This window comes from Brassica napus, chromosome A9 (assembly GCF_020379485.1).
Source record: "Brassica napus cultivar Da-Ae chromosome A9, Da-Ae, whole genome shotgun sequence".
Lineage (NCBI taxonomy): Eukaryota > Viridiplantae > Streptophyta > Magnoliopsida > Brassicales > Brassicaceae > Brassica > Brassica napus.
Window position 1 is genome coordinate 17,027,655 of NC_063442.1, and position 140,750 is coordinate 17,168,404.

At 32.8% G+C, this 140,750-nt stretch overlaps 19 protein-coding genes, 2 non-coding genes and 1 pseudogene across 26 annotated transcripts; 12 read left to right on the forward strand and 10 right to left on the reverse strand.

Moving 5' to 3' along the window:
- Positions 1-2,158: 2,158 nt before the first annotated feature.
- On the reverse strand, positions 2,159-4,361 carry LOC106366878 (N6-mAMP deaminase). The gene is made up of 11 exons (XM_048740779.1): positions 4,186-4,361; positions 3,968-4,038; positions 3,793-3,884; positions 3,635-3,694; positions 3,354-3,566; positions 3,204-3,280; positions 3,069-3,138; positions 2,881-2,994; positions 2,747-2,813; positions 2,555-2,659; positions 2,159-2,450 (listed from the first exon to the last, which is right to left on the reverse strand). The coding sequence occupies exons 1-11, from the start codon at positions 4,260-4,262 to the stop codon at positions 2,329-2,331; spliced, it is 1,068 nt and encodes a 355-aa protein (XP_048596736.1). The 5' UTR covers positions 4,263-4,361; the 3' UTR covers positions 2,159-2,328.
- Positions 4,362-17,618: 13,257 nt separating this feature from the next.
- On the forward strand, positions 17,619-19,791 carry LOC106366880 (cardiolipin synthase (CMP-forming), mitochondrial). The gene is made up of 8 exons (XM_013806553.3): positions 17,619-18,195; positions 18,269-18,335; positions 18,417-18,491; positions 18,597-18,648; positions 18,858-18,943; positions 19,059-19,133; positions 19,223-19,317; positions 19,421-19,791. The coding sequence occupies exons 1-8, from the start codon at positions 17,747-17,749 to the stop codon at positions 19,512-19,514; spliced, it is 993 nt and encodes a 330-aa protein (XP_013662007.2). The 5' UTR covers positions 17,619-17,746; the 3' UTR covers positions 19,515-19,791.
- A 10-nt stretch (positions 19,792-19,801) lies between these two features.
- Positions 19,802-22,097, reverse strand: LOC106366881 (derlin-2.2). Its single transcript, XM_013806554.3, has 6 exons — positions 21,830-22,097; positions 21,646-21,745; positions 20,671-20,885; positions 20,510-20,593; positions 20,375-20,428; positions 19,802-20,299 (listed from the first exon to the last, which is right to left on the reverse strand). Exons 1-6 carry the CDS (start codon positions 21,926-21,928, stop codon positions 20,117-20,119), a joined length of 735 nt encoding a protein of 244 aa, XP_013662008.1. The 5' UTR covers positions 21,929-22,097; the 3' UTR covers positions 19,802-20,116.
- A 1,099-nt stretch (positions 22,098-23,196) lies between these two features.
- Positions 23,197-27,612, reverse strand: LOC106366882 (K(+) efflux antiporter 3, chloroplastic-like). The gene is made up of 18 exons (XM_013806556.3): positions 27,350-27,612; positions 26,903-27,241; positions 26,703-26,804; positions 26,531-26,611; positions 26,223-26,324; positions 26,041-26,118; positions 25,885-25,953; positions 25,653-25,703; positions 25,459-25,572; positions 25,244-25,345; positions 25,018-25,152; positions 24,753-24,934; positions 24,526-24,661; positions 24,364-24,435; positions 24,192-24,293; positions 23,952-24,113; positions 23,771-23,860; positions 23,197-23,689 (listed from the first exon to the last, which is right to left on the reverse strand). The coding sequence occupies exons 1-18, from the start codon at positions 27,398-27,400 to the stop codon at positions 23,333-23,335; spliced, it is 2,325 nt and encodes a 774-aa protein (XP_013662010.2). The 5' UTR covers positions 27,401-27,612; the 3' UTR covers positions 23,197-23,332.
- Positions 27,613-34,888: 7,276 nt separating this feature from the next.
- LOC106363017 (peptide methionine sulfoxide reductase B3-like) lies at positions 34,889-36,345 on the reverse strand. The gene is made up of 3 exons (XM_013802829.3): positions 36,251-36,345; positions 35,360-35,516; positions 34,889-35,259 (listed from the first exon to the last, which is right to left on the reverse strand). The coding sequence occupies exons 1-3, from the start codon at positions 36,343-36,345 to the stop codon at positions 35,101-35,103; spliced, it is 411 nt and encodes a 136-aa protein (XP_013658283.2). The 3' UTR covers positions 34,889-35,100.
- Positions 36,346-36,597: 252 nt separating this feature from the next.
- On the forward strand, positions 36,598-40,777 carry LOC106366884 (pentatricopeptide repeat-containing protein At4g04790, mitochondrial). 2 transcript variants are annotated; one of them, XM_013806557.3, is made up of 16 exons: positions 36,598-36,832; positions 36,913-36,951; positions 37,026-37,616; positions 37,699-37,878; positions 37,944-38,020; positions 38,114-38,221; positions 38,289-38,402; positions 38,543-38,638; positions 38,787-38,885; positions 38,961-39,080; positions 39,199-39,303; positions 39,398-39,562; positions 39,634-39,761; positions 39,843-39,921; positions 40,145-40,362; positions 40,448-40,777. In XM_013806557.3, the coding sequence occupies exons 1-16, from the start codon at positions 36,661-36,663 to the stop codon at positions 40,623-40,625; spliced, it is 2,469 nt and encodes an 822-aa protein (XP_013662011.2). In that variant the 5' UTR covers positions 36,598-36,660; the 3' UTR covers positions 40,626-40,777. The 2 variants fall into 2 exon arrangements, with proteins under 2 accessions (XP_013662011.2, XP_013662012.2); XM_013806558.3 differs by having other exon boundaries at positions 37,956-38,020.
- Positions 40,739-42,474, reverse strand: LOC106366885 (mediator of RNA polymerase II transcription subunit 21). Of its 2 annotated transcripts, XR_007316404.1 has the most exons (6): positions 42,302-42,474; positions 41,761-42,019; positions 41,391-41,468; positions 41,236-41,287; positions 40,864-41,011; positions 40,739-40,818 (listed from the first exon to the last, which is right to left on the reverse strand). XR_007316404.1 is itself a non-coding variant. In XM_013806559.3 (5 exons), the coding sequence occupies exons 2-5, from the start codon at positions 42,004-42,006 to the stop codon at positions 40,935-40,937; spliced, it is 453 nt and encodes a 150-aa protein (XP_013662013.2). In that variant the 5' UTR covers positions 42,007-42,019; positions 42,302-42,474; the 3' UTR covers positions 40,739-40,934. The 2 variants fall into 2 exon arrangements, 1 of the variants encoding a protein (XP_013662013.2); XM_013806559.3 differs by having other exon boundaries at positions 40,739-41,011.
- Positions 42,475-47,208: 4,734 nt separating this feature from the next.
- On the forward strand, positions 47,209-49,260 carry LOC106366886 (UPF0051 protein ABCI8, chloroplastic). Its single transcript, XM_013806562.3, has 2 exons — positions 47,209-48,798; positions 48,878-49,260. The coding sequence occupies exons 1-2, from the start codon at positions 47,371-47,373 to the stop codon at positions 49,094-49,096; spliced, it is 1,647 nt and encodes a 548-aa protein (XP_013662016.2). The 5' UTR covers positions 47,209-47,370; the 3' UTR covers positions 49,097-49,260.
- A 297-nt stretch (positions 49,261-49,557) lies between these two features.
- LOC106385499 (sugar transporter ERD6-like 15) lies at positions 49,558-53,461 on the reverse strand. Of its 2 annotated transcripts, XM_048740782.1 has the most exons (19): positions 53,302-53,461; positions 53,016-53,165; positions 52,822-52,884; positions 52,631-52,720; positions 52,446-52,505; positions 52,256-52,321; positions 51,916-51,981; positions 51,757-51,832; positions 51,582-51,646; positions 51,314-51,406; positions 51,139-51,228; positions 50,960-51,044; positions 50,848-50,891; positions 50,684-50,746; positions 50,514-50,573; positions 50,379-50,432; positions 50,222-50,281; positions 50,009-50,123; positions 49,558-49,919 (listed from the first exon to the last, which is right to left on the reverse strand). In XM_048740782.1, exons 2-19 carry the CDS (start codon positions 53,154-53,156, stop codon positions 49,777-49,779), a joined length of 1,434 nt encoding a protein of 477 aa, XP_048596739.1. In that variant the 5' UTR covers positions 53,157-53,165; positions 53,302-53,461; the 3' UTR covers positions 49,558-49,776. The 2 variants fall into 2 exon arrangements, with proteins under 2 accessions (XP_048596739.1, XP_048596738.1); XM_048740781.1 differs by having other exon boundaries at positions 50,379-50,573.
- A 5,085-nt stretch (positions 53,462-58,546) lies between these two features.
- Positions 58,547-60,154, forward strand: BNAA09G20290D. Its single transcript, XR_007316405.1, has one exon. It is a non-coding gene; the product is annotated as an uncharacterized BNAA09G20290D (transcript).
- A 177-nt stretch (positions 60,155-60,331) lies between these two features.
- On the forward strand, positions 60,332-63,136 carry LOC106366890 (calcium-dependent protein kinase 22). The gene is made up of 8 exons (XM_013806567.3): positions 60,332-61,076; positions 61,229-61,375; positions 61,465-61,599; positions 61,946-62,055; positions 62,128-62,295; positions 62,379-62,506; positions 62,596-62,695; positions 62,780-63,136. The coding sequence occupies exons 1-8, from the start codon at positions 60,500-60,502 to the stop codon at positions 62,840-62,842; spliced, it is 1,428 nt and encodes a 475-aa protein (XP_013662021.2). The 5' UTR covers positions 60,332-60,499; the 3' UTR covers positions 62,843-63,136.
- Positions 63,137-64,563: 1,427 nt separating this feature from the next.
- LOC106363020 lies at positions 64,564-68,790 on the forward strand (annotated as a pseudogene).
- A 101-nt stretch (positions 68,791-68,891) lies between these two features.
- LOC106446624 (ATP synthase gamma chain 1, chloroplastic) lies at positions 68,892-70,641 on the forward strand. The gene has a single exon (XM_048740783.1). The coding sequence runs from the start codon at positions 69,342-69,344 to the stop codon at positions 70,467-70,469; it is 1,128 nt and encodes a 375-aa protein (XP_048596740.1). The 5' UTR covers positions 68,892-69,341; the 3' UTR covers positions 70,470-70,641.
- Positions 70,642-73,090: 2,449 nt separating this feature from the next.
- Positions 73,091-74,365, forward strand: BNAA09G20330D. Its single transcript, XM_013804042.3, has one exon. The coding sequence runs from the start codon at positions 73,554-73,556 to the stop codon at positions 74,052-74,054; it is 501 nt and encodes a 166-aa protein (XP_013659496.2). The 5' UTR covers positions 73,091-73,553; the 3' UTR covers positions 74,055-74,365.
- A 6,431-nt stretch (positions 74,366-80,796) lies between these two features.
- Positions 80,797-82,209, forward strand: LOC111212164 (autophagy-related protein 8a-like). The gene is made up of 6 exons (XM_022713594.2): positions 80,797-80,979; positions 81,095-81,148; positions 81,365-81,420; positions 81,498-81,550; positions 81,709-81,827; positions 81,909-82,209. Exons 2-6 carry the CDS (start codon positions 81,112-81,114, stop codon positions 82,004-82,006), a joined length of 363 nt encoding a protein of 120 aa, XP_022569315.1. The 5' UTR covers positions 80,797-80,979; positions 81,095-81,111; the 3' UTR covers positions 82,007-82,209.
- Positions 82,210-83,610: 1,401 nt separating this feature from the next.
- LOC106349830 (F-box protein At3g49510-like) lies at positions 83,611-84,498 on the reverse strand. Its single transcript, XM_048740379.1, has one exon. The coding sequence runs from the start codon at positions 84,496-84,498 to the stop codon at positions 83,611-83,613; it is 888 nt and encodes a 295-aa protein (XP_048596336.1).
- Positions 84,499-88,868: 4,370 nt separating this feature from the next.
- LOC106366896 (UPF0690 protein C1orf52 homolog) lies at positions 88,869-90,028 on the forward strand. The gene is made up of 3 exons (XM_013806573.3): positions 88,869-89,004; positions 89,240-89,381; positions 89,466-90,028. The coding sequence occupies exons 2-3, from the start codon at positions 89,249-89,251 to the stop codon at positions 89,837-89,839; spliced, it is 507 nt and encodes a 168-aa protein (XP_013662027.2). The 5' UTR covers positions 88,869-89,004; positions 89,240-89,248; the 3' UTR covers positions 89,840-90,028.
- Positions 90,029-90,151: 123 nt separating this feature from the next.
- Positions 90,152-92,142, reverse strand: LOC106366895 (5'-adenylylsulfate reductase 1, chloroplastic). The gene is made up of 3 exons (XM_013806572.3): positions 91,968-92,142; positions 91,520-91,796; positions 90,152-91,423 (listed from the first exon to the last, which is right to left on the reverse strand). The coding sequence occupies exons 1-3, from the start codon at positions 92,047-92,049 to the stop codon at positions 90,409-90,411; spliced, it is 1,374 nt and encodes a 457-aa protein (XP_013662026.2). The 5' UTR covers positions 92,050-92,142; the 3' UTR covers positions 90,152-90,408.
- Positions 92,143-101,995: 9,853 nt separating this feature from the next.
- Positions 101,996-107,051, forward strand: LOC106364475 (putative Myb family transcription factor At1g14600). 2 transcript variants are annotated; one of them, XM_013804045.3, is made up of 6 exons: positions 101,996-102,725; positions 102,952-103,028; positions 103,153-103,189; positions 103,650-103,755; positions 104,091-104,151; positions 104,520-107,051. In XM_013804045.3, exons 1-6 carry the CDS (start codon positions 102,611-102,613, stop codon positions 104,643-104,645), a joined length of 522 nt encoding a protein of 173 aa, XP_013659499.1. In that variant the 5' UTR covers positions 101,996-102,610; the 3' UTR covers positions 104,646-107,051. The 2 variants fall into 2 exon arrangements, with proteins under 2 accessions (XP_013659499.1, XP_022547496.1); XM_022691775.2 differs by having other exon boundaries at positions 103,653-103,755.
- A 12,617-nt stretch (positions 107,052-119,668) lies between these two features.
- LOC106363023 lies at positions 119,669-121,012 on the reverse strand. Its single transcript, XM_013802833.2, has one exon. It carries the CDS (start codon positions 121,010-121,012, stop codon positions 119,669-119,671), a length of 1,344 nt encoding a protein of 447 aa, XP_013658287.2.
- A 1,456-nt stretch (positions 121,013-122,468) lies between these two features.
- On the forward strand, positions 122,469-122,571 carry LOC125578673. Its single transcript, XR_007316756.1, has one exon. It is a non-coding gene; the product is annotated as a U6 spliceosomal RNA (small nuclear RNA).
- A 10,370-nt stretch (positions 122,572-132,941) lies between these two features.
- Positions 132,942-136,980, reverse strand: LOC106446873 (putative cysteine-rich receptor-like protein kinase 39). 2 transcript variants are annotated; one of them, XM_022692790.2, is made up of 8 exons: positions 136,851-136,980; positions 136,025-136,722; positions 134,460-134,585; positions 134,260-134,381; positions 133,958-134,168; positions 133,637-133,874; positions 133,427-133,565; positions 132,942-133,343 (listed from the first exon to the last, which is right to left on the reverse strand). In XM_022692790.2, the coding sequence occupies exons 2-8, from the start codon at positions 136,560-136,562 to the stop codon at positions 133,059-133,061; spliced, it is 1,659 nt and encodes a 552-aa protein (XP_022548511.2). In that variant the 5' UTR covers positions 136,563-136,722; positions 136,851-136,980; the 3' UTR covers positions 132,942-133,058. The 2 variants fall into 2 exon arrangements, with proteins under 2 accessions (XP_022548511.2, XP_013744136.2); XM_013888682.3 differs by having other exon boundaries at positions 136,025-136,955.
- Positions 136,981-140,750: the final 3,770 nt, after the last annotated feature.

Here is a 140,750-nt window from a genome sequence, read left to right on the forward strand (position 1 = left end):
CAAAGTGTCATTTAGTTTAGTGGTATAACTGTTGGTGTTTATATGTCAATAACCCGGATTCGAGTCACGTACTTGACATTTTTTCACCTTTTTAAAGGTGGGGCCCACTTAATGCTGACGTGGCACGCGGAGGAGCCTTAAAACTGGCTCATTATAATGTTGATTAACTTTTTATATAAAAAAATCTATTACCATCCTCTATATTTTTTGGTCTCATCTTCTAAACCCTCATTAAGTTCAAGAATTTCAGTTTTTTAACGTACATGAGCATTGAATTTGGCTTGAGATTCTGTTAATGCTTCCTCTCTTTTCTTTTTTCTTTCTTGCTTTTTCAGCACCTCTCTTTTTCCTAATTCTTTTCGAAGACATGTTTCTGCGATTAAAAAAAATCATTAACTGATTATGCTATGAGTGAAAAGATATAAATAATTATGAGCAGTGAAATCTGTGGAAGTGACAAGTTTATACATGCACTGTACATAACCAAAAAGAAGGTGACATGTTAAAAAGTAACAAAAAAAATTATGTTATATATCGGGGATAAATGAACAAAACTTAGGTTCACCCTTTAAGGTGAACCTTTAAATTCATTTCACCTTTTAGGACCAATCAAAGTGACACATAGATTATTAAATTAAAAATATTAAATTAAATAAAAAATAGTTACAAAAAATAAAAACGCTAATTTTAACGATGCTAACGCTTCCAGCGAAACCCTAAACCCTAAATCTTAAATTCTAAAACATATACTCTAAATTATAAACCCAAATCCAAACCCCTAAACCCAAACTCTATACCCTAAACCCTAATCCTAGACCCTAAACCCAAATTATATATCTTAAACCCAAAAAATAGACTATAAACATAAACTCTATAGCCTAAACCCAAGTCTTAGACCCTAAACCCAAACCGTAAACGTTAACCCAAACTCTATAGCATCTAAGTTTGAGATTTGGATTTAGGGTTTAGGGTTTACCGTTTGGGTTTTAGGGTATAGGTTTTGGGTTTATGATTTACGGTTTGGGTTTAAAATTTATCGTTTGGACTTACGGTTAAAGTTTTGGGTTTAGAGTATATAATTTAGGTTTAAGGTTTACGGTTTAGATTTAGGGTCTAGGACTTGGATTTAGGGTATAGAGTTTAGGTTTATAGTCTAGCTTTTGGGTTTAGGGTATATAATTTAGGTTTAGGGTATGGGGTTTAGAGGTTTAAATTTGAGTTTAGGGTTTATGGTTTAGGGTTTAGGATTTAGCTAAAAGCGTTAGCGTCGTTAAAATTAGCGTTTTTATTTTTTGTAACTATTTTTTATTTAATTTAATGTTTTTTAATTAATAATTTATGTGTCACTTTGATTAGTTCTAAACGATGCGGTGAAAGTTCTGTCTAAAATTTTGGAGGTTATAAATATTTTTTAAGAGTTTTTTTTTAATATAATTTGGAAGCATATGCTTATATAAAAAAGTTCCAAAATTTTTAAAGACGAAGTTAATGTTTCACTAGTATGGCCCATGTGAAAGTTTGATTGTAGCAAATATAACTCATTTGACAAAAGATGACAAAAAAAATCATTTGACAAAAAAAAAATTATCGAATTTTGAAAAAATTTCTACGACAATATTTTTAAATTTATGTCACAAAATTAAAAGGTAAAAATACATTTATCCACTAGAGTTAATTAATCTATACTTAGAATTTAAAATCAACCGGTAGAGTTTGAAAATAGAATTTCAAATTTAAAAAAATAAAAATTAAATTCTCAAAAGAAAAATAGATTATTTTGGTTATTTTCTTAAGTAGTGACAAAAACATAAAAAAATTATTCGAGAAAACTGCCAATTGAATTTTCCGTGTCATAATTACTTATTTTAAATATAATTTTGAAGATAGTATAGCATCATCTTGAACTTTTTTCATTTATACAAAACCAACAAAAAATATTCCAGAGCTGAAAGTTACGAATATTAATTTCATCATGGTAATTTAGCAGACTATGGACTTGCAAAAAATTTGCAGTAATGATATTATTAGTCATGGCCTCTAATATATAAATCTACTGTTCACACGAGAATTCATCTAAATTCTTTGATACTGCATCAATTTGAACAAACTCTTCATTAACTATAAAACAATACATACAGTACAAACAAAGAACAGAGACTGAAAAATAAGAATAATTAAAAGTTAAAAAGTTCATATTCATATACTGATTGTAAAATATTAGTAACAACAATGGAAATACCGTATGTTATCAATTCCAATGAACCAAACCACATTTCCTTCATTTGGTACGAACGCAATCAAACCAGGTAAACCGGTAAAAGCAGAACACTAAACATACTCTGGCGAGGCTGAATCAAAAATCAACCCAAGTTGTTGCTTAACTTCATCTTCTGCAAACGTTGCGTCTATGCCTGATTTAGCCAACGCAAATGTTTCTCTTTTACCAAGACCTTCAAAGAAATTCAACCACAAGAACACATTGAGATTCTTGAACATGTAGTTTCTTTGTATATATCAAGCAAGCAGCAGTCTCAAGAATCGGAAAAGAACTCACCAAAGGAACGAACAGCGAGAGAGTACTCGTTGGAGAGGGTAGTGGAGAACACTCCGAAATCATCAGTGCATATAACCAACGGATGCTTTGCCTTGTAGAGATCAGCTGTTACATCAAAGATTCAAGCTCAAGTCACTTCAAAGCATAAAGAAAAAAGAAACAAAGCAGCAGGGGAAACAGAAAGTCTTTAACCAAAATGGTGTATATCGATTGAAGAAATGGATTTGGTTATAATGTTGGATGATAGACATATCTCCACCTGCACAAATTAAATGAGTATGTTACACTGTTAGAAGATTATACAATTGTAACCACTAATCTGTTACCGGAATCCGGAAAGATTTCAACTTTTCCCAGTCTTGATCTTTGAAGAAACAAGCATGGCCAACTCGATGCGGTTTGAAATCAAGCATTGCTTGGATCTCTTTCGGATTAGGGACCTGCAATGCACTAAGATGAAGAAAGTAGTAGACAATCTTTACTAAAAGAAAAGAATTTGAGAATCGGTTAGTACCTCCCCACAGTGAAGAGTGATGTAAAGATCATTGTCTTTAGCAAACTGTAATGCAGGCAGGAAGGTGTTCCTACAAGAACATGAGAGATGTTAGATTGAGACAAAAGAAGAAGAGATTTTTACAAAACAAGTTACCATTCTCCAACAAGAGGGTTCCCAGAGAGATCGATACCAACAACACCGACATTTCTCATCTCCAATGCGAGCTTAACCTTAAAGAGAAAAAGGATAATGTTTCTATTTTGTAATTTTAAAAGCTTTCAGAGTAGTTTTACAACAACTTACAGTCTCCATTGCGGACTCTGTTGTCTCTCTACGGTCAATACTAAGAAGAAGTCTAACATAAATCTTCTTTCTTCCAACTCCATCACACGAGTTGTGTAGTTTCTCAGAATCAGTCGCGGCAACAAACTCAACATCGACTTCACTGATAGATCTCAGACCTTTGATAACCGCTTCCATGTAAGAACGTTTACTCATACCTATCGAATCATTCCTCTACAAACAAAAACAAGTTTTATTTTTATTTTTTTGCAATGTAAGAACATCTAATAAGATTGTGTTACCTTTGGAGTTGTACGTAACTCGAGGTAAACCACATTCTCCAAAGCAAAGTCTTGTACAACCTTTGTCAAAGAGAAAATAAGTCAAAGTCTTTAGTCTAAAACCAAACCAAAAGCTAATACTAATGCAAGAGATTGAAGTTAGTGTTTTTTTTTCTTACTTCTCGAGTGATTCTTGTCACTGTTTGGTGATCAGTGGTGATCATATGGATCAAATCAAACAACTTGAACACCTCATCCAGAGATCGATCATCTTCAAACACCAAACAAAAACGAGGAAAGGTTTCATTTTTTTTCAAATTATCAGACCAAACATAGGTTCTGAAACAGACTTACTTTTCTGAATGACATCTTCAACATCAGAGAACACTATAACCCCTTTCTCACCAAGAACCCTAGCAAGCTCTCTGTCAAAATTAAACGAAAACCCATCAAAAATAAAACCTCAAAATCTAATTTTTAAACAAAATTCTCGTAATTTATCAGTGCAATTGCAGATACGAAGAACAACGCTTAGTAAGATGGAGCGAAACATCGAAATCTACGGGACTTACAGGAGAGTGGTGTCTCTGATGGAGCCGTTGAGGTGAGCATGAAGCTCGATCTTGGGCATTGGATGTATCCATTCCATTTTTTTAATTGGTTTCTGTCTAGTAGAGAAGAGAAGAGAGAGTGACACAGTGCAGAGATAAGACGTTTCTATAAGGAAGCAAACACAGAGACGTAAGTTTATGGTTTTAAATAGGCCTGCCAAATTTAACCAAACCGACTTAAATTTTTTTGTTTTCGGTTCAGATTCGGTTATGAGTTGAACCGTTCGGCAAGTTTATTAAAGGAAAAAATCAGATATCGGTTTGAATTGATTCAGAGATCGGTGTTACATAAAAACAAATCATACTGATTTATACTAAACCAAACTGAAATCATATTCTACAACTTTGAAAAACTAATTGAATAAAATCAAAATAACTACGTTTAATCAAATTAATAGATATTTAACCAAAGTAAACCAGAATCAGTTCAAAAACTGAGAATTTCAATTTGATTCGGTATTTTTTTTTGGAAATTGAACTAACCAATGATCAAATCAAACCAATTTTTTACTCGGTTCAATTATGTTATTCTGAAACCAAACTAATCGAAAATCATTTTCGAACTACTAAACCAATTTAACCGTTCAAACTGAAGTCACATGCCTACTTTAAAAGCCTATATTACTTTTGCCTCACAAGTCAAAAAGTTGGTCAAAACCAAAATAGTTTTAGAGCTAAAAGTACATTTTCCTACGCCGAAAGTTGCACTGACTAATATTTTGTCACGGTTCTACCTGGTCCGACCAATTGTCATAGTTGATCTATTATACAGGGAGACGAACACAAAAGTATCGAAAGAGAATTGAGAGCACCTCACATGCTGAAGCAGAACAACATATGTTATGTTTGCAGAGTGATATATTAAATTCACGTGTACATTTAATAAAGTAAAGACCAATGATAAAAGACTCTTGGAATTAATTAGTTGAAGTGATGGAAAACGTAGGGACATGAGAAAATTTACATTTTGCTTGTTGCTAGCACGTCAAAATCAATTTTTCAGAGTTTAGACATAAGACTATGCATGCTATTCAAAATCAAAATCAAAACCAATTTCTTTATAGCAACATTAATTTTAAATCGCTATTAGGTTTGATTAGTAGTGCACTTAACTAGCCGACTCTGAGATTTTGGAGACCGTAGACGATTTTGTAAATATTTTAATAGTTTGAGGAACTGAATTTTTTTTTTACAAATTTGGGTATATATAAAAAAATTTTAAATTTTTGGGGGCCAGAGAATGTTTTATTAGGCTTGGTCCATGACCGACCATATTAACCACCTTACGTACGTAGTTGAAATTTAACAATCACACATACAATATGAATAAACATTTTTTTCATCAACCGTTCTGTTTAATGATATGGGTTTAAATGATTATTTTACTGCAACTCCTGGCCAGATTCTCATGATGGAACCTAGCCCAAACATCTCCGAAGTTTTTAATCTCCTTTCTCAAGAAGAAGGACAAAGATTCAAGGAGGTATACAAGTAATGTTGTCTTTCAGACTTCTCAAGATGTTTATCTGATCCTATTGTGGCAGTTTATTCTGGTAGTATATAATGAAGATAAATCTCAAACAATATGTTTTCATTGTGGCCTTCTTGATCATTAGTTAACAGGTGCTACAAACTTCATGGATATCCTTCAGAATATAGAAACCAAATTACTTTTTACAAGCCACAATAGAATAAAAAAAATGGTGACTCAGAACAAGTCTCAGCAACCTTGGTTACTGAAGAAAAAAAAATGGCTAATGTGATTACTCATGATTCTGGAAGTATTTTTATGCATGAACAATTTCCTTCCAGTTCTGATTTTAATATTTTTGGACAAGATATTTTACCTCTCCATGTTCCTGATTCTCCATTTCATATTTTCTTTGACTTTGGTCCTACTTTTTCTCATTCTTCTTATTTCCTCGAGTTGATTCGTGTTTTTCTGATACATCTTTTGCAGAGGACACTTCTTCCTCGGCTTCTACTATTCCTTGGGCTTCTCCATCTTTTGTACCTTGGAAACAGGAATAATGACTTCCTGGATTATTTATCCGGATAGAACTTAGGTTCATCCTTAGGGTGAACCTTTAAATTTACCACACCTTTTAGAACTAATCAAAATGACATATAAATTATTAACTAAAAAACATTAAATTAAATAAAAAATAACAACAAAAAATAGAAACGCTAATTTTAACGACGCTAACGCTTCCAGCTAAATCCTAAACCCTAAACCTTAAACCCTAAACTCAAATCCAAACCTCTAAACCCTATACTCTAAACCCTAATCATAGATCCTAAACCTAAATTATATACCCTAAACCCAAACTATATATCCTAAACCCAAAAACTAGACTATAAACCTAAATTCTATACCCTAAACCCAAGTCCTAGACCTTAAATCCAAACCGTAAACCTTAAACCCAAATTATATACCCTAAACCCAAAACCTTAACCATAAGTCCAAACGATAAATTCTAAACCCAAACCGTAAATCCTAAACCCAAAACCTATACCGTAAAACCCAAACGGTAAACCCTAAACCCAAACTCCAAACTTAGATGCTATAGAGTTTGGGTTAAGGTTTACGGTTTGGATTTAGAGTCTAAGACTTGGGTTTAGGCTATAAGGTGTATGTTTATAGTCTATTTTTTGGGTTTAAGATATATAATTTGGGTTTAGGGTCTAGGATTAGGGTTTAGGGTATAGGGTTTGGGTTTAGGGGTTTGGATTTGGGTTTATAATTTAGAGTATATGGTTTAGAATTTAAGATTTAGGGTTTCGCTGGAAGCGTTAGCGTCGTTAAAATTAGCGTTTTTTATTTTTTATAGCTATTTTATTTAATTTAATGTTTTTAATTAATAATCTATGTGTCACTTTGATTGGTCCTAAAGAGTGAAGTGAATTTAAAGGTTCACCTTAGGGAGTGAACCTAAGTTTTGTTCCAAAATTTTTAAATCAGACCCTGCTTCTATCGAACCAACATTAGATATATTAATTTAGAAAAGGCAGAAACAAAAATATACTTTACGTAATAATTTATATATTAGTAATGACACAAATAATTATCAAAGTGTTCAAACTGAAGATGATACAAAAGTCACTGCTTATATGAAAGTTATTAGTTGTCAATTGCTAAAGAAATTAGGATTGCAAACCAGTATGGTTACTGCTTTCAGTGTTAAATATTAGCCTCAATAGTAAAAAGATTTAGTATAAGACTAGACTTTAAATAATTGTCTTTCCTTTTAGCATCATTTAACATTTTGGATATATTTTAGTACCACATACATGTTATTAATATATAGTATTTATCTACTATTTAATTTGAATTAAAATAAATTATTTATTTCATTCCATTTTTTAATTATATTTGTGTTATTAAAAAAAAAGTCTTTGCAATGTATAGAGTGAACCATCTTACTTGGTTTTACGAAAAAGATACCAGTTAAATAACTGAAAGCGTTGTCAAAAAAAAAGAAAAAAAAACTGAAAGCATGTATAAACATAAATATAGAGAAATAAAAAGAATAAATAAAATAATTCATTTTATTAGAATAGAGAATTATATACTTTTATTGATCACACAAAAAAGAAGATAATTTTATACTTAATTTTCTGATTTCATTATTCTATACATCTTTTTTTTTTGAACACCTATTATTATATACATACATATATCCATCCAGTTCCACTCTTAATTTTCAGTCCGGTTAATGTACCGGTTCGATATAAAATCGCTTAGTTAAAGTTCCGGTTCAGAATAATAGTATTGGTTTGGCATGGTACATAAAGCTTCCATGTGTTTATGAATCACTAGATTTTTTAACCGCGCTACGCGCGGAGAAGATATTATATGTATTTCTCAATTCTAAAAAAATAATATATGATATTATATTACATTATTTAAATAATATAAAATAAGACTACATTACATAAATATATTTTTTAAATTTTCTTTGTAGAAATCATTATGTTGTTTGATTATTGTACTTGATTCACATATTTACATAGTTATTTGTGATATATGAACAACTATATTTTTATTATCAGTAAATAATATATATTTATTATATAATATAAGAAAAATAAAATTATTGACTTTTAAAACAAACTTGTCTCATGTTGGAGACTCGGTTACAGACATATCATATTCGAATGAGATATTTTTACAGTTATCAATCTTCTTAACAGTCAAGAAACAAATCTGAATATCAAAATAATATCTCATACGATCTTTTTTTAGAATAACTGCTTTGAAGAAATTCAATTTATGCATCAAAAAGGACTGAAAATGGATGTGCAGATGTGTTATCTAAGTCAGTTTTACAAAATATTATTCATAGTTCATATATCATTTGTGTCCATCCTATTTGTTTTGTCCATCCTTTCTTAAACATCTTGAAATAATTGATGCTAATTAATAATAAACTTTTGGCTGGCAAAAAAAAATCAAATTTGTCTAATTATCGCTTGATTTGTCTAACTGATATATATGTATTTCTCAATTCTAAAAAAAATAATGTATAATAGTGTATTGCATTATTTAAAGAATATAAAATAAGACTACTTAACATAAATATTTTTTTTTTTAAATTTTCTTTGTGGAAATCATTATGTTGTTTGATTGTTGTACTTGATTCACATATTTGCATAGATATTTGTGATAGATGAATAACTATATTTTTATTATCAGTAAATAATATATATTTATTATATAATATAAGAAAATGAAATTATTGACTTTTAAAACAAAGTTGTCTCATGTTGGGGATTCAATTATAGACATATAATATTCGAATGAGACATTTTTACAGTTATCAATCTTCTTAACAGTCAAGAAACAAATCTCAATATTAAAACAATATCTCATACGATCTCTTTGTGGAATAACTGCTCTGAAGAAATTATATTTAGGCATCAAAAAGGACTGGAAATGATGTGCAGATGTGTTATCTAAGTGAGCTTTACAAAGTACTACTATTCATAGTTCATATATCATTTAAGTCATCATTTCTTAAACATCTTGAAATTACTAATGCTAATTAATAATAAACTTTTTGGAGGTTGAGGGTAAGCAGCTTTTGGAGGAAGTACTTCAGGAAGAAGAGGGGATTGGGGAGATGGTGGCAGGATTAGGTGAGGAAGATGGCAATTTGGAGTTTGAATTGATGGAGGATGAAGAGGAGGTGGCAGGGCTCGATCAAGAGATCTCTGCGGATGAAAATGGTATGGAGATTGAGGAAGCTTTTCCAACAGTTGAAGAGGTTGATGTAGTAGGTGAGAAAGAGAATATGACATCGAAGAAGAAAGGTGGGAAGATAACGGCTTCTGCAATGGGAGGGAACACAAAGAAGAGACTGGTTCAGAGCCTGGTCTCTCCAAGGAAGAAGGTAATGGCAAAACATGGCCATAAGACGGGGGACAAGGGTCCGGTGCCTAACAAGAAGCCCTCGCTCAAGCCGAAACCGGTCCTAGACTGATTATCTGATTTTTTTTAATTTAATATAAGTATGAATAAGTGCATGGCTTTTGATAGAAAGTTCTTGTTTACTTTTATTTTGTTTCCTGGTTCGATGTTGTCTCTGAGGATGTCAGAGTTTTGGAATAAAAGAGTTGGTTCTCGGTTTTCTTATTTTGGTTTGGTTGGTGTGTTTGAGGCTTCAAAGAAAGTGTACGTAGCTGGTTTACTGTTGCGCTTACTAGGATATCGGCTGTACGTGTTTTTAGATTCTTTCCATCCTAGCAGATATAGTTCGATTTGGTGGAGTTGGTTTGAGGAGTGTATAGAGGAGGGGGAAAATGTGATTGGTTTCTTGAAGGTGATTAGAAAGAGAGGTTGGTCTTTGGATATGTGCTGTATTATGCAGCATTTTGATGGGTGTATGGTTTGTATTGATGTGTATGAAGCGGATTCAGTCATGATTTATGACAAGAGGAGTAATTTTTGGTGGAATGGCTCCTTTGTTTTGGTGGAGCTCTGGAGCTGGGACTGGAGTTCTATACATTACGGCTTGTTTTGGGTTCAAGTGAAACAGGAAGATAAGATTTTTTGTCTGTTTAGTGCTGACCTATGTATGTTTATGATTAAGATTTTTACGGTGACAGTTTATATTGTGATACGAGATGGTTCAATTATTGATGCTATGCTCTTCAGGTTATGCGTTCTATTTGTTTGCTTTGTCTATAAGGTGTGGTATTATGATCGTGTAGTTGAGTGTATTAGGATCATCTCTTTTGTAGCATGGGGTGGTGATGGATGTGAGAAGCGAGGGATATTAAAATGTGGTTTGTATATATGGATGTTGCAGCCTTTGTTAGTTCTTAACGGCAGTTTGTTTAATTTTTCCTGTGGGTTTGGAGGATATGAGGAATATGATAAGATTAATGTGGTATTTGTTTATCGCCTACAATCTCATAACAATTTAAGATTTGATAAAAACCGACAAGAAGGTGCTAGGTGGTACCAAGTCAGGTCCAACCTGTGGACGGGGTTTTCCCATGATGGAATTTTTCCAATTTGGACTATGGGTGATAATTTGGATGGAATTCAATTATCGTACTACGATAATAGAGGAGGGTTATAGAAATTAAATAAGTATTTATTATTATGAAAATTCTAAGTTGGAATTGTCGTGGAATGGGGAGCAAATATACAATTAGCTATTTGAGAGAAATCTGGCACAAACATAGACCGATGTTTCTCTTTTTATCGGAAACAAAACATTGTTTTAACTTTGTTCAAAATTTTCAGTTTCATTTTGGGTACAAATATTTGCACACAGTGGATCCTAATGGAAGAAGTGGGGGATTGGCTCTTTATCATAGTCATGACTCTCCGGTCACAATACTTTATTCGAGTAATCAGATTATAGATATTGAAACAAGCTATAAAGGAAAAACTATTTTTATTTCTTTTGTATATGGGGAGCCGGTTCAGGGTCTGCGTGATTATGTTTGGGAACGCCTTACACGAATTGGTATTACCAGAGTGGAGCCATGGTTTGTTATTGGGGATCTCAATGAAATAACGGGTAATCATGAAAAGGATGGGGGAGCGATTCGCCATGCATCAACCTTTCTTCAATTTAATAATATGATTGCAAACTGTGGTCTTCTGGAATTTCCTTCAAAAGGAAATACTTTGTCATGGAGTGGGAAGCGACAAGGACAAACGGTCCGGTGTCGATTAGATCGGGCTTTAGGAAATGTCGAATGGCATAATATTTTCCCGTCAGCTTTTGTGGAATATTTAGGAATGATCGGATCAGATCACAGGCCCATTGTTGCAAGTTTAGATGAGAAATTAATCAAAATAAGGAAACAATTCCGGTTTGATAAGCGATGGATTGGTATGGAGGGGCTTATGGATTCCATTGCACAGGGGTGGTCTACGGAAAATCCACGGTATAATTCGGGTGTTGTAGATAAAATAGTTAATTGTCGACACGAAATTTCGGTTTGGAGGAAAAATAACCTCCCTATGGTAAGGAAAAAATAAATTCGTTGCAGAAGGCTTTGGAGGAAATTCAGGGTGACAATACTAAAACGTATGAGGAGGTATTAGAGGTATCCAGGAAGTTAAAGGAAGCTTATAGGGATGAAGAACTTTATTGGGAACAGAAAAGTAGAACGACTTGGCATGCTAAAGGGGATCGAAATACTAAATTTTATCATGCGCTTACTAAACAGAGGCAAATCCAGAATAAAATTGTGGGGTTGCATAATAGTGGGGGTGACTGGGTTACATCGGAAGAGGAGATAGAAGGAGTTGCAGTTGATTATTTTAATGATTTGTTTTCAACGACATCACCAGTGGGTTATGAAGAATTTTTACATGCGGTACCTACTCTGATCACCGAGGATCAGAATAGGATTTTAACTTCCTGGGCCTCAGAAGAGGAAGTGAGATCAGCTTTATTTATGATGCACCCAGAGAAGGCCCCTGGACCGGATGGGATGACGGCTTTGTTCTTTCAACAGGCATGGTCGATCATCAAAAAAAATATTATTGACATGGTTAATGAGTTCTTCAGGTCTGGATCTCTGGATGAAAGAATAAATATGACCAATATTTGTCTTATTCCAAAGACTTTAAGACCGAGTAGAATGACGGAACTGCGTCCCATCAGTTTATGTAATGTAGGTTATAAAATTATTTCGAATGTGTTGTGTCAACGGTTGAAGAGGTTTTTACTTCACCTGATCTCGGAAACACAATCTGCTTTTGTTTCTGGGCGATTGATCTCTGATAACATTTTAATTGCACAAGAGATGTTTCATGGATTGAGGACAAATAATTCATGTAAAGAGATGTTTTTGGCTATAAAAACGGATATGAGTAAGGCATATGATAGAGTTGAATGGCCTTTTATTGAAGCTATATTACTAAAGCTGGGTTTTGCACAACGATGGGTTTCTCGGATAATGGCTTGCATTTCTTCGGTACAATATAAAATATTAATTAATGGTCAACCAAAAGGACATATTATACCGAATAGAAGTTTGCGAGAAGGGGATCCTTTGTCGCTTTATTTATTTATTTTATGTACAGAAGCATTAATCGCAAATATTAGGAAGAAAGAAGAGGAAAAAATGTTAACTGGGCTAAAGGTTGCATGTGCAAGTCCGTCAATATCTCACCTATTATTTGCGGATGACAGTCTTTTTTTCTGTAAAGCTAATAGGCAAGAATGTAAGGTCATTCTACAGATTCTTAAAGATTATGAATGTGCATCAGGACAACAGATTAATTTTTCAAAATCATCCATACAGTTTGGACATAAAGTCCCTGAAGTAGCACGGCTGGAGGTTCAACAGATATTGGGTATAACGACACTCGGTGGTATGGGAACATATTTGGGGATTCCGGAGAGTCTTGAAGGTTCTAAAACACAGATTTTTGGGTTTCTTAATGAAAAGGGTTAATCATAAGGTTAATCATTGGACTCTTCGATTCATTACGAAGGGTGGAAAGGAGGTCTTGATTAAATCAGTGGTATCTCCTATGCCAACTGATGTGATGTCTTGCTTTCGTTTACCAAAAACGGTGACAAAGAAACTTACGAGTACAGTTGCTCATTTTTGGTGGGGCGGTAATGGTAATTCCAAAGGTATGCATTGGTTTTCGTGGGACAAGGTGTGTAAAGATAAAGCTGAAGGGGGCATCGGTTTTAGAGATATTCAGAATTTTAATACAGCTTTATTAGCGAAACAGCTATGGCGTCTAATTGATAAACCTGATTCGCTTTTTGCAAGAGTTTTCAAAGGACGATATTATCGGAATTCCGATCCTTTGGATCCCATCAGATCATACTCTCCCTCGTATGGGTGGAGAAGTATTACATCCGCTAGATCTCTGGTTAACAAAGGGCTAATCAAAAGAGTGGGAACAGGTTCAAGCATTTCAATATGGAATGATCTTTGGATCCCCGCTCCTCGCCCGAGGTCAGCAACCCCAAAATTTACAAATCAATTTCTGAATCCATTATTTAAGGTGGAGGATCTCATTAATCCAGTTGATCTGTCTTGGAACCTGGATCTACTCAATGCATATATTCATCAGGACGATGTGAGTACTATACTGAGTCTAGCCATTAGTAGGAATCCTAAGCCGGATTCATATGGCTGGCATTTTATGGATCATGGTAGATATACAGTTAAATCTGGATATCGTGCTGAGAAATATTATCCTCATATGGGTGAACAAAATATTGATATGGGACCCAATACCAAACTGCTATTGGCTCATTCGTGGAGGCTGCGGTGCTCACCAAAACTTCAACATTTTGTCTGGCAAATAATTTCGGGTTGCTTACCAGTGTATAAAAATCTTTACTCATGTGGTATTAAATGTGATACGCAGTGTCAGTTGTGTGGGGCTGAGGAGGAATCTATTAATCATGTCTTTTTTGAATGTCCTTTCGCACTTCAAATTTGGGCACTATCTAATGTTCCATCTTGCCCAGGGATTTTTCCGACCTCATCTATTTTTACAACATGGATTATCTATTCTGGCGGCTACCAAAAGAACCAGATTTGAGTTGCTTTCCTTGGATTTTATGGTTTATTTGGAAGAATCGGAATGGAAAAATTTATAGGAATCAGACAAGGGATCCTTTCGAGCTCCTTCGGACGGCGGAAATAGAAAGCGTCATGTGGACGGATTCACAGACCAAGGATTCTCCATCGGTGGGATCGTCATACGATGTGGATACCCTTGGTATGGGTGACATAAGTAGGTGTCATATAGATGGAGCATGGAGAGCACAAGATGTGTGCACAGGACAAGGATGGGTTTATAAAGCAGGTGGATCAACTGATACTATGATGGGTGTCATGTCTATTCGCAAAAGTCTGTCACCTTTACATGCCGAATGTGAAGCGTTGATATGGGCGATGGAGTGTATGAAGATCCTACGAATCTCAGAAGTGGTGTTTGCAACTGACTGCTCTCAACTGGTGAAGATGGTGTCTACACCAACAGAATGACCGGCGTTCACTACACATATGGAGGAGTTTCTGCGATGTAAGGAATTTTTTCATCCCTTTACTATTCAGCATATTCCGAGGGCACAGAACACAATGGCGGATAAGTTAGCACGAGGTGCTAGAAATCAGCCTGCAGCTATGGTTCATGTTGATTTGATTCCCCCGAGGTGGCTCTTGGATCAGGAATCTACTTAGTTTCTCTCTAGCCTTTTGTTGTGAAAAAAAAAATTAATAATAAACTTTTGGCTGGCAAAAAAAAAACAAATTTGTCTATTTATCACTTAAATATTTTATTAATATTGTCTAAGAAGCTTTCAATTGATATCATAGTTTAATTTTTATTAGTTTTTTTTGTTAATTTTAGAGTTTTTTGTATTTTAGATTTTTTTCCATATTAAGCTTATATTTCTTTCACATAATATATATATGTCATAAAAATTACCATCAAATCAGTTTTACTTATTTATTATTTTGTTTTTAATGAAAATACACTTTTTAAATAATTTAATTTAAAATAAAATTATATATTAATTTGTTGTATTTTAACAATTTTTTTGATTTAATTAATTTACTTTGGTGGATAACTTATAAAGTTTTCATATGAATCGGGGAAAGCAAGCTTGTGTTGTTATATTATATTTATTTGTGTATATAGAATCTATATATAATGCTAGTGTAATAAAGAAAGAACATTATTTTTTGTAACTTCAAAAAGATACATTATTACAATTTGAAATTATTCAAAATTGAATAAAATGGTAATTAAATAAATTTAATTGTTTTTTATCTTGTTTAGTTTGATTCTCATGAATAGAAATCGATAGGTTAAACAAATGTTTCAAAATTTGTTGTGTTATTGTTTTGTCTATAAATTACAAAATTTATTGAATTAATATATTTAATTATTGCACCCTTAAATAATATTTTATTAAGATATTAGAGAACTATGTTTTGAGTTGTTTTGTCAAAATTGTACAAAAATCTATGCTTTTTCATATTTGTCACAAAAATTTATATGTTAAACTTACTTCAAAATTCTTAACTGTCACGAAAACAAATTCTATGTTTTTTTCATATTTGTCAATGTTCTCACACTTTCAAAGAATATATTAGCTTAGTCACTTACTTATTTTTTTTTACAAAACAAAGTATCGGAATCTTGAAAGTTGAATCCATATTATTGTAAACTAGGTTGAGACCCGCGCCCTGCGCGGGATGAGTTTTAATATTTAAATTTTATAATATTACATATATATTGGATAATATTGCTATTTTCCATAGTTTTTTTAAATATTTTAAGAATTTTGCTTAGAATGCATAAGATATACGACAAAACCAAAAATATAGTAAAGAAATAATAAGTGTATTGTATTTATATAAATGATGTGGACCTTACAGCGCATAGTGAGAGTGTCCGATAATATTTGGTAGAATAGTATTACTCCATTGTCGATGGGCTTCTTTTGGATTTTTTGAGACATTTTAATTCTTATATTGATGGGCTTATCTAAATCATATATGCTAATGGACCATTATTAATTATCAATTTTAATCTAATTACTTTTTTTTTTGAAACACTACCTTCTTTCTTCATTTTAACAAACCGATAATAAAAATCATAACATTAGAACTCTTTCCTCTTGCCATCGAAAAAAATAGAAAAGGGGGTTAGGGTTCACCATGTTTGATTTCTAATAGACGATCAAATAATTTGTGTAGCAAAACTTACACAAACGGTTCATGTATATGAAATTGTTATCTTCGAAGTCTGCTCCGTTCTCCTTGATGTTAATCATTCTGCGCCCGTAACCGTCTTCGACATCCCCGAGACGATGAATAGCTAATTAGCTTCTCCGCGCAAGTCTGCGTCACAGATCGGTGTTATAATATTTGACCTCGATAATCTCTTTATCTCCGACTAAACTCAAATGTTCAGGTTAGTTCCAAAATTCGTACTTTGTAATTTATTGTGTTGGACACTGGATTTTCCCAAAATGTATTTAGGTCCGTCTTCCCAGTAACTCATTATATAAAAGCCAAATGAAGTATATTAAATAATATGGAATGAAAACATTGCAAAAAGCATCATAAACAAAACTGAAACAAATTTTTGCCAAAAAAAACATCAAGGTGCCTCGTTTCACTGAAGCTGAAATCTTTCTTCAAATCACCTGCTATGACTTCAATATGGAGTCGGTGGAATCCTGAATGTAACATATAAAACGTCCGGTATGCATAATAAGTCTATACATTGTATACACGATCACATTTTCCATTGTGTAAAAGAATGGTGGATGTTAGTACCTCATTCGGAATGCTTGAATCTCTGTAATTTCAGGTTCAATCAAAATTTTTGAGAACCCCTCAATGTTTCTCATATGCTTGAACCTACCTATATATAAAATCCCTTTATTAGCCACTCGAACAGTAATTGTTTTGGAACAAACTTAATCCTTGAAAATCTATTTTATTATTTACCTTCAGCCCGTTCAATCTGCCAGAAGTTCAATACACATAGAACTACAGACGAAATAGTGGAGTTCCATAAATGATAGAACTCGATAGCCATATCTCCATATGCAACACACTTTATTTCATCAAACCTGTATGAACTCAAAAATATATAGTCTGAACACAAAGCAATATATTGCTCTAATTGCTTTAATAAATGAAATATTTACATAAATATAGTGAAAGTACGCACCCGATATATACATAAGAGTTTGTGATTACATATTTAGTGATTCTTGTATATGTGTCCAAGAAAGTTTCAATGATTTAGTGGTATGTGCTCTATATTTATGTCGTGGTAACTTCAGACTCTCTGATTGGACGATTTTTTATGCCTACGTGGACACTCTAAGAGGAGTTTATATCTATTTTTTAGTATAGTATATATTGATCATACACGTGGCCCAAGTCAAAACCCTCAAGCAGCGAAAACCTAGTCGTCCCGTCACCGTAACTGATTCGAATTCCAATTTAACGAGAAATAAAATAAGCAAAGACGAAGAGAAGCGTTAGATGATCGATGGCGTTCTACAGATCTCTAAGAAAGCTCGCTGAAACCAATCCCCTTAAAAAGTCCAGACCATTCTTCACCGCCGCCGCAGCTTCCGGCGGCACCGTTTCTCCGATCGCACCGTCGTTTTCGCCGCTGATCCCACAGTTCACGAACCGATTGTCTCCGCTTTCGAAATGGTTCGTCCCTCTCCACGGACCTCTATTCCTGTCTTCTCCTCCTTGGAAACTGCTCCAGTCCGCGACGCCTCTTCACTGGCGAGGAAACGGCGCCGTTTTGAGGGAGGTGGAGGCTCTGAGTGTTAGGTTGGATCGGATTAGGAGAAGAACGAGGTTAGGGTTACAACACGTGGATGATAATTTGGGCAAGGAGGAAGGTGGATGGATAATGGAGAGTTTTGTGAATGTGCCGAATATGATATCTATGGCTCGATTAGCATCTGGTCCTGTGCTTTGGTGGTATGTGTATCTCTTTTCTCATATTAGAGCATTACAAAATCTCAACTTTGATTGATTGTTTCTTGTATTGTAGGATGATCTTGAATGAGATGTATACTCCTGCTTTCATAGGGTTGGCTGTTTCTGGAGCTAGTGATTGGGTATATTCATCTTCTTTGGTGGTTAATTGTTAAGAGAGACATGGTTTTGAATCTTAATTTTCTGGGCTCTTTACTCTGTAGTTAGATGGTTTCATGGCTAGGAGAATGAAGATTGATTCTGTGGTTGGCTCTTACCTTGATCCTCTTGCTGACAAGGTAAATACCTAATGATCTTTTTAATGTGTTTAGTTTTTTTTACTCATTGTGGATGGTTTCAAGTTTCCACCTCAGATTTATTGATTATTTAACTTTCAATTTCAGGTTCTTATTGGGTGTGTTGCATTAGCAATGGTGCAGAAGGATCTTCTTCATCGTGAGTAATTTTTGTAGCTTAAAGTTTCTAGTTTTAGTCTTTTAATCTCAGACAGCTATAAAAACAAATCTTCGTAGAAGAAGCTCGCGAAGTTTTGGTACCACGAGGAAACCCCCATCTAAGTTGATTAACTAGTTAAGTCGTCTTGGATACAACATTCTAAACTCAAATCTTGGTGGATGATGCATGTGACATTTGTGTGTTCAAAGCTGGGCTGGTTGGAATTGTGGTGTTCCGGGATGTTGCACTGGTCGGCGGAGCGGTATATCTAAGGGCATTAAACTTAGACTGGAAGGTGAAGCTCGGCAACTTTAGAACTACAACTCCCAAACCATTTTTTCCCCTCGAGACCATATGGTTACAGAAGTTGAGATTATTGATAGAAATCATTTATGGCCTTATATTTTCAGTGGAAAAAATGGAGTGATTTCTTCAACCTCGATGGTGCAAGCCCTCAGAAAGTAAAACCATTATTCATAAGCAAGGTATGATCTCCAGTTGACAGCGTGTGCTCCAAAAAGACCACACATATATTATATCTTTTGGTATACTTAACCAGTTGGTTGAAAAACAGGTGAATACAGTTTTCCAATTGGCTCTAGTCGCTGGTGCACTCCTTCAACCTGAATTTGGGGATCCAGATACACAGACATGGATCACTTATCTAAGGTACTATATTAGTCTTTTTCTTAAAGAACAGTCTGGATTAGTTAAAAACATATGGAGTGTGTTCTGAAGTGTTTCTTATTGGTCTCATTTGTTTTGTATCCAGCTGGTTAGTTGCTTCGACGACTATGGCTTCAACAGCTGCTTATGGAGCGCAGTACATGAAGAACAAACCTATCTCCATGATTAAGAGATCATAGTGATATTGACTTACTTAACACACTGGCCGCACACCGGAAAGGCCTGAACGACTCTTGCTGTTTCCCGGAATCTGCAGCTAATTTTCAATTAAAAAAAGGAGTTAACAAATGGAGCCTGTGAATGAGAAACGATGTCGTTGTCTTTTTGTTGTAGAAAGAGTTAGGCTTTTGGTTTCTTTTCTTTTTGTTCTTCCTATAGCTTCTGGTAAAGAGAGATGTCTGAAAGTGGATGTTTAACCTTGGAGAGAAATAAATCAAATCCAGACATTCTGAATAAGTTTCGGACATGAACGAAAGACGATAATTAACATTGTAGACATAACTGGAGGTTTGTGTACAACTTGAGTGTGTCAATAACATAAAATAAGCACTAAAGCAAAAGCAAGTTTGTATACACAACACGATGAGAGAAAACGATACCAAAAGACACCAAAAACTACTTGAAACTAACACTAAGGTGTGGTGGTGAGTTCACAACTAGCGTGTCATATAGTCAATAGGCTTTGTGCTATTATCTTCTTTCCTTTGCATACCATTTTATATCTGACCAAACGACCAAACGGAATTCGTTAATCCCGTTTGGAAGTGTAGTGATCTGAGGATCAGTCTTGGTGGATTTCATCGAAAGGTGCAGCAGCAAACCTGACGTTTTCTGGCCGTGCCACCACGACTGGTTCATCTGCAAATAGGGCTTTGAGGAACGCTGGAGTCTTTAAAGGACGACGATTAGTCATTCTCGGATACACCTCAGAGAGAAAGTAGTAAGCATGACCAGCTATCATACCCTGTAATGTTTTTAAACAGGTTTAAGATTGAGATCAAAGAAAAGATTTTGGGAATGATTAAGGAAGGATATATACCAGAAGATCCACCCAAGGACTGGCACCAACAAGGACAGAGAACCCAAGAAGTACCTGCAATGGCAGATGTTGCATAAGATGTTATTCTGGTGGAAGTTTAGGGAAAAGAGAGGAAGCGAGAAAGATAAGACTCACCCATGGTAGGTAAGCAGCTGTGAAGGTGAACAGACCCAGGAAACTCATGTGAATATAAGGATTTTGTTTGCTCCACACATACACCTGTAGAAGAGAGGAGACAGTTAGGTTTGGAGATGACTTAGATTTGTGGGAAACAAGATGTGATAGAAGTTACTAACCATCATGAAAGTTAATGAGTTGCTGAGGAAGATGATTTTAGCAAACGATGCGGATAAGTAAGGTATCATTCCGCCGAGGAGAACAATACCAGTTAGAACGGTTGCTCCGAAGAGGAGCATGTAAAGGAAATCAGCAGTCTTTCCCCTGAATGAGTTTTCTTCAAGGAGTTTGCAGTATCGCGCGAGAAAGAACATATGGAACATGAAGTCCAAATCTGCAACAAAAAAAAAAGAAAATCCCACAAGATTAAAATACAGTTCCAAAATAATACATGATAGTTAACTAGGCAAACTGAATACACAATGAATACAAAAAGGCCATTAACGAGCACAACCTAAACCATCCTAAGTAGCTTATAGCTGGAACTTGTAACGAAAATTCAACTCAACCTAAAGCTTCCGAACAGAATTTCAAAATTTCCACAACTGAGAAACATGTTGTTAGTACATCTGGTAACAATGACTATGGGTGAGTTTGTACATCAATGACTAATAAGGCAAGATGTTAGTACATGTGGTCAGAATCCAAAAGAAGTCGCATTCCAAATCAAATTCTAAATCAGTTCTGATAACAAAGACACTACATACAGAAGCTTCTAAACCACAAGATTGATACAGTTCCTCCACTAATAAATGAAAGTAAACTAGGCAATTGAATTCAAAATCTTCCTCAGTAGCACGAGCCAAGCCTTACTCAGTAGCCTATAGCTAAAAAAATGTGACGTAAAACAATAAACCAGTTAAGCAGGTGATGCGAAAATACAACTAGAACCCCGAAAGCTTCTGAACGCAAATTCAAAAAAGTGAACTTCACATATGACTAGTGATGCAAGATGTTTGTACATCTGATCCCACAAAATCAGTTATACAGGAGCTTCTGCACAGCCACTGAAAATTGACAATAATTGTAAAGATAAAAGCTTTTTACAAAACAAACGTTGTATCAAGTCTCCTGAGCCTGTGGAGGACACTTACCCATCTTGCGGAAATACAAGAAGTTGGTAACGAGACGCCAGTACTGGTGTTGCTTCACCACAAGCGTGGGATTCAAGTAGAGGCTATACGGCGATATAATCTGCAATTCACAACACCCCCAAACAAAATCAAGAAACCCTAATTCAAATGAAAACCGTAAATGTCCTCCTATTTAAGCACATACATCGAGTGAACATCCGACGGTGGTGACAACGGCCGCCGTGAGATAGGAGCGAGTGATGATCGGCATCTGTTTGTACCATTCTTCTACACCCTGCGCCATTTTTATTTCGTAATAATCGCTATCGAATCCGATTCGCCCCCGCCAAGCTAAATTCAATCGGAGAAATCGTCGCGGAACCCTAGAACCAGACGGGGAATCTATGGAAGCTTTCTGAGAATCGCAATGAGTTTTTCAGATTCAATAACTTTAAAATTAAAACTCAGAAATTCGTTTTCTTCGTATGTATATTACTGAAACATTTACCATACCGTCCTATCGGAATAGGCTAATGACGTCAGCATTTCTTCCACCGTGCTTGTCGTTATCCTCTTATGAAAACGACAAGGCGTTCATTTGGGATAGAGTAAAACAGCGTGGCAATCACATTTACAATAGCCCAAGTATCATAAATATTAGAGGAATACCTTAGGATAAGATAGCACTAAATTTTTTTTTTGTCACAAATATAGACATTAAGGATCAAAATGACTGAAATATTTCATAAAAAAAATTAAATCTACACTTATATCTCTAGAGTTAATTAATCTAAATCTTAAGGTTTAATGTCAAGGGATAAGCATTTAGGATTAATTTTTAAAATTTTATAAAATAAAAAATAAATATTAAAAATTTGAAAAATAGTTTCAAAAAGTATTTCCAATTAAAAAATATGGAAAAAATTATAAAAAAAGTTCGAATTTGAAAACATATAATCTGAAACTATTTTTTAATTTTTTTATTTAATCATTTATATTTATATCTCTAGGGTATTAAGATCTTTTTATCTATTAAATGAAATATTTTAGTTATTTTCCTCCTTTCAATTTATTTTTGTGATAAAAATTTGAAAATAGTCTATTTAGGAAGATTGCCGTAAATACTATAGGCCCTAATTATTGACAAAAAATACTATTATAAATCGATAAATTCACGTGTTTTACGTCTGATGTAAATTTTACTTCTAATGCTATTCTTTATACGATACTGAAATTAACATATAAATAATTGTTTATCATTAATTTCCATAATTCGGTTTTTAGAACTCAAAACGTAAACATCCTATTATAAGAAATTAAGAGTTGTCTTGTTATTTTTGCTGGTATTGGTAGACTATGATAACATGTACAAAAAAATCTCTTTTCTATTTTTAAAATTTCTGTAATAGATAATTAATAATGATAAATTATAAATTATAAATTAAGAAATAATTAAGTTTTTGAATTATTATTTTAAAGTTATTAAAAAAGTTAATCTAAGATATATTTCTAATTGAGATTTAATTTATTTAGTTGACAAAAAAAAGATATTTAATTCATTTTCAGAAAATATGAAAGCTAAAAAAGACTATCAATTAAAAATAGAAGGAATAATAACAAATTCTTCTTTTTTTTGGTAATTTGGTTTGAAATATTCACTGCACATTTCATAAAAAAAATGTTAGAATGTGGGAGTATCAATCTTTGTTTACTCTGGAGCTTTATCAGCTTTACCAACAAACCCATTATCAGTCTCAGGCTGATTCAAACCATCATCTGTTTCTTGAAGAACTTCTGCAGAGTCTACCTTTGAATCAGAAGCTTTTACTTGCTCTGGCTTAACGAGCTGGAGATCTGCAGTATCAGAAGCCTTCATTCGCATCGGTTTCATGAGCGGTGGAACTTGTGAAGCAGCAGCAGCAGCAGCAGCATTGGTTTCAGCAGCAGTGATTTCATCTTGAGCTTGAATCTCCATTGAATCTCTAAAAACTCTACTCAGGAAGCTCACGTCATCAGACATTACTCCAAATCCTCTCAACATCTTCGAACCAAGCTGTAGACTTGTCTGTGAACCGAGCAGCAAAACAAAACTCACGTTCAGATCTAAACTCTCACTAACCAAAAAGATTCCAAAATGAGATTTTACCTCTGCATTTTCAAGAATTGCATCTGTGGCTCCTGCTTTCTTTAATTCAAGAAGATGCGGTAAATCTTGAGCTCTTGAATATATTTTAGTCTGGACAAAAAGTTAAAAGCAACCACAGTTTAACTCCAAAGCTATAGCCCATTGTTGCAACTTAACTGAAAGAGTAGTGAGATAACCGAACCGCAGGGAAGGCAAGACGGAGTCTCTCAACAGCTTCAGTGGTTCTCTTCTTGCCTTTATACATTATCATGATTGCTTTAGGAGATGAAACACCTGCAGATTGCAAAACCGATGGCCTAGATCCATCTCCATACAATATAGGGAAACCTTGTTTCCTTGACTCCTGCCCCACAAAAGAAGAGACAAAACCAGTTTATAACATGTCAACAAACAAAATCTCTGTGAAGCTGTGTTTTCAGACCTTCACTACAGCAGGATTTAAATCAAAACCAATATAAGGCCATCCCACGAGATCACTATCTACTCCTGAGACCAATGGCGTTGACAAGAAGTTCGCCAGCACCTGTATGAAACCACAACTTTAACTCTCTCTTTTTCCCAGGAAAGATATGGAAAGTGATAAAACTTTTTACCTGACCCATTTGTCCAAATCCAATGATGACGATTGATTCACTAACGTCGAAGTTCACTTCTTCATCTTCATTCTGCAGAACATGTCCATATCAGCGTGATGGAATGGATGCAAAAAAACACTATTGTTTCTTTACATCTAAGAAACTTTAAAAGCTTACTACCTCTTCGTTACCAATTTTCTCATCAATAAAATCAGCTGCCTTTCTTCCAAGTTGGTTAAGTGTTGGTGTTAACGCCATTGACAAAACAACTACGATGATGAGAAGCTTGTTCAGCTCAAGTGGAAGCACTCCTAGCCTGTAGATATGATTGTAACCATCATAATCACATAACTAGAAAGGAAAAGTCTAAATCTTTTTTTGGAGATGTTTGAGTAATGATAAAAGACCTGTTGGCTAGAGAGAAGACAACGAATGCAAATTCTCCTCCCTGAGAAAGAAGGAAACCGATTCTTACGCTTTCTTGGAGTGTGAGTCCAACTCTGGGACCGAGTGCGGTTATAATCAGTGTTTTGATCACAATCAGACCAGCCAAGAGTGTGAGGACATTAGGCCATTCTCTAAACAGAACCTGCAAAGAAAGTTTTCAACCACATGAGCATGAACACTGAAACGTTTCAGCTGAGAATCTTTATGCAAATATAACAACTTTACCTCCATGTCAATGGAAGTTCCTGTGGTTACAAAGAACAAACCAAGAAGCAAACCTCTGAATGGCCTAATATCAGCTTCTATTTGTGTCCTGAAATTAGTTTCCGCAAGAAGTGCTCCAGCAAGAAAAGCTCCAAGCTTCACAGTAAGAAAATAGAGTTTAGGACATTAGAGTTGGGGATAAAAGATGGCATTTAATTTGTATATTTAAGAGAAGTTAAAATCAAACCGTGTCGCTGAAACCAAGCTTTTGAGTGAGAAGTGAAGTCCCAGCAACTGTGAGAAGGCAAAGGGCCACAAAAGCTTCCGAGCTTCTGGTTTCTGCAACAACCTGAACATTGTTTTGCGCTTATTGTTAAGCAATGCACCAAATAAAACTTTGTCCTCTACTCACTCACTTTGAAAAAAAAGAAAAGAAATGGGTTTAATTAATAAGAACGTTACCTCGAAGATTCTACGGAGAAGGAACTTTCCACCAAGGGAGAGAATGCCCAACCCACCAAGAGCCTTTGCACTTTCTTTTGCAAGCATGGGCAAGATGCTTTCCCCAACAAGATTCTTGCAAAGTTACAGAGATTAAAGATATTAAGGTGAAATGGTCTAAGTTAACACTGATATAAGGAGATAGCCAAAGGTACCTGGCTCTCCAACACCGGAAGAACAACTAGTAAAGGTACAACAGCTATATCCTGCAAGCAAGCAAGGCAAGGAGTATAGTATAGTACAGTAACCGAAAGTGTTTGTCTAGTTCAGATGTTTGCAGCAAGATTTTTGCATAAATGTTTTTGGTGAATTTTTCCACACAAGGAGATCTTTTTCCCAAACCTAAAATTGCATTATCGGATAGAAGATATACTGGATAAGCAGAACCTGTAGAAGAAGAATCCCTAAGGTTGCTGAGCCAAATCTTGTAGGTAGCTCACCCTTCTCTGCAAGAAGCTGTTACATTTTTTCTACGTTGTCAATACAGTATTAAGTCTTGAGTGGTCTTCCTAGATGTATGACTATATGCAACTGTGGTAATACCTGTAGAACAAAAGCTGAAGAAGACAATGATAGAGCAGCGCCAATGACAATGGCCTCATCAATGCTTCTGATGTTGACCTGGAGGAAGTATAGATCATATGAGGATATAGCTCTGAAGTATCACAGGTTAACAGTTATTAGACTTGACACTGAGAAAAGAGAGGCCAAGTGAAATGCCTTACCAAATCAGGCCTTGAATGAAAGAGGAATTCGAGAATTCTTGTTCCTATGGCTCCATTTGGTGGGAGCTCAAAAGCGGTGAAAGCAAGCGTGCACAACAAAACCTTCAAAACAGAGAAAATAATCAAAACCAAACAGAACAACGTAAGGTGAACATTAGACCAACCAATGGATAACATCCAATGATGTAGAAAATTCTGATATAGAGTCTATAAAGTTGCATACTGAAACCAATTCCTAGAGATTCTCAACTCTTGAGATGTTTTATCTGACAGAAGTGAAGTTATAGGAAGGAATATAAGCGGTTTACCTGAGCTAATCCCATGCCAAAAGCAAATTTTGCAAGAGCCTTCAGACGAGCAAGTGAAAGTTCTAGTCCCATCTCAAAGAGCTGCGAGAAAACAATCAAGGCAAGCCAAATCGTTACCCATTATTAACTCAATGCATAAAGCTAACATTATTATTCTTCAAAAAAAGCTCACCAGGAAAAGAATCCCCCATTCCGAAAGAACTTTAACATCTGTGAGATTTCTAATAAAACCAAATTGATTGAGCACAACACCAGCAAAGAAGAAACCAAGAATCTACCAAAAAAAAACAACAAAATTACACAAAAACGTCAATAATATATAACAGAAGATAATAAACCAACCAAACCCCAAAGTAGAATTTTGGTTAATACCGGACTGGCTTTGAGGACTCTGAAGGCAGGGACAATGATAACAGTGACCATCAAGAACGTCAAAGTATCGAAACCAAGATCGTTGATGACATCAACAGCGCTTGCTACATCTACTCCTGCATAAGTCTCCACTCTCCTCCCTGAGGACTCAGACCATCTACCTCGGAAATACAACCTTCTAGAAGTATCCAGAAAAACCCTTCTTTCAACTAAACCTCTACCACCAAAAGAATGCAACTTGTTCCTTAATACACCTTCACAACACACAGGCACACACGCTCTCACCGTGAAAACACATTGCTTCAATCGCCCACTGTGTTGTTTAGCTACCTCATACCCCTAAAATCAAATTAAAACCCCAAAATCAGAACCAGCAACAAGAATCAATGTCACCTTTGTGCTATTTAAGCTTTGAGACTTCAAGTAAGGGGGAAGAAGAAGAAGTACCTTGGGAGAGGGGCAACAAGAGATGGACCCCAGCATAGTACTAATAGCCATTTTGAGATTGAATCCACAGAACTAAAGCCTAAAGGCATTAACTTTGGTCATCCATAATAGGCTCTAAAAACTCTAAACTTTTAATGTTTTTTTTTTCTTCCCAAGTGGATAATATTACAGAACCAAGACTCCTGCTTCTGCGTGTGAAGCTAAGGGAGATAATAGCCCACGTCAGGCACGAGAAGACCTTGTGTATCTCCAGCTATGTGATTATATACATACAAGGGGTTAGGGAGTAAGAAAGATAGCGAAAGGAGGGAACTTTCACAGTCTAGAGAGAGAAAGATTCTTTTTATATGGTATTATTATATTTTTTTGTGGATATTACCTGAAGACTTCGCTGATATTGAAGCATTACAAGCCACACAGACGGATTCTGGTTGTAGAAGACGACATCTTTGGGGCTCTTGTTGCTGACGTTTAAACCGGAAACCGGTTATGTCTGGTTCAGTAAGGGATTATATTTGGCACATGTAATTGTGGATAATGTGTTTTCGAGCCTTTTAGATAAACTATATTTTATACTCACGCGTAGTATTAATAATTGAATTTAGTTTTATAATAAATTTTAAATTAAAAATTAATTGATATATACAATTTTTTATTTGAAATATGATTTGTAATGATTTTAATATATTCAATAAAAATTATTTAAAAATTAAAAAATTATATGATATAATGTAAACAAACATAGCTAAACTTATTAAAAATAATTAACTTTGTATACATGCCAATTTTTTTAAAAGAGTCTTCTTAAATAAGTTAAAACATAGAATAAAGTGTAAATATATTAATATATATCCATATTGCTATAAACAAAGATCAACATAAAATTTAATATATATATATATATAGGTTTTTTATATTTACGAAGTTGTTGTATAGAGTGTAAATAATCGGCTAAATTTGCAATATACTATACAAGTGTTTAAGAAAATATTAAAACAGTGAATAGTTTCAGTTTTTGTTCTTTCTACCTAGCAATTCATTCTGTGAATTTCACTATATTAACAAAAAAATTATTTAAAATGATAACTGCAGGTAAGAATATTCAACTTTATGTGAAATACATATTGTTAATAAGTAGTGTATCTATGAATTTGAAACTGTTTCTTTTCAATCAAAAGAAATTAATAAATTTATGTAATCATCAATAATTAAAATTTTAAATGTAGTCGCTAACAATAAAACAAACTACATGATGAGTTTTTCTAAATCTATAATCAGATTCACATATAAAATTATATGCTCTATATAATACATAAATTGAAATGATCTTATATAAGTTTTATTTAATATGTCTAATAAGTTAGTTAAATAAGCCACTGAAATTGTCCACATAAAATTTAAAACCACCAGTTAAAAATGAAAAATTATTACAAAATTTTACTATTTTCTAAAACTTCAAAATTTCCAAAAATAGTTAGTTCAAAATAATAAAATTCCATAAAAATTAAAGTAATCTACAAAACTCACCAAAATAATCAACTTAATATATATACTAATTTTGAAATTTTATATATAAATAATATTTTTTAAAAGAATACAAACTTTGAAAATCAAAGCTATAAAAATTTAAACACATATATTTAAAATTAGAAGCTACATAATATTAAAAATATACACAAAGAATTTTAAAATATCAAGATTTCCAAAAAATATATTATGAAAAGAAAAAGAAAATTAATATCAAATATGTAAACAAACATAGGAACAATCCTTTTACGGGATCCTTTTAAATATTAAGGTCATTAAAATAAAGCAAACCAAATGATAACTTCCTATAAATCGATAACCCGATTCACTGATATAATCTATCGACTTCTTATAATACATAAAAATAAAATGATCTCATACGAGTTTTTTGAAGAAATATATTTAGAAAATAATGTTTGCATTAAATAATTTAAAAATACAATGTCTAAAGACGCAAGTCAATAAGTTAGATCAATTTTAAATAAAATTTATATAGAATACCAACAAGAGAGTAGAGCATGAAAGACACTTTAAAAACAATAGGAAGAATGGTCAATGTGTATTTATCAGTATGATGATATAATATATAGATGCTAATCAATTTATTAAATAAAAAGATAGGTAAAATGTACTATAACTTTTAACATACATATTATCATACACAATATGAATTCAACTGTGTTGTGAAATTTTTTAATCATACATTTTATCTAGATTAATCAAGAATCACAATAGGTAATTTTAATGTCTGATTAAGATGTATGAAAATAATAAAAATGTATGATAAAAAAATAACTACAATTGTAGTCATATTAAACGAGCAATACGATAGGTAAAATGTCTGATAAAATAGGTAAAATGTATGATAAAAATATTTACAATAGTGTATTACCAATTTCTATGCATTGAGAAAATTACATGATATTAAAAATATAAAAATTATAAACATTATAAACATTATAAATACATTTACAAATATGATTTATTCATTTGTAAATTCAAACAATAAATAGCTAAGAAAAATTATTTTAAAAGATGATAAACAAATTAACATTAATTAAAAACAGAAAATCCTATTTTAAATACATTTTCACAAAAAATATTTATATAAACTTCTATTTCAGAAAATTACAATTATTATAAATCATAAACTAAAATTATTCATGCGAGTATAAAAACTAGATTATTTACTATTTATGTTTAGAATGATCCGGACCGGTAATAATGAAAGAAATAAACAAGATCATCACAATTGTAGAACAAATTAATGCTAAAGGACAGAAGTATGCATTTTAATAGTATTGATATGGAAGAAATTGTTCCAAGAGTGAGTAGAATTATCAAGAAGATTTATAGTATGGGAGGGTTATATCCTTCATTGACCTCGCAGAAAAACTTAAATTTCTCGAAAAAAATCATCATTGAATAAAGTGCTAAGAACATAAGAACTTCTCCACCATAATGATTCTTTTTCCGAACAACTTCTACAATTGGAAGATTAAAATGCATATTGATGTCCTTCAGATTTAACTTGCTATATTGTTTGTTTCATAGAAAATTTAAAAGTATGTACAAGAAAGTTGCACCACTGAAGACGTTGTTAAGCACCACAACAAATATAAAAGTAAAGATGCATGTTGAAGAGAAGACTGATAAATTAGGAACACAAAACATTGAGATTTGTAGTAAATCACTCCAAAACAATATTGGTTTATTGTTAGTAGTAGGTTTGTTGAAGAGAATATTTATAGATACGAAAACCAAATCAATGAGATTTGTAGTAAAGCACTCAAAAACGTAACTGATTTGTTGACAACGTACATTGAATTTTTTTTAAAGCTAGATTACTGTTACAAATTTAAGAGAATACGCAAAGTTGAACAAGCCTTTAAGCTTCCTTTTTCAAACGATTACAACAGGTAATAAGCAAAGGGAATAAATATGGTGATTATATGCTTTGTGATGAACAATGGGGTAACTGACGCAAGTTGTCTTTAATTATCTTAAAACTACTTAAACACTTTTGTTACAAATCTCATTAATTTCCAATCTATCCATTTCATATTCAGCACGTTTTCTTCACTTTTACATTTGTTGTCATATTTAACATCCTTTTGAATGATGTAATTTTCTTTTGTAGATTTTCAGTTTTCTAAAAAGTAATGATTATAATCATATTTAGCAATTGTAGAACAAATACTCTTTTTCAAACAACTTATTCAATTGGAAGATAAAAATGTGTATTGATCTTCCAATCGAAGAAGCGGCCGGGAAAATGAATATTGATCATACAATTGTTAAGAAAACTTGTCATAAAAGATTATTATATCGTTAATTTTATAGGACTTAAAAGTCTACAGAATTAAAATTGTATCACTGAAGAAAATATTAAGCAAGACAATGAATGTAAAGCAAGGACACGTGCGGAAGGGAAAATTGATAACATAGAAAAATAGATTAGTGAGATTTGTAGTAAAACCCTCAAAAACGTTATTGGTTTGTTGTTAGTAGTGCGTTTGTTGAAGAGATGATTTGTAGAGTAGAAAAACAAATCAATAAGATTTGAAGTAATGCATTCCAAAACGTTACTGGTTTTATGTCAACGTATATTTAGTATTTTTTTTACGTTACAAATTTAAGAGAGTGCACAAAAGGAAACATACGCACACCAACGAGAATTGACTATTGACTGAAATGAATCCAATCAGTCATAGATTCCAAACTTTTACTATTCTTTTTCACAATTTTGAGCGACCAAAATTATACTTTTCTGCTCAAGTAATACCCATACGTTCCCTTTTTATTAATAGTTAAGTTAAATCTACAAAATAAATATATGTGCTTAACAACCCATCAATTTGTATATGGCAAAACTTTCTAAAATAAAAAGTTATGTTTTGTAAGAAAAAACCAATCACATTTGTGAATTTTGCAATGTTGCTATCTGTTTGTATCTTTGTTGTCTGAGTTATATGAAATGAAAGATGCCAAGGGAGTTGAGGGGGAAAGTGCCAATTTCAACTCCAACAATTTAAATTGTGTCAAATACGATCCGAACAATTAATTAGTGCCAAATACGACCCGAACAATTGATTAGTGCCAAATATGACCTCAACTTGATTATAATTCGAAAAAACTACGCAAACTTCTTTAAACGTGCATAAATCTACATTGACTCTAACAGAAGTTAGTCAATCGTTAACAAAATAAAACGACGTTTTTATATACGAGAAAAAGTGCCAATTTCGACTCCAACACTCTCAGTCGTGCCAAATAGGACCCGGACAAATAGTCAGTGCCAGAACCGACCTCAACTCAATTATAATTCAGAAAAACTACATGAACTTCTTAAAATATGCATAAATCTACATTGACTCTAACAAAAGTTAGTCAACGTTAACAAGATAAGATGACATCATTTTGATATATATATATATATATATATATATAATATGTTCATTCTGGGACTCAAACCGTGTTGTGATACCCTTTTAAAGGGGGTACACTAACAACTAGATAAAGTAACTTTTTGAAATATTATTACAAATTTGAAATTATACAAATTACTATTCTTCTTCATCTTATCCAATTTAAAATTTTGGTGATAATTTTTTCTATTTATATAAATGCATTAACATGTTTTTATTTATCATATCTTTAATAAACTTATATCTTACTAAAATATAACTTTGGAAGACCTATGGGAAGTCTTCTCGGAAGTCATCTAAAATATAATGCGCTAGAAGACTTCCAGAAAGTCTTCCAAATGACTTCAAAAAAGTCTTCCAGACGACTTCCAGGAAGTTTTCTGACGGGTCTTCTTCCATATCAAGTGAAGTCTAAGCTTGTCTTTGTAGATGAATGATCTATAATAGTTTTGTTTGTGGTATGTTTTGTGATTTGCATGTGTACTCCTTTAACTGTGACTTTTTTTGTAAATTTGAAGAGATATTAATGAAAAACTTTGGTAAATATGTTCATTTTCCACGACATTATCTTGCTAAAATTACTTGACATAATTGAAGTTATTGATACAACTTCAATAGAAAAACACAATAATACAAAAATTTAATCAAATTTATTACAACTAAGGGAGAAGAATTCTCAAGAAAACTTAGTCAAATTTACAAAAGATAAAACATTACAAAGTTCAAAGCTAGAACACTTTAATTAGATACATAAGTAAAAAGTATATCTTATAATCTGAGAAGACACATTAAACCATGTTACTTGATATTCTTGAAGTTACTTAACACTTTCGAAAATTAAATAAACATATCTTAAAGTTACTTAACAAATTTACAAAAACTAACGTAGAAGACTTCCACGGAAGTTTTCTCAATTAGCTAGAAACTTTACTAAGGATGAATATTGGTAACCTTATAAATATCACCAATTAAGTTATAAATTTCATTCAGTAGTTCCAATATTGACTAATATACATGAATTAACAAAAAAAAAATTAAAAAATCTTTATAATTTTAGAAAAAATGAAAGTTTATTAAACATTGACGCATACGACTTCCACTGAGGTCGTCTGGTAGACTTCGAGGAAGTCGTCCATTTAGGTTAGTTTTGCAATTGATTTTTAACCTAGACGACTTACATGTAAGTCGTCCATCTTTGTTTGTTAAAAAAAAATCGAGACGACTTCCATGTAAGTCGTCTAAGGAAAATGAGTTGGTTTTGCATTTGACTAGATTGTGTCAGAAATTTGACTTTTCCTAGACGACTTACATGTAAGTCGTCCAGTAGAAAATTAAAAAAATAATATTTTGTTATACCTAGACGACTTCCATGTAAGTCGTCTCAGGTTAGTTTTGTAACTGAAAAATAAAACAAAAAAAAATATTTTTTTTCTAGATGACTTACACGGAAGTCGTCCGTCCGACGTCCAAGATGAGCAAGGTTTGACCAGAATCTCGGAATAAAATCATGAACGACTTTTGTGGAAGTCGTCTGATGGACGACTTCCGTGTAAGTCGTCTAGACCAAAATAATTTTTTTAATTTTAGTTTTCAATTCCAAAACTAAAACAAAATACTGTTTTTTTAATTTTCTACTGGACGACTTAAGTCGTTTTGGAAAAGTCAAATTTCTGACATAATCCGGTCAAATGCAAAACTAACCCGTTTACCTTAGACGACTTACATGGAAGTCTCAATTTTTCTTTTAACAAACAAAGATAGACGACTTCCATGTAAGTCATCTAGAAAAACACATTTAAATGTCAATTGCAAAATTCTCCTCTGCATTGACCAGAAGACTTCCAATATCTGGAAAAAAAAAACTAATTTCATAGTTTCAACCAGTGAGATAACTTGTTTAGCACACAAAAGTCTTTTCCAAGCACCCATAATTTCAAACAAAAGTGACTCACCAAGAATCGTAAGCTTCAGTGGCTCTATGAACCATAAAAATTTTAGAATCAAAATCTTAGGTTTTTTTGGATTAATATAGAGAGAAAGTAAACAGATGTTGTTTTTGGCTCACAAGAATTGAGAAAGAAAGAGTATAAATCGATTTTTAGGTGCATTAAGAGCTTCAAATTGGTTGTTCATGGTGGTTGGTGTATTGATGGCAATGACAATATTGTGAATACTTAAGGAAGATGAGGGTGATAGAGTAAAATATGCATTTAAAAAAAAAGTGATGGTATTTTCATGAATAATCTGAACTTTGGAGGTGAAAGAGGCAAATCAAAATTCCAAAAAAAACATGGGTTAGTTTTGTGTTTGACTTCAAGTTTTGAGTCATATTTGCAAAAAACCTATTTTTCTTTCTGAAAATAAAGAACTATCATTTCTTTCTTCAAATATAAAAGAAAATAATTAGCAAAAATAGTAATCTCAAAAATAGAAGGGGAGTCGGAGAAAAATGTTTATAATAACATTTAGAGGCAAATACACGGTTGGGTTGAATATGTTAATTGAATGTGCTGGGATTGAATTTAGCACGTCGAATTCAAACTAGCTATGAAAAGCATCCAGGAACCATATTCAAACTATTCAGAAAATCACAATCATAAATTGTGAAAATAGTAGTGTCAAACAATGACCAAAGTGATGTCTATAACTAAAACAAAATACAAACAAAAACAATAGAGACCAACACAACAATATTTATACAGGCACACCTCTACATGACTCTTATTTCGGTCTTTTTTCACACTCTTGAGCGAAAACAAGAGAGAAAAGGCATAAACTATATGCCCGAGATTTGATTTACAAGGAAGGCTCTGCGGGTGTGAAATTGAGGGAAACGCTGTTGACGCAATGGCGTTCATCAGTGGGAGTAGCAAAACCTTCTCCTTTGAAAACATGACCAAGGTGTCCACCGCATGCTGCACAATTGATCTCTATTCTTCTCCCATCTTGGTCTACCTGGTAAATATATATAATGCATAACAGAGAAATTTCAGCAAAAACATTTCTAGGTGATCAATTTCATGAAAAGAGTGTTCGTGTTTGGAGAGATTCTTACGTTTCGGGTTATGGCGCCGGGGATTCCATCAAAGAATGCAGGCCAGCCACAACCTGCGTTGAACTTTGTGGTTGATTTGTAAAGAGGCGTTTTGCAACCTGCACAGCCATAAATTCCTTCTTTGTTGAAATCCACAAATTCTCCAGTTTCTGGGTATCTGAAAATCAACAAAACGCAAACCCACTATTCGTAAGCCAAAAGATTGATAAACAAAGAAAAAGGACTTTTAACTTTTCAATATCTAATTCAAATACAAGAAATTATGTAACCTTTCATTGGTCATAAAGACAGAACACAGCCTAGCCAGACAATGCAACCAAGTTCTACATTTGACCGTTCAACGTATGCATGCATTTTAGCTAAAAGCGATTCAGAGAGATCATGATCTGCTATCACATCCATGAAGAAGTCTTAACCTTTCATGCTAATCTAAACCAAACAGAGCAACACATAATAGGTAAAAGAGAGTCAAGGATCAATAAGCTGTCATCTCGAGTTTAAGGAGTAAAAACGATGGTCCCTTTGAAGAAGCTATATAACCTTTCATGGAAGCTACTTATTAACAAGACAGAGCAACATAGTTCTATAACAAAAGATGGTAAAATCATTGAAGAATTTGTATAACATTTCATGGAAGCTGCTTAATAACAATTAACTGTTCTAAATCAACAGAAGAAACTTCCTCTGAAAGGTACAAGCAGCTGTATTATAGTAGTAACAGATGCAATCCTTCAAACACATATATACTCATCAGAGAGTATAATCTTAAATGAATCATTACTATACATCCTTGCATCCCAATCCCTAATGTTTGAAACTCGATTCAGCCATACTCGAAATAATCATCAGAAGAAGCAATGTTCAATCATAATTCAAAGAAGAAAGGCTTACTCGGTGCCTTTCAGACGGAGAATCTTAAACTGCTCCGGAGAAAGAACCGCTCGCCACTCCTCTTCTCCTTTCTGCATCGATCCCACACCCGCCATGTTCACCACGATACAAGCTTACGATTATAGAGCAAACGTAGTCCCTCATAGTTCTGTGATTTATATTAGTGGTGAAGGTGTAAAATCAGGAATTTACTTATAGATTTACGTATGTACCCCTAATTTATAGGGGTGAAAACGTAAATTCCAATTTGTTTATCTATTTATTTATTTATATACCCCTAATTTATATAATTAATTACATTGGCACCCCTAAGCTTCAAAACAAGTCATGAATCCCCCCTGGGGCTTTTGTCGAGAGGTTTATAAGCAAAATCCTTCGTCGTCTTCTTCTTCAATATCTCTCACCCGAGCATGGTGGTCTCAAAAGCTAACAAACTAAGCTCAGTCTTCATTTCCCGAATCAAAAACTCCGCCCAATCTTCAATTCCATCCGCCGCCGCCACCGTCAGGAACAGAGACATCCCCGGAACTTCTCAAGCCGTCAAAGACCTCCTCAAGTCCAAAATCACTTCCTCTGGAACCGGTAAAGCTTTTTTTTTTTTCCTAATCCATACCCATCTTAATCTCCAACCCTTGTCTAATCTTCCAACATCTTTTGTGTAGAAGCGCCATTATCCGACCAAATCTCGAGTTTATTACATGGTACGTGTCACCTCTCTTGTCCTTTTTATGACTCTTTTGGATCAATGATCTTAAAATTCAATTCACATTTTCAGTAAGCTCTTTGGAGAAGACAGACAACATACTGAAGATTCCAAGCTTCAACGCCAAGATTCCTATTGATATCTCCTTAAGATCCAAAGAGCTCTCTCGCGAAAGGAAAGAGAGACGCGTTTACAAGAAGAACGCTCTCTCACGCCGTTTCGCGAAGATATTCAGAGACTCTGCTCATAAGCTAGGCACCGATACCACCTTCGGCGCTTTCGACAGGGTGGCCAAAGAGATGAGTGTGACTGAGTACAATGCCATGGTTGGAGTCTACTTTGAGCTCGCTGAGAAGAGCCATGATTTGGAGTATGCTCTTGACCACATAGGCAAGGCTTTTGAGGTTTTGAAAACCATGAGGGACCGCGGGTTTCAGATTGAGGAGAGTGTTTACGGTCCTGTTCTTGAGTACTTGATTGATATGGATATGGTTGATGAGTTTCGTAGTTTTAGAGATGTTATCAGCGAGGCGAGTCCTGGTTTGGTTGAGAGGCTTGGTTACTATGAAATGCTTCTTTGGATCCAACTTGGTGACGGAGAGAAAGTTGAGGAGCTTTGTGGTGATATTGATGGTAATGGAGACTCTTTAACATTACTACAAGGTATGAAAACAAACTTGTGTTTTGTTTTTGCTCTCTTACTCTGAAAGTATATTATTAACCTTTCTTGATCTTTGAAAACCAGAAAGTTATTTGCTTGCACTGTGTAAGAAAGAGCAAAAGGACCATCTTCAGAGGCTCTTTGAGATCATAGACATTACAAAAGTTCGTTCATCAGACTTATTGGCAAACATATTTGGATACCTTGGCAAGTTTTCGTTGGATTCTTTTGCGAGGAAGTTCCTATGGGAACTAAGAGAAAGTGGTAAGGGAGCGTGTGTTTATGTCTCTAGCAAATCATTGTTATAGCGTGTGTAATATGTTTTTCAGTAACATTTGCAGATGAAGGAGTGAAGAACGTTTCAGATCTCATCTCTATCTACTCTACATGCACCCCAAATCTGACGGTAAAGGGGACTTATCATGCATATTACTGGGAGATCAGTGTTTTATAGCCTTTGTTTAGTTAACCAATGCCATCTAATTGTCTACGATTAAAGGTTGAGGATACCATCTTGAAGTTCAACAAGATGCATGAAGAACTCGATGTTATGCCTTCTTCTACATCGTATGAAAAGCTTGTTAAGTATAGCTGTGACTCGAATGAGGTATTCTTTATTCTTGCCTTTTTTACTTCTGGTACTCTCCCTAATGGTTATTCCCTCCTTGCCATAGGTGGTCACTGCGCTTGATGTAGTTGAAAAAATGGGTGAAGCAGGTGTGACAATAACCGCAGATATTCTACATTCATTGCTACATGCCATTGATGAAGTTCTTGAGTTTAACTTGGTATGCCCTCTCATTTGGCTTGAATCTATATACGGCAAGCTACTAAGAGAGAATAGGTTAGCTAAAACGGCGGTTCATTGATTGCTATTGATACTTTAGAGATCACCATAATCATCTTCCTCATACTTTAACTATTTCAGGTGCGAAGAATCCATTCAATTATGTGCACAAAGAGTGTGAAACCAAGTAGTGAGAACTTCCGGAGCATGATACGTCTGTGCACTAGAATCAGAGATGTAACTTTCTTTCTACTTATTTCATCTTTGAGTATATCCTCAAACTTTATATTACAAATGTGGAGATGGTTGTGTTGTCTCTTAGAGTTTCTGCTTTGTTTATCTCTAAACGTAAGTTTTGATCTAAATCTGATGGTGTTATGTGCAGTTTGAAGGTGCGTATAATATGCTTGGTAATTTGAAGAACTTCAATCTGGAACCAAACTCTAGCATGTTCAATTGTATATTGTCTGGATACTTCCGTGAGGTAAACTGACCTGTTTTTGAGCTCCTAATGTCTCTTAAAACATTCTCAGCTTATGCTTTCTGTATGTTTTTGAAGAAAAACGTGTGCAGTGCTTTAATGGTCGTCAAGCAAATGAAAGAAGCTGGCGTTAAACCTGATTCCATAACTTATGGCTATCTAATAAACAACTGTAATCGAGAAGACACAATTACTAAGGTACAATTCAGATCTTTTCTCTTAACTTGGTGCTGTGTAAACTCCACTACATAAGCTTTACTCTCTCTATCTCTATGTTGTGAATGAGATTTTTATATATATATGTGTGGTTTATTAGTACTACAACGAGATGAAGCAAGCAGGAGTTCAAGCTACTAAGCGAATATACATGTCCCTAATAGATGCATATGCAGCATCTGGCCAGTTTGAAAAGGCAAAACAGGTAAGCACACAAGTACTCATTGTGTCTGTAAGATCTTGAACGCAGAGTTTCTTTTAGCAATTAGAGTAAGAGTTCAAATTTTATTCTACCTTAGGTGCTCTTGGACCCTGATGTTCCGGCTAGATACCAGAATGAGCTGAAAAGTGAGCTTATATCAGCTCTTGCATCACATGGAAAAAGGGCAGATGCATTGATTCTATATGAAGAAATGAAGGAAACCAAATGTCAAGTAGACCCAAAATCGATTATATCCCTTATTGTAAGTATTACACTTTCATATATCATATATTGACTGATTGATATTCAGTGGTATGATCATCATATCTGTAGGAATACAGTGATTCAAATGGAGATTTGAATACGTTGGTTCAATTGGCTGATGACCTGCAAGATGATCATAGTTGGATAGATGGTTTCTTCAGAATGATCATGTTCGCTGTCCGCAATAGAAAGTCGAGGTACAGTATAATTAGTTACTACTGTTTACCACATTGCTAAATGTCTGATTCTTGATTTATTTCTCTTTGTGTTTGTTATAGCAATGTTCTTGATTTGCTGAAGCGGAACGAGGTTAGATTGTCCAAGAAAGATATCCATGTGGAGTATCATTTCGACGAGGTTTGATTCTGTTTCTCTCCTTGGGTGTCTGGAAAATGTGTTCATGTAGTCATCTAAGATAACGTGGAGTGTCTCTAGTTATGTGCAACGTTCACATTCCATGCTTGAATAATGTTCAAGCTGGAGACTGTAGCTAGTAGCTACCTTAGTAGCTACCTTCTCTTTTACTGTACTTTTGTCTTCAGTACTTTAAGCCCCTCATTGGTTTTCTGTTTTGGATCAGGTATTTTGGGCAATCGCAGAGACAGAGCCAGCCGACGTGAAGCTGGGTATGGATTTGTTAAGATACATAAAAGAGGAGCTTGGGTTTGTTCCTTCAAGAAAAAGTTTGGATTTTCTCTTACATGCTTGTGTTAATGCCAAGGACATGAAAAACGGTTTACTGGTGTGGAAAGAGTACCAATCTGCAGCACTTCCTTGCAACGTCCTTAGCTTTCTTAGGCAAGCCACAAACTTAGCAAATTATTTAAAAGAATGCAGTTGATTAGATCCTTTGTTCATTTGTTATGGTTTATGGCTTTGGCAGGATGTATCAGGTTCTACTGGCTGCAGGGGATTTGGAAGGTGCCAAGACATTGGTAACAAAAATTTCAAAAGAAGACAAAGATGTACAACATATCATTGAAGAAAGCCAGATTGTATATTCTCAGACACCAGAAAAGAAGAAACCAAAAAAGAAAAGGATTGTCTTCCCAACAAAATAGGAAAGTAGTATTGGCTGGTTTCCACACACTTTGGTGTGATTTTGTACAGAAGAGGGACTCATACTCCATTCTAAAGCACACAAGATTGGTAGGCTCTGCACAAGTCTTGACAGTTGAAAAGAAAACGGAGTAATAATATAGTTATTTGTTTTGTTGTTGTTAGCTAAGGAACATTCTTATAATTGCTTCTGCAACAATTTTTTTGATGAACCAAATCACAACTTCTCTTACTTCTGAACCTAAAACATTCTTGTCGCTGAACCAAACCATATAATTTCTGAATCAGTTTGAAACACAAGATTAATCCTTTCACTCGGGTTTCTTCATGTTCAGGCAATTATCTGCTGCTTGTCCAAATAGCTCTTGGACTTGCTTTAGCTCCTTCTCTGTCAAGAAACAAGGCTAACACACTTTAGACCAGCTCAATGTACGAAGCATTTTGCAAAACAAATTGGAGGAAAACGAAAAATGGAAAACTGAAACCACTGAAGAGAATCTCCCTGCAATGGTAAATAACAACTAATCCTAGAGTGTTGTAGCAAGAAAGCATACACATTGAACATGGATCTGCTCCATTTTAAGAGCAAAGTTGTCCAGAAAAAGTTGTTACCTGCAGCCTCTAATTGCTTTTGGAGTTCTTGGCCAATAACATCGTTCTCCACCTGAAAAAAAAACACAGTAGAGAAGGAAACAGGCAAAGCCGTTAGTCTAATATAAATACATGATTCAAGGAATTGTGGAAACAAGATAAGTAACTTGTTTAACCTGGAGTTCTGCGATTCTTTTGAGCTGAGCTTCTTCACCTCCTTCAGATAAGGGAAGCGCCGCAACCAAAGCATCAAACTTCACACAAAACAAGTACCAAAGGAATCAGGATAGAAATCAGATCAGTATCAAATTCCAAGTGTTAGTTTCCGGCACCAAGCAAGACATTATCCATCATGCAGATGAACTAAATTCATATCATATTCGAAACTAATGAGCTAAAGATGACCAAGTTACTAGATTCTACATTGCTTCACCGCTGCCATATAGCAAAGGCCATCTTAACTTTGCTATTTCTCTGATGAACTCCATATAAACTTAGCAGTAGAGAAGGATACGGGTAAAAAATTGAAGAGAGAAAAAAACAAACCTGTTTAGCAGCCTTGACTAAATCGGCACTGAGCTGCTTAGGTTGCTCAGGAAAAGCTGCGGTAGCATCACCATCAGTAGCCGTAGTTGTAGCAGCAGCAACAGCAGCAGCGGCTGGGGCTGGTGGTTCAGGGTAGTTAGGAGAAAGCTGAACCGGAGGTGCATCTCTTTGGAGTGTCCCAAAAGCATTGAAAGTGATTGCAGCTATGGAGTTCACTTGTTCTTGCAACTGTGATATTATATCCATCTTCTTCTAAAACCTTAAAGCATACATTCACACAAAGTAAGATGTTACTTTCAGATTGGTACTCGATCTATTAATCAAGATTCTAAATTTCAATCTTTACTTGCGTATTGCGAAATCCCAGTAGAAAATTTGGAAATTAATCCATTTAAGACAATAACATAAACAAAGTCCAAACTATTTGAGTTTCAGCTAATCTCAATAACCTTGTAGAGTTCATTCATCACATTAGAGAGGAAGCGATCTACTGATTCTCCGACGAGGTTGACGGAGTAGAGGATTCAAGGAAGAGACTTACCCGTCGACGGGAGTTTTCTCCGGCTAAGCAGAAGTCGACGACAGAAGATCGCCGTGACTGGCCGGCCACTGGCGTTTTGATATTTTGTCTGGTTTATTCTGCCTTCTGGATTTTATTACTTCACACGGGCTTTAACTGGGCCCTTATGTCTTCATAGTTAAACAATTCCTGTGTTTTTATGACCATCATTTGTGATAAATAAATAAAATGCTTTTTGTTTCCGAGATTTACGATCAAATACTCCATCTGTTTCGTATCAAATGTTGTTTTAGCTTTGATTTTGTTTCATTAAAACTGTCATTTTAATCTCCGATGCATATTTTGAACAAGTTTTCCAATTTTTATTCTTATTTTTAATTCATAAATTAATAAAACCAAACAAAAAATTACATTAAATTAGGATTTTTTTAGCAACCATTAAATTAGGATAAAACCAGAAAATTTAATAATTTTCTCGATTCATGTGGAAAAACTTTAAACGATAATTAATATAAAACGAAAAGAGTATGTTCGAAACGAGAAGTAAAATAATATGATGTCGGATAAACTTACACAAAATATTTATCTGATTAATCTTATAAGATTTTGCTAGAGGTAGGCACTTCGGTTATTTTATCGGTCAGTTTGAGTTCAGTTTAGTTTAGTTAATTCGATTCTAGAATTTTTCCAACTGAAGTAAACCATAATTAGTTTGGTTTGGATAGGTTTCAGTTCGGTTTAATCGGATTTCCTTAATTTAATTCTTTTAGGAGACATCATATTTTAAAACATATGGTCATGAAATCATCATATTGGTGAATATGAAAAAAAATGTAAAACTACATCTAATATAATATTTAAAATAAAAACTTTTAAACACACACAAAAAGTTTATAAGAACATAATCAAATCAAAATTAACTAAAGTAAATAGAAAATTAAAAATAATCATTATGCTTCTTAAAAATAAGCTATGTAAATTAAATCTAATATAAAACTGAAAAAAAAAACCTTAAAAATCACAAAAAAATTATAAGAACACAATCAAACTAAAGTTAACTAAATTAAATAGAAACCTAAAAACCCAACATTGTTAATAAAGTTAATAGTGACTTTAGTGTTAGGATTTTAGAATTTTTTTATATTGCTAGTATGTTTTAATTCAAATAATAACAAAAAGATATTGGCTTCTCGGTTCGGTTTAGCTCGGTTTGGTTCAGATCGGTTTTGGTTTGGATGTTTTGGGTTGGAAAAATCTTAAACCAAACTATTTGATGAAAGACTTTAGTTTGGTTTGGATCAATTTCAGTTCGGTTGGTTTAATTTTATAGGTTCAGTTTGTTTTTTTTACCCGCCGACAGATTTTGATTTTTTGGAGTTTTCTTTTTATTTGTTTCCTACATACTATATACAAAGTAAAATATAGTATTTGATTTTGCGATTGTATTTTTATTTGTTAACCTATATTTTTCAAATACTAAATGATTTTTAATGTAAAGTATAAAATAAAATCCCTCTATACATTAAAAGAGAAGTCACTTTAGTGATTTCTGCTGAGGTGGCATTCATATAAAGTTTCTCAGGAAAAACGTTATAATTCTATTGGCTGGTTTTTTTGAATTTTTATTTATTTATTTTAATCAATCGCTTATGTAGACAAGCCCAAAACTATTGTCGATTTCGTTAAGCCCATATATAGCTAGGGGATAATAATTATCGATTTAGTTTAGCCTTGAGTACCCGTTCGGGTTCGGATCCGGTATTTCAGATTTTCGGGTATTTCGATATAGAGGTGTAGAACCCGTTCGGGTATTTCTGTACTTCGGGACGGGTTCGGGTATTTTTAGTTCGGATTCGTTTATTTCGGATCTGGTTCAGATATTTAGATTTTTTTTTAAAAAATACAATTTTTATTTCTCAAGTTTCTTATATTTAAAAATATAACTTTCAGTTAACTAATTTTTTATTTTTAATAGATTGAATAGTTAATATATTTGGACATAACATTTTAAAACTAAAAAGGCATTAATTTAGTTATTTTTTTTAAATTTCGGATGTAACTTTTTGTTAATTTTTTAAATAAAAAACTTGACATGCATTTTAATTGAGTAGCAAATCATTTTTTTCGTAATTGTATGTATATCATATGAACTTAAAGTATGTGTAGTATCAATATAAATATTTTATATAAAATGAGAGATGTAAACTAAAAATATAAGGTTAATTATATCTATTCGGGTTCGGGTATCCAATCTCTCCTTATTCAATACCCATTTGGGTATTTTGCTACTTCGATTCGGATTTCAGTTCGGGTTTTTCGGATCGGGTTCGGGTGCCACTTCGGATATCGGGTAAAGTGTCCACCCCTACTAATTAGGTTGTTTGTTTTTAATAACTTACCTTTCTAATACGGATTACTTGCGCAAGTTGAAATCATTAAATATGCAAATAACTTATTGACAAAATTTGTTTTTAATAACTTACCTTTCTAATATAGATTACTTGCGCAAGTTGAAATCATTAAATATGCAAATCACTTATTCACAATATGGATTACTTGCGCAAGTTGAAATCATTAAATTTTATCGATTTAGTTTACCGTTGGGCAAAATTTAGAATTAAGACAAATATTAAAAACTTTACTTATTATTCAAACGGTAAACTTGCGCATGTTGAGCGCATGTTGATATCATATTTATTATATTGCTTACAAAATATTTTAATGTTTCTAATTAGGTTGTTTGTTTTTAATAACTTACCTTTCTAATATGGATTACTTGCGCAAGTTAAAATCATATCATATACAAATCATTTTTTGACAATACACATTTAATATCTTTCTTTAAACGATTTTATTATTTACTGTGCAAAATATTAAAATCATTAATATGAGAATAAATCGACTGTATATATATAGGAGACACCTAAGGTCTTAAAATACAAACATTCTCTTTTCATTCTTTAAAGTATTATTCACAAATCTCTCCTCTCATACTATTAAAATATTACGACAATGTTGCTTGTGTGCTAAGAAAAATGTGTTTAGACGTAAAGGCTCCTCATCTTTAGAACCTTGAACTCAACTCTTTGTGTCTTGTCTCCAAAAAGCATGTCTGGTCTATCTTTTCCATGTGTTGAATACTGGTAACGACAATATGATCTTCATTTTTTTTATATGTAGACCAGGTCGTGAGAGTGATAGTGATCCAGAAAACTTTGATTGAACATGCTGAGAAGCTTCGCCAAGCTAAAGCAGTTCTTGAAGAGCTTCTTTAGTACTTTCTCTCTCTTTGTTGAATATTGTCCGGGAAAGTATTACATAGTATCATTTAGTAATACTATCTTATATCATTTTTTTGTTGAATATATTATCTTATAAGTAAACTAGCATTATGCATTTTTTATTTAATTCATGAGGTCATTTTCTCACAGCAGAGAACCTTTTGGAATGGCGCATGGAGGAAATTTCTCAGGGATATACAGGAAGGTTCAACTGAAGCCGCTGAAGTGGGATGGTGAAGGCGAAGAATAAAGACCTGTAGAGGCTCTTATGATTCTTAAATACGGCGGTGTTCTAATTCACGCTGGTAGAAAACATGTGTTTACATACTCTACCATTTAATTTGTCATTGTTATATATATATATATATATATGTTTTCCAAATATGGAAGAATTGTTTAACTTATTGACGTTTAACATCACTTGCCATATAATCTAACGAATATTACAAATAACAATTTATGGAAACTATTCTCGAAATTATTGAAAGACTAATAATTTTTATTTATTACTTTTAATATTTATAACCTATAAAATAAAATGAACGAAAATTTATATAAGATAATTATAATAGTTTATCCTCTACTTGATTAACTGTGTTCGAATATAATTATATAATAACTATTTTAAATATTACAAAATCCAAAAATGTTTATTAATATTATTTTTAAATTATTTATCGTTGTTTAAAGAATAAATTTATCATAATTTTAAAATAATTTATAAAATGTTTACAAAATGCAAGGCAAAGTTGCACTTTCAAGAGTTAAGTCGAGATCTGGATTAAAAATCCTAATAACTGGTAAAGAAGGGAAGCCGAAGATAAAAACATTGAATGTTGTCTACAAACAAATTTTTTAGAATATTCCGTAGTCACGGTACGTAATTTTAATCTATTTTTTCAAATAGAAATTTTAAAATATATAAACTGTTACAATTATTTATTTTTTGTATTTGCCAGATGGGTTGTGATGAGTTAGGAGACCGATGACGGTATGTCAATTTAATATTATTTCATGTTCAATAAAATTTAGAAATTTATAAATCTATCAAATAATGTTAACCCGTCAAATTGCTTACAAAATTTATTTAATTTTTTGCACGTTTCTAATTGAATTTGCTTTGTTTATCGAGAAATGTACTTTATAATTTATATTATTTATGGATAATATTTTGATTTTTATTATATTTTCTTTTAATATGTCTACATAAATGTTTGTTTATTATTTATGGAAAATAATATTATTCACCTAAAATAAAGAATTACGAAACATATACAATACAATTCTAATTAATGATAATATAAAATCTGTTACTTCTAAAACTATACACTATTTATTCCATTTTTTGAATGAAAGTATCTTCGTAAACACACAAAATATTTTGTGACGTTGCAATTATACATACACACAATATCTGTCTCTTCATATTGATGTTACTGTGTTTTCTCTCGCGAGAACACAGGGTGCAGACCGATCATGTTCTTATGTCCGCACAGGGTGCGGACCGGTCACCTAGTAATATGTTAAATATACTTATAAGCTTTTCTTTCTTCTTCTTTTAATTTCATTTATTAGTTTGTGAGGGAAAAAAGAATGTGGCTCATAATCGAGCTAAAAAGGCCAAGTAACAAACGCTCCCCGTGGTGGACACGAGACTATCCTTAATTCACGGCCAAGAAAAAATAATCACATATTTACAAAAAAAGAAAACCAATAAATATCAACACTAATATTTTTCCTATCCTATTTTTCCAACACACAAAAAAAATAAAAAACAATCTTCGTCTTCCTCCTCTCCTCACCACAACAATGGCGTCTCTCCTCGCGAACGGCATCTCCAGCTTCTCACCCCAACCCGATTCCTCCAAATCCCCCAAATCCTTCCACCCTAAACCCGACTCCTTCAAATTCCCCTCCTCGAAAACCCTAATTCCGACTCCGCGCCTCCTCAAAGTCAGAGCGGACGTCGGCACAATCGAATCCAATCCAGCAGGTAACTCCTCCTCCTCCTCAACCGATAAACTCCAACAATACTTCCAAAACCTAGACTACGACAAAAAATACGGATTCGTGGAAGACATCGACTCCTTCACCATCCCCAAAGGCTTATCCGAAGAAACCATCCGCTCAATCTCAACCCTCAAGGACGAACCTGATTGGATGCTCGACTTCAGGTTCAAAGCCTACGCCAAGTTCCTCACCCTCAAGGAGCCTCAATGGTCTGACAATCGCTACCCTCCCATCGACTTCAACAACATGTGCTACTACTCCGCCCCCAAAAAGAAACCCACTCTCAACTCCTTAGACGAAGCCGACCCTCAGCTCCTTGACTACTTCGACAAGCTCGGCGTCCCCTTAACGGAACAGAAACGGTTAGCTAACGTCGCCGTTGACGCCGTTCTCGACAGCGTCTCCATCGCCACCACTCATAGGAAGACTCTAGAGAAGTCTGGCGTCATCTTCTGCTCCATCTCCGAGGCGATCAGAGAGTATCCTGATCTGATCAAGAAGTATCTAGGGAGAGTCGTGCCGATTGACGATAACTACTACGCCGCTTTGAACTCCGCCGTGTTCAGCGACGGATCGTTTTGCTATATCCCCAAGAACACGAGGTGTCCTATGCCGATTTCGACTTACTTCCGGATCAACGCTATGGAGACTGGTCAGTTCGAGAGGACGCTGATCGTAGCGGAGGAAGGGAGCTTTGTGGAGTATCTGGAAGGGTGTACTGCTCCTTCTTACGATACCAATCAGCTTCACGCTGCCGTTGTTGAGCTTTACTGTGGTGAAGGGGCTGAAATTAAGTACTCCACCGTGCAGAACTGGTACGCTGGGGATGAAGAAGGGAAGGGAGGGATTTATAATTTCGTCACGAAGCGTGGTCTTTGCGCTGGGGACAGGTCCAAGATCTCGTGGACTCAGGTGGAGACGGGGTCTGCCATCACTTGGAAGTACCCGAGCGTGGTTCTGGAAGGTGATGATTCTGTGGGGGAGTTTTACTCTGTGGCGTTGACTAATAACTACCAGCAGGCGGATACGGGGACGAAGATGATTCATAAAGGGAAGAACACCAAGAGTAGGATCATCTCGAAGGGTATCTCGGCTGGCAACTCGAGGAACTGTTACCGTGGTCTTGTTCAGGTTCAGTCCAAAGCTGAGAATGCTAAGAACACTTCGGTTTGCGACTCTATGCTTATTGGTGACAAGGCAGCTGCTAATACCTATCCTTACATCCAGGTATATATTGTTTATATGATTCCAGTCTTTATGATAAGCTATGTGAACTTAATGTGTTGTGGGTTTGGAACAATGACAGGTTAAGAACCCATCAGCTAAAGTTGAGCATGAAGCGAGTACATCAAAGATTGGAGAAGATCAGCTTTTCTATTTCCAGCAGAGAGGAATTGATCATGAGAGAGCGTTAGCTGCGATGATCTCAGGGTTCTGCAGAGATGTCTTCAACAAGCTGCCTGATGAGTTTGGAGCTGAAGTTAACCAGCTTATGAGTATTAAGCTTGAAGGATCAGTGGGTTAGAAAACATAACTCAATTACAGAACAGTTACGTTACAAAACAGTCTTTGTTGTGCTTCTCAATAAAACTTTTCTTCTGGGTGTTTTACTAGTTTCAGTATGTAAAACTTTGTATTATGTAATGTTTTGATAGCTTCATGTGAACCATATGAAAGGTATTGTTAATATTGTTACACTTGCTAAAAACATGAAAACAATAATGTTCGCAGAAGTGATATTGTAATAAACTTTTTTCGCACGAACTCATTTTATTCAATTTGTGGGATATTTTCCTGACAAGTATAATCTGAAAGCAGAGAATTTTAGTGATAAGAGATTGCATTTATTCTAGAGATTTTCCTTTGGTATCTGGAACAAGCTTGGCTATGAACACATCAAAAGCCTATTCACTGGCAAACATCAGAAATGTTCCTGCAATTATATTGTTTTCCCTAATTAGGAATTGGAGCAAGAAATTAAAGGAATAAGCGAAGAGAGAGTACATGCACTTATAGAGGAAGATGAAGATGATGCATACAAAAGTTCTACGAGTTCAGGATCTTAGGAACGAGTATCCATACACTTTGGCCAAATCCAAGCCATCAATCAACTCACTATGGCCATATCAACAAACACTTATTAAACTTGATACAGCTAGCTTGAGGTAAAGTTTTTCAAAGGTAGTCTTAATTTTATTTTATTTCTTAGAATATTGTAGAATCTTCAGGAGGTGAATCATAGAACAGAGAATGAATCTCTTCTAAAGATTTGCCTTTGGTCTCTGGAACGAGCTTGGCTGTGAAAACAAATCCAAGGAACATCACTGTGGCAAAGAGGATAAATGTTCCTGCAATAGATTTCATGAAGAACATCATTTGTTTAGTTATATAGTAAAACATTTTTGATTGTATACAATAAATATAAAAGATTAACTACCTGTAGAACTCCACTGAAGCAAGAAACTGAAGAAGTAAGTTACGACCCATGAGCTTATAGAGGTGACCAAGTTACACACTGTTCCTGCCGCTCCCTTAACATCTACTGGATAAATCTATAAAAATAAAGATAAAAACATTTGGTCATACTTAACAATAAATGAGTTAACATTTAGATACTTGTGATTATATTTCTAAAAAGTCTTTAATTTACCTCTGATGCCACAATCCATGGTAGCGGTCCCATGCCTAATCCGTATGATGCAAAATATACCTAAATAATATACGCAAAACACAATTTTTACCTTGGCATTGTTTAAATAGTAATGTTTAATTAAAATTACTTATTGTGATGATAGTTTATGTATTACCATAACACTAATGAGAGCCAAGATAGGTGTTCCTGTTTCCCAGCAATTGTTCTTCTGCAAAGTAACAAAACAAGAGAAATTACAATCAAAACTGAAACAAAACCATCGGTTTATAGTAGAGTATACTGAGCATGCCTGCAAGATGAATGAAATGGCCGTTGCAAGACACCCCAAGAACATTCCAGCTTGAGAAACCTACAATCACTCAACAAAATCACTCCTATGTTTTCATCAAAACCCAATCAAATAACCTATCATGTTTGGTTATCTAGACTTTCCTATATGACTATTGAATTGTATTTTACCAGTAGGAGGGAACGTCTTCCGGATACATCCACAAGCACAGTACCTAAAATGCCCCCAATCATCTACAAGAATATGTGTTTAAAATGATTATTTACAGCATGTTATATGTAAAAAATTTGGAAAAAAATAAGCATGCTCTATATGATCTTATATCAGTAAAAACCTGAATGATTGATGTTGATATGAATCCAACGTCACTGGATACACCTGATTATCGAATAATTATTGACTGGTCGATGAAGCAAGATCGGAGAGAAAAGTAAGGTTTTATTTACCAGTAGAGGTGAATATGGAGTCAGTGTAAAATGTATAACCATTAAGACCTCCAAGTTGAGGCAGAGCTATAAGAACTATACCAATCTGTGTAAACCATTGGGTTAGCTAATCAAGAAAATGCACACAAAAAAAAAAGTTATAGTTTGTTTTCTCCTCTCTTTTTGTAAGAGTTACTTACAGTAAGTGACAACACGTATTTTCTCTGAAACAGCTTGAAGAAATCATGGCTATTGACGTCTTGGTGTTGTTTAACATGTTGTGTATATTCCTATTGGGATATCAATGTAAGAAACAACAGATGCATCTCATATATAATTCATGCAGATATATAATATGTATTCATATATTCTTACTACTATCTCTCTTGCTTCATCTGATACATCCGATTTGGCTCCTCGTAGGCTTAACAAAACGGCCTCGACCTCCTTTTCCTTTCCTACTTTGGCCTATGAACACATATATATAGTTTCTTTAAACAAGGTTCTAACATGTAAAAACATGAATGTTATGTTTTCAACACTAATGTTTTTTTTATAATTTTATAGTTTCCAGAAGACATTTAACAGAAATGCTAAAATGTAAGACATAAATTTTTTGCTTTAAAAATAAGCATGCACTTACTAGCCATCTAGGAGATTCAGGGATGAAGAAAAGAAGAGGCACAATCATAAGACAAGGTATAGCTCCTGTCCAAAGACAAAACACAATACCATTAGAACAATATTTTTCTTCCTTATAAGGAAATAAAGAACGGTCTAATTTTTGCATTCAATAAGAATTAATCTCTTTTGCCTACCTAAAATAGCTAAATCGCGCCAAGCAACGACTGTTCCAAGTGCATACAAGACGGATATACCAACGCCAACAGATAACTGAAGAACATAAGACATATTGTATTGAATGAAAATTACATTTTGAATATGATAGATTCAAGATTTTGGTTCTCTTAATTTACCTGAGACAAGGAAGAAGCAGCTCCTCGCAAATGTCTTGGTGCTATCTCGGTGATGTAAACCGGTCCCTAATATTAATGTTTATCAGATTATATGATGTATAACAAAAATATCATTCCAAACGAACCTACAACACATATATTCAAATGTTTAATTATCTCATTTCTAAGATATTCAGATTCAAGTCTTAAAAGGTTTAAAAAACATTTTGAATTACCAGATTAATTAATAAATCTAAAACCAAACCTTACATTTACAAGAAAATTATACAAAATATATCTATAATATATTAATATACCCAAACAAAGTTGGTTAAACACCTCTAGTTTTATTCATTCATACCAAATATGAGCTGATGCCGACTGAGATCCCTTGCAAAAACCTTCCAATATCGAGCAGCCAAACACCCTATATATATATGTTCACAGGAATTAAAGAACAGAAATAAAAATGAGATATTTTAAGGAATTATAATAATTTAACGACTTAAAATAAATTAAAAATAAATATAATAAAAAGGAAAATAGCGAACCTTGGCAAATGCAATGGCGAACCAGCCAATTATGACAAGGATGTTAGTAATCCACATTGTCTGATTCAAGAAGAGAATAACAAAAGATGATTTTTTTTGTAACAAAAAAAAAAGCAAAAGATGATTGTACGCATGATTAAATACAGTTTGTAGTGATAAATTGATTTCCTTAATTGGAAACTTACGTTGACACGACCAACCAAATCTGTTAATTTCCCACAGATTAATGCTCCAAGAATTAGTCCAACAGTCAATATCGATCCAAAAAGTGAATACTGAGGAGAAAAAATAATAATAAAAACAAGTTGAAAATTAGCTTAACCAAAAACAGATAAACGGAAATAAACTAAAAAAAAACAGACAAAATTGAACTTACATCAGCTATCGATAGATTCAAGTCTTTCATGATACTGGACTGTGTGGGAGCCGTATATCCAACCTGTGAGAATAAAAAAGAAAAGTAGCTAATTAAAATGAAATATGCATGAACTATGCATGAACTCATTTTCGATTTCAATCACAAAAAAGAAAAGAAAATCAAGAACTAAAGAATTAAATTTAGGAACTCACAATGCAACCAAAGGAAAAGGCACCGCAAGAACATGCAGTGAAGGCAAGAACAAAAGGTCTCGTGGAGACATTTGATATTTCAGACAGAAGTGAAGTGGATGATGATTTATCTGGACAAGCTAATAAACCTTCTTCCGCCATTTTCAGAATCTGAGATTATTAAGGAACACAATCACTCACAAGAAAGCTCTGCTTTTTTCTTTATGAGAATTATAAGGTAGAATCATTATATATTTGAATATTTAAACTTAATACATAAGATATAAATTTGAGAACATGCTCAAACCTTTTTGAGTGTTGAAGTTACTTCGTCGTCTCCTGAAGCAAGAAATTGCAGAGCTGAAACACAACACCCTTTTTCTACTAATGGTTTGTCAGTTCGATTTTGTTTTTATGGACATCGAATTTTTAAAAGAATAAAAGTTTCTTCAATAAAAACAAAAATCATAATTGGTGTCAAAAATCATAATTGGGGTCTTTAATAAATGGGACCCTTAATAAATTGTTATTATATGCGCTGAGAAAAAAAAAACTGTTAAAAAATATGTTGGGGAAAAGTTTGGCGTTGGTACCTTTTTTTTTTTGGTCGAAAAAATTGGCGTTGGTACTTAACTTGCTCAATGTTGTTTAAGGTTGCATGTAATGTTTATGAGGTATATCAGTATATGTTACTACCAAGACAATATGAAAAAATAAAACTCCTAGTACGTAGTAACGTAGCTAGGAGGCGAGAGCCCATATGATAATCCAACCATGCTAAATGATTTGGCTAGCTTAGCATCAACAGCCGTCAGATGATTTTATCGTGTTTTAATCACTAAACTAAAGCTGTATGTATATATTAGTGTGGTAGTACTTAAGAATCAAATCTACATAGACTAACTAAAATCATATTACGGTTATTCTGTTGGGATTGAGTTACAATAAGCTTTAGCGGGCGTGTTGGGCAACTGAAAAATTCAAAAACTCAAATCAAAGCTTCTAAAAGACTATTTTTTCTAGTTAACTGCAATAGTGATAAATATCTCTAAAATAGTTTTGATATAGATTACATTCATTTGGTAGGTAGCCGCAATAACTGATCAGAGTCACAACTATATGATAATTCATTTTGGTTTTCATAGATTTTTTTTTTTTTTTGAAAGAATGTTAAATTAATTCAAACAAAATTACTGTTTACAACCAAGGTTGCTTGTTTTAAGCTCAAAAGAAATTGAAACTTTGCTTTACATTAGAAAATAGGATCATATGAAGGAGAACCAAGTTCCCATCGCTCCCTGATAAGCTGAGTTGTATCTGATGCTTCATAGATCTTTTTTAACACTATTACCTCATTGAATATTGATATTACAAATGTTTAAAAGATCTTCTTCAATCAAAAGACAAAGATTAACAAAAGAGATGACTAAGCCAAGAAGGATATCCCACATCAATGTATGATTTAAAACGATCCTCCATGATGACACTTCTAGCAATAAGCTTAGCGCCTAAAATATTCTGATGGGAATGGAACTGAAAACTCCAGTCCAAAATATTTTGGTTTTCATAGATCAATATTTTCTTTTACGTACCCTTGCGCAAAGCATATATACAACGCTTAGGTTGGAATAATTACTAAAGAGTGATCATATAATATTTGCTATAAATCTCGCAAACCAACTACTACCATATAGAGTAATATTAAAAAATGCAAAACAACCCTCTATCTAATATAACCCTCAACTGAAGTATATAAGATCGTCTGCTTTTGTACAAAACTCACAAATCATGAAAGGATGTCGTTTCGGTAATTAATGGTTATTACGAAACTTGGTCAACCTGATAGTTTTTTCTGTATATTTCTCAAAAGAAAAGAAAACATTAAATCTTGAGTTTCAATAATGTAAACGTTTTGTGACCACAAAACATAACGATAGCCACCTACCACGCAGGCTCAGTCATGTTGCGACCACCAACCAGGCTCACTCACGTGCCAACCCCCACATTATACATTCCCGGACAGCACCCGTAGACACGCGCTGTTCCGAGTTTATATGACATACAGCCACCAACATTTGATTTATGGGCCGTATGACCCCTTTCATGGACTTATACTCCAATGTTTTCACGTATAAATTTATATATTTTGGGCTTTTTGATACTTAGGCCTGATTTAAGATTGTATTCATTATTTGTTCATATTCATATAAGTTTTCATAATTACTCTTTTTCTCATGTATTCTTATTTTTTTCTAGTTATTTCGTTCTATGTTACTCAATTTAAATCCATCAAAAGGATAAACTCATATTCAACATGTTTCTTAAAGTTTATCATGGATTCATGATAGCTTAGAAAAGAGCTGGCAAAAGCCAAGTTGTTTAGAGCATGTTTATTGGTAAAACTCATTTAAAGTTCTTAGTATATTTTTAACTCCTAAAAATATCACTATTTTCGTTGACTAGGAAAGAGAGAAGAAAGAAATAAAGAAGGAAAAGAGACGAAACAAAAGACAACATTTTTCCTCTCTCCAATTCTATCATGACACGTAGGCATAAGAGTCGTGTCTTTATGTGCTTAATTAAAAGACACATTTTACTTTAGTGGCTGTTTTGTTTCTTTTTTTAGTCAAAATAAGCTAAGATCTTAATCTAAGAGATGCCTATAAACGTGCTCTTAGGAGATTGACAAATTGTTTAGCCGGTGAGTTGACTTTTAGTTGATAAATCACACATCAGAACTTACCTTGTCCCATCATTGTCACAACTCTACTGTTATTTTCATTATTATCATTTTTTTGAAAAAAAACTTAAATTATTTTCATTATTATAATTATCTTTATAATAATCGTAACAAAAGTAGAAAAAAATAAGAATACATGGGAGAGCCTAATGCCGGTGGAAATTTTGTCTTTTTGTTTATCTAATTATGTTGACGTTTTTGCCGGCATGCTGAATGATATAAATGCGTCAGCTAGACAGCTACGATATACTACTATTGAATTTCTCAATTATTTTTGTGTTTGACGATTATTGATAAAACATAAGATTGTCGTGTGATAATTTAAATTTTGTTTCAAATTTTCAGAACCAATATGGAAGAAATTAATTACTTTTACACATCTAATCTATTAAAACAGAGTTTTTTTTTTATCTACTGGTAACAAGTCATACTAGGACCATCTAAAAATTACTTAATATGACATATTTCATTATTTATATTAATAATAAAACAAATATAAATATAAATTTATTTTTAAGTATAACAAATTCTATTGAGAAATAATCTAACAAAATCTTACCAATCTTCTAAATATTTTTATAAAATAACACTTAATTAATTTCGTAAATACTAATATAACTTTATAATTCAATGTTAATTAAAAATTTATTATAAAACAAGAAAATAAAATTCTATACTATTTTTTATATATTTTAATTATATTATGTATTATATTAAAATAGAAGTATTATATGAATTAAATATGGGTAAATTTATCAATTTTATTTTTAAAATAGTTTCATTTAAATAAATTATCACTCATCATCAAAATGTGTTAAAATTCGTAAACCATATTATATTTTTTAGAAAAATAAACTTATAAACATAAATTCATTAACATAGGTTAAACTTTTATATCTACAACTACATATTATTTTATTTTTTTTTTTATTTTGAAACTCTCAACAATATATTGTTTTAAAAAATAATAATATACAAAAATATAATAGTTTATAACTAACCTTTAGTTCATATACTATTTAAAAATATGTTATTAGAAAACTATGAAATTTTAATTATTCATTCAAAATATTAGTGACAAATCAAATTTTAATTATACATTTAATATTTATATTAATTATAAACATATTCTGAGAGATGTATAAAAATCTTACCGAAATTAAAATTATTTCAATAAAATAATGTATTAATTTAGTAACAAAACAATTTCGAAAATCATATAATCTCCCACCTCAAATATAGTTGTGTAATTTTCTAAACAATTTTGACAAAATATAAAATTTTAAAAATAAGTATGCAAACTTAAAATGATAATGTTTTAAATTTTTTAAAAGGTATAATCATAGATAATAAAGAATAACTTCTTGAAATGTAACATGAAAAAATAAACTTTGTTAAATTAAAGTAATCTAATATTTTGAAATCTTAATTTAATAACAAAAAAAAACTTAATATCATAACATCCAAAAAATATTCTAAATTAATAAAATTTACTAAAATAATATGATGGATGCTACCATGTATACAATTTACTAAAATAATAGATTTATATTCACAATATATAACACTAAAATTAATATTATATACTTAAAATTTTTATAATAAATCAAAAGTATACATTCATAAAATGAAAAATATCCGCACGAATGTGCGGGTCAAAATCTAGTAACTTTTTTATACCTACGTTTGAAGGAGCTGTTTTTGCTCTACTTCACATATTTCTGAGAAAAACGTTCAAAGTAATTAAAACACACTTATACTATTTTAAAATATGAGCATAATATGAAACTACCTTTTAATTAACGTGTGATTTACAAAAAAAAAACATCTAAAAGTAAAATTATACCTACATATTTCATTAAGAGTATTTTGATAATTATTTACGTATTAGATCGTTTTAATAGAATACACTATCATACATGAGTTTATGTTACTATTAAATATATATTATTTTAAACTACTAACTAAACTGTAATTTTATTTATGAATAGATTATAAATAAAATTAATTTTTTTCTAATTAAAAAACGAAAAGAATATTATTATTTACATTCAATAAATAATTACTTTAAAACCAAATGATGGATAGTTTTAAATAACTTAATATAATAATTAAGCACCTAGAACGGGTCAGAGAAGGAAGTCAATTTAATAATTTATAAAATTAAAATTTTGTTATTATACATCCATATATTTTAACATAGTTTTAGTATTATAAAAGTAAATATTTAAATTAGATGAAAATACTTTTAATTTGATAAACTAAAATATAAAAGTATTTAAAAGTTAATTAAAATGATGGTTTTAAGTTACGGTTGATATGTTATGTTAACTTGTAAGTTATATAAAGGAACGGAGAAGCAATTTTTTATTTTTTACTAGTAACCAATTAATACATGTATATTTAATATTATCAGTTTTTTTTTCTGTCAACTATTATCAGTTTATTAATGAAACATTCCTTAGAGCACCATTAACCCTAAAACCCTCATTTGGGTTCTTAACTTTTTTTTTTTTTTTAATAACTAATCACGGACCACCACGTATCAGTGGGGCCCGCAAATACCATAAGAAGCCACCAAACTTGCCTCTTGCAGAAGAGAAAGAATAGGTGATTTTTAATAAAGTTGTGGGACCCACCTCCTAAGAATCCACTTAAGAGGTGGGGTTAATGATGCTCTTATCATGTTGTTTTTGTTGATGAAAAATATACCTTATCATGTTGCTTCAATTATCGGATACCTTAGAAAATAGAGAGTGAGTTACATGCATGCAAGTATTGTCATTGCCACCAAGAGGAAAAAAACAGAGCAAACCTAACATATTTTTTGAGCAAACCTAGCATGTAATTAACTAATATATCAAATGGTCATTATTGACCAATTAACTAATATATCAAATGGTCGATACTGATGTGTTCTATGAAACATGAGGTCAAGCTAAATTTATAAATTTCATCTGACGGCCACCTTGAAGTTTTTTCAATCTTGATAAACCAATACTAAAACAACTGGGACTAAACCACAATAGTTGCATATAAAATATTGACATGAATTGTTTCAAATATATTAAAAACCAAAGTAAGGGGATTAAACAATGAATGTAAAGAAAAAGGTTGATAGTGATATATAATTAACTGATAAATAGATTTTTATAGACCAACTTTTCTTTTAAAAAATCTGGGAATTTGAGTTAAATATATACTTATGCAGATCAGTATTAGAGATAGTATATTCGCTCGTTTATGCGAGTTGCGTTGTTCACCGATGTCATATACTCCCTCGTTTCGATTTAAAATTTTTGTTTCAAAATAAGTGCCGTTTTAGAGTTTTCAATGCAAAGTTTATTAATAAAATTCTCTAATTTATTTTTCTATTGGTTGAAATATGGTTATGTGTATAAGTAATTGTGTTTTTGTTTTGGAAATATACAAAATCATATGTTTTCTTAATTTGTGTGTATAAATTTAGAATGACAATAAAATAAAACGGAGGGAGTATGTTGCAAGCTTTTAACATTTAGACCCCAGAAAATATATATGTTACAAGCTGAAACCTCCATTACAGGGATTTAGATATGTTTTACTGTAATCCTTAATCCTTATGAACATCATATCTAATATGTATGTTTGAAATATTGTAAATGAATGAACAATATAGAGTACGAAAATGTGTGTGAAAGAGGCAGGGAGACAAGGTTGAGAAAAAAATAAATAGCTAATCCACATGTATATGCACAATATTACTCATATAATCTTTCTTTTTTTTTTAAACTGGCCTAATATTACTCATATATACACATGCTTATTAATAATTAATCCTCACATGGACTCTTTCTCGCTCTCGCCCTTTCTCACTATATAGGTATGTGTACTTTTTGTTATTAGCTTTCAAAATCTTTCTAAATACTTCAAAGGACATAATCTCAAAAAGGATCAAAGATCAAACAATATGGCATTAATGGCGAAGAATAATCCATACGAGTACACAAAGATGGAGAAAGAAGATCCCCAAGATTTGAGTCACACAAGAGCTCAATTTCTAATCCAGAAGGTTTTGGAACGGGCAGACCAGAAGACAAGACAGCAGCAGCAGCGGAGAAAGAGATCATCTGGACCGTTGATTATGATCAGAGTGGTTGGGTTAAGAATGAGATCGGTAAGAAACTAAGGAAGCTGAGGAAGAACAATACTTGTGTTTGCACCACTCTTATCTCTCGTTTCCTCAAACCGTTTAAACGATTTTGGTCATCTTCTCCTTCTTCTCCAACAATCTCTGATCTTTCTCCTTTATTCTCTCTTCAAGATTGATGATTTGGAATTGTTTTTTTTTTTTGTTGTAATGCATTCTCATGTCCTTCCTACACGTCAATTAAAAGCGCTATATATGTGGCCTGAAAAAAAAGGCAAATAGCTTTATTAATTTCGGTTTGAAAAAGATATGAACGGAATGATTTAATTACTTTTATTTCACAACAATTGTTTTACAAGCAGTAGTACGATTTATAATGGGGGATTTCAATTGTTAGATTTACACTATTAATTGTTTTTAGATGAACTTTTTTTTTTATAAAAGGCAAAAAGTTATTCTTTCCTTCCTTCTATAACTGAAAATGAAAATGACAAAAGAAATAATAGAAAAGAAAAAACAAAGACCAAAGACTTGTCTGGCCATCATCAAACAAAAGTCTTCTTAAATCTTTCCTGCATCATCTTCTTCTTCTTAAAACCAAAGAAACATAATCTTTGAAGATCCCCCATTGAACCAATGGGTTGTTGCGGCAGTAAAAGCCTACCAGCATCTGATCTCGTCACTGAACGAGAGCCTGCAGGGACCATACTAGGGAAGCCATTAGTAGAGTTCAAAAAGCTTTACAAACTTCGTGAAGAACTAGGCAAAGGTGGGTTTGCCACAACCTACATGTGCCAAGAGATCTCCACAGGCCGTAGTTTCGCCTGCAAATCCATCCCCAAGAGGAACCTCACCAGCCAAGAAGCCGTGAAGACAGAGATTGAGATAATGGAAAACCTTTCAGGAGTATCCAACATCGTGCAGTTTCATGCTTCTTACGAGGACAAGAACTTCGTACACATCGTGATGGAGCTTTGTCGTGGTGGTGAGTTATTCGACAGGATCGATGCTTTGGTCAAGTCTCATAGATATTACACTGAGAAAGATGCTGCTGTGATCTTTAAGTCGATTGTGAACGCTGTCCAGATTTGTCATTCGATGAATGTGCTTCACAGGGATGTTAAGCCAGAGAACTTCTTATTCTCTAGTGATGATGAAGAGAGTTCTAAGCTCAAGGCTATCGACTTTGGTTGTTCTGTTTACATCAAAGAAGGTGAGAGCTACTGAATCATCATCATCATCATGACTGTTTGCTTATATTTTGCTTCAAATAATCAGTCATTCACAAAAGTTTGCTACCTTTACAATGCATAGAGCTATTTTTAGATAGTTTGATACTAAGAATGGTATTTTCAACAAGTACAGGAGTAGAATTGAAGGAGAAAGTAGGCAGTCTTTACTACATTGCTCCTGAAGTGTTGAGAGAGGAAAGCTATGGGAAAGAGATCGACATTTGGAGTGCAGGTGTTATATTGTATATCTTACTCAGTGGCAGCCCTCCATTTGGAAATGGTAAAGGAGCTTAAGCTATAAATAATGACTTTGATTTGTTCTTCCTTTTCTTGGTGGTGGTTTTTAATCTGTGATTGTTTGTTTTGTAGATGATGAGATTAAGAAAGGAATAATTGATTTTGATAGCCAACCTTGGCCTTGTATATCTGTGGGTGCAAAAGACCTTATCAAGAGGATGCTCAACAAAAACCAAAAGGAACGAATCTCTGCTGAAAATGTTCTTGGTAAGCCTCTTTGTTTGAGATTTTGATCTTTGAAGGCAGGATTGTTTGTGTTTGGTGGGTGTTGTGAATTTCTTATCAGGGCCGGCTCTGAGATTTTTGGGGTTTCAAGCGATTTAGTATAGATTTCGATTAATAATAATAAATTTGTACAAATTTGGGGGCATGTATCTATATAAGTATCAAGGACCGGCCCTGCTTCTTACAAGAATCTAGAATGAGCTTATAGACCCTTGCTTAGGCCTTATAATTACCTTATGTGAAGCTTGAAGTCCTTAGGTTGCTCTGTCTGGAATGTAATTGTGAGTTTATGGTTGTCTATAACTAACAATACTTGTGGTTTTTATAGAACATCCTTGGATCTTGAGTGAAGCTCCTGATAAGCCTATTGATGGCGTTGTTTTGTCCCGTTTGAAGCAATTCCGAGCTATGAACAAGCTTAAGAAGCTAGCTCTCAAGGTAAAAGAAACTCGCTCTCCCGTACTGCCTGAAAAATTCAGAATGTGATTTGTGTGTTGTTTTGTTTTGCAGGTTATAGCAGAGGGTCTATCAGAAGAGGAAATCAGAAGTCTTAAAACCATGTTTGAGAGTATGGATACCGACGAAAGCGGGTCAATCACTTATGAAGAACTCAAAACTGGACTGAATAGACTTGGTTCTAAACTCCCTGAAGCTGAAGTTAAACAACTCATGGAAGCCGTAAGTACTCATAAACCATCTCTTTTGTTAATCTCATACAGAAAGAATCTGAAACACATAATGATCTATATATACATTTTCAGGCTGATGTGGATGGTAATGGAACAATAGACTACACGGAGTTTATCACAGCGACGATGCATAGACACAGATTGGAACGTGATGAACATTTGCACAAAGCATTCCTACACTTTGATAAAGACAACAGTGGGTAAGTACTAAGTTCAATAACGAGTTGTAAAAATGTAGAGAAATAGAATGTTCAAAACGTCAATGTATATTGGTGTGTTTGTATTTTAGGTACATAACCAAGGATGAGTTGGAGATAGCCATGAAGGAGCATGGCATGGGAGATGAAGCTTGTGCCAAAGAAATTATATCAGAAGTTGATAAAGATAATGTAAGTATCACAATCTACATATTTCCCTTAATCCCGGTTTTAACATCTAACCTGGTTCTGAATCTTGTAATGAATTCTTCACAGGACGAAAGAATAAACTATGAGGAGTTTTGTGCTATGATGAGAAGTGGTAACTTGCAGTCATAAGGGCAACTTATTCATCACTGATCATAAGCACTTGTTTCACTTGAAAGCGGTTTTGTCAAACCGGAGAAAAAGAGTTAAACCGGGGAAACCGAGGTGAGAGGTAGTTGATCATGAAACTTGTGTTACATACTTACATGTCTTCTTGTAATCAAATACACTATTACCAATCTATTATATTAAAAGGGAAGCATTCTTGAAAAATCTACTTAAAAAAGTTGTTTGGACCCTTTCATTAACTAACAATATTTTTGGTCTTATCATAATAATTGACTAATAATATATTATTTTATATTTCTCTAACAATAATTTAGTCACTGCTATATATCTTTGTTTTTTTTTTAACTGAACTATATATCTTTGTTAGACTTATTAAAATCAAATATCTTACAATACGTATAACACCAACTTATTTGATTTTAATAAGTCCAACAAAAATTTATGGAAAACAGAAGTTGGAGCCCTGATACCTTTTGATAAAACCAAATATCTTACCATACGTATAACACCAACTTATTTTGATTTTAATAAGTCCATTCACCAACCAATAAGTTTAAAACCAAACATATTGTTAATTTTGAAGTAAACATACCGATTTACTATATGTATTGATATATATATAATATTGTATTTTAATGTTTGTGGAATATTTATACAAACAAGTAAAAAAAAAGATCTAATATACTTTAAAATACGAGTTGGTTTAAATCCATAAATTAAATACCCGTAAAATTCATATAATTTTCAAGTATGTAACTGATTCGATTAGGTTTGGGTATCTAAAACCCAAAGTACCAGTAAGCCTGAAAAATACCTGAGATTCCAAATAAATACCCAAATAAATATGCGAAAAGCCCGTATTTTAACCTAAATCATGAATCGAAAAACTAAAAATACTTAAAATTTAATTTGAATATCCAAAATATATTTTAAAATTGGAATTTTACCCAAAACCTGAAACAATAACCAAAAACCCAAACCTACAATTTAAAAGAATATCCAAATTTAAAACATATACGAAATACCCATACATACCTAATATACTAAAAAGATCCGATTAATTTGGGTACCTGATCGGGTCTCGGATATGATCCGGACCAAATCAAAACCTGTGGGTCTTAAAAAATAACCAATAGATACTTTGTCCTGGACTCGAACCGAACCTATATTTTCATGTCGGTCTTGGTTTGTGTTTTTGGATCCAGATAAAATAGACAGACCAAAAGAGTTAAATAAAAATGTACACACAAAATCTTAAATAAACTTATTTATGAATTATATAATTTTACAAAAATTATCTGCCTCAATATAATAATATTTTGTAACCTAATAATGTACAACAATCTACAAATATTAATTCATATCAAATTGTTTATACTTTTAAAAAAACCCGCGCTTTCTAATCGCGGGTCAAAATCTAGTTCATTCTTAGAACAACCTGAGATTAGTAGCTATGTTTACACTATTGACTTGAGCCAAGTAAAGAAACACAAAAGTAGAAGGAGACCAAATATCACAAAACCAATCACAGAACAAACCGAGACTGGTAGCTCCTTAAGAGAGATACATGCATTCTGTGAGACCAAATACATGCATTATATACAAAAATACTGTATAAATCTGAATATGTAAAGACTGTTCAAAAGACAGTTGAGATGAAGAGAAAAACAGAATACTAATATTAAAGACCATTTTGCCAACATGAAAATATATATTTAAAGACCATGTCAGTCAACTTAAAAACCTACACTTACCAACCAAGAATTTTTTACTAGAGAAGCAACCCACTCAGATCAATGGGTTGCTTCTCTAGTAAAAACCTACACTTACCAACCTAGAAGATCATACTTGACAAACCATTCGAGGACATCAAGAAGCTTTACACCCTCCATGAGAAACTCGGTGAAGGGCAATTCAGCATCACTCGCCAATGCAAGGTGGAGGCTACTGGTAAGACCTACGCTTGCAAGTCCATACTCAAGACGAAGCTAAATAGTAAAGAAGATGAGATCTCTGTGAAGAGAGACATTCATATCATGAAGCATTTGTCTGGACAGCCATTGAGTTCAAAAACACTTACGAAGACCAAGACTCTGTACACTTGGTGATGGAGCTTTGTGGCGGTAAAGGCTTATTCGACAAAATGGCCAGTTCTCAGAGACATCCTGAGAAAGATGCTGCTGGAATCATCAAGCAGATTGTGAATATTGTGCAGGCTTGTCATTTCATGGGTGTGATGCATCGTGACATTACGCCTGAGAACTTCTTGTTTTCGAGTAACGATGAGAATGCTATCCTCAAAGCAATCAACTATAGATGCGCTGTCTTTATCGAGGAAGGTTGATCTTTGTGATATGGTCAAGTAAGCCATCTTACTTAGTTTGATTCTTATATTCATATCACTGATGCATGAGAAGAATACAATGATCGTGTTGGGACTGGTTGTTATGTTGCTCCCGAATTATTACAAGGACATTACGGGAAAGAATCTGACATTTGGAGTGCAGGGGTTATTTTGTACATACTACTCTGCGGCCAACCTCCCTTTGTGACTAGTAAAAAGAAACAAAATGATTTCTTGATTTGTTTCTTCTTCTTGGGGTTTGAAAATGTAACTTATATGTTTATATTTTAGAACCTGAGGAACATATGCTCTATGAGATACAGAATGCTCCTATTGATTTTGAGAGCCATCCATGGCCTTGTACATCTTCAGCAGCCACAGATCTTGTCAAGAAGATGCTTATTAGGAACCCCAAGAAACGAATCACTGCTGCTAAGGTTCTTGGTAAGCCTCTTTTCTTCTCTTTCTTGCTCTTGTTCCTTCTGCAATGTCTTACTTAGCATGGGTATTTTATCCAAAAACCCGAAAATCAAATTCGGACCGAACTAAAAAAAATTTAACCAAAATTTACAAAAACCGGATGGTTCCTATTTCCTTATGCCAAAAAGTCGAGACTAAACCAAGAACCGAATAGTTGAAGTACAATTCATTTACCTAAACATATTAGTTATATTTAGTTTTAAAATAAATATATATCTAAAATATAATCTGTAAACAGAAAATTATAAAAGAAGAATATTATTTTTGGTTTTTTTCGGTTTTACTAAGGTTTTTGGTTCTAGACGTTTTTGGGTTTAAATCCACTCAAATATACGTACTCTGGATTTCATAAAAAAATAGAATACCAATCCGAACCCGACTAAACCCAAATTTATCTGATCAAAAAAATTATCGGCTCCTAAATGGATCCAAAGCATCCCAACTCAATAACCCAAAATCCAAATAACCCGACCCAATCTGAACCGTAAACCCGAATACTGAGGACTAGCTTTACTATTCTCTTGGTTGTTTATAGGATATCCTTGGATCACAGACGGAGAAGCCTCCAGTAAGCCTATTGATAGCGTTGTTTCAACCTGTTTGAAACAAGAAAAATTTACGCTCAGACATACTTTTTCTCTATCCTATATCACTCTAACATATTTTCTTCATCTCAAGTACTTTCTTGTGTTTCATTGTCTAAATTACCCTTGAAACTGAAGTAGTATTTACCTTTCTCTCTTTCTTCGATTTACTTTATCGTGACCTCATTTCATTATCTCAATTTCTCTCATTTTCTTTTAACTCAAGACGTCGACGTTTGTCTTCTTCACCTTCGCCGACCAAAAACTCCAGTCACTCCACGGCTTTATCTATCCATCAGAAAAGCATGACAAATCTGAACTTCCTCTACCCTTTCAATCTACTTATCCTATGTTACAGATTGACTTAGATCCATTTCATCCTTTTGTAGTTTCGGAATATTCTGCTTACAAATCTCCTTTGACTCGACGCATGCACACTCCGCCGATAATTCCCCACCAGAATTAAACCGTTAATTTCTGGGTTTTGAATTCAACTTAAAAGTTGTAAATTTTATGGAATTTGGAGTTCTGTTCCATGAATGAATTTGGCTGGTTTAGTGTTTGTGTGGATACTCAACTTAGTTGACCATGACTTCTTGTCAATCTATAGTTAGTCAACCATAATTTAATTTACGCCTAACTACAACCACGTGACCACAACTAAGTTTGCAACTGAACGCAAGCTTTGCAACATATAATAAAATCTAAGATGCCTTGGTGTTTTATAGGATACTAAGACCACAAAACGTGTAACCAAAGACACAAACTGTGGAATAATATATCTTTCATACATATGACTGCTCAACACATATCCCACCCACTAACCACAAGTACAAAACATCATTCACCACAACTTCATTTACATGATCCAACAGACGACCACATCTTTAGTCCCTCCACAATGATACTAACAAAAAAAAACTCAAGAAAAATATATTATCCAACCAAACCAACATGTACTCAATTTAGTTTACAACTTCTCGTCAATCTATAACCAGCCAACCACAACTTCATATACCTTTAACCACAACCACATAACCACAAACGGTTGCAACTCACCACAAACTATGCAACACCATAAACTCTGCAAATCTAAAGCGTCTAGGTGTTTTTGTTTTTTCATATTAAATCCATTACAAATCAATCCAACGGTTATTGGCTAAGCCATAAACTATAGTACCAATCCCTGTCCACCACTAGACAAGTAGATGTGTACTTCTTTCAATAAGAGCCGTCAGATTTCTTTTATAAACCTCTAATCTAATGGTTCTAACTCAATCCTAATGTTCAATAAATTTATCAAAAAAAGTGCATCCAAAAGAAGTTAATTTTTGGCTACTTTACGTTTGGTTAGCATTCAACCAAAACTTAGCCTCTCTCGTCCATGTAAAGGGCAATAAGGGAAGAAAAAATCAAAAGTAAGACAAAAAATACACTACATGGAGAAAGTATGTCAACATGATAAAGACCCATGAGAAAGTACCCAATAATGTAAACTTCTCTTGAAACAATTAGGTAATATGAATAAGCTCAAGAAGGTAGCTCTAACGGTAAAAGTCTTTAGACCTAACTCTTGCAAGTATAATCTTAAAAAGCTTACTAATTTCTAGAGTGGTCGTATTTCCTATCTTTGCAGGTTATGGCAAAGAATCTATCAGAAGAGGAAATCAAAGGTCTTAAAACAACGTTCAATAACATCGATACAGATAAAACTGGCACAGTCACTCCTGAAGAACACAAAAGAGGGCTAACTACACTTGGCTCTAAAGTCTCTGAAACATGAAACAGAAGTGACGCAACTCATAGAAGCCGTGAGTTATCATTGCAGTCTCTTACTTTTTTGTATCCTTACAATTATAACCAACACATGATAAGGGCTTTTCAGGCTGATGTGGACGGTAATGGAACAATCGACATAGAGGAGTTTATCTCTGCAACGTTGGATAGATTCAAACTGGACCAAGATGAACAAGTTCGCCTAGCATTCCAACACTTTGACAAAGACAATGACGGGTAATTAAGTTCAGTTATTGCTTTAGACAAATCATTCATATACTTATTGTCAAGAGAATCAAGCTCAGTATGTCTGTCTTATCAAAACATTTTAACAATAGGCTAATAACGAGGGATGAGTTGGAGATAGCAATGAAGGATTGTGGTGTGGGAGATAAAGATAGCATCAAACAAATGACATCAGAAGTCGATGCTAACAATATAAGTTAGTCACGGTACGCTGATCCAACATAACCGGTTTTGAAATCTTGTAATGAACTCTCTTGCAGGATGGAAGCATAGACATTGAGGAATTTTTCACAATGATGGGAAATTGTGAAGGGCAAGCACAGAGACATAAATGGAAATTATTCTGGTCAATTTACCAAATGTTCTTGTGTTCACCCAATATAACGGTTGGAAGAAGAGATAAACCTGAGTAAACCGTGGTAGAGTATTTGAAACTTAGCTCCTTGCAAGCAATCTACTTGTACTTTTTTTTTTACTTGTATTTTTATTGAGAAGCTTACGACAAAAAGAGTTACGTATTTTGGTCAGAAGTGTGAAAGAAACTTATTATGGTTAAAAAAAAAACATTTGAAGGTATTTTTTCTAATATATCTTTTCAATATTTAAAAGTCAAAATATTCATACAGATCCAAAATGTGTACGGGTACAGATAACTGGTTGGTTTATCTTACTAAACCAAATCAAACCGAAACAGACTAATTTAATTTCCGTCACTTGTTATCAGATATTTCCTCTGCTAGGTTGAGACTCGACTCATTACACACACAAGCATTGGTTGGCTGATAAACAAAACAAGTAGATATGCCACCATTTTTTTTTTTGAAGATCTCGGTTCCTCCATTTATACAATGCCACGTCAACAACAGGGTCCCACATTCAAGACTTCGAGAAACTCAAAGGAGAATAAACCTTATCTCCAAACCTCATCCGTTACCTTCTCTTCCCTCCACTCAATTCCTCTTCTTTCGTTTCTCTTCCTTCTTACAATCAAAGAACATAGATAAGGTTAAACCAAAACACTGTCTGAACAAACAAAAAAACTTGTCTTCCGTCTGAACCAAGATCAAGAACAATGGCTTGCACTAATCTAACAACAATGTGGGGTGTTTCATCAAACCCATCTCTTTCAGACTCCTCCTCCTTGTCGTTCCGCTCCGTTCTCAACCCGCTTCCTCTCCCAAACCACAACTCCTCTCCTTCAAGATCCTCCTCCGTCGCTCCAATCCAATCCTCCCTCCGTGAGCTCAGAGACCGAATCGACTCAGTCAAAAACACTCAGAAGATCACCGAAGCCATGAAGCTCGTCGCCGCGGCAAAAGTCAGGAGAGCTCAAGAAGCTGTCGTCAACGGACGACCCTTCTCAGAAACCCTAGTTGAAGTCCTTTACAACATCAACGAACAGCTTCAAACCGATGACATCGATGTGCCCTTAACCAAGATCAGACCGGTTAAGAAAGTGGCCCTCGTCGTCGTAACCGGAGACCGTGGACTATGCGGTGGGTTCAATAACTTCATCATCAAGAAAGCAGAGACGAGGATCAAGGAGCTTCAAGGGTTAGGTCTTGACTACACAGTCATTAGCGTGGGGAAGAAGGGAAACTCTTACTTCCTCCGCCGTCCGTACATCCCCGTCGACAAGTACCTCGAGGCCGGGACCTTACCGACGGCGAAAGAGGCTCAAGCCGTTGCCGATGATGTCTTCTCTCTGTTTATAAGCGAGGAGGTCGACAAGGTCGAGCTCTTGTACACGAAGTTCGTGTCTTTGGTCAAATCGGAACCCGTGATCCACACGCTACTGCCTTTATCTCCCAAAGGAGAGATCTGCGACATTAACGGGAACTGTGTTGACGCTGCTGAAGACGAGCTCTTCAGGCTGACGACCAAAGAAGGGAAGCTGACGGTCGAGAGAGAGACTTTTCGGACACCGACCGCTGATTTCTCGCCCATCTTGCAGTTCGAGCAAGACCCTGTTCAGATTCTCGACGCTCTGTTGCCTTTGTATCTGAACAGTCAGATTCTTAGGGCCTTGCAGGAGTCGTTGGCGAGTGAGCTCGCGGCTAGGATGAGTGCGATGAGTAGTGCTTCGGATAATGCATCGGATCTTAAGAAATCGCTTTCGATGGTTTATAATAGAAAACGTCAGGCTAAGATTACTGGTGAGATTCTTGAGATTGTTGCTGGAGCTAATGCTCAGGCCTGATTTGTTATGATCAGACTCTTTTTTTTTTATATATACTATTTTCGGTCGTACAATGTATAATCGTCAAGAACTCCTATTATCTTTATATAATCATGCGATTACAAACATAATAAGGTTGTATATTCTCGCAGCTTTGCTAGGATATTTTAAAGGAATGTTTTATTTCTGTTTATATCATTTTGTGTCCTACTCGATTATTCTTACGAAAGATCTTAGAAATACATGATCTCAGTGACTTTGCTTATGACAAAACTAATACTATATATTATAGATTATAGATTTGAGGGAGAATTATGAACTTTGACCCAAGATCTTCTGGCAATAAAAATAAAGAAAAACAAAATTACATCATCTCTCAGTCGATCACATCTATACTATATATTATTTGCGAAGTAAAATTTAGCAACAAAGCTCTCACGTTAAAAGTTAGAGCGGTTAATATCTATACTACCCTTAATGAATTTATCTATAATTAACTATATAATCAAAACCAAATTTTTATTTATAATATTAATTTTTTTTCAAAAAGATAATTTTTACATTGTGTTGTTATCTTAAAACATATTTTTCAGTTATAAATATAATTAAAAACGAATTTTTATTAATAATATTACTTTTTTTCAAAAAGATAATTTTTACATTGTGTTGTTATTTTAAAACATATTTTTCAGTTAAAAATATAATCTATACTATTATTTGCAAAGTAAAATTTTGCAACGGAGCTCTCACGTTAAAAGTTAAAGCGGTTAATATCTTTTATACACTTAATGAATAATTATATAAATTAGTCAAAAAATAAAAACGAATTTCAAATCTATCTGATTAAAAAAGTGATTAATATTAACAATAAATCGTTTATACCCTTAATGAATAAATTCTATAAATTAGTTAAAAATAAAAATGAATTTAAAATATATCTAATTAAATAAGTGATTAAAATTAATAATACTAAGAATTGTCTAAAATATAAATAATTAAAAACAAATTTTTATTAATACTATTATATTAGATAATTGACTATAAATAAATATAATAAAAATTTTAAAAATAAAAACATATTTTAAAACATAAGATAATTCTTAGATATATTCTGTTGTTATCTGAAAATAATATTTTAATATAAAATTTATAGTTAGATATAAAACAATTTATAGTTAAATATATTTTTTAAAATATATGTGAATGTTTTTAAAATTTAACTCAACAATAAGAATATATATTTTTTGATAAAAACTAATGAATATATATTAATAATATTTTATTTATATGTTATATTTGTTAATTGACTTTAAGTAAGTATAATAAAATTCTCAAAAATAAAATATATTTTTAAAACATAAGATAATTCTTAAATATGTTGTGTTTTTATCTGAAATAATATATTTTATTATAAAATATAAAGTTTAATGTTTGATTTATCTTTTTAAAAACATAATTAATAATTTATTATATTGGTTTTTATTTAATAGTTATAAATAGATAAATATCTATAAGGATATTTATTATGTGCGGGCAGAACATCTAGTATATTCAAAGATTCAAAGTACTATCAACTAGAGAATGAAAGTTCCATAAGAAAATATAAGTTCAACAAACAATCATCTCACTAGATATATTTAAATATGAGAATCTAATAAATGTGTATATCTATATAGTGTAAATGGTTAGAACTCTTAGAACTATTCATTAACTTCAATTGTATTTTTCTTTAGTTTTTTTATGGCAAAGGGTTAACTGTAAGAAAATATAAGCCTCTCTAACTATAAGTCTATAATATTAGACAATGTGTCTTGAGATGGACTCAGATTAGAATAATTCATAAATGCATAATGGCCCGCGAATTCATTCAATGTTTTGGAGGACATCCTTTAAAGTTCATATATGGGCCAACACCACCTTAAATGGAGGACATTCTATAATTTGGTAAAACAAAGAGCGTGAGACACTCGTACAAATTTGTAAGATTAGGCAACATAACTATCTCATCAACCTTTATCGAAACGTTTTTACTTTGACCTTTACTGAAACTTGAAAACATAGTATGACGTAGCCCGTAGGTTTTCTTGATGTACAATGAATCTAGACTTAAATACAGATATGTACATAGTCTAATAGTGCTCTAACGTTTCTTTAAGAAAACAAAACCACACGACTTATCTAATAACAAAAGGGGTCCCTAACTAAAAGAAGGAAGAGGGGTGAGTAAAATATAAAGGTCTTATGACCTTTTTCTTACCTCATGTCACAACTATTATATGAACATGCTTTGACCCAACGCAACCAAAATTGTTCATTTTAACCCAACAAATTGTATTATTGTTTTTGTGTATTACATTACAGATTAGACTCTTCCAATAGTTTTCATACAGCGAATAAAACGAAGATCAAATTATTGTATATAGTACGTATCATTAAATGCAAGTAGTCATCTCTCTCTTTTCTTCTGGATAAGATGGTCAGTAAAACTCTTAATCATGTAACATCATTAAAGTCACTTTTGGGTTAAATTTTATTTCGTCCTCTTGTTTTGGGATAATATTTATTTTCTTCTAATAAAATTTTAAAATTTTTACTGAAAAAGAAACTCAAAAATAAATAATTTGACATAAAATCAGTCTTTTCCAATAAATTATTTTGTCTTATTGTATGAATCAGACTCTGTCAATGATTTGGCAGGTTTCAGTAGAAAATAGTACCAAAGGCTATTATGTTGTAATGCAATCTATTGCTATATTTAATTCATTTAAGAAGCATTTAGAGACATACGATAGTACACTTTTGGAGCTTTCGGAATCCTTCTGTCTCGTTGGGAGGGTCTAGTACTCTGAAGCTTTCTAGTTTCTACATATACATGACTTGTCTTTCCCTTTCATTTGCCACCAAAGAGAAATGGTTTAATGTTGTTTGTGCTGATCTCTTTTTCGCATTCTTACATATATTATCACTTGACTCAAAAAAAAAAAAACACTTTAAAAGGCACGAAAATTTGCATTGATAGTAGAAGAAGATTTTCTTTCTTGGCTCTACTTGTGTAATATTATTTGGTGATTTGATCTATATTTGTCTCTCTCTCTTTATCGATCTATGGATTCACGAGCAAAAAGAAGTCAATCTAGTAGCAGAAAGTCTCCTGCCATGAGGCTAGATGGGGAAGATGAGTTTCAAGAAGATATATGGTCAGTTTTGAGAGAAGCAAAAACTTCAGGTCATGAAACAAAAATACCCAAAAGTCATTTTTCTTCACCATCTTCTTCTACTTCTTTTACATCTTCACCGTGGAACATTCATAGAAGCAAGGATGTCTCAGGGGAAAAACAGTCATCTGCACCTATGAATGTTCCTGATTGGTCTAAGATTTATGGTAATGCAAGGAGCAAGGAGAGGAGTATTCATAATTTGCATTCTCACGATGAAGATGATGATGATGGTTGCATGGTTCCTCCACATGAATGGGTTGCAAGAAAGCTAGCGAAAACACAGATCTCATCTTTCTCTATGTGCGAAGGAGTTGGAAGAACACTCAAAGGAAGAGATCTAAGCAAAATGAGAAATGCTGTTTTGACAAAAACTGGATTCTTGGAGTAAGTAAAATATAATATCTCATCATCATCATCCATGTGCATCGATCATGAATTCCATAACTCTTGTTAACATTATCACCATGAAAACTCTCAACTACATGGCTTCCACATCATCTTCATTATCATTATCAATGTCATTGTCGTCATCATCATGTGGGGATCACTAAACCAAGAGGCTCTTTTTGTTGTTTAATTATTATTGTGTTTCAGTGTGTTATTTAGACTAGATAAGTACCATAGTGGTGATGATGACTTGTCATCTCCATGCAGGTCCCCTTTTATTTTATCTTCTGTTGTTTATTTTGGGTTTCTCTTTGAAGTTTTAATCATCTAAAATTAGAGCATAGCTAGAGAACCATGTCCTTTAGAACCTTTAGTTGGATCCTCTTTGAGATCTTCACCATTTTTTGGTGAAAGTTTTTGTCTTTTGTAAGTTCAAAAAAAAAAAAAAGTTTTTGTCTTTTGCTATTAATGTTCTATATTGAAGATATATTTAATTTACATTGGATTGTTTGGACTTAAATATATTGAAGATATATTTAAGTTCTTTGATAATTTGTGCTTTTGATGCTTGATAGATCTACTATCAAATTATTATTTATTAGACACAAATTCAGGACTCAAACCGGTTAAATGGACTGTCGTCCATGCAAAAACCTAAAAATATTGCGTTTAAGTTTATGATTCTGAAATCGTTTACAACCAAAACAAATCTTAAATTAGATACAAAATGGTATGTTTTATAAGGTATACTTTTAAGGATTGAATGCATGATTTTTTTGTGACGTCTTTAGAATACTTTTTGTTTCAATGGAAACTAAAGTAATAGATTTAAATATAGCGGTGAATGATTTATATAACAAAAAGCGATGGACACGTACCATAGATGAACAGTGAGATGAATAATAATGTAATGAGAAAACATCAAATACAGTTGGAATTAAAAAAAGCGCTTTTATTATATATTGTCGAAAGTACTAAAGATTTTGTTTTATAGTAAAAATTGAGCTGAAGATGAATCCATTAATAAGAAACGCTTTTTATCATAGTGTCAGAAAGTACTGAAGATTTTTGTTTTAGTAGCAGAAAAATGAGCTGAAGATGAATTCTCTAATCATCTTTAATTCCAGTGTCTCCCAGCACTCGTCCAGACTTGGTCTGTGTGTGCCATTCCATCAAATCTAGATATAGTCGTGAGTGTTTTCCAAATTTAGTTATTTGATATACTTGGAAAATGAGGAATAAAAAGTTTTTAATAAGGAAATTTTCCCTTTGAAAACATTTACTCTACAACTCGCTATCTATGAAACAACTAATTATAAAGTGGTTCATATCACTATAGAAGGTATAAAACGCCAATCTTCCCTCCAAGGGCCAAGCTCGCCAAGACCAAATATCTAGTAGATGCATTATGTATGACTGAGTACATATTGAGCTTGAAATGGTCATTGAGTTGTAGAACTTTGATGTGTGCTATAAAACACGCTTTGTATCTATAGGTTTCAACCATTTTTTTACACTTTGAAACACAGTGTCTCTAGCTGATCAAATTAATTTAAGAAGAAGATTAAAAGAATGGCAAATCTAGTTTTTAAAAAGTCCTATCTTAAATGTATATGCGACCACTTTGTAAACAGGGCTTGAACATGTGATTTTTATTCTTCTATGTAGACATCGTAATTAGACAGGATCAGACCCGAAATCGATCTGAAAAATCTTGATCTGATCCGAAACCAATTCGATCTTTTTACCCTATAGAGTCTTATTGTGAAGGACCCACGTGATACGCCCTAAATAGGAATGAAAAGATCACTCAATCGGACTTAAAAGATATGAATTTGCTAAAAGGGAAAACTGATGGATTGAACGGTGACACAAAAGGGGCGGAAAGTCTCTTGACACTACCAAACTTCAGTTGTTGCTTGATATGACGCACAAGTCCAACAAAAGAAGGGTTTATATACGTTGCTTAATATGATGCACAAGTCCAACAAAATAGAGAAGTTTACTTGGAGCTAACCATACCAAAAAACAAGAATGTTCTACAAAGAACAAATGAGATAAACTCAATAAAAGGGGAAAATGTTGCTTTATTTTGTGGCTCATAGGCCCTATATATATGATTACTAGTCGTAGAAATCCAAACAAGAATGTGTTAAAAACAAGACATTGAAAATAGAACCGAATCTGATCCATAACCGAACCAAATCCAAATTGACAACCTCTAATTACTCTATTAGGTCCAACTATTTAAGACCCGACCCGACCTGGATCCGAGAAGATACAGACCAATCCCAAACCGAGAATTTTAAATTACTCTATCGGGTTCTAAATTCTTAGATTCGAAGGATTCGGATCCGCAACGATCCGACCCAAACCCAATCTGAGGACCTGAGTGCACAGACCTAATCGTAATTATGAATTTTTGAGCTTCCAGAATACAAAATAAACCTATATTTTAATCATCGCAATAAACTTGGTCGGCAAATGTTGTAGATTTTTCAGTCATAATATTTCAATGCACTACTTTTTTCTACTCGATTTTGGAATGTACATATTATTTTTTCATATTTGTTTTTGTTTTGGCTGGTCAAAATACATAAACCATTAATATTTGTTTTAATTTTTAAAAAGAAAATGTATATTTTTCAAATTCAGTTCCGAAAGCCTGCGTTGTTAAGAGTCTGCAACCACCTCAAAAAATGTTTTAACTTTAATTATATCAAAAAATTTAAAGCTATAAATGCTCCCAGTAAAACTCAAAGTTGAGCGTTTTTGGTGTAGAAAAAAAAGATAGTAGTATATATGAGTTGAATCAAAGGCAAAAGCTTATCCATGCTCAAATCAAACAAGTAATAAAAGGAAGATATAAGCCTTATATAGAGTGTCCACGTAGGCGAAAATAATCGGCCAATAAAAAATAATATTTTTTCCATGTCACTTCCTAGATTTGTTTTTATAAAATGATCCTTTAACTTTTTACTTAAACAACTATAACCGAAATATTTTTTAGTGAAATATATTATTTATATAAATATAATTATATTTTTTATTTTCATAATAGTTTGTAAAGAAATATTTAGTGTAAATAGTATCTTAATTTTATAAAATACTAAAATAAATTGGGTTAGTTTTAAACTTTCACAAATAAAAAGTATTATTTGTAAACATAGAAAAGAATATATCAAAAATATTATTTTTCTAAAGAGAAAATAGAAAATACATCGAAGATAAATCCATCTCTATTATGAAATTCTTCTATTTTAGAGAAAAAATAGAGGAATACATTAGAGATGGTCTAAGGTATGGCAGACGTAAATGATCGACGTTGAGATTTCAGCTTTTCTGATTCTCACTATTCTAATGTTTCAATATAATTTGAATATTTCCTTTGCTTATAATATAATGGTTTAAAAGTATTTTTTGTTTCACTATATAAATCGTTTTTATATTTTAATGTAACTTTATACTTATTGGATATTGTGTGACCAATTAAATTATTTAAATTATTGTGTAATTGATTAAATTAATATTTTAAATGACAGTTTTCTAAAGTAATAACTTTTAAATATTTCAGATTTTAGTTTAAACTGGAGGATATAAGCCTCAGATAGAGTGTCCACGTAGGCGAAAATAATCGGCCAATGAGAAACTATATTTTTGTCATGTCACCTCCTCTATTTGTTTTTACAAAATGATTCTTTAACTTTTTACTTAAAAAATTATAACCGAAAATATTTTTTAGTGAAATTTATTATTTATATAAATATAATTATATTATTTATTTACATAATAGTTTGTAAAGAAATATTTAGTGTAAATAATATCATAATTTTATAAAATATTAAAATAAATTGGGCTGGTTTTGAACTTTCACAAATAAGAAATATTATTTGTAAACTTAGAAAATAATATATCAAGAATATTCTTTTTTAGGAGAGAAAATGGAAAAATACATCGGAGACAAATCCATCTCTATCATGAAATTCTTCTATTTTAGAGAAAAAATAGAGGAATACATTTGAGATGGTCTAAGACATGGCCGACGTAAATGATCGACGTTGAGATTTCAGCTTTTCTGATTCTTACTATTCTAATGTTTCAATATAATTTGAATATTCCCTTTGTTTTATAATATAATGGTTTAAAAGTATTTTTTGTTTCACTATATAAATTGTTTTTATATTTGAGTGTAACTTTATATTTATTAGATATTGTGTGGCCAATTAAATTATGTAAATTACAGTGTAATTGATTAAATTTATATAGTAAATGACAGTTTTCTAAAGTAATAACTTTTAAATATTACAGATTTTAATTAAAATTGATTATATTTTGAAACAGATAGAGTAATCTATAAACTAACTCTACATAGATATAAGGACAAAATTGTAAAGTGGTCTCACCTTGAATTTCTCTCATTCTGTGCATTCCTAACTGGAATGAGATAATCAACATCTAATATTATGTTACTCTTAGTATATTAGAAATGGTCGAACTGTAAACCAATTAAGGATGACGTAAAGAAGACATAAAGATGTATTTCCAGTTATCACAAATATAGAATCAATTGACAACAGCTTAATTATGTCTAGCATAGGACAACATAGAAGAGTTTCCATACCTTCTAATATTATAATATCTCACTATATTAGTGGCTAAATCAGTTTTCTGTAGCACAAATACTCACTCCATTCTTGGAGTTTAAGCTTTTATATCTATTTATATTAGTAGTATGATCCAAAAAAAAAAGAAATGGTCGAACTGTACACTATAATTGGAGAAAGAAAACAAACAAAAATCAACCGAAGACTTTTGAAGTATATGAAACAAAAATTGGAAATAGCAATTCTCGACAATTAAAGAACAAGGCAATAAAATTGTAAAAATAAAAAAAATATATATATACACAGAAAGAAAGATTTAGTAAAACAAAATCATAATATAATTTCCATAATTGATGGTGCTCAGTTACACTAAAAAATCTAAACTTACAACATACACAGTTTTATTTACATCTTTAAACCTATTATCTAATTAAAATGATTCTAAAAAAAGTGCCAGCATGAAGAGTTAGAAAATATACGATAAAATATAATACATAACGTTAAAAATACATTATCACTGATCACTAAAAAATCATGTTAGTAGTAATAAAAATAAATGACAACACATTTATTAAAACTATAGAACGGTACGCAACAAGGTGTTATTAAATATACAGACTACAAATTAAATATGTTCAACGCAAACACACGTAAAAATGAGACATCATATTTGGATATATTTAAATAAATAATTTTAAATATATTATATTCTTGATAATTTTAAAATTACTTAAACAGAAACTAAATTATTAAAAAATTAATATACAAATAAAAATAAAGCAATATTTTGTAACGTCAAAATAAGAAATAAATATAAAATATATTATGTTAATAAAATAGATTTTAAAGACTTCTAATTCATGTAATATTAAAATATTCAAAAAAATTTATTACAATTAATTTTTTACCATTAGATATACTAAAATAATATTCTAGATAGATATTCAATTGTCAGTTTTCAACTATTACACGCAAAAAAATATTATTAAGTACCTTTTTTTTTTGAAAATGGGATTTTATATTTTAAGTAGGTTATTGGAGTACTTTTTCTTTTGTAAATTTATTCGAGATGAGATTCCAATCTCTTAAACTAAGATCATTTATGTTCTACATATAATTATATTTTTTTTACATAACTCTAAAAATCTCGGAATTGATTCTTCATATTTTATTTGTTAATTGTGTTACGTATAATAGAAATATTTACTTCAATCTAAAAATATATAACAAAATCAAATTTAAAAAATAGTTATATATAATTTAATATACAAAACATACAAATAAAAATGATAAATGTAACAAATTTAAATATATTATCTGCGCGTAGCGCGGAGAAAGGATCTAGTAACTAATAAGGATAGAAAACAACAATAGCTTACAAAGCTTTACTTAAAAACAATAATACAAGAGGAAAAATGCTTGTGGTTTTCACCAAAAATTAAATATTCGTGTAACGCCCCGTGCGCCCACGGCTAATGGGCCATCCACACCCGCTCTCTGGACCAGTGGACCCCATCTTGTTTCATCGGACGGTGCATTAATTTTTCAAGACCTAAAAGTCATGTTTACTGATTCTACAATCACCACATAATCTTTTCCTATACTTTAGTCTACTCACACGGTATCACAAATCACTTTCCGATAGATCATCCATTTTTTCACTACTCCAGCTCAATCATGATTAATTCTAGAGTTCTAACGGATATGTGACGGAAAAGATAAATCAATTTTGGTAATATAGATAGTCAAATCAATCCAATTAAGTCTTTTCATATATACGATTAAGGATGTTACAATTCGATTAATCTAATAATAGGGTTTACAAGAAGAAGGCTCTTAGTGACAGCCAAGATTACAAGACTCAATCACGTAACAACTACATTTATAGGAAACTAGATACAAAGAATACCTTAAACTATTGACATTGTGAGGTATTCATAAGTCAGAAATCGTGAATCTATAGACTTCAAACGCCTAACAAGGATCCAAACATAATTAAAAGGCCCATATAAAAGCCCACAATACCCATAAAACAACAAACTGACGTTGCATGCCCGTTTTGACGTAAGACAAGCGTCGTAATATCCTTGCAAGGCAATTAATTAATATCTTAAAAACAAAAATTAAAATAAAAGTAAACACCAATTGCCAAACAAGTTACGGTGCCGTGTAGCAGGAAACCGTCATTAAAAGTTTTTTAAACCCTAAATCCATCATCAATCGATTCCTTTATATATATTAGCCTCTTCCCTTCCTTTTAATACTTTGATCCTCTTTGTTATTTGTTTCTCTCAATCAAACCCTAGTTCCTCACGATCATCGGTATGTTTGATTTCGCCTCTGTTCGTTCAATTACAGATTCTGGGTTTTATCCAGATTTGGCAAAGAAAGCTAAAGATTCGTTATTTTTTAATATTCTTTCTGTTAATGATCGCAGGTACTAATCGAATCACCATGGCTAAGAACTCCTTCAAGCTCTCTAATCCTCTTGGTTAGTTCCGTTGTTTGCTTCTTTAGCTTGTGTTGTGATTCTGATCGTTGCTGAGGGAGCTCTGTTTTAGATTAGTCTGATTTGATTGTTGATGCGAGTTTCTACGCTTGTGTTTTAATCAAAATATCAAATCAAATTACGTTTATTACCGAACCTTAAGGATGTTTATGTTAGTTTAGTCTGATTTGAATCTTTTATGTTTTTTTTTAATAACAGAGATAAGAATGGCTGAATCTACTCGCATCAGAGAGAAATACCAAGACAGAGTTCCCGTATGTTCTCTCAACTTTTCTCTGTTTTACCGAACAATCTTTTTTTTTTCCGAGTCTAATCAGAAACTGAATTACAGGTGATTGTGGAGAAAGCTGAACAGAGCGATGTTCCTGACATTGACAAGAAGAAGTGAGTCTTTTATTAATTATTATACACGATACATGCCTAATGATTCTTAAGTATGAATAACTGTTGCTTTAAGCTATATAGTTCTCAAGCGATTAGAGTTTAAAGCGAGTTCATCACATAATCATTTGTTTTCTCTAATCTTGTTTCTTCTCTTATAGGTATCTTGTACCAGCTGATCTAACCGTTGGACAATTCGTCTACGTTGTGAGGAAAAGAATCAAGCTTGGAGCCGAGAAAGCAATCTTTGTCTTTGTCAAGAACACGTTACCTCCAACTGGTAATTAAAGATTTTAAACTTTCTGAATATTCCAACTTCTATGATTCTTGTCTTGATTTGTTTTCTCTTTCTTGCGAGTAGCGGCATTGATGTCTGCAATCTATGAAGAACACAAAGACGAAGATGGGTTTCTCTACATGACATACAGTGGAGAGAACACATTTGGATCAGCATGCTAATAATTATCTCTGCTTTGACAGTTTGATCTTGATAATGATTGTACATTCCTTTCCCCCCTCTAGCTTTTGCTGTGTTTCGTCGACTTCAATAATGTCTTTTTACTTTCTGGGATTTATATTTTTAGCTCTTTTTTATCTGGATTTAAAAACAGAGATATATGTCTTTGATTTGATTCGACTCCCTATTTACATTGTTTTGCGTCTTTCGTTCTATCCAATCTATCTTCACCATTGGTATCTGGACTCTCTATTTTACTCAGAGTCATATTTAACTTGAGTCTAGTCCTACTATCCTCTCTTAATCTCTGTTATACACACTTTCTTCTTAACCACCATATGATTGACAAGTAGATTACACAAATCATATCCTGGTAAATAAAACTATTACACTCAAGTAAAATTACATATGATTGCTTTTGATTCGTAAAATATATTTCTTTTCGTAGAATATAAAATACAAAACAATTATTGTAAGCAAATTATTGTGCAGTTCGATTTGATTATTTAGTAAATATTTATATTGCCTCACAATTTTGTTTACTGATCTTTTTGCTCTCGGAATTACTTGAGATTCACCTAGTTTCTCAACATAGTCGGTTTTAGAGCTGATCTCATTCGTTTGATGAGTTCTTTAGCCTCAGTCGGCTTCTCACCCCTCTGCCAACTCCGTTCAGTAGGGTATTTCAACATCTTCAAACTGTGGTTTTAAAGATTTAAGTTAAGATTATCTGGATCTCTTTATTTCGAGAAAGTCTTTCCTTTTAATACTTCTATCCCATGTTTTATTGTATTAGTTGTCTATCTTACTGTCGAGCATGTTTTCGGTTGTAATTGAATTGCCTTAGGCTTCGATTAATGAAATTTGTGCACAAAAAATTTTTATACTGTGCGTAAGCATAAGAGAGTCATCTAAGAACCGATCTAACCAGACTTCAACCATCCACTAGTCTCTCCCTCTAGACGAGCTTTCCCAAAACGTTATGTCGGTTCATCTTAGATTTTAAATGTTCAAATTGATGAGGAAACAAATGTTTAGTATATCCGCCACTTGATCTTTAATTCAAACATGTAGTGTTTAGAGAATCCCTTGTCTAGCTGTTCACGAACAAAGTGGCAATCTCATGGACTACATGATTTGTTGCAATGTAAATTGCTGTTGTACTATCCCTAATTAAGTTCATCAAGTGTTAACTATTTTCACCAAACTATTTCAAAGGAAGCCAAAAACTTCTGTATTCAACTTCTACAGAGGAACAATACAAAAGAGTCTAAAAACAATTCTTTATTAGATGAGATTGAATATAGCAAAACACAAGACCATCAATAGTTCTGTTCAAAGCGACATGAAAATCAATAGAAACTACATAATTAACTAAATTTAATAGTTTCGTTCTTTTATTTACTTTTGATAAAAGCAATCTTTGTGTTCCCTCTTGCAACATTGGTTGATTCCTAGTTGCACTAAACTTGGAACATAAGAAGAGATCACAAATAGTTCATCAAGTCCACACTCCGGAGCTTCTGCGACACTCACAGATTTCAGGTATCCATCTTGCCCAGTGATGTGAGCGGTTTGATAGCAATAGGTCTCTCCCTTGATTGGTTTATCTCTTCGAATACAATATAAACCACAGCGACTTCCTTCTCCTCGTCAATGAAGAAGCTCTCAGTTTCTTTAGTTTCTTTTGATAAAAGCAATCTTTGGGTTTCCTCTTGCTCCGTTGGTTGATTTCTAGTTGCACTAAACTTGGAAGATAAGAAGAGAACACAAGTGGTTTTGGACATTCTGCGGTACGTACAGATTTCAGGTATCCATCTTGTCCAATGATGTGAGCGGTTTGATACCTACAGATTGGTTTATTTTCGCATTCACCACCAACAACCGCGAATTTCTTGTCCTCGTCGATGAAGAAGCTCTCAGTTTCAGTATCAAAGTCATAATCAAAACCATTGAGCGGTGTCATCTCCACTTCCAAAAATTTGCTCCAGGATACATCGTCGTACTCAATCTTAGTTGTAATCCAAATCTCCATTGTATTCTCTATTTGATATAACACAGCGAGCTTCTCTTCTCTAACACAAGACAGAACCACGTGTTCTACAGCATCATAGTGAAACGGCAGAGGCCGCCAAAACCTCTCTGTTGTAAAATCGAAACAGAGTAAAACGTCTACAACCCCTGGTCTGTTAGTTTGAGCAACAAAGTAAGTGTTTCCCTTCAAAGACACCCCACTTCGGTAAACATCTAGATCAACGTCTGGTTCGATATCAAGAAGCCTCCAAGAACTAGTCTTAAAATCGAACAATTCGAAACAGAAAAGGGATTCATCATTATCATAGCAAAACCTTAAGATTTTGTGGTTACGGTTGTTCTTGTCGTATCCGAAACAAAACATGTCATAAAATCTGAAATCCCGACTGGGTGGTTTGCCCCAGATATGGGTTCCACACCACGAAGTTACTTCTGTTTCGGACGCATAACAATAAGCCATCACTGTGAAAAACTTCCTCGATTTTGGTATGATCAAGTTTACTTATTTTCTTTGTAGATTTATGAACCAAGTCTCCTTTGTTATGGATTCCTTGGAAATCAAGTCTCAAGGAACAAACCCTACCATTAATCACCGTGAACCCTAGAAACTGATTCCTTGCTGTTTCTTTACCAAAAACCTGAGTTTTGGATAAAGCGTTCCATGTTCTACAAGTACATCGCAGTTTTCTCAGAGATGTCAATGGAACTCTAGAGAGTATCTCTCTTACCAATTCCTCTGGAAGATTTGACATTGTCGTCATTCTTCAAACTTGCCAACAGGGTGTTTAACTTTCTATTCAAAAAAAACTTTCCAAGGGAAAACATGCCCTCTCTTCTTTTCTCGTATAGATTATAATAAAGTTAGGGCTTCTTCTCTTTCCTACCTTTGTTTTTTTTTTCCTTACATCTCTTTAGTAAGTCTATTATTTAATTTTTTAAATTGTAGAAAATTATAATGGAGAAGTTATGTTATTAAATCTAGGGACAACGTTAGAAGAAAAAAAATGATTTAAAACCAATCAACATAGTCTATTCCGAGTTAAAACATGTCAATTAACAAAATTTAGTTGATGGATCTATAATATTATTTGAGAAGTCAGTTTCCTACTTGCGTTGATTATGTTAATTTTTAGGATGGTTAATTACAAAAGTATTTTTAATGAATTAAAAATATTTTATTTAATTACTATTATTAAAATTGATTTTCCTTTTTATTTAATATTTATGTTAATTAAAAGTTTCCTTTTTATTTGTATTTTTAAATAACATATATAGTAAAAAGGAAACATCCAAAATATTAAAAAAGAATTTTTAAAAACAATATATTCACTAGGTTAAGATCCGTGCCTTGCGCGGAATGAACATTATATATATAAATTATTTTATATATTATATTTTTATAGCATATTATGAAATAATCAATATATATTTAATAATTAAAAAACCATTATCTACTACTTATATAATTAAATTGGTGCGAACATATAAATAAATTTAATAAATCGAAAAAATATTTTTTCTATTTGATATGATATATAATTAAATTTAAATGATAGTAACATATATATGATATATGTTAAAATTAATATTTATTAGATAATGCTTTTTGCTCATATTTTTTTATCGTTTGTATCTGTTATAGCAAAAAGTCTGAATTAGTGATAACAAAATTTTCACTGTGGGAATAATGGTTTAAGTAATTTATAATATTTTTAAAAAGTTAAGTTGTCAATATTTTTTCAAATTTTTTATCAAAAAAATGTTCAAAGTAAATTTCAAAATTATTATATTTATGTATTTTTATACGGCATACAGTTTAATTTAAAATGATACATATATTTATATATCTTTTATTTTTGATACTTATTAAATGAGACTTTCAACTTATATTATTTTTTAATTATTTATATCATGTCATAACAAAAGTTTTAAATCATAGATCACACAATTTGAATGTGAAACTTTTAACAGTTTTAGTAATTTATACTTGTTTTTAAAAATTCAAAATATAATATATAAATAATTTTTTTAATTTTTATTATGTGGTTACTATGATTTTTTAATTTATTTTAATAGCTTAAAATTAAAAAAAGTATAATTATAATACACACTTATTTTTATCAAATCTTTATTATTCAAAATCATTAATTGTCATATATACTTTAGCAACATTAGGCAATTTCATAATCTTATTTAAGGAAATAATGAGTCACATTAATAATGTATTTATTGTGGTTTAATAAAAAGCTTATTATATATTTAAATGGACCAACATATTTCTCTAAAGATTCTAAGAATCATTCTAGTGATGACACGTGGCTACAAAAAAATGTTGCAATGCTTCTCAAATAATATATAGGGGATATATAATGTGATTCCACAAAATAGGAAATTTAACATAAATAATCTTGACATTAAGAAATATAATATTCCTTTTTAAACATAAGCCTAAGCAACATAAAATATATTTTCAAAGTAATAAAATATTTTAATTGTATCTATATATTTTTGTAAATAATTACAGAAACTAATTTAGATAATGTAAACCAAATATCTTAGTTAAATAAAACAATTTATAATTAGCATATTAATATGTTTTATTTATTTTGTATAATCTTTAGTTGACTAAAAATATTTTATGAAACTAAAAATATCTAAAAAAATATTGGACTTTCTTTACAAATATGACTCAAAAGTCAAAACTAATCCATGGTTTTTTTTTGGAACTTTGACTTGTCCTATTCACCCTAGAAATTCAGACTATTCACCAAAATGTCATTACATTATATTTTGAAAATAAGTATTTTACTCCATCATCCTCACCTTCATCAAGTATTTACAATAATACCATTGTCATAAATATACCAACCATCATGAATAACCAATTTGAAACTCTTAATGCACCTAAAAAATCGATTTAGTCTCCTCTATCTTATTTCTTATGAACTAAAAGCAACATCTCTTTCACTTTTTTTCGATATTCATCCAAAAAACCCAAGATTTTGATTCTAATTTTTTTTAAGGTTCATAGAGCCATTCAAGCTCACGATTCTTGGTGAATCGCTTTTGTTTGAGGTTCTGGGTGCTTAGAGAAAACTTATGTGTGCTAAGGAAATTATCTCACCAGATCTGTCTATTAGAAGACTTACGTTAAGTCTTGTGGATGTAGAAGACTTACACAAAAGTTTTCTGGTCAATGCAAATGTTAGTTTTACAATTGACTTTATGTGTGTTTCTTTGAGACAACTTCTGTGGAAGTATTCCGATTTTTTTTGTTTTCAAATTTTTTTTTTTCGAAAACACCAGAGAAAACTTGCCGATATCGTCTAAGATAAACAAGTTAGTTTTGCATCTGACCGGAATACATCTGGTTTGCCTCAGATACAGGTTCCACACCACGAGGTTATTATTTTTATAGACGCATAACAATAGACCATCACAGTGAAGAACTTCACACATCTTGGTTTGATCAAGTTTACTTATTTTCTTTGTAGATTTATAAACCAAGTCTCCTTCGTTATGGATTCCTTGGAAATCAAGTCTCAAGGAACAAACCCTACCATTTATCACCATGAACCCTAGAAACTGCTGCTTCTTTACCAAAAACCCGAGTTTTCGATAAATCGTTCCAAGTTTTACAAGTACATCGCAACGTTTTCAGAGATGTAAATAGAACTCTAGAGAGTATCTCCCTTGCCAATTCTTCTGGAAGATTTGACATTGCCGTCATTCTTCAAAGTTGCAAATAGAGTTTTCAAATTTCTAAGCTTACCCTATCTTTTTTTTTTCCTTTATTGGCATATAATGAGGTTAGGGTTTGGTCGATTTAAGAGTCGCCATTTAAACAACTCTATTCTTTATATCGTTAATAAATATTCGTGTTAAATATAACAAAAAATTAAAATTGAACATTTGTTGGTTCTATTGTTCGAGTCCCGGTAGGAGAAATGATTTAAGCTACATCTCTGGTAAGAATCTGAAATCGGTGTACTTGACAAAAGCACGATTTTGATTTAAAGTTTAGGAGAAGTTACGTATTGGAATTGAAACTTGGCACACAAACATAAAATATGTTTTCTTATGTTTTAGTCGAATCCGATTAAATGCTGCCTGCATACCCTTTGAATAGAGATCAAACCAATAGTTTACAAAGGACTTTAGTTGTCAAAATACGTTTTCATAGAGTTTCCGGCTTTTCATAGAAGTGTCGAAATGCTTGTAGATGATTTAGAGATGATCCGTTACACTTGAGCAGTCTGCTTATTTATTTTACAAGGTTGAAGTTGGTGTCTTTTCATTTTTTTTGTAGTCTTTTCTTTTTGTCTTGAAAGTATTTTTTTTTTTCACCTGTTTTCTTTTTCCTTGTGTATTTCATATTTATTTGCCGACTTCCATTAATTAAATAAGCCCTCCTCAACTTGTTGATCGAGCGTTTTATATTATTTGCAAGATACGAGTTCAACATTGGCCAACCATAGTGTAACTAGGCACGAGGGTCAAAGTAGATGAGCTTTCGTTGCGAGGTACTATAACGTACTCGTGTCATAGAGTTAGACAAGTCATCATAAAGGATGTAATGGTTAGGCTGCCATAGACGAGGTATTATGGACGGACTGTTGCAGATAAGGTATTGTAGACGTGCTTCTGATTCCGGTCAAACTTCTTACTCCATTATTATGACCCGTTAAATTTCAGACAAGCCGATCAAACTTTGACGTTTGAATTGAATCCAATTTCAATTTTCAAAGCCGATCGAACTTTACGAACCTAACAAATTTTGGACTAAATTGTAACATAACTAAACATTTTGGGCCATTTCAAAATTTTGAATAATTTCTATATGTAGTAACTAGTAACTAGTAAGTGGTTCATTTCCCAAGTCCCTAAAAACCATTCCGCTCCTCTCCCGATTCCCCTTGCGACTATTCGCCGTCGTCGACCTTCCAACTTTGACTGCCCAGACAAGGTACCGTACAGACTATACTCTTAATTAGATTTGGCATCTTTCATGGACCTCCGAATTCAATTTAGCGTTTAAAGCTCTTTTTTTCATTAACTGGGTTTCTCAAATAGATTACAAAGATTCGACCTTTATATGTATTTTGATCTCTGTGACCGTATGTCTTTCGAGCATGTCTTGTAAAAAAAACTAAGCTTGTTTGTTAAAAGTGGAACTAAATGAAGATTTGATTTTTTCTCAGAGTTGTACCATGAAGAAATGTATGATGAGATGGGGTGATGATGATGATGAAGAAGACTCATCCGAGGAATCATCATCTTCTGACTCTAACGCTGATACTACAGAGACTGATAAGAAGAAGAGAAAGAGCAAGAAGACAATAGGTAGAAACATAAAAATAAAGTGTTTTTCCCTGTTTTAACATAGTGAGTTCTGTTATGTAACTTTGTCTTGTTGTTTATACGCAGCGAGGTTTGCGAAGAAAGAGAAGAAAGCTTTTGACTATGAATCTCTGCAGCAGCATGGTTACAAAGCCGTTGGTCTTCCAGATTTGCCTCCTCCTGTGGAGAAAGCGGATTGGTCATGGGCTACGGGGAAGGATAAGCAAAGACCAGAGGAAGTGAAAGAGAGTTTTCGAGAACGGGAAGCTACTAGAGCTGCGGTTGCAGGTGGGGAGACCATTGCGAACGCGCAGCTGAGGAGTGATAGGAAGAGTCTTTCTTTTTCGCAGAAGGAGAAGAAGAAGAGAGATTTGGGGCAAGCGAGTAGAGGGAAGAACTACGTTGAGGAAGAGAAGAGGCAGTTGAGAGAGAGCGGTGTTTACTCTGGCTTTGATTCTTAGAAAAAGACTCAACTTCCAGGTAACATCTTTGTAGTGTGGTATGTATCATCAGATACTTGCTTTGTTTTAACTATGGTTCTGATTCCTGAAATTCTCAACTTTGAGGTTACATCTTTGTGTTTAATATGAATGTGAAGAAACAGGAATTTGATTTCAATATTAGCTACAAAATTTACTTTGTTCTGATTATTGAATATCACAAGGTTTGATATAATCTGATTATATGATCCATTACTTTACCTTTGTTTACTCTGCTTTTGATTCTTAAAACTTCAATTTAAAAGTATGTTTGATATGATGAATGCAAGCAAGGAAGAAACATTGAGTTTCATTTCATTAAGAACCACAAAATTTACATGAAAAGCATCACGTTTACAGCTTTGAAACACTACCATACTGCAGAAACTCAAGCTTTATTGGAGAGCTTTATCTCTCATGTGACCTGAAGCTGTAAATCATCACTCTCTGGACAACAACTTTCATCTGTTCTAGCAATATGGAACCAGATGAAATGGTTCTTGTTTGATCTCTTTTTTCTCATGGAACTGTCGACTGATTTTGTGGTTTCTTTACCGGACAAGATTCAAGAACGAAGTCAAAGAATCAACGTCTCTCTTCTCAGAAGGATACTTGATCGGTCTTGACGAGTTCTTAGGGAAAACCAGTATCGTTGGGAAGCTACCGAGCTGCAACTCCTGCTTAGCAAACTCCTTCTGCTCACCATCAGCTCTGAACTTGGCAACCTTAACCCCACTTCCGGCGAGTTTATCAGCCAGTTCATCATACGATGCTTCCATGGCTTGACAAAACGGACACCACGGAGCATAGAGTACAACGATCCAAGGCTCTTTACGGTTCTCCAACTTCACCAAATTCTCAATCCCTTGCCTGCTCAAAGCCACAACATTCTCACTCTTAAAGATATCCTCAACAACGGGTTTCGACTCTCCGTTTACATTAGCATTCTCCTTGATGTTCCCTTTGTGAAGTCCACACTCCTTAGCCTTAGCATCTTCCCACCACCACCTCCCTTCCCTCTCGTGCTGACCAGGCAAAACCGCTCTCGTGCACGGCTCACACCCTATCGAAACATACCCCGCCGCGTGCAATGTGTTGACCGGAACATCCATAGTCCTCAAGAAACTCCAAACATCGCTCCCTTCAACGTTCGCAACCGGATTCCACTTCACCAAGCTACCAGCTCCGCCGTCCAAACCTCCGAAAACCGGATCAACCTGAACAACCGGAATCTCAGACCTCGTTCCAGGAGACTGATCTTTCCTCTGACCAGTGATCCAAGCTCTTAAACCCTTGAGCGCACGCCTCAAAGGTCTCACCTTCCGCACACGGCAACACTCCTGATGACCATCCTCGTAGAAAGAGAACAAACCCTTGCTCCTAACCAAGCCTTGAACCTCAACAGAGTCGGGAAACATGTACTCAATCCTAATCCCATAGTGTTTCTCCACCGCGTCGAAAAACCGATACGTCTCAGGGTTTAACCTCCCTGTATCCAAACTAAACACTCTATAAGGCCTCCCAGTTAAATGAGCGTACTCAATCAGAGCAACATCTTCAGCACCACTGCAACACACACAAGAAGGCAAATCAGTCTAATGAACAAACATATTCGTATTCAAAGAACCAATCTGAACTGAACATGTAATATTATTTACATACCTAAAAGCAATAGCGATGTCGTTGCCGAACATCTCGAGGGCTTTATCCATAATCTCAAGAGGTGAAGCATTCTCTAGCTTCTTAGCAAGCTCTGCAAAATCCTCAGCCTCTACTACTTCCTCTGCGACTTGTGCTACCATTGTTGCTGCAAGAGGGACCATAGAGTCGTTCCTCTTTGGCTCAGCGTTTAAGGGCTTGACGGATGATCGCTTCTTCAGAGACATCGGAGTTGTGAGACTAACACGGTCTAATAACTTCAACGAACCGATCTGTGATACTGTAAGAAAGATTTTTTTAAAAAAAGAGCTTAAATTAGATTTCAGATTCTAAATTCGTACGTAAAGGAACCGAATTTGATGTAATTAAGAGAAACCCATCAAACAATTTCTCAGATTTTGAGTTCGAGAAGTTGAGAATTCGTAGAAAAATTGAAACTTGATCTTGTTACCTTTGGGTTCTGAAGAGATCACGGAACGAGAGAAAGCAGAGCTTGTGATCCCTGAAGAAGAGACTGTTGCTGCCATTGCCATTTTCTTCACAGCAAGATTTCGAATCGGAAAGACAGATTTTGGATAGATTTGATTTCTTCTTCTTTCTTTTTTTTACAGATGCATTGACAGAAAGCGTTGGCCTTTATATAAAAAAGGAGGAAGAACCAGGTAAAACAAGGTTCATTGAACCTGGACGTGTTTTTGTTTTAGGCAGCGCGAAAATTCTGGTCAAACTTGATGAATTTTTAATTTTTTATATATAGCATCGCTCATTTGTAGTCAATTTTGGCAAACCAGTAGAGTTTTTTTTTTTTTGTTAGGAGCGATTTCTTTCACCATTTTTCGTTTCATCCAAACGATTCATTTGTATGATCTATTCAAATGATCCATTCAAATTTTTGTGATTGTTTGTTTGTCCATCCATATAGCTCATCTAGATGAATCATCTAAATGGATCTTATTTTCATTTTTATTCAAATTAGTTTAGTAAACAAATTATCTGGATGATCTATCTGAATAAGTTGCACTTTTAGTGTCTAAATAAACAAAATTTTCATCTTCATCGAGATAACTCATCCAGATGGAGAAACAAACGGGCTCTTACTTTAAAAAAAATTGTTTCCTTTTTATTAACATGTTGGGATAAAATAGAATATATTAAAAAAATAAACTATCACCAACAAATTTAACAATAATGAAATGAGACTATATCCTATCTTATCAATATATATATATATATTCATATCGCATATCTCTACAATTATCTTAAAAAATATATCTCAACAATTATTCACAAGTATACTCTTTTTTTTATTAAAATATTATTTATCCAAGTATACTTACCAGCAATAATTAACTTTATTGGTATGCTACCACTACAAAAAAATTAAAATTTATTGGAAGATTTATGCATAAGCTCGCCAAATAATATATAACTAGATGATCTAAAAATCATCTAATTCTGAAAAAAACAAATTACTTATCTTATTAACCTACACTTTTGAAGTTTAGCTAATTAAGAATATACAGATTAAAATATATATAATACTTTACCATTCTATTATATGTACACTATGTATAAACTAAGAACTGTTTGATTTATTAATAAAAAAACCATAAAAATTATAATAAATAGTTCTAATCTCTCATTCTTACAATTATAATAGTTAGATAGGATATTAGGGAGAAATAATATTAGATGAATGATCAAATCTTTCATTCTTCAAACAAACTCAAAGAAAAGTGATTGGAATCTTATCATGATATTTCATTAAAAGATTTTTAGGAAGAAAATCAAGACTGAATTATTTAATTTGAACAAAATAATATATATATAGTGCTTCCAATATTAAAAGTCACTTTGATTTGAAAAAGTGTATTTCTGGGATTGTCAGGATCTAATAAGATATCAAAAACCACATATTTAAAAGATAATTTATATACATACAAATATATACATTAGAGTAAACACATAAATCAAAACCAATACTTTTTGTTAACTTACAATTATTTTTTTGATAAATAAATCAAAACAATCATTTTATTTACTTTATATGGTATAAAATAAAATTTATTGATATTGACATAGATAATTATTATATTTTAATATAAATGTTTATTATTGACACTTCTTACTCATATGATTTTTTAACATTTGTATATTTGTTGTAACAAAAATTTAAACTGTTAATCACAAAACTTATAAAGTGAAATTTTTCAATACAAATTTGAAAATTAAAATATTAAGATTTCAATAATTTTTCAGGGAATGTTTTGAAATTAACATATTTTATATTTTTATATAGTATATATTTTATTTCAAATGATATTAATATATATATATATATGTATAATAAAAATATCTATTAATGAGACTTCATATTCATACGATTTATTAGGACTGGGCATGTTATCCAATACACGAGCCCGTATCTGAATCCGATCTGAAAATCCGAACCGAAGTAACAAAACTTGAACGGTTATTGAATTCGGAGAATTGATATCCGAAACCAAACGGATAATATCTGAATCAAACGGGTAATATCCGAACACAAATGGATATCCAAAGATAACCAAACATAAACATACGTAATCCTATATTTCTAGTTTACATCTCACATTGCTCAAAATTAGATAATATACAAATAATTATGGAAAAAATCATTTGCTACTCATTTAAAATAAATATCAAGCTCTTGTTTCTTGCAATAACAAACATTGCATCTAAATTTCTAAACAACAACTAAATTAGTGTCTTTTATTTTAAAAGTTTTATCTCCAAACCTATTAATAGTTTAATCTTTTAAAAAGTAGAAAACCAGTTAAGTTAAAAATATATTTTAAATACAAAAACTTAAACATTGAATTATTTATTTTGCTTTCCTCAAAACTTATATATCCGAACCCGATCCAAAATATCAGAATCCGAACATAATATACCTGAACCTGACCCGAAGTGTAAAAATGCCCAAACGAGTTCTATACCTTTATATTGAAATACCTGAAAATCCTAAAAATACCTGATATGAACCCGGACGTGTATCCGAACACCCTCTCCTACGATATATGATCATTTTTTATCTTGCATAACAAAAAAAAACTTAAACCATTGATCATAAATTTTTTATTGTGGGACTTTTACCATTTTTAGTAATTTATAATCGTTATAAGAATTTCAAAATATAACATATAAGAAAAAATCTATTTTTTATGATATGCTTAATGTGATTGTTTAATTTCTATTAATAATTTAAAATTAAACAAAAAAAGAGAGGATATAAAAATTGTTATCAAATATGTATTATTCATAATTATTAATTGTCATATATATTTTAACCATATTATGTAATTCCATAGTTTTTATTTAATGAAAGAAAAAAAATTATTTGGTACATTACTAATTAATTTGATAGTTAGTTTAATAAAAAACATAGTATATGTTTATATGGACCAACTTATCTTTCTAAGAATTGTAAGAGTCATCCTTGTGATGACATATAGCTACAAAAATATGTTATAATGCTTTATGATTAATACATGGGATTAGGTATTTTACCTACTTAAACGTTGTAATGCATGTGACAGAAATGAGACTAACACATGTTGTAGTTTGTCTTTCTTATAATAAAAGAAGAAAACATCTATTTTCCCACTGTATGTGTATAACTGCTAGAAGCCTTAAGAGATATCTATGGACTGGTTTATTGCCTTATTATTGATAGAATTAATATATATAGTAATGCTGCAATCAGTGAGAGGTTAAACTTAAGCACTCTCTAATAACTATCACAAAATCATTAGCCATTATCATCTAGAAGTAGATAGGATATATTAATGTACGAGGTAAGTATTACACCTTGTGCGGACTAATATATATTTTAAAATATTTAAATTGAACATTTTTTTTGTATTTAAAATTTGCATCATGTGATGATCAATTTCAAGTATTTTTAATATGAAATTCTTTATTTTAAAGCTTTAGAAATTTAGCCATCTTGCACTATCTGTCTATCTCATATTATATCCCTATTAGAGCATCTCCAACAAGTCCCTTCATTTTTAATGGGATCTACCCTTAAAATAAAATAATGATGAAGTGGTTCTCCGACGGTGGTCTTCAAATTTTTTCTTTTAAAATTTTATATTTTACACTTTAGTCTTCAATTTTATCAATAGTTAATTATAATCATTAAATTTTAATAAATAATAAATAAGCACATAGTAATATATGGTATTGACATAATTAGTAATTATAATCATTAAATTTTAATAAATAATAAATAAGCACATTGTAATATATTGACATAATTAGTCAAAAAATTTAAATATAACATTAAATTACTTATAATAAAAAAAACATAAAATACATATAATAATAAAACACAAACAGTTTAAATTACAAAAAAGAACTCAGCAGCAACAATCTGAAGAGACAGCTCCAAAGTTATATCAAGAATATTTTGGTGATTTTGGAGGTTCAAGACCAAATTTACCTAAATATTAGTATTGTAATATATATTTTAATATGTAATATTTCAGCTTATGTAACTTTTATTTTGATATAAAATATTATGATTGTAATTTTATATTTGCGTAAAATTTTTGAAATTTATTGTGTGAAATAATATGTTTATATTATATTTTTATTAATATTATTATATATTTGTATACATATTATTAATAATAATAATTATTTAAAAATTAATTTTATAAGACCATAATTATAATATTTAAGTGCAATATAATTATAATACCAAAATGCAACATAAAAATAATAAGTACACAATCATCAAACATATATAAATAGAAAGACTAAATTGAAAAGTAAATAGTGTTTCAAGAAGGTGAATAGTGCACTCATCAATTCGAGGGAAAAGGAAACTGTTGGAGTGCAAAAACCTTCATAAAATGAAGGGATAAATGGGTTTTGGAAATGCTCTTAGTAAAGCCTTCAATTGTTAGAAAATTAAACATACATCCCTTTTTAACTAATTAGGTATAAACTGAAAGTAATAATTGCATACGCCTATTAAAAGTTGAAATTTTCTTTGTTGTAGTTGTAATAGGTGTTGTTATTTTTTCTTTTGAACCCATAACTTTATTATATTTTTGCTGACAAGTTTTATAAGTTTTTTTTTGTGTATTACACATCAGTGTAAGATGAAAAATCTATATTACAATAGTTGAGTTTTTACTTACTCCTCAGCGCGTCACGTCAGCGTTTTGTGGATTTCACTTTTTAAAAAATGTGAAAAAGTGTCAAGTCTGTCGCTCGAATCCGGGTTATTGAGATATAACACCTACATTTATACCACTAAGGTAAATGATACTTTGTACATTGATGATCGAACCTAATATATATTTATGAAGGTCGGAAGCCCTTGCTTCTTCAGCTTCCTCTGAGGGTTGGGCATACAAGTGTGTTATGGGTTTTATTTTTAAATGAGATTCATCATGTTATATGAAAAAAACTCAAGTTTGCAACAATTATAGTTTTCCCATATTGTAAACTATTGTCGTTTAACATGAGTTTGAGTTCTTTTCATCATTGTCTCAAACAAGTCTGAGTTACAAAGTTACGCCGTGTGCTTGTTCGTAATCTATTTTTTCACCCATGAACTCTTCATATCCATATCTTAAATCGCTTGATCATAAATGTTCCTGATTTGTAGCCCCTCTGTAAACCCTATATATATATATATATATGATTTTCATCTTTGATGTACCCAATCTGCATCTCCACAAAACTTATTGATTCCTCTTAGATTTAACGATCTTCTAGAAAATTTTTCTCTCTGCCTCCCCAGTTCGTCAAACCGGCGTCCCGGCGTCTGTCCCTCAATCTTCGAGTCTTTCCGTCTTAGTCGTAGTAGTCAGAGCATAGCCTATGGCTTCCTCGCTTCTGGGGTTTCTTGAACTTAAAGAAAGACAGAGAGTTTGTGAGAATCAAGGTTCTCTTCTTTGATGAAAAGGTAAGTTAATCTTCGATCTATCACACTTATTTAACATAATTATTTTAATTGATTTCCTGATACTTTGTTGAATAATATTATTCGCAGATTCCGTGATTCATGAGTTTACTCCCGTCGGACGTACTAATCATTACATGCCATCTTTGAAAGCAGGTTCCATTGTAAAAGTCGTTCGTTTTGAGGTTGCTAGGGGCTCAAGCATGTACAAGATAATTGATCATCCATTCCTCATTTGTTTCATCTCACTAACCATTATTGATGAAGTCATCACAGATGCTCATGAGATCAATCTCCAGTTAAGATTAGACTCTTCGACAATCTCCAAGTGATTGCGAACACAAACCTAGAACTCCCAGGTATATTATCATATTGCATTTGGGTTTATATTATGTTTCTATATCATAACTGATATTTAAACTCGCAGATATGGTTGGGCAAATCCGTTATGTCCAGGACTCTAACCTCACCAAAGAAACAACTCGAGTCGTTATTCGTCTCTTCATTGATCTGTAAGAAACAATCAACACATAATTCTCTTTAAATTACTGTCTATATTGTTCTAACATCAATAATCAAAAATATTCATACCCAAGATTTGTGATCGTCTATCTATATCTCTTACTTATCAATCTAATTTTACACGAATCTTTATTTTACAGCTTAAAAGAAACCACAATAACCCAAACAATCAAATCACCAAAAACTAGAATCCCAAAAAGACAAATCATTATTGATCACCTTTATTTTTGTCTAATCTTACAAATAAACTTCAAAACAAATATACCAAACCAATCAACTCAAGTAAAATCAACGACACATACATCGAGCCAGCTAAACAAATAGAGACTACACAACCATCTATTTAACAATTTACAAACTTACTTTCGCAGATGTTTACGAAGAAGATGAAGACGAAACCAAGATCAATGAAATTACCTAAACAAAAAAAGCAGAGTAAGTTACAAACTCGATAAATACAATTAACAATGATTTTTTGTTTACATATTATCCATCAGATAAAAGAGAAACAAACACAACCACACCAGGAGATACAAGAGACAATCCCAACATACACAAAGGCGGCAACAACATCTCCACCTGCTCACTCCTCTTGTCTTATGAAAATAGCTTGCATGCTCAATGCCAACAGACCAATGCTATTGTCTTCTTATGATAAATACATATATTCCTTTAAAACCCATTAACAGCCAAAAACTAATTGTCGCTCATTTTATAGTTATTTCTACAAATCTTTATGTATTTGTTTTAAAGGTCCGGTAAAAGCAACAAATTTAAAAATAAAAAAATATATAACCAACATAAAAAGAATAAAAACAATTATTACTTAATACACACAATTTACACAACTAAACTGGAGAAAAAATATCTAGAAACAAAAGTTACGGTCAACAACATTAATATAATTTATGTAATCTCAACATTATAAATAACAAATTAAAAAGACAAACAAACAATAAGTTTTAGTAACACATCAAGTGACACATCAACCAACACCATAAACTATATCAATCACATTACTAACACAATTTAGTCCTTCATGAGTGGAGAACCTTGCATACACAATTCATCATCACAACTCTAACCCTATAACAATAAAAAACTTGAAAACAATGATCAACCCAAAACGCAAAATTCACAGGTACAATAATCCTAACAAATATTGTGATGAAAAAAGAATTATGTCAATAATCTTGTGCTTGCGCAGGGGCAATACCCCTAGTATATACAATCATAGAGTCGGCAAACTATCATAATACAGTATTATGATGGATACAAATATATATCATAGTTCTACGTATTTGAGAACATATTATTATAATTTGACATATATTACGATAAATATTATTCACACATTATTTATACCACTATTAAACTATATACTATAATTAAAAAAAAAGATCTTTTTCATATCCAGTAATAAATATGCTAAATGGATTTTTAAACAGAATAATAGGAACTGGTCCTCTTAACATATAGACCAAAAAAGGAATTGGTCTTAAACGCAGCCATTTGTCTAATTATTTTACATACACTAATTAAAATAATTTACAGATTAATTAAAGAATATTTGTTTTTTTTTGTCAGAGTTAATTTGAAACTTTTTACCAAAATAATAATATTAATGTTTTTTTTATTAGGGCTGGGATTTATTATCCAAGATTCGGATCCGATCCGAGATCTGACCCGATCCGAAAATAGGATATCCGATGTGCATGGATCCAGATAGTAAAATCTCGGATCTGTCGAATCCGGATTCGGATGCGCATATCTTGATTTTAAGTCAAGATATCCAGATATAGATCCGTATTTTTTAAACATATTAGATTTTTAATTTTATTAATAACTCCATGTGATATATAATATTTATACATAAAATTAGTCTTATAATAGTATATTTAAACTTTTATAATATTATATACATATATACATGTATATAAATCTTGTATATATATTCAATCTACGCTTTATTTTTAGAATTTTATATTTTAAAAATATTTTTATTTAATTATTTTACGGATCCGAATCTGGATACCCGTATATAGTAATATCTACACGGATATCAAAAATACGGGTATCTGAAAGCCACATATATGGATTTGGATACTAAATCTGTTTTAATTGCACATAAGAAAAGGAAATTTCCTTTTAAAATGATAAGAAAATAAAATAATATCAAATATTTATATAGATGATATATTGTAACTATTATGAAATGATTGGTTTGAACCCTTCCACAGGTCCATGATACTACATGTTAATCCAAAATTTTTTTTGTCATAACTAGTCAAAGTTAGAATAATTATTATTATAATTTTAATTACAAAATTTGAAATAACTATATTATTTAAATTATTAAATTAACAACTCAGCCAAAAACTAATAAAAACATAACAAATACATTTTTTAACAAAAATCATAGAGAACATGACAAATCATCGTAAAAGTCAGAATATTTATAATTTTAATTCTAACTGCAAAGTTTGAAACAGTTATATTATTTAAATTAATAAATTAATTTCTAAACGTAAAAACTAATAAAAATATGACAAATAAGCAAAAATATGTAAAATTATGGATGATGACAAAAAAAATATACATAAAATCATGGAGAACATGAAAAATCAGCCAAATCATTTCTTATAAAGTTTGAAATAGCTATATTGACTCTCCTGAAAACTAACAAAAACCTGATAAATAAATAAAATTAACTAATATCATGAAAAACATAACAAATCATCGACAAAGTTAGAATAATTCTAATTCTAATTCTAACTACAAAATCTGAAATAATTATATTATTTAAATTAATAAATTAATGAATCAAACCAAAAACTAATAAAAGTATGATAAATAAGTAAAATACCTAAATATTTTAAAAATATGATAAATTAGCAAAATCAATTCTCAAATAATAGTATAGATTCTAACTCCTCCTTAGGATCATTACGAATTTACGGTAAATATTCCATTATTCTTTCATTGTCTCTTTTTATTGGTAGATCCTTTTATTGGTATACGATTTGGGTTTTATATTTCAGAAAATTATTCATCCAACTACTATTGCTGGCTAATGGGCCGTATGACTGTTTACACGGTTTCAAATTAACCGTTGAATTCGGTCCATATACTAATTTAGTATCTATTTTTTAGATAGCTACATGATTTTAAATCATAAAATACTGTTCTATATATATAGTACATATATGTATTTTTTTTTCATAGACCGTTTTGTGATTTTTTTAACAGTAATCTTGATAGACTAAAAAGAAACAAAGTTACTCCACCAAAAGAGACTTTGCGATAGAATAGAAAACTGCGCATTTGCTACGGAATCAACTATAACATCACTCAAATGAAGAGTGCAACAAAATTAGATACACTAAAAACTCTATAAATTAATATTTTATTAAATTAATAAATATCATTTATTAATAAATTTTTCTAATCCCAAATTGGACTCGTTCAAAATATGACACAAATCTATAAGATAAAAAAAATTTAAAACATTTTGAAGTAAAGATACGGATCTATTAAGATTATAAATTAATAATTCATTTGTATATACATTTTATATATGTACAAAAAAACCATTATATTATTTGTTTAAATTCAAAATGAAATTATCTTTATATTTATATTTTTTTAATATTTAATATATTTTGATGAGATTTAGTAAAATTATAGCTAAAATCACATTTAAACTATATAAAACATATTTTATACACCAAATAGTATAATAAAAATAGTATGAATGTTGAATTTAAAAAACTTAATTAATGTATATATACACAAAATTAAATATTTTTTTTTATTTTAGAAAAATATTTATATTTAAAACATTAAAATCTAAAAAATATTGTTTGTAAATTAATAACACTGTAGATTCAAACCTACAAATTAATAATCTAGAAAAATATAAGAAGAATAAATTACAATATCTAACACATGAGGAAATCTAGGGGGGGGGGGGGGGGGGGGGGGGGGGGGTGTTACTTTAATTATTTGGAAACAGTTAAATTTATGCAGTGTGATATCTCCAGTATTGAAGTGTTTTGTGATCAGCAAAAAGTTGGTTGGAAAGGAAACATCATTTGTATAGTGTGTATATACATGGTATTTTTCTTGCAAAATGTTCAAGTTATTTATATCATTTGGTTAAAAATAAAGATAATATGTTATAACTTGAATATTTGAGGCTTGATGTCTTTAATGTTTGTTGTTATAGATATCCTATACATCAATTCATGGTTAACTTTGACTTATTTATATAAAATTTGTATATAGTTTTATTTTCTGATTTTCTAAAAAAAATCTAGTAGTATTAAATGATATTTATAAATTTATGATACATATTATTACCATGAGAAAAAAATTGGTGTAATTTTTTTATTTCTCTTAAAGTTCAATTATGAATGTATTTTTAAGAAGTACTGTTAAACAAGAAACAAACAAACAATATTTATCTGCATCAAATATTTAATTCCTAGTTATTTATTTTGGGAATTACATCTTCTAGAAACAAAATTCTATAAATATCTGAGCAAAAAAATATAAATTGGTATATTACTCAACAACCAGATTACAAGTTTCATCGGGAAACATAGGCGATGGAAAACCCGATTGTTAGATTTTACACTAAGTCAAAGATGCCGCGCCTGCGATGGGCCTCTGATCTCCACCACTATTTTGTTTATGTTGTTAATCAACTCGGTGGCGAAAGAAGTAAATAATTTTTTTGTATTTGTTTTTTCTCAAACAACAATTACTGTTTCTCTATCAAAAATTTTGTCTATCAAAACCAATATTATTTGTTTTGATTTTATTTATTTTGATATTTTCTATTCTTTCAAAATTTATCGATATTATAACTTATAAAAAAAATTATATATTATATATTTATAGTTGTTTGACTGTATAAAAAGTATTTATTTTACTGTTAAAATTGCAGAAGCAACTCCTAAGAAGATTGTGCAGGCAATGGGTGTGAAAAGTCTCACACTATCTCATGTAAAAAGCCATCTCCAGGTCATTATATACACACAAAATACTTCTATAAGTATCACTATATATGCAAATTTTCAGTGTGTGATCATTTATATTTGTCTATGCCGGTGTTTACTGAATCAAACAAATCTGTTGATCTCAATAGATGTATAGGAACAAGAAGCGGAGAGACTCAGTACAAGGTAAATAAATATCACACGCACTTTAAATTTAAAGCTATACAGGCATGTTTGTATTGTACTACATTTTCTTGCACATGATCCAATAACAGTGAGTTCACAGCAGATATCATAATTGTTTTGTGATGTCCATGATTTGTTTCATTTCATTCGGATAAAAACTTTTCAATTCGTTGGCTTGGTCTGAAACATTTTGGGCCAGAGAACAAAAAAATTCGTATCTTAAAATGAAAGAAAATGGTAATAAAGTTCTAAAATGGTAACAGTTTTAAGGCATTAGCCAACTGAGTGACATGATTTTATGAAAACATACATTTGATTTTCTTTATGATATATCATATTGATTTCGTTTGGTAAAATTACACATGCGATTTTAAAAATCAAACTGGAATGGAAAATTGAACAAACTATATAATATTTTTTCCGTAGTCTTATTATAAATTACATGTGTGCAATTCTATAGCAGAAAGGAGAATGAGACAAGAAATGAGGTGGAGGCAATCTCAACAACACCTTCAAATCTATGAACGCCTTCGAGACGCTACTGAGTTTATGCAAAATCAACGAAGGTTCATGCGATATAATCTGCTATATATTATTTAAGTATCTTTAAAAAAAAATGCAACCTCAACCTGAATTAATAACAATTTGAACTTGCCTAACATTATTTTATTGCTTGTGTGGCAGTGTTACAATAATTTTAAACAAACATTAAACTATTAATTTATTCTCTAAGCAATATATAAGTCCCAAATGTTATGATATTTTTGATTGATTGTATTTTTGAAAAGTGGTAGTCAACTTATGATAAATGATATCTCTAAATTCATCTACTCGTTTATTTATATATACATTATTTTTTTCTGTTTTCTATATAATGATAAACTTTGTTTTGAATTTCTAGGCTAAGCGATAATAAAGAAAAAACAATCGCATTTCTGAAACCGAGTAACAAAACTATGGAGGTATATTGCAAGTCTCTGTTTCAGTCTTCATGAGTGATCTTTCTTTTCCTTTGTACTAAATTATAATCGTGAAGGATTATTAATATGTAGATCCATGAAGTTCATATAAATAGATGTTTATATATCAAATCACATACACAAGATGATATTTATCAAATGTTTACCCATAATAATTATATCTAACGATTTTTGATATTATTTTCCGATAAAGTATATTTTTTAAGTTTTTGTTGATTTTGGATATGCTATCATATAAAACAAGATAATCTATGTGACAACAGAAACTTGAGAATGAATTTGTTTTTAAAAAAAATTAGTAGAACATGGTTGTTTATAATTATTGTCATCTAATGATTTGTTTATGGTAGGTCGGACATGCTGACGATGGTGTGGTTGCTGCTGGCTATGGTGCAAATGTTCGTTTAGACTCGACGGGAGTTTTGAAGGGTGAAGAGAAATTGTCCCTTGGACTCACTCTTGGACTCAATTACTAAGAGGACTTCGGTTCTATCCTTTTTAAGTTTCCTATATTTATGTAATTCTTGGTCCATATAATGGGATGAGAACAATAAAAATGAACAATATGCGTTCCAATAAAAAAAGGAACAATATAATATAAAATGTAACTATTTGATTTTTCATCCATTATTTGGTTGAAATATTCTTAAGTAATAAATATTTTATTGCAGACAAGAATCTCTTCGTATCATTCACTGAGACCTAGTTCTTCTTCTCTGTATCAAGTTTATGCAAAAACATTTGCTATTAACTTCACCTATATCTCTGTCCCTTTGGTGAAGCCCCTGAAATCGTAGACCATTTAAAGATTTTGACAAAATTTATAGTTTATGAATGTTCTGACCTTGTAGACATTTCCGAATCCACCTTGACCAAGCTTAGTTTAAGGCAAGAAGAGTCTGTTGGAACCCAAATTTTGTAATCTTTGGACTGTGTAAAATTTTGGATTAATATGAAAAGAAAGGTGTATCAAATGTTTGTTGGGCTCTAAATGAAAAGTTTTTTACTGAAATAAAATGGAATAATAAGAACTTTTACATTTCTTATGACAAGATAAATCATGTACTATATGTATGGCATCTCTTTGACAAGGTTCACAAGCTTGTAGGGTAGTATATACGGAGAAGGAGTGAGAAAGATCGTACCACAAGAAAACATCAATTTAGAGACTTCTCTTGCACTATACATGGCAATTGCAATATTGTGTGACTAGTTTTTAACTAATTTACAACTACCATACAACAGTCATATATAGTCGCAAATATGTGACCAAAAACAGTTATGGTAATTTAAGGTTTTGGTGACTCCTTAGGCGATTCACGAAACTGGCAAGCTCCTCCTCAGATTTGGTGTTATGAGGCTCTCCTTGCCAGGAAAAAGAGATTGGTGTCCAGCTACGTTACATGGAAACGAAAGCGGAAACGCGGAAGCAGAATCGTATGAAAGCGCAGAAGCGATTTTTTTCAAAAAACTAGGAAGCGGATCCGTATTGAAAGCGTATAAACCTACATATAAAATAAAATTCTGAAAATTAAAAGTGTTTAAACTTTAAACCACACAAATCCAGAAAAGTATTAAATATTAAGCAATACAACAAAAAATAAAAACGTTCAGTGTCAAAGATCAATTGTAGTTTCACAATGAAAATTATTAGAATAGAACTTTAACCCTATAGTTTCACAATGCAAATTCAGTTATACTTTAACCATTAGCAACCATCCAATCAATATCGTTGAACGATACATATAAAGCTACAAATCTCATGTTTGTGTAAAGGAGAAGAAGAATATAACAATTAACAAACAAATAAAAGTCTAAATAAAATCACCTTGTTGATTGTTTGGTCTCGGTAAGGAGAAGAAAAAAAGATAGACACTCAGAAGTGTAAAAGAGATGAGAACGATGACTTTGTCGTAGTCTTTTCAGTTTCCTTTTTTTACTAGGGTTTTCAGTTAAAGATATAAAACATAAAATATTTAATTTTCCCTTTTTTATTTTTATTTACGATTCCAACTATCAAACTTAAACGCTTCCAAATAGGATTCATCGTTTCCATCACGCTTCCATATCTGGTTTTTTTGGAAACGCGATTCCGGCACGCTTCCAAGCGATTCCACACGCTTCCGACTCCGTTTCCGCTTCAGAACCAGGAACCAGTACGTGAGACACGCTTCCATGCAACGTAGGTGTCCAGTACATCGGTGTGAAAGCCTTCCTGCTCCGTGCAGTGCCTCTGGTTTGTTTTCTAGACGAGTTAAAACTCCTAGATCTGTGACGTGAAGAACAAGTTTTACAAGAGAAAGAAGAGTATAAGGTTCCCCTGTGTAGGGTGTGGTTTTTATTGGCTCCTCTGATCATAGGTACAACGCAACATAACAACCTCTCTTGATCCATCGCTCAGATGAGTTGTTCTTATGAAAATCGAGGAAGGGGAGAAAACTCAAAGGCATCTAATCGCCGACAGGATAAAGATGATGACATCATTCCTATCCCGGAATTCGACTATTCCGACCTGATCGAGAAATACAAGCTAACGTTAGTGGGACGCATGTTTCATATTGACGGAAGGAGTGTTGATGCCTTGATCAAGCATATGCCTAAAAGACACATATGGGATGTTGAAGGCAAAGTAAAGGGAACAAACTTGGGGAATAACAAATTCCAGATTGATTTCAACAATGAACAAGACCTCTAAAATGTTCTCCAGAGAAGCCCTTGTCACTTTAATAAGTGGAGTTTTTCACTGGAGAGATGGATCCCAACAATTCGAAAAGACTTTCCGGAATCCATGCTGTTTTGGGTTGCAGTCTCTGATGTCCCTATCCACTATAAAAAAGATGAGACATACCGAAACATCGGCAAATCTCTCGGAGTAGTGGACCTGGTGGATGTAGACGGAGGTAGAGTCCGGGTCTTTGTCAATGCAGATGAACCTCTAAAGTTTAAACGCGGAGCAGTATATGCATACGGAGACGTTATTAACGTCACCCTGACTTACGAAGATCTTCATAGATACTGTTTCACTTGCAAGCGCATATCACACGAAGAAGGAACGTGTCCGGAGCAAACTGAGATACAAAGGGAGAAGAACAGGCTAGCAAGGATCGAGCAAAAGGAACTGGAGGAAAAAGCGACGAGAGAACCCTTCTCCCTTGCATCTCGTTATGGCACATAACGTACACGGGTCAGTGATCGTAAATCTCCACCAACCTCAAGATATGAAGATGACGATGTAAGGGCGCCAAGAAGATCAAACAGTGGAGAAGAACCATACTTCAGAAACGATTCATACCAAAGGTCTGATCTGAGAGAAGGGAGCACATAAGCAAGAATGTATGGAATAGACTTGATAAACCCCATGATTCACATTATCCCCGAGATCGGAAGAGATATCACCCCTATCAAAAACAAAGGACGCTGGTGTATAAGGCTAGAGAAGATAGATGATCGCGAAAGAAGCGGAACGAACTCAATGCCTCCACACCCAAGCTCAAATCATCGCCACAACAGAGAATGGGCTCCTGATTCGCAGAGCGGAAGCCGCTTCAGTTCTCAGAGATGATCCTCGCCAGACTCTCAACGCACGGTATCAGCTAACTATGAGACACTGAGAGACAGGAAGATATGATCGGGAGCAGGGTCGGCATATGCATCAACGCACTCATACGGAATGGAGACCAATTAAAGATAAACCGGAAGGTGAAAGCAGGAAGGATACCACAACATTAGTACCTAAGACTTTTGAAATGGAAGAAGAACGAAAGAGGAAACTATAAGGGAAAGCGATAGCTACTGATACGTCTCTGGAAAAATCAAGACCTCTGTTAAGTAAGGTAAGCTGGTGATTCGAGAACAAGGAAAGGAGAACAATGGAGATCAGACACTTAGGAAGTCCCCAGTGCTTCCCGATACCTCTTCTAATAGGAAAACCCCCTAAGGCGCTATTATGGTATAGAATTATGTATTATTGACAATGAGGTAAGAGTACATATATAGTTACAGAGATATACAAATATGGAAAGGGGAATATATGTAGCGTGATGAGAGGTGATGACTTATTCTGTTTCTATATCTAATATGCCCCCTCAAGATGGACTACGATCAGCTAGGCCAATCTTGAAATTCAGAGTTTGGAACCGAGAGCGAGGGAGAGGTTTGGTAAGTGCATCGGCTAACTGATCAGCTGAGGAGACATGTGAGACGCGAACCTGCCCTGTCTGAACTTGATGTCGAACAAAATGATAATCCAAAGCAATATGCTTCATCCTAGAGTGAAAGACAGGATTGGCTGCTAGATATGTTGCTCCGATATTGTCACAGTAGATTGCTGGAGTCTGTTCCGACTTGAGACCGAGCTCGAACATAAGAGAGAGAATCCAACATAATTCAGCTGTTGTAGAAGCTAGAGACCGGTACTCTGCTTCTGTAGATGACCGTGCCACGCCAGACTGTTTCTTCGAGGACCAGGCAATAGGATGACGTCCGAAGTACACAATGTAAGCACCAGTTGATGTGTAATCATCCTTGTTACCTGCCCAATCAGCATCCGTATACGCATGGAGAGATGGAGTGTTCGTGGCGGAGTAGAAAATGCCTTTGGTTTGAGTCCCACCAAGATATCGAAGTAATCTTTTGACTGCTTGCCAATGTTCTTCAGTGGGCTGATGCATGAACTGAGATAATTTGTTGACTGCGAAAGAGATGTCGGGTCTAGTGAGTGAAAGATATTGCAAGCTCCCTACTGCAGTGCGATATTGAGTCGGGTCAGCCATGAGTGCGCCACTGTTGAGGGTGAGAGCGGTGGAAGAACACATCGGAGTTGCGATAGATTTCGTACCAGACATCTTTGTTTTCTCCAAAAGATCTGCAATGTAACGAGACTGTGTTAGAAAAAGACCTTTTGAGGTTCTAATAGCTTCCATTCCAAGAAAATATGAAATGTTGCCCAAATCTTTTAAAGAAAAACGAGTAGAGATTTGATGAATGAAACGCTGCAGGTAGTCATTGTTGTTTCCAGTGAGAATGATGTCATCTACGTAGACAAGCATGTAGAGAATAATCCCATTGGTGTTGTAGATAAACAAGCTTGCATCAGCCCAGGAATTTTTGAAACCACATTGAAGGAGAAACGACTTCAACTCGTTGTACCATGCCCGAGGAGCCTGTTTTAAACCATAAACTGCCTTGCGTAGCTTACAAACTCCATGAGGATTGTCTTTGTCAATGAAACCAGGAGGCTGCTTCATGTAGACTTCATCATCAAGTGTACCTTGAAGAAAGGCATGGTTAACATCAAACTGTCTTATGGGCCATTGTTTGGATACAGAAGTACTGAGAACCAATCTGATCGTGGCTGGTTTCACTACAGGACTAAATGTTTCATTGTAGTCAACACCAGGACGCTGATTGAATCCTTTAGCAACCAGACGAGCCTTGAACCTATCAATTGAACCGTCAGCATGCCTCTTGATCGTAAAGACCCATTTGCATCCTACAACGTTGAAGTGACCTGACGAGTTGACAACATCCCATGTGTGATTCTTGAGCTGAGCATCAATCTCTTCATACATTGCTCGACGCCACCGTGGATCTTTCAGAGCCTCGATAACCGAAGTCGGGATGGTCTCGGTTAATGGTGTGATCGTGGTATGAAGATTCAGCTTCTGAACCGGTTTTCGAGACCTTGTAGAGACTCTTGTTGGAACAGAGGTGTTTGTAACCTCCTGAGTCTGAGTGGTTACAGCTTCTGGGACTGATATCTCAGGTGGCTGAGAAGTTGTCACCGGGACAGACGTGGGAGGAGCTGGTGTAGCTGCGGTCTGAGGAGGTACTGGCGGTATAGGAGTCGATGCAGGCACTGGTTGAGCAGAAGGAGGAGAGATCGGTGATGACAAAGATACTGGAGAAACCTGAGGATTATCTGCAGGAGAGGACTCTGTTACATCATGAGCATTAGAAACAGAGGTGAGACCATTAGGCAAAGCAAAAGGAAACACATATTCATGAAAAGTTACATGTCGTGATGTGTAAATCCTAGTAGTTTCTCTATCAAGACAGAAATAAGCACTTTGAGTTGTAGAATATCCTAAGAAAGTACAAGGAGTTGATCTATTATCTAGTTTGTTTGATGCATAAGGACGCAACCAAGGAAAGCATAAGCAACCAAATACTCTAAGCTTTGAATAATTTGGTATTGTAGCAAACAAATATTCAAATGGTGACTTCATGGACAAGTTAGCTGTAGGCATTCGGTTAATTAAGTAAACAGCAGTAGCCATAGCATAAGTCCAATATGACTTAGGCATTGAGGCTTGTGACAAGAGGGTTAAGCCAGTCTCAACTATGTGTCGATGACGACGCTCGGCTATACCATTGTGCTCAGGTGTATGGGGTGGAGTAGTAAAGTGAGAAATGCCATTAGTTGATAAAAAATTTGCTAGAGCAATATATTCACCACCATTATCAGTATAGAGAGTTTTAAGCTTGGATTGAAATCTATTTTCAACCAATGCTTTAAACTTCGTAAATGTTTCAAACACTTGAGATTTCTGTTTTAATGGATAAAACCAAGTATATCTAGTGAAGTGATCAACAAAAATCACATAGTATTTGAAACCATCAACTGAAACTAAAGGAGATGTCCACACATCAGAAAAGACTATATCAAGAACCTGAGAAGAAGTAAGAGATGTAGGACCAAAAGGAAGCTTATGCATTTTATTAATCAAGCAAGCACTGCAAGGTTTAGCAAGCAAAACATTGGAAGACAATGGTAAATGAAACTTGGAAATCATAGTTTTAAGAATAGGTAAAGCTGGATGTCCCAAACGGGAATGCCAATCAGAAAAAGAAGTCTTAATAGCCGAAGCAAAAGCAAGAGAAGGTGGTTTGGAAGAGCTAACTCGTGGCCACTCATAGGTGCCATCCTTAGGCTTGCCTTCCAGACGAAGTGCTCCCGTAATCAAATCCCTTACCTGGAAAAATGTAGGTGTAAATGTAACAGAAGCATTGTTAGTGGAACATAATTGAAAAACCGAAATAAGATTCTTGTCAAGTGAGGGAACATAGAGAACATTATTAAGAAAGAAAGGTTGTTTGTAAGAAGGTAAAGAAAAGGAACCAGTGTGTGATATCTGTAGTCCTGAGCCGTCGCCAAGGATTACATCATCACCTCCATTGTATGGTGCATGAAGCGACAAATTTGAAAGATCAGAGGTCATGTGGTGTGAGGCTCCAGAGTCCAGAAGCCAGGTAGCTGGATCGCCTGTCACCATAGCTGCGTTTGCTGTAGGATGCCATGGCTGTTGAGATATAGGTGGACGCCAGCTTTGGTTCTGGTTGTGGTGTTGTTGCGGACTGGACCATTGCTGAGCAGAGGAGCCTCGAATGATGCGGTATTCTGGACAATTTTTAGCACTATGGCCTTGAACTCCGCAAGCCTGACAACGTCCCATATACTGTTTGGAGGGACGGTTATTGTTTTGATAGTAACCCGTGTTGTTGTTGCGGTTCTGTGAGGGCCTCCAGTTGTTCTGTCCGTTCTGTTTTGGACGGTAACCAGTAGCATTAGCAGTGACAGGGGCTGGAGAAGCTGGAGTAGGTTCATTGCAGAGAACCATGGCTTCTCGATTGAGAAGTTTCTCATGCAGCTCAGTGAAAGAAACCGTTGTGTCTCTCCCGTTGATTGCATCAACTACAGGTTTGTATTCTTCCGGTAATCCCGCAAGGATTTGCTCAGTAAGATCTTCTGGATCCATAGGTTTACCAAGGAGAGCCAAGTCATCAGCCTTTGATTTGATAAGCCTGAGATACTCACTGATCGTTTTGGTTCCCTTGACACAAGTGCGAAGTTGATATTTCAGCTGCTGGATATGGCCACGGGATGGAGTACCGAACGTCATTGTGAGTAGATCCCAAACTTCACACGTCGTAGTAGCACTGGTAACGACCGATTGAATAGGTAGAGAGATTGCACCAATTAAGGCACTGTAGAGAAGACGATCTTGACGGCGCCAAGGTGGAAAGGCTGGATTCTCAACAGTTTGACCATCAACAACAATCGTGGCTTCAGGAACTGTGATGGAGTTGTCAATGAATCCATGAAGTTCCTGTCCTTCTAGAAGAGCTTTGATCTGTCTACTCCACATGATAAAGTTGTTGTTGGCAAGCTTGGTTATGTTCGCCATGTTAACGGACAAGAGAGTGGTGGCTGGATCTCTGGCATTGAAAACCGTGGTGACTTCAACTGAAGAGGACGGTCGTGTATTTTCACTTGACATGATCGATTAGATCAAAAGAAAAAGTAGAAAGAGGGTAACGAGAAAGTATGAAGAAGAGATACGGCGGGGAGAAGAAGAAGAATAGAAAAGAGAGACAATATTAGGTCATTGAGATCTTAGCTCTGATACCATATTATGGTATGGAATTATGTATTATTGACAATGAGGTAAGAGTACATATATAGTTACAGAGATATACAAATATGGAAAGGGGAATATATGTAGCGTGATGAGAGGTGATGACTTATTCTGTTTCTATATCTAATAGGCGCATGAAACTTCTGCAACAGAAAACCTTAAGGATGTTACCGGTAAAGCAGTAGCAGGAGACGTTTTAGCAGAAGTTTCTGCAGCCGAGGATGAAGAAATTATAGACGATGAAGCTTTTGAAAGGATGGTGCATTACCGAGACAGTGACATGAGAGATGAATGCAACCTTAACAGCACCAGTCTCAAACACTGAAGTTAGTGATGCCGTCTTCGCGATTGATCCCGACAAGGCCCCTGGACCCGACAAGATGATGAGTCTCCTTTATCACCGGTTCTGGAACTTAATTGCAAAGGACGTTACGAGTATGGTGCGATATTTCTTCGAAACGGGGGAGCTTGACGACAGAATAAATCAGACGAACATTTGCCTCATCCCCAAGACAGCAAGACCTGTATCTATGTCTGAATTCCGACCTATTAGCTTCTCCAACGTCAGCTATAAGATCATATCCAAGGTACTCTCAAGCAGGCTAAAGAAGATAATGCCCAACTTAATATCAGAAACACAATCGGATTTGTGGCTCGGCGTCTGATAACGGATAACATCTTGATTGCTCAGGAAATATTTCATGCTCTTAGGACAAACCAAAGCTGCCAATCAAAGTATGTAGCAATCAAGATCGATATGAGCAAAGCATATGATCGGGTGGAGTGGGATTTCCTTAGAGTGACGATGGAAAAAATGGGCTTCGAGCAGAAGTGGATTCACCTGATCATGAGCTGTGTTTCCTCCGTCTCCTACCGAGTTTTGACTAACGGAGACGCTAAAGGCATATTCCTTCCCGGGAATTCCGACAGGGCAATCCACTATCGCCTTTCTTATTTATTCTCTGCACTGAAGTTTTAATCTCACAGATTCAAGAAGCAGAGCGTATGAAAAAGATCACGGGTCTGAAGATCGCTCGATCTTGCCTGGTGGTGTCGCATTTACTTTTTTGCTGACGACAACCTCTTCTTTTGTAGAGCAGAGGAAGTCAATGCCAAGAGTTAATGAGAATTATAGACGTGTATGGTTATGCCTCAGGACAACAACTGAATAAAGAAAAGTCTTCGGTTATGTTCGGTCCTAAAGTCATCACGTCCACAAAACAAAACCTCAAAAGGGTAACTGGTATCACTAAAGAAGGAGGAATGGGTATGTATCTTGGCTAATCGGAGAAAATCTACGGATCCAAAAGACAAGTCTTCTCTTACATCCAAGACCGACTAAATACAAGAGTCAATACTTGGGAAGCCAAGCATCTATCAAAAGGTAGCAAGGAGGTGCAAATCAAGTCAGTAGCACATGCAGTTCCAACTCACACGATGTCATGCTACCTCTTACTGCAGGAGATCCATAAAAATTGACCGGAGCCGTCTCGAGATTCTGGTGGAGTGCAAAGGCTAATAACAGAGAGCTACATTGGGAAACTTGGGATAAAATCTGTGTCCCGCAGGAGAAAGGAGGGTTAGGATTTAGAGACTCTCATGATTTCAATCTGGCATTGCTTGCCAAGCCGGTTTGGAGACTACTGATATACCCTGACTCACTATTAGCTAGAGTCCTGAAAGTCGATACTATAGGCACTCAAACCCTCTACGTGTGGGTAAAGCTAATAACCCCTCTTATGGATGGAGAAGTATTTGGACAGCCCGTACAGTCATGAATGAGAATGTCGTACGTACCATTGGAACAGGGCTGAAACGAAGGTGTGAGACGATGCTTGGATCCTGAAGAGGTAGCAAGACCAACAATTCCGCGGAGAGAAATTAATGACCGAGACCTTCATGTACATCACCTAATTAATTTTGACACCAAGTGCTGGAATGAACCCCTGATTAGAGAGTTGGTGGCAGAAGAAGATGTGAGTAAAATTCTGCAAGTTAAACCGAGCAAAATAGGAAGGAGAGATGGATATATCTGGAAGCACTCGAAGTCAGGCTCGTACTCTGTACGTACGGGATACGAACTGGTAAATACAAAAAGGAAAGCAACGATGGAGCAAGAAGTGGTAAAACCAAGTGTTACTGCCCTCAAAAAGGAGGTCTGGAAACTTAAAACATCAAGAAAAATAAAACACTTCCTTTGGCAAGCGATATCAGGTTTTATTATGGTGGCAAGCCGTCTCTGTGATCGTCACTGCACGACTGATAGAAGCTGTCTCCAGTGCGGCGCTGAAGAGGAGACAATCAATCATATTTTGTTTGAGTGCCCTCCTGCTTTGCAATGTTGGGCTTTATCAGATATTCCGACATCTCCGGGCGTCTTCCCCGTGTAATGCTCTATTTACAAATTTTGATCATCTCCTATTTAAGAGATACCGGAGGTAGTCCCGTGGTTAGTATGGTACATATGGAAGAGCCGTAATAATTTCTTATTTAATGGTGTTGATGCTCCTCCTCCGGACACTCTACAATTAGCGATGGCAGAGACTAGATCCTGGTAAGTAGCTCATATCATCCCAATGCTGGAAGAAGAACGACCAGAAGAGCAAGAAAACTCGGATCCCGCCGTAAACACTCATGTAAGAACTGGGAACCAGTGTCAAGTGGACACATCATGGGTCTACGAAGGGCGCGGGACGGGTCTGGGGTTTGTGTCCTGGGAAGGTGGAAACAGAAGTATCATGGGCCTGAAAAACTGCAGGCAAACAGCTTCCCCTCTACACGCCGAAGCGGAAGGTCTGCTACGGGCCATGAAAAGGACTCTAGAAGAAGGCTACCATACGATGCACTTTGAGACATACTGTGTTCAACTTTGGAAGCTGATTTAAGATCAGGAAGAATGGCCGTCTATGGTACAACAGATGGAAGAGATAAAAGCGATAACTTTTCTGTATCTCATATACCTCGTGGTAGTAACTCCCGTGCAGATTGCCTCGCAAAGGCAGCGCAGCGCGTGCACGTTCTGATTTCTTTGATTATGTTTGTGTGGAGACTCATGTTTGGCTGGTTCATGTAGCTAGCCTATTAAAGTAATTTGAGTAATAAAAATTTATGAAGCAAAAAAAAAACAGTTATGGTAATTTAGTCGTCTATTTGAGACCTATTTAAGATATTTTCGTGACTAATAAGCGTAGTTGCAACACAGTAGTATTATTATGACTTATTTAGAACTATGTACGCAATTTCAAACCCGTGGTTACAATTAGTCACAAATCTATATATTATAATAGTTGAGTTTTTGTTCACTCCTCAACATGCCACATCAGCGTTTTGTGGGTCCCACTTTTAAAAAGTGTGAAAAACTATCAAATTCATGGTTCGAACCCGGGTTATTGAGATATAAACACTAGCATTGATACCACTAAGCTAAATAATACTTTGTACATTGATGGTCGAACCTAATATATATTTATGAATGTCGGAAGTCATTGCTTCTTCGGCTTCCTCTGAGGGTCGGGTCTACAAGTGTATTATGAGTTTTATTTTTAAATGAGATTCATCACGTTATATGAAAAAAACTCAAGTTTGCAACAATTATAGATTTTCCATATTGTAAATTGTTGTCGTATAACATGAGTTTGAGTTCTTTTTATCATTGTCTCAAACTAGCATGAGTTACAAAGTTGTGCCGTGTGTCGGTTCGTAATCTATTTTTTTACTGGTGAACTCTTCTTGTCTCCATCTTAAATCGCTTGATCATAAACGTTCCTGATTTGTAGCCTCTATGTAAACCCTATATATATGATCCTCATCTTTGATGAACCCAATCTTCATCTCCACAAAACTCATTGATTCCTCGTAGCTTTAACCATCTCCTAGAAAATGTTTCTCTCTGCCTCTCCAGTTTCTCAAACCGGCGTCTCGGCGTCCGTCATTCAACCTTCGACTCTCTCCGTCTTGGTCGTAGTAGTCAGAGCATAGTCTCTCGCTTCCTCCGCTTCTGGGATTCCCTTAACTTTAAGAAAGACAGGAAGTTTGTGGGAATCACAGTTCTCTTCCTTGATGAAAAGGTAGGTTAATCTTTGATCTATCACACTTATTTAACATAATTGTTTTAATTGATTTCCTCATTTTTTGTTGAATAATATTATTTGCAGATTCCGTGATTCATGGGTTTACTCTCGTCGGACGTTCTAATCATTACATGCCATCTTTGAAAGCAGATTCCATTGTGAAAATCGATCGTTTTGAGGTTGCTATGTGCTCAAGCATGCACAAGATAACTGATCATCCATTCCCCATTCGTTTCATCTCACTAACCATTATTGATGAAGTCATCACATGTGCTCCTGAGATCAATCTCCACTCAAGATTAGACTGTTTGAAATCTCCAAGTGATTGCGAACACAAACCTAGAACTCTCATGTATATTATCATATTGCATCTGGGTTTATATTATGTTTTGATGTCATAAATAATATTTAAACTCACAGATGTGGTTGAGAAAATCCATTATGTCCAGGGCTTTGACCTCACCAAAGAAACAACTTGAGTCGTTATATGTTTCCTCATTGATTCGTAAGAAACAATCAACACATAATTCCCTTTATATTACTGTCTATATTGTGCTAACATCAATAATCAGAAATATTTCATACCCAAGATTTGTGATTGTCTATTTATCTCTCGTACATATCAATCTAATTTTACACAAATCTTTATTTTACAGCTTAAAAAAAAACTACAATAACCCAAACAATCAAAACACCAAAAACTAGAATCCCAAAAAGACGAATCATTAATGATCACCTCTCTTTTTGTCTATCTTACAAATAAACTTCAAAACAAATATACCAAACCAATCTACTCAACTGAAACTCAACGACACATACATCGAGCCAGCTAAAAAAATATAAACTACAGGGCCAGCTATTTAATAATTTACAAACTTACTTTTGCAGATGCTTACGAAGAAGACGAAAACGACAACTAAGATCAGTGAAATTACCTAAACAAAAAAAGCAGAGTAAGTTACAAACTCTGATAAATACAACTAACAATGATTTTGTTTACATATTACCCATCAAATAAAAGAGAAACAAACACATCTACACCAGCAGATACAAGAAGTAATCCCAACATATACAAAGGCGGCAACAACATCTCCACCTGCTCAATCCTCTTGTCTTATGAAAATAGCTTACATGCTCAATGTCAACATGCCAGTGCTATTGTTTTCTTATGAGAAATACATATATTTGCTTTAAGGCCCAAATACTAATTGTCACTCATCTACTCTATTAAAAGGGAAGCAGTCTTGAAAAATCTACTTATACAAGGTTGTTTGGACTATTTCCTAAGAGTTAATAATTTTATGGTCCTACTAAAATTTCTCCTAACAATATATTTTCATAAATATCTCTGATTTTCTTTAGATTATATAAGTGTGCCACTCATATATTTATGATAACTACTATATTACCTTCTATAAATCTCACCCCTTGATTATAAATTTTTCCATTTAGTTATTGATATCCCATTTACGATTTACTAACCAACATTTTTTTGATGCAATAATATATAAACTCGTGGATCCATAGACTAATCTATTATGTATGTGACCATATATATATATATATATATATTATAATGTTTATTTTAATTCTTAAATTCATATCTATATAAAACGAATGGTATGATACATATCACCATTAAATAAAACATGCTATTTGAATTAAAATAGTCTGGTAAGTAATACATGTATTTAAAAAAATGAGTTAATGAAGTATGATAATAATTATCACAAAATCATATTTTACTATAGAACCGATCAAACTTAGTAGTATATTATATTATTTTCAGTTCATAAAAAAAACGATATTAACATATAAGTACTGAACAAATTTGAAAAATGCATATGAAGTTAGTTAAAAATTTCCTCGGGCCAACTTATTTAATTGAGTTTTTACTGTAATTCAGATACAACCACTTAAACTATATTATGGAAAATTAAATAATACAAATAATTTAGAAAATATTGCTCCATATTCTCTCTTTTTCTTATAAAACAATAAGTTGACTTGATTTTTACTTATGAAGCACAATTACTAAAATCCAAAATAATGATTAGTATTTTTTTTTGTGGGCAACAAATAATGTTTAGTATAAAAGATGCTCAAATACAAGTCCACTTTTGTAATTCAATTTAAATAACAAAATAAATTTACAAATATAATTAGGTCCAGAATTAATATTTATATTATTTGAGTTTCAAGCTTGCAGGTTTCCGCGGGTTATTTAATCATATATTATATAATAAACACATTGAGATTGGTATAAACTCTTCATTAGGTTTGGAATACCTAAGTTAAACAAGATTTTTCTCTTTTGAAAAAGTATTAACCCCGTGCTTCAAAGCTTGATTCAAAAGTTTGAATTGAGTTTTGAAAAAATATCATCCAATTTATATAGGATTTTATCGGGTCAACCAATATTGGATAGCGGATTAATGATAGTTTTTACGTTTTTACCGACTTATCAGATTTTTATATATAAGGTTTTAACAAAATTCAGACCAGATTTATATGAATCACCTGATTTACTTCTGAGACTGTAGGTTTGGCTCGAGTATGAAAACACTGCTAAAACTATTAAAAATTCTACAATATATATACTATTAGATTAGCCCAAAATCTGCCAAGTAAATTTTTTGTCTCATCAACTCAACAAATATAACTCTTACAAAATACACACAAAATGCAACAATGACGTTGTAACATAAGAATACTCATATAAAATCTCAAATAAACTATTTGATAAATTATATAATTTTAAACTAAAATTCTTTTATTTTTTCAATATAATAACACTTTATAGCTTAATAATATACTTCAAAACATCAAAATCAAAATAATAATTCATATCAAACAATATTCTTAATCGGAAAAAAAATCCGCGCTTTTGAAGCGCGGGTCAAAATCTAGTTTTATAGTTATTTCTACAAGTCTTCATGTATTTGTTTTAAAGGTCCGGTAAAAGCAACAAATTTTTTTTTTTACGGCAAACGGCTATTCTATTACTCAAACTTAAGGTGGCCTGGGGAGCCAGACCGGAATAGAACAACCAATAAAACATAACGATCTATGAAAAGAGCGTGCATTCTTAGCTAGCGAATCCACAATCTCATTTTGCATCCTTGGGAAGTAGCTGATCTTGAAGTCCGAAAAACACAACCGAAGAGTTTGAATGATTTCCAGCTCTGTTGAGAAGTTGGGCCAATCTTGTGGCTGTTCTAGCATCGCAATCAGGTCCTTGCAGTGCGTCCCAAACCTCTGGTAGGACAAATGTTGTATCATGCTCTCCATTGCCCACTGTAGCGCTTCCAGTTCCGAGTGTAGCGCTGTCTCCCTCCTCTGCAAGTTCCTTGTTTCCATGTGTTGTATCTTCCCCATTGTATCCTTCCAAACCCATCCCAGTCCACTGAATTGAGCTGTAGAGGTCCATGAATCATCCACCATACAAAAATCACCCAAGCTTAAGGCTTGTGTTCCTTCAGTAGTCTGTACCTGTGGCGGAACCGGTTCAGTGTCTCTTGTGTTGTACCAAGCTTGGCACTCACTCTCTGCATACCTGACTAGTTCTAGTGGATCTCTATCTATGCCTCTAAACAACTTGTCATTTCTAGCTTTCCATATGTACCAGATTATCCAAGGATAAGGATCTCTATCTTCTTCTGGCTCTAGAATACCATTCTTTCTCCAAAAGAGATAGTCCATATTAGCGTAAATACTTGGTACTGGGAAGATATCAGGGCTCGATGGCGTTGATGATAACTCCCATGCTTGTAAGGCCGGTGGACACTCAAAGATAGCATGAGTAAAAGTCTCTTCTGGAGCTCCACATCTTGGACAATAATTGTCACATCGCATGTTGCGGCGTACCAGATTCCTTGTTACCGCTACCTGTCCTGAGATTAATTGCCATATAAGATGGCAAATCTTTTGTGGCGCTTTTACCTTCCAAACAAAGGCTTGGAGTTTGGTAATGCTGGGTTGTAGAACTTCTGCATCCTCCTCATCCCTCATCAAGTTTGTGGCAACCCAATACCCCGATTTAACAGTATACTGCCCATTCTTTGTATAGCTCCAGCAAAATATATCACGTCGATGGGTAGGACTTATAGCCAAACTCAGGATCAGCAGAATATCTTCTTGAGCTGTATATTGTTCCAGTAAACGAACATCCCATTCCTTTGTAGCTGGATTGATAAGACTGCTTACAGTCATCTTTGGGTTCACAGCTGGAGCCCGGGCCCGAGCCGATCTAGCTGGCGACGAAGGGATCCAAAGGTCCTCCCACACATTAGTTTCATACCCTGAATGTACCTTACTTCTGATGCCCAAAAGTAATAGCTTCCTCGCTGCAGTCATACTTGTCCGACTTTTATGCCTGACCCTATTGCAACCAACAAATGAAAATTATGTGACTAACAAGATAAGCTAACTTTTAATTTACCTTTCTTGTCATTCTCAGGTTGTGAGACCGTGTCTCCTTGAGGAAGAGTAGTAGCACGACTAACCATAGAAACTCTTGTCATATTCTGAGAAGATCCACGAATAGAATAAAGATCCCATCGGAAAAAAACAGCTCGGAAGCCGACCCGCACCGCCCTGGCTTCCCCAGTTATTCTTTTGAAAGTTCAACACACATCTGTTGCAGTCACTAGATAAAATGTCAGGAGTGCATTGCATCATCATGTAAACATCTGTAAATTCTGTGAACTCTTCTCTTATGGCGCTGCAGAACTGAGCACAACTGATGAGTTTTCAGGAGCTGAAGTAGCAGACTGCATTGTTAGGTTAACCAGAGCTTCCCATTCTCGTCGAAAAAGCAAAAGGCTCTTTGGTTCCTCTATGTTTAAAGGATTATCTGACAAAGTAGGCGGGAAAAGCTCGAGTTTAGCAGAGACAGAATGATTAGCATACCGTACAAGGCCAGAAGCATTGTCATTGTCATTGTCATTGTTCGCACAACCTTGCTTCTTGTAGCCTTGTCCAAAAAGGGCAAGACCGTAAACTTTGTTGGAGCCTTCTCCGGTTGAAGTGTTGTAGAAGCCGTCGTTAGCGGTGACTTTACTTGCAAGAGAAGAGAAAAGAGAGTTTAGGTTTTCGCTGTAAGTGCTGATAACGGCGAATAAGCTGCCTTCACAACCTGCTTCAACGTCTATAAAAGTTAGAAGGAGAAGAAGGCAAGAGACGAGAATAACATTAGGGAATTTTCTCATTCTGGTTGTAAATTTTCTTCTTTAATTTTTTATTGTCATTGCCAAGAAATACGATATATTTATGCGAAATTGCCAAAAATATGACATGTACCATTTTTTTTTGTTTACACTAACTATTTTTACCTTCATTTTTAAAGAGGAAAAAAGACATTTATCTAAACTTAAAGATTTAAAGTTAAGGGATAAGGTAGAGTTTTTAGAATGTGAAATTTAAGATTCTAATAAATATATAAATAAATAATTAAAAAATATAATAAAGTTTTAAATAATAGTTTCAAAAATAATTTTTGATTTCAAAAATTTTTTTTTTGAAAAATACTAAACCTTATAACCTCAACCTCATCCCCTTTATACTAAACCTTAAAAATCATCACTAAACTTTAGATCTAAATGTTAAAATATTTTTGATTTAGTGTATATATATTTGAAAAATGAAAACCAACTTAGAGTATTTTAAACAATTTTTCATATATATATATATATATATATATATCAAATAGTTGATCTCTGATCCAAAATCGTTTTGAAACATAAATCGTAAGCTGGATTTGGAGTTAGTTAATGAGAACACATAGGATTTGATAGTGTAAGGTTAGTTTGTTGTCTTTTCGAAGAGATATGATAAAATTAGAACGATACTGAAAAGATTAGCATGATCCCATGCACAAAAATAACATGCATAATTAAGAAATGGTCAAATTCGATTTGGTCGCAATAAAATATTAAGAAAGTTCAAAAATGTAAGCTAGTTAATTATAGTATTTTTCTCACCAAAAAGATATATTGTACTTTTTTCCTTGAGCAAAATGCGATATTCAAGATTTACATTTTTTTCCATAGTGGATATATTATTTTTGATTGTCATTAAAAATAAAATAAAATCTTTGATTGCCATTTTTTGTCTGTCTTTTTACATATACTACTAGGTGACCGGCCCGCACCCTGTGCGGACATAAGAACATGATCGGTCCGCACCCTGTGTTCTCTCTCGGTCCGTACCTCACGACAGGGAACACAGTAACGTCAGTATGAAGAGGCAGATATTGTGTGTATGTATAATTGCAACGTCACAAAATATTTTGTGTGTTTACGAAGATACTTTCATTCAAAAAATAGAATAAATAGTGTATAGTTTTAGAAGTAACATATTTTATATTATCATTAATTAGAATTGTATTGTATATGTTTCGTAATTCTTTATTTTAGGTGAATAATATTATTTTTCCATAAATAATAAACAAACATTTATGTAGACATATGAAAAGAAAATATAATAAAAATCAAAATATTATCCATAAATAATATAAATTATGAAGTACATTTTTCGATAAAGAAAGCAAATTCAATTAGAAACTTTCAAAAAATTAAATAAATTTTGTAAGCAATTTGACGGGTTAACATTATTTGATAGATTTATAAATTTCTAAATTTTATTGAACATGAAATAATATTAAATTGACATACTGTCATCGGTCTCCTAACTCATCACAACCCATATAGCAAATACAAAAAGTAAATAATTGCAACAGTTTATTCATTTTAAAATTTGTATTTGAAAAAAAAAGTAGATTAAAATTATGTACCGTGACTACGAAATATTCTGAAAACTAGTTTGTAGACAACATTCAATATTTTTGTCTGCGGCTTCCCTTCTTTACCAGTTATTAGGATTTTTAATCCAGATCTCGACTTAACTCTTGAAAGTGAAACTTTGCCTTGAATTTTGTAAGCATTTTATAAATTATTTTAAAATTATGATAAATTTATTCTTTAAACAACGATAAATAATTTAAAAATAATATTAATAAACATTTTTGGATTTTGTAATACTTAAAATAGTTATTATATAATTATATTCGAACATAATTCATCAAGTAGAGTATAAAACTATTATAATTATCTTATATAAAATTTCGTTCATTGTATTTTATAGTTTATAAATATTAAAAGTAATAAATAAAACATTATTAATCTTTCTATAATACTTCCAAGGTAAAGTGGGTGGTAGAGTCGATGAAAGTGGGTGGCAGAGTCAATTCATCAAGTAGCATATAATACTTCCAAGGCAAAGTGGGTGGCAGAGTCGATGAAAGATGAGGAGCCTTTGCGTCTAAACATATTTTTCTTAGCACACAAGCAGCATCGTCGTAATACCTTAATAGTATGAGAGGAGAGATTTGTGAATAATACTTTAAAGAATGAAAAGAGAATGTTTGTATTTTAAGACCTTGGGTGTCTCATATATATATACAGTCGATTTATTTCTCATACTAATGACGCATAATATTTTGAACAATAAATAATGAAATCGTTTTAAGAAATATATTAAATGTGTATTGTCAAAAAATGATTTGCATATGATATGATTTTAACTTGTGCAAGTAATCCATATTAGAAAGGTAAATTATTAAAAACAAACAACCTAATTAGAAACATTAAAATATTTTGTAAGCAATGTAATAAATATGATATCAACATGCGCAAGTTTACCGTTTGAATAATAAGGAATTTTTTTAATATTTGTCTTAATTCTAAATATTGCCCAAGGGTAAACTAAATCGATAATATTTAATGATTTCAACTTTCGCAGGTAATCCATATTGTGAATAAGTGATTTGCATATTTAATGATTTCAACTTGCGCAAGTAATCTATACTAGAAAGGTAAGTTATTAAAAACAAATTTTGTCAATAAGTTATTTGCATATTTAATGATTCAACTTGCGCAAGTAATCCATATTAGAAAGGTGGGCACTTTACCCGATATCCGAAGTGGCACTCGAACCCGATCCGAAAATGCATGTCAAGTTTTTTATTTAAAAAATTAACAAAAAATTACATCCAATTTTTTTAAAAAAAATAACTAAATTAATGCCATTTTAGTTTTAAATTTTTATGTCTAAATCTATTAACCATTCAATCTATTAAAAATAAAAAATTAGTTAACTGAAAGTTATATTTTTAAATATAAGAAACTTGAGAAATGAAAATTTTAATTTATTTTTTTTCAAAATCTAAATATCCGAACCCGATCTGAAATAACCGAACGGGTTCTACACCTCAATACCGAAATACTCAAAAATCCAAAATACCCGATCCGAACCCGAACGCCCACCCCTACTAATTAGAAACATTATAATATTTTCTAAGCAAATGTAATTAATATGATATCAACATGCGCAAGTTTACTGTTTGAATAATAAGAAAAGTTTTTAGTATTGTCTTAGTTCTAAATCTTGCCCAATGCTAAACTAAATCAATAATTATTATCCCCTAGCTATATATGAGCTTAACGAAATCGACAATAGTTTTGGGCTTGTCTACATAAGCGATTGATTAAAATAAATGAAATAGTTATTAGGATTTTTAATCCAGATCTCGACTTAACTCTTGAAAGTGCAACTTTGCCTTGCATTTTGTAAGCATTTTATAAATTATTTTAAAATTATGATAAATTTATTCTTTAAACAACGATAAATAATTTTAAAATAATATTAATAAACATTTTTGGATTTTGTAATATTTAAAATAGTTATTATATAATTATATTCGAACACAGTTCATCAAGTAGAGGATAAAACTATTATAATTATCTTATATAAAATTTCGTTCATTTTATTTTATAGGTTATAAATATTAAAAGTAATAAATAAAACATTATTAGTCTTTCAATAATTTCGAGAATAGTTTCCATAAATTGTTATTTGTAATATTCGTTAGATTATATGGCAAGTGATGTTAAACGTCAATAAGTTAAACAATTCTTCCATGTTTGGAAAACATATATATATATAACAATGATAAATTAAATGGTAGAGTATGTAAATACATGTTTTCTACCAGCGTGAGTTAGAACACCGCCGTATTTAAGAATCATAAGAGCCTCTACAGGTCTTTATTCTTCGTCTTCACCATCCCACTTCAGCGGCTTCAGTTGAACCTTCCTGTATATCCCTGAGAAATTTCCTCTCTACGCCATTCCAAAAGGTTCTTTGCTGTGAGAAAATGACCTCATGAATTAAATAAAAAATGCATAATGCTAGCTTACTTATAAGATAGTATTACTAAATGATACTATGTAATACGTTCCCGGACAATATTCAACAAAGAGAGAGAAAGTACTAAAGAACCTCTTCAAGAACTGATTTAACTTGGCGAAGCTTCTCAGCATGTTCAATCAAGGTTTTCTGGATCACTATCACTCTCACGACCTGGTCTACATATAAAAAAAGGAAGACCATATTGTCGTTACCAGTATTCAACACATGGAAAAGATAGACCAGACATGCTTTTTGGGGACAAGACACAAAGAGTTGAGTTCAGGGTTCTAAAGATGAGGAGCCTTTGCGTCTAAACACATTTTTCTTAGCAACAAGCAGCATTGTCGTAATACCTTAATAGTATGAGAGGAGAGATTTGTGAATAATACTTTAAAGAATGAAAAGAGAATGTTTGTATTTTAAGACCTTGGGTGTCTCCTATATATATACAGTCGATTTATTCTCATATTAATGATTTTAATATTTTGCACAATAAATAATAAAATAGTTTAAAGAAATATATTAAATGTGTATTGTCAAAAAATGATTTGCATATGATATGATTTTAACTTGCGCAAGTAATCCATATTAGAAATGTAAGTTATTAAAAACAAACAACCTAATTAGAAACATTAAAATATTTTGTAAGCAATATAATAAATATGATATCAACATGCGCAAGTTTACCGTTTGAATAATAAGAAAAGTTTTTAATATTTGTCTTAATTCTAAATTTTGCCCAAGGGTAAACTAAATCGATAAAATTTAATGATTTTAACTTGCGCAAGTAATCCATATTGTGAATAAATGATTTGCATATTTAATGATTTCAACTTGCGCAAGTAATCTATATTAGAAAAGTAAGTTATTAAAAAAAATTTGTCAATAAGTTATTTGCATATTTAATGATTTCAACTTGCGCAAGTAATCCATATTAGAAAGGTAAGTTATTAAAAACAAACAACCTAATTAGTAGGGGTGTGCACTTTACCCGATATCCAAAGTGGCACCCGAACCCGATCCGAAAAATCCGAACTGAAATCCGAACCGAAGTAGCAAAATACCCGAACGGATATTGAATAAGAGGAGATTGGATACCCGAACCCGAACGGATAATACCCGAACCCGAATGGATATCCGAAGATAACCGAACATATGTATAATTAACCTTATATTTTTAGTTTACATCTCTCATTTTATATAAAATATTTATATTGATACTACACTTACTTTAAGTTCATATGATATACATACAATTACGAAAAAAATGATTTGCTACTCACTTAAAATGCATGTCAAGTTTTTTATTTAAAAAATTAACAAAAAGTTACATCCAAAATTTAAAAAAAATAACTAAATTAATGTCTTTTTAGTTTTAAAATGTTATGTCCAAATCTATTAACTATTCAATCTATTAAAAATAAAAAAATAGTTAACTGAAAGTTATATTTTTAAATATAAGAAACTTGAGAAATGAAAATTTTAATTTTTTTTTTCAAAATCTAAATATCCAAACCAGATCCGAAATAACCGAATCCGAACCCGGTCCGAAGTATAGAAATACCCGAACGGGTTCTATACCTTTATACTGAAATACCTGAAAATCTGAAATACCCGATCCGAACCCGAACCGGTACCCAAGGCTAAACTAAATTGATAATTATTATCCCCTAGCTATATATGGGCTTAACGAAATCGACAATAGTTTTGGGCTTGTCTACATAAGCGATTGATTAAAATAAATGAAAAAGAAAAATTCAAAAAAATCAGCCAATAGAATTATAACGTTTTTCCTGAGAAGCTCTATATGAGTGCCACCTCAGCAAAAATCACTAAAGTGACTTCTCTTTTAATGTATAAGAGGATTCTCTAGTGACATATCCATTACTTCGGAAATAATTAAATATTACTATTTATTATTCTGAGATCGTGATTAAGAAACTAGATCCATTTTTATTTATTTATGGGCTTGTTTGTGGGATAATAAAAAAAAAAATTTGTTTTGTAGAAAGAAGAGACGAGAGTAGAGAGGGTGTGAATTTTATTAGACAACAAGATATGAGCCCGTTGCGTTGCAACGGATTTTTGTTTGATGTTTTATTTTAATAAAAATTAAAACATAAAATGATAAATCATTTTATTATAGTATTATGATTGTTTTTGCATATGTTGTTTGAGATTTATTTTATAATTAAAAAGTTTTCACATATAAGTTCAAATTAATATTTTATTTTATAATCATGGTGTATAGATGAGTTGTTATAAATTTTATACTAAAGATTAGAGAAAATACTATAAATAAACATTTAAACTATACACAATCTGAAAATAAAAAATGAAAAGTAAAAGGAAACGAAAATTAAATAAACCAATCGAATCAATCACAACATTATACTTGTTCTCATGTACTAATTTAATATTTTATTATATAAGTCTATAAATATTTATTTTGCTAGGATTTTTTAAAAAAGGAAAACATTCTATTTTATAAATCTCCTTTTCATTTACAATTAAAAAAAACACTCTTTTACAATTTTGTTTAAGATTTTAGAAAATATAAATTATTGTCATATAACCTATTACAAATATCTTCTCTTTAGAATTTCACAAAAAAATATATTGCTATCAAATAATTATTTTTTGTTATTAATAAATATTTTTTAAATAGATAATTTTTACAATTCATACCAATACTAATTATACACTTCTTTTGTTAATTAAATAATTTTAAGTATCATGTTCATCATCAAACACTCTCTTAAAAATAATATCAAATAAAGTTTTACAGTTCTTTTTTGGTTAGGACTTAAAAATATTATACAAATTTCTTTTGTTTTAGATTTTGTTTTATAAAAAAAAGAAAACAACTACCAAATATTCTTTTACAGTTTTGTAGGATTTTAGAAAAGGAAATTAATATTACATAATTTTTCACTATTTTATTTTGTCTAGGATTTAAAAAATATAATTTCTATCAAATAACTATTTCCAATTAATATTAACTATTTTTAAAAGTTGCAATTTTCAAAAAAAAAGTTTTCAATACCATTAATATTTTTACAATTTTTCTTCTAAATTGAATAATTGTTACTATCATGTGTATCATTAAATTTCTGAAGTAAAAATTATTATTAAATAGAATTTTACAATTCTCTCTAGTCACGATTTAAAAAAAAATTCTTAATTGATTAAGATTATAAAATAATTTTCTTTTAGAAATTTTTTTATTTAAGATTTTAAGAAAAGAGTAAGTTATTTTCACATAATAGAAGATTTATTGACACATTCACAATCTAACTTTTTAACTGATACGTATCACAATTATATCATGTAAAATATTTAAAGTTAAATTGGTTTATATTTTTTAACACAAAATTATTAAAAATTAAAGTTAGTTAATTATAAGAAAAATAAGATAACTTTTATGTTTTTATTTTATTTAGATTTTAAAAAGGAAATTAATTATTTTATTTCTTATAGATTTTTATACAACGATTTTATTTTTAATAGAAAATTTTTGTTTAATTATTTATATATTTTGTCTTATACATTACAAAGACATATTTATCATATGCATGTATACTCGTATACGACAATAACATCAAAATTAAAAGTTATGCTAGTATCGTACGATGTAATAAAGATAATAGAAAAGTGAGTTGTATCAAGAAATTAAACGAAAATACTCATGTAATACTTTTCATGTAAATACTATTGTGTTTTGTAAAAGTAATATGTGCAAGCTTAAACCTAAATATAGATGTGAAATATTTGTAGCTATTATTTGTCATAACTTTTTAACATACAATTATCTATTAAAAAGGAAAGTTATTTACTTATAAGAAAATAATAAGAGTACTTTTACAATTTTCTTTTAATAATACTTTTGAAAAAGTAATATTAATTATTTTAAAGTTAGTTTTTCTTCATGTTAATAATTTATTGTAGGATTTTACAACTCGTTTTTGTTTGATATTTTTTTTAAGTTAATGTTTATCTTTTATAATTATCTATCTTTAGTATATTTTAAAACAAACAGTACAATGAAAAATAATAATAGTAATAATAATAATAAGAATAAGAATCTTTAATAATTTTTAAGAAAAATAATTTTTATTATTTTATTTTATATATTTTTGATTGTGATATAGTTTAACATATACATTTTTAAATATATAACTACCATGTGTCACAATCTTGTTAATTAGCAATTTTGAAGAACCAAGCTCAATATAATCTTTTATAATTATATTTTCATTAAAATTTTATTAAATAAAAATTAAATTAAGTAAATTGTTTTCAAATATATTTTTTAGGATTTTGAAAAAGAAAAATTTCTGAAACAATGACTACTAAATATTTTTAAAAATCGTTTTTACTATTAAATAATTTTTAAAAGTAGTTTTTTTTCAAAATCGTTTTTATTATTTTGTGATATATATTTTTAGTATTTTATATATTTAAACACATGTCACAATATTATAAGGAAAGTTGTTATCAAATAGTCTTTTGCAATTATCTTTTGATTAGGATTGTAAAAAAGAAAAATTACTATTAAATAATATTTTAATTTCTTTTTAATATAATTTGTTTTTGTTAATATCATAATATTTTTTTAAGTATGAGATAGATTAACACATGTCACATTCTTAAAATATATAATTGCCATGTGTCGCGATCATGTTAATTAAAATTTTTGAAGAACCAAACTCATAGAAAAGGAAAATTCTATTAAATAAATGGTTTTCAATTTTTTTTTACGATTTTGTAAAAATAAATTTCTAAAATAATTTCTACTAAATATTAAAAAAACATTTACTATTAAATAATTTTTAAAAGTAGTTTTTATCAAATTCGTTTTTATTATCTTATTATATATATGTTTAATCATTATATATTTAAACGCATACAACAATATTATAAGGAAAATTATTATCAAATAGTTTTTTGCAATTATATTTTGATTAGGATTTTAAAAATGGGAAAATTACTATTAAATAATATTTTAATTACTTTTAATAAAATTTGTTTTTGTTAATATCTTAGTATATATATTTTTAATTATGAGATATATTAACACATGTCACAATCATAAAATATATAATTATCATGTGTCGTGATCGTGTTAATTAGCAACTTTGAAAAACTAATCTTTATATAATAAGATAATGATTAATGATTAATGATTAAGGGCAAATTCCTCTTTATCTTTTTTTTTTTGATCAAATTCCCCTTTATCTCAGTATATATTTTTTGCTTAGACCATCTAACATCTTTTTGTTGCTATTATATACATTTAGTTATTTACCTTTCCTTTTTTGGTAGCCTCATAGACTTTCTGTTTGAGACTCTTTTAATCAGATTTGCTACCTCTAGGCTCTAGTAGTCTTTTTTGATTTGAGTACTCATTATCAATTTATCATGTGTGATGCTCGAAGACCGGAGACTAAAGACGCAAATATAGTGATTTTCCACGTTGAAGTTTCGAGCAGACAAAAATTTCCACGAGTCGTCGTTTACGTCATGATATGGGAAAGTCCATATCTTTGTCGTTATGTCACCGTAAAAGTCGGGGTTTCTAAAAGTTTTTTGGGAAAACTGTTTTTTTAGAGCAAAAAAATGTTAACTATGTCCATTTAGACTAATCTATATTTTGTGTCATATTTTTCTATAACATCCTTTAATATTTTTGAAAATAAATTTAATAAATAGTTTTACAAACAAAAAAATTGAAAAAATAGTAACTTTTGATAAAATACCTATATGAACTTAGTGATATTTTTTCCAATTATAAAAAAGTTAAAATTATAAATTTCATATTATGTTCTAAATAAAGTAGAAATAACATTCTACGAAGTAGAAAACTAAATCTACTTTTTTCATTGAATCTACGAAGTTTAGAATATGTGATCTACGTAAATAGAAGTATTCTAAAAATATTTAGAATACACATTCCGCGCTTAACCTATCGTTCTAAAATCTTTAGAAATCAAAATCTACACATTAATATAAATCTAAAACACGTAGAAACTGACTTCTACAGATTTACTATAAATCTAAAACATGTAGAAATCAAAATCTAAACATTACTATAATTCTAAAAAACTGTAGAAACCGATTTCTACATATTAGTTGTATTCTACGGATAAGAAATCAGTTCCTAAAAATATGGAAACAAAATATTTGAGAATATTCACTTTTATATTTTGAAAAAAAAAATCGATTTTTTTTAAAAAATAAAAAAACAAAAAAGGAACAAAAAAACAAAAAAAAGGAACAAAAAAAAAATAAAAAATTACAATTTTAAGGGCATTACTGCCATTTTGAAAAATATTAGTCCAATGGGACATAAAGTAGTATAGATTAGTATAAAGGGACATAGTTACTATTTTTTTGCTCTAAAAAAACAATTTTCCCAAGTTTTTTTTACTGATGAAAACGATATATGAGAAAAGGAAAGTTTTTTTTTTTTTTAAAGGAAAGCCTTAGCTAAAAGAAGATTGTTCTTTGTTAAATGTTAAAGACCTCTTTTTGGGAAAAATCTTTTTTTATTTAAATCAAAACTAAAATATTGTTCAGACGCAAAATCTACTAAATATGAAAATGGAAATATAATCTTTTCGTGATTATCACATCAGCGTTTAAAAATGACGCATGTCTTGTGTAAAATAACAGTTCAACTTTTTTATAGTTTTTTTTTTTAATTGATAACCCTTATGGATTGATCCAGACAGTATTGGAAGGAATACATTTAATGGTAAAGAGTGAAATAGTCCAAAATCATATTATACTGTCTGACTCAAATTTAGAGTATATTTTGACTAATACCACAAAATAGATACGATCCATCATCTTAACCATCTTAATCGAAATCTAAATCAAACTAATAAAATAATGACAATTTAGTTTCCAAGAGAAATCAGATCCAAAACCAATATGTATACATACCAAACCTCCCCCAAAAATTATCAGTAAGCAACTAGTTAATTTTTCTATAGTTTCTCATCTTTCATGTTTGCATTCCTCGCACCAGCTAGGTAATAAGAGATAAATCATTTTGTATATCGCTACAATTATCAGCTTACAAAAATGGGGTTATTGGGTCTTTGTGGTAACACACTTGCAGACACCTAATGATCAACTTATTTATAACTCAACGGCAACTCAAGTCCGTGAAGATGTCATTATTCGTTGACATATTACTATTTTCAGATTGGGATCGGTCCCTAGTGAAAGCAGGAGCCCTAGGTAAAGGAATGATGATAGTCTCACTGCCAAGCCAAACTATTACAGAACTCATAGTTGGTCTCTTTGCCGCATTCTCCTGAACGCACAATAAACCAATCTGGATCAACTTGATGATCTCGTTTCTCGGATTTTTCATCAGTAAAGGATCAATAACGGTCTCAGGCTTTCCTTCAACCCACCTCTTCCATGTCTGTACCAAGAAAGATATATTCTTACTTTCTTTACATGTGTTATAAGTAAAAGAAATGAACCAAGACATGTGAGGAAGCTTACAAAAGCTGCAAGTCCTTCTCCTTCGAAACTATTGTTTCTTTCACCACTAATCATCTCTAGAAGCATAACACCGAAGCTAAAAACGTCGGATTTAGTGGAGATTTGCCCATGATTCAGGTATTCCGGAGCCATATATCCACTGCATACATTAATTGATGAATGTTAGAGCATTTATATTTTTTTCTTCAAGTTTGATTAATATGTTCTTACCGGGTTCCAGCTATTCGTCTTGTTTCAGCTCGAGTCTCATCAGCTTCGAACAACCTCGCAGTCCCAAAGTCTGCAACTTTAGGGTTCATCTCTGCATCTAAAAGGATGTTGCTTGCCTTCAAGTCTCTATGAATAATCTTCAACTGCGAATCTTCATGGAGATAAAGTAGACCTCGAGCAACGCCTTCTATAATCTTGAACCTCACCTCCCATGTAAGAAGTGAACGCTTCGCCTTATCTGCTTAAAGAAAACAGTCTCTATTGATAAAAAGAACTTCCAGATGTATAGTAACAAAAATGGAGTATCTCAATAAAACTCACCAAAGATAAAATGATCAAGACTAGAATTCGGCACGAGCTCATAGACAAGAATCTCTTCATCTCCTTCATGACAGAACCCAAGAAGCTTAACCAAGTTCTTATGTTGGAGTCTTGTCAAGAGCGAGACCTCATTCTTAAACTCTGTATCTCCTTGTCCTGAACCACTTACTAATCTCTTCACCGCTATCTCCTGTCCGTTCGGTAAAATCCCCTGAAATCAGTCATCTCGCATTAAAATTATTGACCCATATCAAAATTTGACAAGAATTATTAGTTTTTTTTTTGTGTGAATGTTTTTTTACCTTGTAGACAGTTCCAAATCCACCTTGACCAAGTTTATTTTCAGGTGAAAATTCATTGGTTGCAGAGAGTATCATGCCAAGATCAAACCGCGACATAGATTGTCCATCAGAATCAAAGCATTCTGAAAATACCACAAAATATTAAACGTTTATTCTACCAAAAAAGAAGTAAACTTCACTGCTGCAAACTAACAGCTTACCGTTGATGTTTTTATTATAGGCCTTTCTCCTCTGATCAAAGATGATGAAAAGACCAACAAATACGAAGACGTTAATAACCGTAGGAACAACAATTATCGCTATAGTTCCATTGCCAATCCTTTTTCCTGCCAAAAAAAAAAAAGAAAAAAGTATTTCCTTAAGATATAGTATTATGTGCAATATGTAAATTAAATAATTACACTGAAATCATTGTTCAATTTATTTAGGAAATTCTTTGTTAGAGATTTATATTGCGTTTCTTATGTATTCAATTTAAGAAATCATATACTCTCTCCGTTTCACAAATATATATTTTTTAGTATTTTTACACATATTAAGAAAACACATTAAACTAACATGATAAATGTATCGTTTTATGTAATTTTCAATTTACAATAATTTTTAACCAATAGTAATTCAATAAAGTCAATTAATTTTCTTGAAGTTTACAATTTTTTCATAAAAACACAAAAATACATCTTTGTGAAATAAACTTTTTTTTTTAAAAGTCTATCATTAAAAAACGGAGGAAGTATTAAATTTGAAAATAAATGCTAGAAACAAGGAATAGTTATTATTTTAAAAGCATTCTACTGTAAATAAATTGAAAGCTTAACGAATATTTCTTATTTGTACTTTTATTTTAATAGTATAGATTATTGATAATTGGATTGACTATATCTCATCATATATTAACTAATGATTTTTCCAACTACTGAAAAGAGCCTTCATTCATTAACACGTCGCTAGCTAAAACTTGGATAATTGTATGAACAACATCCACAGAAATGCCCCACATCAAGTGGTTCTAATAATATGTAAGTTTCATGAGCTTTCAGTTTAAAATCAATCGGCTATAAATAGATTAGCCATATCTCTTTTCTATATTAGTTAATTATTTTCAACTATTAATGTGGAACTTTATTCACTAATTAACATCATCAATTTGCAACCTAAGCATACTCGTTTAGGTTCAATTATTTCAGGTATTCGGGTTTAGGGGTTACTTGTTTCGGTATTTTACATCATTAGGCCGGTTCGGTTCATATCCTCTCTGGTTAAGGTTGGCTTCGAGTATCCATGCGGGTTCAACTTTTTTTTTTTGTCTTTTCGTATAATTAATTCAGGTATTTTACACAAAATATTTATTAAGTACACAAAGTCAAAGTAAAAAAAGAACTTAATCTAAAGCATATAAACTTGAATAATGTATGACCAAAATCAAAAATAAAAATGAATCTGGCTATTTTACTTACTTTTAAAAGTTTTGAATATTTATTTTGTGTAGTTTGGATTTTTGTGTAATTATTCAGGTTTGGGTTTGTTTTTTTGTACTTTTAAGATTTTTAGATTTTCAGATATTTTTTCGACTTCAGGTAATATCGGTTATCTGAACTAGTGTATAAATGATCCAATCATGTATTGTTACAGTTAGGGTCGGGTTCGATTCAGATTTTTTAACGGGTTTGGCTTCAGATTTTGGGTCCGACTTTTATGCCTGACCCTATTGCAACCAACAAATGAAAATTATGTGACTAACAAGATAAGCTAACTTTTAATTTACCTTTCTTGTCATTCTCAGGTTGTGAGACCGTGTCTCCTTGAGGAAGAGTAGTAGCACGACTAACCATAGAAACTCTTGTCATATTCTCAGAAGATCCAGGAATAAAATAAAGATCCCATCGGAAGTAACAGCTCGGAAGCCGACCTGCACCGCCCTGGCTTCCCCAATTATTGTTTTGAAAGTTCAACACACACTGGCTAAGACATTTGTTGCACTCACTAGATAAAATGTCAGGAGTGCATTGCATCATCATGTAAACATTTGCAAATTCTGTGAACTCTGCTCTTACGACGCTATAGAACTTGAGCACAACTGATGAATTTTCAGGAGCTGAAGTAGCAGACTGCATTGTTAGGTTAGTCAGTGCTTCCCATTCTCGTCGAAAAAGCTTAAGGCTCTTAGGTTCCTCTATGTTTAAAGGATTATCTGACAAAGTAGGTGGGAAAAGCTCGAGTTTCGCAGAAACAGAATGATTAGCGTACCGTACAAGGCAAGAAACATTGTCATTGTCTCTAGTGGTCCACCTGAAAGATTTCATTCGATTTGGGCATCTTTGTTGCGATTCTTGAATCGCTTGCTCCACGCAGCTCACACAAGCTTGCTTCTTGTAGCCTCGTCCACAAAGGGCAAGACCGTAAACTTTGTTGGAGCCTTCTCCGGTTGAAGTGTTGTAGAAGCCGTCATTAGCGGTGACGTTACTTGCAAGAGAAGAGAAAAGAGAGTTAAGGTTTTCGCTGTAAGTGCTGTTAACGGCAAATAAGCTGCCTTCACAATCTGCTTCAACGTCTACAAAAGTTAGGAGAAGTAAGCAAGAGAAGAGAATTACATCACACAATTTTCTCATTTTGGTTCAATTTTTTTCTTTAATTCATGTGGTCATTGCCAAGAAATAGGCTATATAGGATAAAATATTTGCCTAGTTTATGGGTCGTAATTGGCAACGATGCCCAAGTTGGTCCAAAAGTAGTCATGATTTATAATGAATAATGATAAATTTAAAACCATGGGCTCTTTCCTCTTTACAGAAGATACGTGGTAATGGTTTCGCGTCTCACTACAACTGGCTTTATTTTATTGTATCTATTGATTCTATTAATGTTACATGACATGATGCAATAGATAATAAACTTATAATAATTTCTCATTCGTGGCCTACAGTAGTGTAATGATTATTTTAAAATTGGAATTTCAAAAAAACTATAATCAGATTTGGAAAAAAAATATGAATCTAGGATCTGATTAGCTGATGCTATATTTTTAGTTTCTTGCCGTAGAATATAGGAACTGAGTTTGATTGTAAAATTTTGTGGCTGTAAAATTTTTTTTGACTGCCCACAACAACTACAGCTCTAACTAATCAGTCTGGAACTTATATTTAAAGGTAAAGATAGAAACTTTAGAACTTTGATATTTCTTCTCAAAATATATATTCAATGCTCAAGCGTTTACATCTTGCTTTGTCTCATATATATACTAAAGGAGGAAGGGAGACTCTGTCTTCTCATTAGGTTAAGATGACAGCTAAGCGATGTGGTCCTCTAGCACTCCAAACCTGTTGCTTAGCTGCAGCTGAGCTGGTGAAACCGTACTCTTGTCTCCTCTTCTTTTATTCTTGACCGTTGCTTCTGTTTGCCTTGTCTTGGGCTTTTGCTGACTTGAACCATTGAAGTGGGCCTGCGTTTGAATTTCATCTCTGGGCTTAATATCCCCGCGCAAACTCGAGGTGGGTGGAAAGTCAACTCCGAGTTTGAAACGCAAAGAGAAGAAGCTGTGTTGTGACAATGATTTGGTGAAGATATCTGCAATTTGCTGAGCTGCCGGTATGTGTTTGACAAGCAGAGTTCCATTTGCTACTTTCTCGCGCGCAAAGTGATAGTGTGTGGCGAAATGTTTCGATTTTCTATGCAGAACCGGATTTGCTGTTAAGTGCACTGCAGAGAGATTATCACAATAAACTTCAGCTGGCTCTGGATGAGGTAGATTGATACTCTTCATCATCAGACTTATCCATTCAAGCTCAGCTGCAGTATCAGATAGTGTTCTGTACTCTGCCTCAGTTGATGATCTTGAAACCGAATCTTGCCTTTTTGCTGACCATGAAATCAAATTTGATCCCATAAATGTGCAGAAACCTCCAGTTGATCTCCTTGTGGCATTACAACCAGCCCAATCACTATCACAATAAGCTCGAACTTGAGAATTTGTATCAGACTCAAGAGTTAATCCCATCTCCAGTGTTCCTTTAACATATCTCAGAACCCTCTTCAAGAGATGAAAGTCAGCTGCAGTAGGCTTATGCATCTTCTGACAAACAAGATTGACCGCAAATTGAATAAGTGTGAGATATTGCAATTTACCGGCTAAACTTCTGAAATATGTTGGATTTGAGAAGTCTTCATCTTGATGAGGCACTCTGTCTAGTTGTAGAGGAAGAGGAGTAGGCATTGGAGCACAATCCGACATACCTGCAGCTTGTAGAAGATCCGTTGCATACCTTTGTTGATTTAAGAACAAACCAGTTGGAGTAAACTGAGCTTGTATGCCAAGAAAGTAACTGAGAGGTCCCATATCTTTCATCCGAAACTGCTTGCTGAGACTCTTCAGCAGTTGTTGAATGAGAGGTTGATCATTTCCTGTGATCAACATGTCATCAACGTAGAGAAGAAGGAAGATAATGCTTTTATTTTTCTGATACACAAACAGAGAAGCATCACTACTGTTGCAGAGATAACCATACTCAATCAAAAACGAACTGAACTTGTCAAACCACGCCCTTGGGGCTTGTTTTAGTCCGTAGATCGCCTTGTGGAGCTTGCATACATACTGAGGATTCTCCTTATCTTCAAATCCAGGAGGTTGTCGCATATAAACCGCTTCACTGAGATCACCATGCAAGAAAGCATTTTTGACATCTAGTTGCTTAATGTCCCATCTTTCAACCACTGCAATATGAAGTATCATTCGAACAGTAGCCGTACGAACAACAGGGCTGTAGGTTTCAAGAAAATCAACTCCTTCCTCTTGCTCATCTCCTCTTGCAACCACTCTTGATCTGAACTTTGAGAATGTTCCATCTGCGTTTAATTTAACTCTGTGAACCCATTTACAACCAAGAAGATTGACCCCTTCCGGGGGTGATACCAACGACCAAGTTTTAGTCTCATCACAGTTGGTTATCTCTTCAGTCATTGCTCCATTCCATCCAGGGTGATTCAGAGCCTCCTTGAGTGTTCTAGGTAGCTCAGGTATGCCTTTCACCGCAAGTAAAGCATAACGAGGATTAGGTTTTCTGATTCCAGCTTTAGCTCTTGTGACCATTCCATGATCGTTTTCTTGGTCTTCAACAGGTTCAGGAACTTGAGGAAGTGGAGACCCAGCTGGTGAGAGAGAATGTTGAGACTCATTACTTGATTCAGATTCGCTTGATTCTGCAGGATGAAGATCATGAGGAGCAACATTGTTGTCTGTAGCTGTCTGTGTTTGAGTAGAGGTGACAGAAGGTCGCATAATAGACTGACTCTCCTCTGCTGCAGCATCATGATCAGAGGAATCAGTACGCACCGGTTGTGCTGAAGAAGCAGTTTGTGATCTCCAAGCTGTACTCAAAGCAGTTGTTGGATCAGGAACCAGATGCTGATAAGTATCTTTGTAAGGAAGTCTGTCTTCATCAAAAAGTACATGACGATTGATGTAAACTCTTCCTGTTGGTGGATGATAACATCTGTATCCCTTATACTTTTCATTGTAGCCAAGAAACACACACAGAAGAGATTTTGGATCAAATTTATTCTGTGAGTATGGCCTAAGATAAGGGTAACAGGCACAACCAAACACTCTGAGAGCAGTGTAGACTGGAGCTTTTCCATTCAACAACTCATATGGACTTAACATCTTGTCATTAACCGAACTAGGAAGGAGATTACCGAGAAAGGCTGATGTGAACAATGCTTCAACCCACAGTGTATGTGGCAAGTGACTCTGAAAAAGCATAGACATGCCTAGTTCTGTGATGTATCTGTGACGCCTCTCTGCTATCCCGTTCTGCTCAGGTGTATGAGGGCAAGACATGATGTGTTTTATACCACATTCAGAGAAGTGTTGCGCCATTTGTTTGTTGACGAATTCGCCACCACCATCAGACTGAAAAACTTTGATTTTCTGATCATATTGTGTTTCTACTTGTTGTTGAAAAATTTTGAAGATTGAGAACACATCAGACTTAGATTTTATAGGATAAAACCAGCAGAATCTTGAATAATTGTCAATGAATACAACGTAGTATCTGAATCCTTGAACCGACACAACCGGAGCAGGACCCCAAACATCTGAATGTATTCTTTCAAGAACTCTACTGGACTGAAAATCTGAACTAGAAAAAGGAAGTTTACATGTCTTGCCTAGTTGACATGCTTCACACAGCGACTTGATGGTCTTGTTTATTTGAATAGCTTTTGTTGAAGATAGATGTTGTAGAACTTGATCATTAGGATGCCCCAGCCTCTTGTGCCACACTACATCACTCGAGCTTTGTTGTCTTGATGAGTAGAACGACATGAACTGAGGGTTGTCCAAGCAGTAGAGACCTTTAGTTTTGTTTCCCTGACTGAGAACCTTGTGGGTTGCCTTATCCAGAACACAAACAGATGTTGAGTCAAAAGTTACAGAGCAAGGATAATCATCTGTAAGCTTTGATACTGACAAGAGTGATTTAGTAATCTCTGGACAA

Bases quoted from the DNA above. Each gene is read 5' to 3' on its own strand.
- LOC106366878 (XM_048740779.1), bottom strand. From the start codon at position 4,262: ATGGAATGGATACATCCAATGCCCAAGATCGAGCTTCATGCTCACCTC. The intron at 3,281-3,353 runs GTAAGTTGTTGT...TTTCTCTTTAAG, and splicing joins CAGAGTCCGCAATGGAGACT to GTTAAGCTCGCATTGGAGAT. The intron at 2,451-2,554 runs GTGAGTTCTTTT...ATTTCTTTGAAG, and splicing joins TCTCGCTGTTCGTTCCTTTG to GTCTTGGTAAAAGAGAAACA.
- LOC106366880 (XM_013806553.3), top strand. From the start codon at position 17,747: ATGGCGTTCTACAGATCTCTAAGAAAGCTCGCTGAAACCAATCCCCTT. The intron at 18,336-18,416 runs GTATATTCATCT...TTTACTCTGTAG, and splicing joins TTTCTGGAGCTAGTGATTGG to TTAGATGGTTTCATGGCTAG. The intron at 18,649-18,857 runs GTGAGTAATTTT...GTGTGTTCAAAG, and splicing joins GCAGAAGGATCTTCTTCATC to CTGGGCTGGTTGGAATTGTG.
- LOC106366881 (XM_013806554.3), bottom strand. From the start codon at position 21,928: ATGGCGCAGGGTGTAGAAGAATGGTACAAACAGATGCCGATCATCACT. The intron at 21,746-21,829 runs GTATGTGCTTAA...TGTGAATTGCAG, and splicing joins CCGTCGGATGTTCACTCGAT to ATTATATCGCCGTATAGCCT. The intron at 20,429-20,509 runs GTGAGTCTTATC...CTGCCATTGCAG, and splicing joins CAGCTGCTTACCTACCATGG to GTACTTCTTGGGTTCTCTGT.
- LOC106366882 (XM_013806556.3), bottom strand. From the start codon at position 27,400: ATGGCTATTAGTACTATGCTGGGGTCCATCTCTTGTTGCCCCTCTCCC. The intron at 25,573-25,652 runs GTACCTTTGGCT...TAACTTTGCAAG, and splicing joins TTCCGGTGTTGGAGAGCCAG to AATCTTGTTGGGGAAAGCAT. The intron at 25,153-25,243 runs GTTTGATTTTAA...CTTACTGTGAAG, and splicing joins AGCTTGGTTTCAGCGACACG to CTTGGAGCTTTTCTTGCTGG.
- LOC106363017 (XM_013802829.3), bottom strand. From the start codon at position 36,345: ATGGCGGGTGTGGGATCGATGCAGAAAGGAGAAGAGGAGTGGCGAGCG. The intron at 35,517-36,250 runs GTAAGCCTTTCT...GTTGATTTTCAG, and splicing joins CTCCGTCTGAAAGGCACCGA to ATACCCAGAAACTGGAGAAT. The intron at 35,260-35,359 runs GTAAGAATCTCT...TATATTTACCAG, and splicing joins CCGGCGCCATAACCCGAAAC to GTAGACCAAGATGGGAGAAG.
- LOC106366884 (XM_013806557.3), top strand. From the start codon at position 36,661: ATGGTGGTCTCAAAAGCTAACAAACTAAGCTCAGTCTTCATTTCCCGA. The intron at 36,952-37,025 runs GTACGTGTCACC...TCACATTTTCAG, and splicing joins AATCTCGAGTTTATTACATG to TAAGCTCTTTGGAGAAGACA. The intron at 37,617-37,698 runs GTATGAAAACAA...TTTGAAAACCAG, and splicing joins CTCTTTAACATTACTACAAG to AAAGTTATTTGCTTGCACTG.
- LOC106366885 (XM_013806559.3), bottom strand. From the start codon at position 42,006: ATGGATATAATATCACAGTTGCAAGAACAAGTGAACTCCATAGCTGCA. The intron at 41,469-41,760 runs GTTTGTTTTTTT...TTTTGTGTGAAG, and splicing joins TAGTCAAGGCTGCTAAACAG to TTTGATGCTTTGGTTGCGGC. The intron at 41,012-41,235 runs GTAACAACTTTT...GTTTCTTGACAG, and splicing joins AAAGCAATTAGAGGCTGCAG to AGAAGGAGCTAAAGCAAGTC.
- LOC106366886 (XM_013806562.3), top strand. From the start codon at position 47,371: ATGGCGTCTCTCCTCGCGAACGGCATCTCCAGCTTCTCACCCCAACCC. The intron at 48,799-48,877 runs GTATATATTGTT...GAACAATGACAG, and splicing joins ATACCTATCCTTACATCCAG to GTTAAGAACCCATCAGCTAA.
- LOC106385499 (XM_048740781.1), bottom strand. From the start codon at position 53,156: ATGGCGGAAGAAGGTTTATTAGCTTGTCCAGATAAATCATCATCCACT. The intron at 51,982-52,255 runs GTATGAATGAAT...CATTAATATTAG, and splicing joins TCGGCATCAGCTCATATTTG to GGACCGGTTTACATCACCGA. The intron at 51,833-51,915 runs GTAAATTAAGAG...TATGTTCTTCAG, and splicing joins CTGCTTCTTCCTTGTCTCAG to TTATCTGTTGGCGTTGGTAT.
- LOC106366890 (XM_013806567.3), top strand. From the start codon at position 60,500: ATGGGTTGTTGCGGCAGTAAAAGCCTACCAGCATCTGATCTCGTCACT. The intron at 61,376-61,464 runs GTAAAGGAGCTT...TTTGTTTTGTAG, and splicing joins CAGCCCTCCATTTGGAAATG to ATGATGAGATTAAGAAAGGA. The intron at 62,056-62,127 runs GTAAAAGAAACT...TTTGTTTTGCAG, and splicing joins TTAAGAAGCTAGCTCTCAAG to GTTATAGCAGAGGGTCTATC.
- LOC106446624 (XM_048740783.1), top strand. From the start codon at position 69,342: ATGGCTTGCACTAATCTAACAACAATGTGGGGTGTTTCATCAAACCCA.
- BNAA09G20330D (XM_013804042.3), top strand. From the start codon at position 73,554: ATGGATTCACGAGCAAAAAGAAGTCAATCTAGTAGCAGAAAGTCTCCT.
- LOC111212164 (XM_022713594.2), top strand. From the start codon at position 81,112: ATGGCTAAGAACTCCTTCAAGCTCTCTAATCCTCTTG. The intron at 81,149-81,364 runs GTTAGTTCCGTT...TTTTAATAACAG, and splicing joins CAAGCTCTCTAATCCTCTTG to AGATAAGAATGGCTGAATCT. The intron at 81,551-81,708 runs GTGAGTCTTTTA...CTTCTCTTATAG, and splicing joins CCTGACATTGACAAGAAGAA to GTATCTTGTACCAGCTGATC.
- LOC106349830 (XM_048740379.1), bottom strand. From the start codon at position 84,498: ATGGCTTATTGTTATGCGTCCGAAACAGAAGTAACTTCGTGGTGTGGA.
- LOC106366896 (XM_013806573.3), top strand. From the start codon at position 89,249: ATGAAGAAATGTATGATGAGATGGGGTGATGATGATGATGAAGAAGAC. The intron at 89,382-89,465 runs GTAGAAACATAA...GTTTATACGCAG, and splicing joins AAAGAGCAAGAAGACAATAG to CGAGGTTTGCGAAGAAAGAG.
- LOC106366895 (XM_013806572.3), bottom strand. From the start codon at position 92,049: ATGGCAATGGCAGCAACAGTCTCTTCTTCAGGGATCACAAGCTCTGCT. The intron at 91,797-91,967 runs GTAACAAGATCA...TCTTTCTTACAG, and splicing joins GATCTCTTCAGAACCCAAAG to TATCACAGATCGGTTCGTTG. The intron at 91,424-91,519 runs GTATGTAAATAA...TGTGTGTTGCAG, and splicing joins GACATCGCTATTGCTTTTAG to TGGTGCTGAAGATGTTGCTC.
- LOC106364475 (XM_013804045.3), top strand. From the start codon at position 102,611: ATGGAAAACCCGATTGTTAGATTTTACACTAAGTCAAAGATGCCGCGC. The intron at 103,756-104,090 runs GTTCATGCGATA...TTGAATTTCTAG, and splicing joins TTTATGCAAAATCAACGAAG to GCTAAGCGATAATAAAGAAA. The intron at 104,152-104,519 runs GTATATTGCAAG...TGTTTATGGTAG, and splicing joins CGAGTAACAAAACTATGGAG to GTCGGACATGCTGACGATGG.
- LOC106363023 (XM_013802833.2), bottom strand. From the start codon at position 121,012: ATGACTGCAGCGAGGAAGCTATTACTTTTGGGCATCAGAAGTAAGGTA.
- LOC106446873 (XM_013888682.3), bottom strand. From the start codon at position 136,868: ATGAGAAAATTGTGTGATGTAATTCTCTTCTCTTGCTTACTTCTCCTA. The intron at 134,586-136,024 runs GTAAATTAAAAG...TTTTTTTGGCAG, and splicing joins ACCTGAGAATGACAAGAAAG to GAAAAAGGATTGGCAATGGA. The intron at 133,875-133,957 runs GTGAGTTTTATT...TTCTTTAAGCAG, and splicing joins TCTTGATCATTTTATCTTTG to ATAAGGCGAAGCGTTCACTT.